Here is a 141,976-nt window from a genome sequence, read left to right as displayed (position 1 = left end):
TAAAATAAGTCCTGTCGATCGAGTAAAGGCTTTCCCACATTCCATGCATACATAGGGCCTTTTTCCACTGTGAATTCTTCTATGATCTGTAAGGTATGAGGAATGAGGGAAGGCTTTCCCACATTCTTTATATTCATATGGTTTTTCTCCAGTGTGGTGTCTCATGTGTACCTTAAGGGATGACTGATCAACAAAAGTTCTCTGACAGTCTTTGCATTCACACACTTTCCCTCGTGTCTGAGTTTCCTTCTGCCCAGTAAGATTTGAAAGCTGACAAAGGGCTTTATCATGTTGAACACTCTCGGAAGTTTTCTCCCCAACAGGGATTTCCTTGAGCAAAGTACAAATAAAGTTCTTTTTAAAGGCTTTCCCATTCTGATTACCCTTAGAAGTTTTCTGTCTACTGTGAGTCATAAATGAGTGCCCACTGAATGCTCTTCCATACAGGTGAGAGCCATATTGCTTTGCTCCAGCATTGCTTCTCTCCTGTTGATTAAGGTTTAAGTGATAACTAAAGACTTTTCCACACGCACTATAACAGAATTTCTCCCTCATCACAATTTTTATGCATTAGAAACATCATCATAATTGAAGTGTTTTTTCCATTTCCATTTAAGTGTACAGAGTTCCTGCCCTGTTTTTAGTTGTTTTAAGTTGAACAGACTCTGAGGCTAGGGCCCTGAATTATATTCTACTTTCACAGAGTATCTTCTGGTAATTATTCATACTAAATCATTTAAAACCTAAATTATTCTGACTAAATCCCAGTGCATCAAAAACTGGACATCTGAGTTATATTTATGTGGATCTCTGAGGAGAAATGGGTTTGAAGTAGGTTTAGAGTGCTCCTCAAATTCTTGATATTCAAAGAATCTCTTCACAGATTGTGCTTTCTTTGGGTAAGTGACATTTATTTCATATAATTCACATGGATTTTGTACTTCTGGTCCAGGTGTGGAAGAAAGGAATTACTTTTGGAGATCTTACCAATTGGATTCCATTTGATGTTTTTTCCAAAGAAATATCTTGAAGGGATGTGGAACCTTTGGTTTTGAGCTGCAAATCCAATTCTGAAAAAAAGTGGAAAAATTTAGTTTTGGAGAAAAATCGTGGGATAAAATTGTTTAAAAGCATATGGCACAGAGAATGACACCACAAAATATGGTGAAGTAGGGAACTCCAGGACTCCTTCCCACCAGAAAACAACTAACAAGCTTACAAAAACTATCAAAATCAACTATTACAGAACTTTAGAACCTAGTCAAAAACTTATAACCACCAAGGGAACACTTATGGAAGAGAGAAGCAACTATAGTTCACCAAGAGAGTGCTGAGGCATTTTAATTACCCACCTACCACAACCCCCTTCAGATCACCGGCAGCCATGTAGACCACAGGATGCATCCCTGAGCAAGTTACAAGTGCTGAAAGGAGCACTATGGACTTTGCTGAAGAACTGCCATTGTGTTTCCATCTGTCTGGCAGCTTCCTCGAGTATCACCGCTGCAAGGGTGTGCCTTTATCTCACCCAACTCAGAGTTCCCAGGAGCAAGGCAGCATCTCAGACAACTACTGATGAAAGTGTCTAAAGGCAAAGTGTTGCCTACAGCAGTCCAAGGAAAGGAAAAGCATTTGGGACAAACAAAAGACAGCCTGAAGAGCCTTAGAAGGAACAGACTGGGAATGCTGATATGTGTGTAAATAAAAGTTCGAGTGTTTACCAGGGAATCAAGAAGTCCACAAGCACACTGGGGACTGGATGCATGCTGAGAAAGGCTGGAGAGGACTCAAAACTTTCACCTCTGGCTGACCTTCAGCCAGGAATGGAAGGCTAAGGAAGAGTTGTAGATGGTCTAGCTAAACACTGAAGGAGTGGACCAACACACAGCCAATCAACAAAAACTAAAAGAATAGTTTAGTTTTCTTTTCTTGGCTCCAGTATTTAAGGAATTTCTGTCACTCTAAGGTGACCACTAAACTAACAGAACACAGATTTCAGGGACTGCACTAAAAAGAAGGCAGAATATACAAAAACAATTTATAAAAGCCACTAAATAAACACCAACAATACACAACAAGCAGCAACAACAAACCCAGGGAGGGGGTGAATCAGATTTTCAAACTGCCACATTATGGTATCTAAAATGTACATTTCCAACTAAAACATATGAGGTATGCAATGGAACAATGAAAAATTAATACAAATTGTTCCTGAAAGCCAAAGCACTGGACTTACTAATAAGTTTAAATCAATCTGTTTCAACACATCCAAAAAGCTAACAGAAACCATGGACAAAGAATTAAAGGAAACTAGAAGAATTATGTCTCACTTAAGAGACTGTCAAGTAAGAGACAGAAATTACAAAAAAGAACCAAATAAATTCTGGAGCCAAGGGGCAGCTGGGTGGCCCAGGTCATGATCCCAGGGTCCTGGGATCGAGCCCTGCATCAAGCTCCCTGCTCAGCGGGGAGCCTGCTTCTCCCTCTCCCTTTGCCACTCCCCCTGCTTGTGCTCTTTCTCTCTCTCTGTGTCAAATAAATAAAATCTTTTTTAAAAAATTCTGGAGCCAAAAAGTACAATATCAGAAATGTGTGGTACAGGCAAAAGGACAGACATATACATGAATAGAAGAGAGAATCCAGGAAAAAAAACCATACATCTAGAATCAATATATTCTCAACAAGCATGCCATGACCATCCAATGGGGGAAAGAACAGTCTCTTCAACACACACACAGTGCTAGGATAACTGGATATTTCTATGCAGAAGAATCAAATGGGACACCTACTTCACGCCATATATACAAATTCACTCAAAACGGATCAAAAACCCAATGTAAAGGCTAAACCTATAAAAACTCTTAGAAGAACACAAGGGTGGAAACCTTCAGAATGTTGGATTTAACAGTGTCCAGTCTATCTATTCTTAGATATGATATCAAAAGCATCAAAGAAAACAAAGATAAACTGGACCCCACTGCAATTAAAAATGTACATCAAAGAACACTATCAAAAAAGCAAAAGGAGTGATTAACATAACAATAAAATTTTTTTTAAAAAAGCAAAAGGATAACCCCAAAAATGGGAGGAAATATTTGCAAATCATCCATGTGATATGGGTCCACTATTAGAGTACTGAAAGAACGCCTATGCTTCAGCAACAACAAAACAAACGACCCAAGGTAAAACCTGGGCAAAGAACTTGAACCAGCATTTCTCCAAAGACATGGAAATGGTCAACAAGCACACAAAAAGATGTCCAACATCATTTGTTTTAGGGAAATGCAAATCAAAACCACAGTAAGATACCGCTTCATACCTGCTAGGATGGTTACTAGTAAAAAGAAAAAAAAAAAAAAAAAAAAGGAAGGGGGGAGGGAGGAAGGAAGGAAGAAGTGATGGCAAGGAGGCAAAGTCACTTCTACACTGCTAGAGGGAATCTAATATGGTACAGCTTCTGTCTAAAACAGTTTGGTAATCCTTAACAAGTTAAACAAAATGACCATATGCCCTCACAATTCTATTCCTAGGTAGTAAGTTATAGTCATGAAACTGAATTCTGTATGATTCTATTTGATATGTACAGAATAGGCAAACCTGTAGATTAGAAAGTAGATTAGTGGCTGCAGGGAGTGGGGATAGAGCTGAAAGGGGGCTGACTGCTTAATGGTTACAGGGTTTCCTTTTCAAGTGATGAAAATATTTTGGAACTAAAAAGAGCTGATGGTTGCACAACACTGTGAATGTCCTTAATACCAATAAATCATACCCACTAAAATGGTTAATTTTTGTGTATTTTATCTCTAAAAAAACATATGGCACATACTTATGTCTAAATATGCATGAAACAAGATAGAAGGTTGAAACAAAAGGGAAATTGGACTACACAGAGTTTGGCTTGTTAGGAGTTTGGCAATGATAAGGGTATGGTGTCGAAACTGTAGGCAATGTACAAAGCTTAATACTCTGGAAAACTAAGGCTGACCATAAACAAAAAAACACTGATAGAATCAGGAAAACAAGATAGAAAGTACTGCAAAATGAGCTATCTCCAGGTAATGAAATTTTCAATTGAGTCAGACAGATCTTTCTGGGAGAACAGGAAAAGGTTGAGATCAATGGAAATTTAAAGGTAAAGAGAGTTGAAGGTTCCTAAGCAAACTCAAAAACCAAATTACTTCAGCCTTCTCAGAAAAAGAGTATACCTTTGAAAGTCTGCCAAGTGGCATTTCCAAATGTACAGCACCTTACCCAGGCATGAACTTACCCTGCAGAATTCCTCTCCCTCCTGTCCTCAGCTCTTCTGCTCCTCCCATTGAAGAGTTGAGATCAGGTTTGCATGATTCGCATCCTGCTTACAGGAAAAATATATAAAATGGACCTTGCAAGACATGAAACACAGCTCTTTGGATAGGAACCAACACTTTAGCTTCAGGGTTTCTGTAGACAATGAAGTCTCACTTTACAAACAGCAAAATAATCACACAAAATTTTAAATCGATGCAATAAAACTATTCTAAAAGGAACAAAAATATAAGTACATTCTTTCTTTGTCCTCAAATGACTAGAGAGCTCTAAGACCTGAAAATCATGTCCAGCCTCTACACACATTTAAAGTCCTAAGGTTTTCAGTCCCTAAAAGGAATAAAGTCATTTATTTAGACAGATCTTCATTTTCACAGGGAATCCTCTAGATAGTAAGGCCCCTGAGGTCAGGGATTATGTCTGTCTTGTTTACCACACTATTCTCATTTGACAGGAAAGATACTTAAGAAACATTCATTTCATAACATTCATAACATTCATGAAGAAATGATTCCAGCCTTACCTAGTATAATGAGATTCTGGTAGTTCTCCAGCATCACATCTCTGTAGAGATCTCTCTGTGTTTGATCCAACAAAGTCCACTCCTCCTGGGTAAAGTTCACAGCCACATCCTCGAAGGTCACTAAGTGCTAAACCATCAAATACATGCTGGCTTCAGCTAACCACCATCTTCTTTGAGGTTCTCAGGAAGATGCATGAGGGACTGAGGAAGGTAGACCAGAAGCCTATAGTACTCCTGGGCCCAGACCTCTTCTCTAGCTACAGATGCTGCCTGGTGGTCACAGCCAGTCACATGGACTTACCAGCATCACTGACATGTGACTACATTTATGTTATCACAACTTGACTGTGGGCTATTCGTGCTTTATTTCTCTTCTATTTATAGGCTGTAGTTAGCACTGAACACAATGCAAACACTGTAAAATCTTCTAACAGATGAATTATTTCCACAGTAACACACACATTCCATGAGATTAGATACCTTCATATCATTCCTCGGTATCTATCATACCACTCAACAAAACGATAAGCCAACAAGCATGACTGAGGATCAGAAAGAATTAATGAATACTGAGATAAAAGAATCATATAATCTTGAGGATTATATGATTACTAATCATATATGATCACTAATCTTGAGGATTAGTGTAATCCCTATATATTCTGAGATGGCATGAGTCCTGGAGAAATTGACCTGAGACTCATTCCTTAAGCAGAGTCATTAATTGCTATAAGAAGCCTGGGGACATTACAAGGAGAAATGACTACCCAATAAATAAGCCTGACATTCTGCAGAAAGGTCAACTTTCCACTTACCTGAGAAGAATCCATCAGTAACCCAGCCACCATCCTTGCCTCCTCAATTTTCCCCTCATGAAGACAGTAAGGGTCCCAAGAAAGATGACCTCAGAGAGAAGAATGCCATGAACTCTGAAGCCAATCCAATTCCAATAATCACATGCTTATAAGCTATTCCACACCATGCACAGAACATACCACAAACACACTAATTCCATAAACTGGCAAAGTGTTCTGAGTTACCTGTAGCAAGAAAATGGTTTTCCGGATCTTGCTACCCATGAGGAACAGGTTAAATATTCCAATTTAGAGTTACACAAATTACAGTACAGAGAGGCAGTTGTTTGACACCACAGAATTCATGAACATGTTACCCCCACAAAAAGCACACACCCCTTCCTGCCTCCCAAATCCCAGGAACCTGACTTATACATGCTCTGCTCTTTTCAGTCGCTCTTATATGGCCTACTGCATGATCACTCAGCCCCTGAGCACTGAGCACTGGATCTGCCATTTGTGACGGAACTATATGAAAAGAAGTCAACAAGGACTCACCACACACCTGATTCACATCAAGGGCTGCCATCCTGTGAATCTGATAGTGAGAATTTCCAAAATATTCCATTTCTTGCTCAGAAGACCACTTCAGAGAAGCTTTTGAGTTTAAATTAAGAGGTTGATCTCAATTGCTCTTTGACTACTGGAGTGTCTGGGTAACCGGTTCACAATACCATCATTAAGCAATAGACATTTTTCCTCAATCATCAAACATCACTCTTTAGCCATCTCTGTGCAGACAAAACATGTGACAGCCATTAAAAACTGTCGAATATCCTACCATGCAAATATTAATACCAATCTCTATTTACTGAACACTGTTAGTAGCTCTACAAATATTAACTCCTTCAGTTGCCCTAACAACCCTCCAAATTGGGTATTAATAACTGTCATTTAATAACTGAGAAAATGGAGGTTCACACAGTATTAATAACTGTCTCAAATCACCCATTAGGAAAGGTAAGCCAGGCAGACACATGTTGGTATGGCAAGAGCCTTATCTCCTGTGGTGGTTGTTATTCCTCAGATGACCACAATTGAGTCCACATCCTCTGAGAGGCATAATGGAAATGAGAAATACAAAAGAGTTTATGAAATGAGAAGTCCCCCTGAGCACCCCCTGCTGGAACTTGGTTGGATTTGGAACCTTTGCCTCCTTCTGTCTCATTCCTTCATTCAGTCAGCAAATATTTAGTAAGGGCCTTCCTTCTGCCAGGCCAGGTATTAGGCAACGAGAAGGGAACAGTTCTTAGGGATCTCACAGTTCAATCAGGCAATGCAGGTAATAAACAGATAATTATCAGTTGGTGATGAGCAGTAGAGTTAAAGAATCAATCCCATTAAAGTATAAGGAGTACTGCACATATACAAATATATTCCTGATACAGAAACAGGGCTAGTTAAAGGTAGGATAAAGACAGAATAGGGAAATAATCACTTCAGAGGACTGTGATAACTGATACCTTACTTACTTAAAAAGTAGTGTGCAAAGTTTGACCTAAAGACATCCAAACTTGAAATATCATAATTTTACAAAAACTCAAAATACACTTATGTTAGCCACTCCAACAGCTTCTGAATCATGTCATTGGGTTTTTTGTTTTTTAAAAAAGATATTATTTATTTATTTGTCAGAGAGAGAGAGAGCACAAGCAGGGGGAGTCGCAGGCAGAGAGAGAAGGGGGCTCCCTGCGAGCAAGGAGCCCAATTTGGGACTTGATCCCAGGACTCCTGGATCATGACCTGAGCTGAAGACAGAGGCTTAACCGAATGAGCAACCCAGGTGTCCCGTGTTTTTTTTTTAATGTTGAAACTGAAGGCTTTCCATATTATCTCATAGTTAACCACAAAGACTAATATACAAATATATCATGCACCTTTTCACCTTTTCTTATTACTGATCAGTTCTACTGTTTTCCATCATTAGTTTTATTTTTATTCATTCAGTACATTTTCTTCTACTTCTATATTTCTTGCTCAACCTTATGAAGTAGCATGCTTAGATCCATTAATCAAACTTCTTTTTTTTTAAAGATTTTATTTATTTATTTGAGAGAGAGAGAATGAGATAGAGAGCACGAGAGGGAAGAGGGTCAGAGGGAGAAGCAGACTCCCCGCCGAGCAGGGAGCCCGATGCGGGACTCGATCCCCGGACTCCAGGATCATGACCTGAGCCGAAGGCAGTCGCTTAACTAACTGAGCCACCCAGGCGCCCTCAAACTTCTTTTATTAAATTATAGCATACTTACAACTAAGGGAGGCAATCATGAAAAAAGTCTCAATGAGGAATTAAGAAATGAACAGCCCCTTACAACCATCATTCAAGTTGAGAAATAGAATATATCCAAATCCAGCATCACAGACACATTCCTTGTCTCTTTCCCAAATCACTCACTCCATGCCTCCCAACCACAACCACTAACCTGACACTTTACTCTAGAGTCTTCTGCCTGTTTTCGAATTTTAAAGAGTATCAAACAGCACGCACTCTTTTATGTCTGGCTTCTTTCATTAGACATTATGTTTGTGAAGTTCATCTAAGTTGTTGCAACTGTGCTCCTTCCTTTTACTAAAGAGTGTGCCACAAAAAATATATGCCACAATTCATCCACCGGTCCCTTGATCTACTTTGGGTTATTTCCAATTTAGGGATATTTCAAATAATGATGTTACAAATAAATAAGGACGCCTGGGTGGCTCTGTCAGTTAAGCGTCCACCTTTGGCTCAGGTCATGATCCCACAGTCCTGGGATTGAGTCCTGCTTCAGGCTCCCTGCTCAGCGGGAAGCCCACTTTTCCCTCCGCTTGCTGCTCCCGTTTGTGCTCACTGTCTTCCAAATAAATAAATAAATAAATAAAATCTTCAGAAAAAGAAAAAAATGATGTTACAAATACTGTTTATGTTCAATTGGTGGACGTGTGTGTGTTACTGGTAAGTTAGTTGATACACTTTAAAACACCTGGCACTGTCACTTTTTCTTTTTTTAAAGATTTTATTTATTTGACAGAGAGACAGTGAGCGAGGGAACACAAGCAGGGGGAGTGGGAGACGGAGAAGCAAGCTTGCCGCTGAGCAGGGAGCCCCATGTGGGGCTTGATACCTGGACCCTGGGATCATGACCTGAGCCGAAGGCAGACGCTTAACGACTGAGCCACCCAGGCGCCCCGGCACTGTCACTCTTTTTAGTTTTACTTTTAGACATTTAGTGTGTGCAGTAGTATACACTGTGGTTTTTATTCGCAAATCTCTGGTTGCTAATGAAGCACTTTTTCATGTATTTGTTGTCCATCTGCATTTGTTCTTTTATTGAAGAGCCTATCGAAACCTCTTGTTCATTTTTCACTTTGGGTATTAATTTGTAGGAGTTATTACACAACTCCTTTGTTGTTACATGTGAGGCAATTAACCAAGTACTAAAGGTCGAATATCATGCCTGCAAATTATTTTAATCTCCTTACCTTCAAAGAGCTCATCATAAACATTTAACTATACACATGCTGAGAGTTGGATAAAGAGGTCCACTACGCATGCAAAATACTAACAAATGGTCAATGTGCAACAAGGTAACACCTGAATAATACATCAAACTTCAATAACGGGTGCCCACAGCCAGAGCATTTCCGTCCAGTGCTCACCAGAACGTTCTGCCCGCAATCGCCAGGTCAGCGAGAAGAGGGTACTGCGGCCGTTTTCCACCACTGCGTACACGTTTCTCCTCTGGAGAAAGGGCACAGTGTTTGTTCTGGCAGCTTTTGAAGGAGGCGCACACCGGACGGAGAAAGGGTCCTGCCTCCACCGGGGACCCTGAGCCACGGCCACGACCCCCACCCGCGCTGACGGAGCCGACAGACGCTCTCGGAGGGACCGGGTCGGCCGCAGTCCCTCGGGCGCCTTCTACCCGCGGGGAGGAAGCGCCGCGATTCCCGACCAGCCCAGGACGTTCGGAACCCCCGGGGCTGAGTGCCCAGCAGGAGGCCAACGGAGTGGAAAACTTACCTCCCACGCAGGGCGGAGCGGGAAGTGAGAGGTTATCTGAAGAGCACTTCCGCTTCCGGTTTCCGCCACGAGGTCAGCGTAAGGGGCGGAGCCTCCGGAGCATCTAGGTCGGATTGCGGATTGCGGATGGCGGCCTCTTCTTCCAGACGTCCGGGGAGGCGGTTGGACCTCGATCCAGAGCAGGCTGTCCACACCGACCCGGCCGGAGAGCCGAGAGGAGCGCAGGGGACCGAGTTGGAAGAGGGACAGACGCGGTGGGCTGGGTTTGCCTCCGGGTTCCGGGCCAAAGAAGTTCATCAAGTGCCTTTCTACTAGTCTCTCCATGTTGGTTCAGCTCCACGTAGCGCTATGCATATTTATAAAGATAATCCTGCTAGTCCACAAAATGAACTCCTAGGTCATTCAGTCCTCTTTTTAGACCTTTAGTCTTGTTTGAGATAGAATTCTCATAGCATATAATTAACCCGTTTAAAATGTACCATGCAGTGGCTTTTAGTATAGTCGAAGCTGTGTATCCATCACCACAATCAATTTTGGTACATTTTCATAATCACAAAAGGAAACCCAGTACCCTCTTAGCTATAATACCCACCTGAACCCAAGCCCAAGGCAACAACTAATCTACTTTTTGTCTCTAGGAATTTGCCTATTCTCACATTTCATGTAAACAAAATATTACAATATGTGGTCTTTGTGTCTGGCTTCTTTGACTTACATAACGTTTTCAAGGTTCACCCATGTTGTAGCATGTACCAGTACTTCATTTCTTTTTCTTACTAAATAATATTCCACTGTATGGGTGTATCACAATTTATCCATTCATTAGTTGATGGACATTGGGTTACTTCCCCTTTTTTGACTATTATAAATAACATGGGATATTTTTTGAACAGCGATCAGAGGAAAATTCATATTCTTAAACGTTTATATCCTGAAAAATGAGACAATAATATATATCAAGCTAAAAAACAGACAGAAAACCTAGAAATAGAGTATCATTGCAAACCAACACAAAGTTATATAGGAACTTAACACTACAAAAGAGCATCAAGCCCAGATGGATTGGTTTTTGGCTGAGTGGGGGTGGTAACAGCTTTATTGGAACATAATTCACCCATTTAAAGTATACATTCATTCAGTGGTTATTATACTCACAAGAGTTGTGAAACCATTACCACAATCAGTTTTAGAACAATTTCACCACCCCCAACTCCCCATCCCGTCCCCAACCCTAAGCTATATACTGTCTCTATAGATTTGCCTATTCTGACAATTTCATATAAGTTTTAAAAAATACTGTGTGGTCTTTTGTGACTGGTTTCTTTCACATAGCGTAAACTTTTCAAGGTTAATCTATATTGTAGCATTTATCAGTATTTTATTCTTTTTTTTATTATTTATTTAAGTAATCTGCACCCAATATGGGGCTCAAACTCATGACTCTAAGATCAAGAGTTGCATGCTCTTCTGACTGAGCCAGCCAGATGTCCTAGTATTTTATTCTTTTTAATTGAATAATATTCTTATCAGTTGGTGGACATGTGGGTTGTTTTCACTCTTTGGCTATGAAATACTGTCATACAAGTTTTTATGTGGACATGTTTTCATTTCTTCTAGATACATGCCTGGGACAGAAACTGCTGGGTCATATTGTAACACTATGTTTAAGCTTTAGAGGAACTACCTATTTTCCCAAAGTGGCTGCACCACTTTACAATCTCACCTATGATATATGAGGGTTCCAATTTCTTATCCTGTCCAACATTTAGTGTTGTTTGTTTTTGTTTTTGTTTTTTAATATTACAGCCATCCTGGTTGATGTGAAGTAGTATTTCATTGTAGTTTTCATTTTAATTTCCTTGGTGACTAGTGGGTATTGAATATCTTTGCATGTGCTTATTGGCCATTTGTATGTCTTATTGGGAGAAATGTCCATTCAAATACTTGACTATGTTTTAGTTGTGTTATTTACCATTTTATTATTGGACTCTAAAAGTTCTTTATATATTCAAGATGTCAGCCCCTTTTCAGATACAGAATTTCCAAATAGTCTCTCCCATTAATTGGTTGTCTTTTCACTTCTTTATGGTATTCTCTGAAGTACAAAACAATTTTATTTTGATGAAGTTTTAACTTGTCTATTTTTTTCTTTGGTTGCTTATGCTTTGGGTGTGAAATTTAAGAAACCACAGTCAAATCCAAGGTCACTAAAGATTTACCACTACGTTTTCTTCTAAGAGTTTTATGCTTTTAACTCTTACATTTAGTTCTTTGATCTGTTTTGAGTAATTTTCAAATATGGTGTGAGGTAGATATCCAGCTTCATTCTTTGTTGTATGGATATCCAATTGTCCCAGCCCCATTTGTTGAAAAGACTATTTGTTCCCCTAATGAATTGTTTTGGCACCCTCACCAAGCATCATTGGACCATAAATGTGAGCCCAGGTGTTTTAGTTAGGAGAATTATACCTTCAAAGTTCAGATATTTGTAGTACTCCATAAGTTGTTTAAGAGCAATGAGAATGAAGAAAAACTTCCTAATTCCTTTTATGAAGCAAGATAACATTCACATAAAACCAGATCGAATACAAAAATAGAAAATTACAAAGCCATATCACTTGTGAATATTGATTCAATGAACTATGTTAAATATTAGCAAAAAGAATATGAAACTACAGGGGTGCCTGGGTGGTGCAATCAGTTAAGCATCTGATTCTTGGTTCCCACTTAGGTTGTGAACTCAGGGTCATGGGATCAAGCCCCACATTGGGCTGTGGGCTCAGCTGGGAGTCTGCTTAAGATTCTCTCTCCTTCTCCCTCTGCCCCACTCTTTCTCTCTCAAATAAATGAATAAATCTGCATGGAGCACTAGGTGTTATACGAAAACAATGAATCGTGGATCACTACATCAAAAACTAATGATGGGGGCACCTGGGTGGCTCAGTCGTTAAGCGTCTGTCTTCGGCTCAGGTGATCCTAGTGTCCCGGGATCGAGCCCCACATCAGGCTCCCTGCTCTGTGGGAAGCTTGCTTCTCCCTCTCCCACTCCCCCTGCTTGTGTTCCCTCTCAAGCTGTCTCTCTCTCTGTCAAATAAATAAATAAAATCTTAAAAAAAAAACTAATGATGTATTGCATGGTGACTAATAACATAATAAAATTAAATTTTAAAAAAGAATATGAAAACACATTAAGAAAATAATAAACTTGAGCACGTGGAATTTCCTCTAGAAATTCAAGGTTTGTTTAGTTATTAGGGAATCTTTAAATAATATACCATATCAATACATTTAAGAAAACAAATCATATGATTATCATCTTCATAGATGCTGATGACGTCTTTTTTTTTTTTTTTGCAAGTCTTATCTTTTAATAAAAGAGACATGACGGATCGTAGAAATCTAAATGAACGTGTCTCCCTCAAAGTAGTTACAGCTTTAGTTCCACCAAAGCTACCACTGTTGGAGCCACTATTTGGGGAAAAGCCTTCAGAGGCAGCTTATGAGCCACATTAGAAAATATCCTTCCAAATGCTGGAGTGTTTAAAATCGGGAAAGCCACTCAAAGAACGCCACCGCAGCGGCGGCGAAGCGGCCGCGGCGGCCGGGGGAGGGGCCGGCGAGGCGCGAGCGCGGGCGGCCTCGGCTCCTCTCGCAGGCGGGGCGGCCGGGAGGGCCGCGAGCTCCGGAGCGCCGGGCGGCGGTGGCGGTGGCGGCGCGACCCCGGCCGGCCAGGCCCCTCCGCGCGCGCCGCGGCTGCTGAAGAAGCCTTTAACAAAAGTCAACACCCATATTGATAAAAGCGCTTAAAAAATAGAAATTGATGAATATTTTCTTAAGATGATTGCCTATATGGGGCGCCTGGGTGGCTCAGTTGGCTAAGTGTCTGGCTCTTGATTTCGGCTCAGGTCACAATCTCGGGGTTGTGGGATCAAGTCCTGCATTGGGCTCCATGCTCCACCTGGAGTCGGCTTGTGATTCTCTCTTTCCCTCTTCTGCCCCGCCCCCTGCTCACCGTGCTATGCTCGCGCGCGCGCGCGCGCTCTCTCTCCCTCTAAATAAAACCTTTTTTTAAAAAATATGATTGCCTCTATAGCTACGTGTGTCTGGGTGTGTACTGGTGGTATTGGTTAATGCAGTTAGATAAGAGAAACTAGTAAGAAACATAGGAATGGCAAAAAAAAGGTAAAACTATCTCTTTTTACGGATGATATGATATTGTACATGGAAAGCTCCAGAGAATTAATGGTAAAATTAATTAATGGTAAGCAATAAAGAATTTAGTAAGTTAGCAGGATATGTAATTGCCATCTAGAAATCAAAAGCCTTCATTTATTTACTCAACCAATAACCAGTAGAGAAAACTTCATTTATAATAGGAAAAAAACCTTTGGATTAAACTTAACAAGCAATGTATAAAACTCACTTAGTGAACTTTTAAAATACTCTGAAAGACACAAATAGACTTGAACAAAAGGAAAAACATTGCTTGTTCTTTGATAAAATGGCTTAACATCATAAAGATATCAATTCTCCCCAGGTTAATTCAGAAATGTAAGATAATCCTAATAAAAATACCAACAAGCTTTTTTAAATAGTTAGGTAGGGGCATCTGGGTGGCTTAGTCGGTTGAGTGGCCAACTCTTGATTTTGGCTCAGGTCATGATCTCAGGGTCCTGAGATCAAGCCCTGCATCAGTCTCCGTGTTCAGTGGGGAGTCGGCTTGAAGATTCTCTCTCTCCCTCTATCTCTGCCCCTCCCCCACTTATGCACCCTCTCTCTCTAAAATAAATGCATAAATCTTTATTTATTTGTCAGAGAGAGAGAGTACAAGCAGGGGGAGTGGCAGGCAGAGGGAGAAGGAGAAGCAGGCTCCCCACTGAGCAAGGAACCCAACACAGGACTCGATCCCAGGACCCTGAGATCATGACCTGAGCCAAAGGCAGACGCTTAATGACTGAGCCACCCAGGCATCCCTACATAATCCTTTAAAAAAATTAAGTAAAATAAAATGGAGCTAGGCAAATTGATACTAACATTTATATGGAAAAACAAACACATTATTGTCTGAGAAAACACTGGAAAAACAAGTGATGGTGTCCTACTGACATTGTGGAATATTACTCAGCCATCAGAAAAAAACTACATATAGTGGAATATTACTCAGCCATCAGAAAGAAACTACATATAGTGGAATATTACTCAGCCATTGAAAGAACGAAAGCCTATCATTTGCAACAACATGGATGGAGCTAGAGTGTATTATGCTAATAAGTTAAATAAGTCAGTCAGAGAAAGACAAATACCATATGATTTAAGAAATGAAACAGATGAACATGGCGGGGAGGGAGAGTCAAACCATAAACAGACTCTTAGCTACAGAGAACAAACTAACGGTTGCTTGAGGGAAGTTGGGGGGGATGGGTTAAATGGGTGATGGGTATTAAGGAGGGCACTTGCAACAAGCATTGGGTGTTGTATGTATGTGATGAATCACTGAATTCTACTCTTGAAACTAATATTATACTGTATATTGATTGGAATTTGAATAAAAACTTGAAACTACAAAAAAAAATCCATTTGCCATAGGTGCAGGGGTGTATTCTGACTTCTCAATTCTATTGCATTGGTTTCTATGTCTATCTTCATGCCAATATGTTTTAACATGCTTTTAATTTCTGCATACTGATGCTTTAACAGCTACAAAATGGTTACTAGCTGTTAGCTGTTCCCAAGTAAACCCTGGCTCACCCAAAAACATCTGGAGACTTTAGATAGCCCCAAGCCATAATCTCTAACATAGTTAATATAAATTTCATGGAAGAACCACTTTCAAATACAGCTGGCTGATATTATACCTGCTTATTCAGCCTTGCTCATTCTATTTCAAAACCCAAGTTTGGCTGCCCGTCGCTTGAAATGCCAATACTCAAGAGATGAGTTTTGACTGGAAAGGAATATGAGCTTTATTCAGAAGGTTGGCCACCTGGGAAGAAGGCAGACTCTTGTCCAAAGGCCAACTCCAATGTTTCTGCCTAGCCCAGGAGTTTTTTAAAGGTGTTTATGGCAGTTAATCAGTAAAAAGAGTGTAGTGGTCCGTAACATTTCTTGATTACATGCAGATTCAACGTTCCAGCTATAGACATTATCTTGGTGCTTGAAGGTTGTACAAGGGGATCTGGTTTCTGTTTTATGACATGCGTAAGTGCTCTGTTCTTTTCTAGGAAAGAATGCATGATCTATAGATATCCAAAATTAGTTAATCAAATACATGGGCTAAGGATGCTTGCTAAAGTTTAAAGACTACTAGTTTAGCCAGAGGGGCCAAGATGACTTCACTTCCTTCTCATGGAAAACACAATAAAGGTGTTTGCCCACAGTTCCATTCCCTTCCTCTGCCTTGTGACCAACCCCAGGGTTTACATTAAGTGGCCCTGTATGGAGTACTGTGTTTCCCCCAGTGAACTGTGAATAAAACATAAGTTTAAAACTCTTTCTGTTACTCTCTCAGTCTGCATCTGGCTTCACTATACCTCACCCTTCAAGGCAGTATGACTAAAACATCTGGACACTGAGCAGGATTGTTTGGCCTCAAATGAGAAAGAAATGCCACTAGACTGCTGTTGGCATCCATTGTATATATATACACCACATCTTCTTTATCCATTCATCTATTGATGGAATCTCTCCAGTTCTCACCAGAACGCGCCTACATCTGCAGAGGAGTGGAGATGCGCGGACCACACCTCTGCAGAACTGAGCAGAAGTAGCCTGCTTTTCTTCCCGTCAAAGGCCTGTTATTCGCCAGAAGCCACGCCTAGCATCGGAGACCAGACTCACACGCTGACCCCGTGCCTACCACGTCCGTGCAGGCCCCCCACCCTGCTTTGGTCCAATATCAGCTGGGCCAGACCAGAAGCCAATTTCGTCGATTCGGCCCTCTGATGTGGTGGGGAAGTTCCGCTACAACTGCGGTGTCCCAGGAATGCACGCTTCAGCTTCTCATCTTGGGGAAGGAAGGGGTATGGTCCACTGCCTACCCCTTGGAGAGCAGAAAATCTGCGTTCCCTCACTGAGGCCCTGGTTGAACACAGTGGTCGGACCAGGCCAGAGGCGTGGCTTGACTCGGATTCATACCCACTTGGAGGCGGGGCTTTGTCCCTGCAGAATCATATTTTTTTCTTTCTGCTTGCATCTACAGCCCAATACCATGACCAACCATATTTTTAATGGCAAGCCTGCCAATCTGTGAAATGTTATACCCTTCCCTTCATTCGTTTTTCTTAAAATGAGCTTCACATGTTTGCTTTTTGCAATTTTGTTTAGAGTCGTTCCATATGCTTCATATATGTATGTGTATATATGCATTTCACACTAATTATTTATATGATTAATAGAATAATGGTATTTTTGGTATCGATCATGAATCTAGTAACCTTGACAAAGATTAGTTCTAATAATTTGCTGATTTTCTTGGATTTTTTATGTAAATGGTGTAAATAGCTGTAAACAATAGTCCATTTTAATATATTTTTCTTTTCTGCCAATAATTGTATCTCATTTAATTTTTCTTACAGTGTTGATCAGAATTTCTAATATTTTGTTGAATAATAGCAGTGATTAGTAGGCATCCTTGTCTTGCTCTTGATGTACAAAGCAATGATTCTAGGGGCATGTGGATGGCTCAGCTGGTTAAGCCTCCATCTCTTGTTTTCAGCTCAGGTCATGATCTCAGGGTTGTGGGATCGAGCCCCAAGTCTAGCTCTGCACTAGGTGTGGAGCCTGCTTGGGATTCTTTCTCTTCCTCTCTAAATAATAGTAGTAATAATAATAATAAAGCAATGGTTCTGAACTTTCTCCATTAATTATGATATTTGTAGTGGAAGGGGTGTCAATGACCTTAACAGGCAAAAGAAATTAATTTTTATCCTTAGATTGGGAAGAGATTTTATTGCAAAAAATGTGTTGAACTTCATCAAATGCTTTTTTATGCTTTTGATTTAACTTCATGGAATCTTAAGTCATACAAAATATTTAATGTTTGTGTAGTCAAATTTGTCATTTATACTTTCTGGATAAATTATTGTGCTTTTAAAAGTGTGTCCAGGGATGCCTGGGTGGCTCAGTGAGTTAAGCATCTGCGTTGGGCTCAAGTCATGATCCAAAGGTCCTGGGATCCAGTCCCGCATCAGGCTCCTTGCTCAGTGGAGAGCCTCCTTCTCCCTCTGTCTGCCACTCCCCCTGCTTATGAGCTCTCTCTGACAAAAAATATCTTTTAACAAATAATCCAATCAAGAAATGGGCAGAAGACATGAACAGACATTTTTCCAAAGAAGACATCCAAATGGCCAACAGACACATGGAAAAAGTGCTCAACATCGCTCGGCATCAGGGAAATCCAAATCAAAACCTCAATGAGATACCACCTCACACCAGTCAGAATGGCTAAAATTAACAAGTCAGGAAATGACAGATGCTGGCGGGGATGTGGAGAAAGGGGAACCCTCCTACACTGTTGGTGGGAATGCAAGCTGGTGCAACCACTCTGGAAAACAGTATGGAGGTTCCTCAAACAGTTGAAAATAGAGCTACCATACGATCCAGCAATTGCACTACTGGGTATTTACCCCAAAGATACAAATGTAGGGATCCGAAGGGGTACGTGCACCCCAATGTTTATAGCAACAATAGCTATAAACTGTCCACAATAGCCAAACTGTGGAAAGAGCCAAGATGTCCATCGACAGATGAATGGATAAAGAAGATGTGGTATATATACACAATGGAATATTATGCAGCCATCAAAAGGAATGAGATCTTGCCATTTGCAACGACATAGATGGAACTGGAGGGTGTTACACTGAGTGAAATAAGTCAATCAGAGAAAGACATGTATCATATGACCTCACTGATATGAGAATTCTTAATCTCAGGAAACAAATCGAGTGTTGCTGGAGTGGTGGGGGGTGGGACGGATGGGGTGGCTGGGTGATAGACATTGGGTAGGGTATGTGCTATGGTGAGCGCTGTGAATTGTGCAAGACTGTTGAATCACAGATCTGTACTTCTGAAACAAATAATGCAACATACGTTAAGAAAAGAGAAAAATAAGAAGATAGCAGGAGGGGAAGAATGAAGGGGAGTAAGTCGGAGGGGGAGAAGAACCATGAGAGACGATGGACTCTGAAAAACAAACTGAGGGTTCTAGAGGGGAGGAGGGTAGGGGGATGGGTTAGCCTGGTGATGGGTATTAAAGAGGGCACAGTCTGTGTGGAGCACTGGGTGTTATGCACAAACAATGAATCATGGAACACTACATCAAGAACTAATGATGTAATGTATGGTGATTAACATAACAATAAAAAATTAAAAAATATATCTTTTAAAGTAAATGAATAAATGTGTATCCTAACTCTAGGTTATAAAAATATTTTCCTAATTTTCTTATAGTTTGAAATCTTTATAACAGTATATATTTTGGTATGTAGTGTGACACAGAGGTGCAACTTTGTGTTCCTCCAGATGGATGGTTAATATATTGTTTTGATTGCAATAGTTTTGTAATTTTTAATATCTGTTTACAACAGTAATAGGGATGACTAATGTTTCCTCTATTAAATTACTTACCCTAGAGATACTCTACAAAGTGGTGCTACTCTCATCCTCATGTTACAATGAAAAAACAAACTTATGCACAGAGAGCTTACACCTTGACTCAATCTTAGACAGTCTGGTTTCACAGTCATCTTGCTTCACTATTGGGAAGACAAGTCTCTCTTCATTTTTGTTTGTTTGTTTCAATAAATTCTTGGCTGATCTCTGGCATTTATTCCTTATGTAAATTTTGAAATCATTTAGTTATTGTTTTACATTTATATGTTAATCTAGGGAGGACTGGTTTTTCTTTCTTTACATAAATCTTCTCATCCAGTAATTATTTCCATTTGTTCAGATCTTGTTTCATTGCATTTCATAAGATTTCTTTATGTGTATCTTATCCATTTCTTGTTATATTTATTTCTAATTTTCTGAACTTCCTTTTCACTATTGAGAATGGAAGTTTTCCCCATTTTTATTTCTACATGAAGCTTGTGTGTGGAGGGGATTGGATGTGTATGTGGGGGGGGTGTGATGAGTGTACCTGAGAAAATTAAGTTAATTTAATACTAAGTTTTAAAACAGAATATTTCGGGTCGCCTGGCCGGCTCAGTCAGTTAAGCATCTGCCTTCAGCTCAGGTCATGATCCTGGAGTCCCGGGATTGAGCCCCACATCAAGCCCCACATCGGGCTCCCTGCTCAGCAGAGAGTCTGCTTCTCCCTCTTCCTCTGCCCCTCCCCCTGCTCCTTCTCTCTCTCTCTCTCTCTCAAATAAATAAAATCTTTTAAAAAAAAGATTATTTTGCGTTTCTATGCATAAAACCATAACTAAAGATAAAGATAATCTTGTCTCTTTTTTCCCACTATTTATACAGGTCATTTCTAGAAACCAGAATCTAGAAAGCGGTATTGAATAAGCATGGAATATATGGGCAATCCTGCCATGTTCTGGATTGAATGGAAATTATTTTGGCCGTGTACCTGAAGCTGCCTGGGGCCCTCTGGACAACTTAGTAGTCTCTAAGCTTTAACAAGCACCCTTAGCCCATATCATTGATTAACCTTTCTTTGTATACCTATAGATCATGCATTCTTTCCTAGAAAGAACAGAATATTTCTGCATGTCACCAGACCCTCCTGCACCACCCCTGGGCACCAAAGAACCAGACCCCCTTGCACAACCCCTGCTCACTAAGGAACCAGATCCCCTTGCACAACCTCCAAGCACTGAAATAACATCTGTAGCTGGCACCATTGAGTCTGCATGTAATAAAGAAATGTTATGGGACCACTGTACTCCCTTTACTGATTATCTGCACTAAACCCCTTTAAAAAAACCCTTGGGCCAGGCAGAAACCATGGAGTTGGCCTTTGGACAAGAGTTCACCTTCTCCCTAGGTGGCCAGCCTCTTGAATAAAGCTCATATTCCTTTCCAATCAAAACTCATCTCTTGGGGCACCTGGGTGGCTCAGTTGGTTGAGCACCTGCATTTGGCTCGGGTCATGATCCTAGGGTCCTGGGATGGAGCCCTGCATCAGATTCCCTGCTTGGTGTGGAGCTTGCTTCTCCCTATCCTGCTCCCCCTGCTTGTGCTCTCTCTGTCAGATGGATGAATAAAATCTGGGGAAAAAAGACAACAATTCATTTCTTGAGTATTGGCTTTTCAAGCAACAGGTAGCCAAACGGGTTTCAGTAACATACTCTCAAATAAATTAATCATTTAACAGAATTATTAAATAAAAATTATTCTACTGGTGAAATGTGAATAAGATCTATAGCTTAATAATATTATGTCAATGTCAACTTCTTGGTTTTGACCATTGTACCATGGTTATATAAGATGTTGTCACTAAGGGAAGCTGAGTGTACTAATTTTGTAATTTCTCTGTTAGGTGAGGTCATCAGGATGTGACCACTTGTTGACTCAAGAGATGGCCTGGGCAGTTGGAGGCTCCTCACCCTTTCCCCTGTCCTTGAAATGCATGTTCCACTTGCTTTCCCCATTTTCAGAAGCTGCCCTAAGGAGACAGCCTTGAGATAGACATGTGGTGTTGAAACTACCTAGACGGTATACTCGTCTGAACCCGTTAAGGTCTCTATACAGACTTAAGATTTGGCAGGTGGGTGCTGAAAACTACTTGTCTTGAGGCTGCCTAAAACAAGACTCTTAAGTAAATTCCCTTGCTCATTAAAACTGCCACCTAACTCTTTGATCTCAGGGTTGTAGTTTGAGCCCCACGTTGGGTGTAGAGATTACTTTAAAAGTAAAAACTTGGAGCACCTGGGTGGCTCAGTTGCTTAAGCTTCTGCCTTCAGCTCGGGTCATGATCCTGGGATCGATCCCTGTGTCGGGCTTCCTGCTCATCAGGGAGTCTGCTTCTCCCTCTCCCTCTCCCCCTCCCCTGCTCATGCTCTGTCTCTCAAATAAATAAAAAAAATCTTAAAAAAAAAAACAAAAAAGGGCGCCTGGGTGGCTCAGTTGGTTAAGCGACTGCCTTCGGCTCAGGTCATGATCCTGGAGTCCCAGGATCGAGTCCCGCATCGGGCTCCCTGCTCGGCGAGGAGCCTGCTTCTCCCTCTGACCCTCTCCCCTCTCATGTACTCTCTCTCTCTCATTCTCGCTCTCTCAAATAAATAAATCTTTAAAAAAAAAAAAGTAAAATCTTTAAAACTGACACCTACCAATCTGAAATGGCTTGCCTTTTTTAATTAATTTATTTTTTAACTTAAATTCGATTAATTAACATATAATGCATTATTTGTTTTTTGTTTCAGGGTTAAAAATCTGTGATTCATCAGTCTTATATAATACCCAGTGCTTATTACAACACATACCCTCCCCAATGTCCACCACCCAGTTACCCCATCCCCCCACCCCCCTATGGTTTGCCTCTTTTTTCGTCCCTCCCTTCCTTTAGAGTACAGGGGCTGATTTCAGATCACACCCAGGAAGCTCCCAAGGAGGCTCCAAAGCAACTCTATTGTGTCTAAAATTATTTCAAAATAAAAAGGGTTTTTAAAAAATTATATTATGATTAACTCGGGATACTGTTCAAACCTTGGCATTTGGTTAATGCCTACTAAACATCTCCACTACTGTGTGATGGTCATCTTAATTTTGAGACACCCAAAACTAAATTCATTATTTCCCCCCAACACTTGTTCCTGCTTTACCCCATTTCAATAAATGACAATTCCATTATTGTAGTTGCTCAAGCTGAAACCCTTGGGGTCATCTTTCATTCTTTTCTTTTTCTCATAGCCCACATGTAACCTACCACAAAATCCTGTCAATTCCATGTTCAGAATATTATAAAGAATACAAAAAATAGTTATAATTCATCCACATATCACCACCTTTAATGCTAACACTGACTTCAGGGCTTATCTGCTTCAGCAGCTAGAGTTACCTTAACTAATATGATAGATGACAGATGGATAGATGGTCAAAAGATAGAGGATATAGATTGATAGATGACTGATTGATGGATGATATAGATAGATAGATAGATGGATGATAGATAATCCTTGTGGTACTTGTGGTATATGTGTTTCTAGACTAGATATCAAGAGGGGAAGTGCTAGGTCACTGGGTATGCTGATTTTAAAATACATCTAATTATCCTCCAAAGTGGTTGTTACCATTTACACCCACTCCTATTTGTGTGATAAAGTATCAGTTTTCCCACAAACCTACCACTGAATTTTAAAAATATTTGCCATCCTGGGGCATCTGGCTGGCTCAGTCAATGGAGCATGCAACTCTTGATCTTGGGGTCATGAGTTCAAGCCCCATGTTCAATGTAGAGCTTACTTTAAAAAAACAAACAAACATATATTTATTTAAGATTTTATTTATTTGAGAGAGAGCGTGAGAGAGAGAGATCACAAGCAGGGGAGAGGGGCAGAGGGAGAAGCAAACTCCCTGCTAAGCAGGAAACCCAATGTGGGACTTGATCTCAGGACCCTGGGATCATGACCTGAGCTGAAGGCAGACACTTAACCAACTGAGCCACCCAGGCACCCCAATAAATAAATATTTTTAAAATAAAAATATTTGTCATTCTGATGGGAGTAAAATAATGTCTCAGTCCGTATTATTTTAATATACTTTTCCCTGACTATTCCTGAGAAATTATGTTTTTTCATTCCTCTAATTTCAGGTCTAATTTTATATCTCAACATGTGAAATCTTTTTCTTTTCTGTTATTTTTAACATATCCAACTGATTATACCAGGTAATAGAAAAACCATTTGCATTTTTATATAATCTACTTTATTAATGAAATTTATTAACTTTAGTATTGTTTCAGTTGATTCTTAGACATACAAAATCTTGTCTTGATCTCTTTACCTATTCTTCTGAAATAAGTTTCTCTCATTTATGTAAAATATCTTAAAGCTCTGCTCATATCTCTTTAAGGTGTTAAACATCAACATTAATGTTAAAATGGAATTTTAAAAAAATGTATTACTATTTGCTCATTTGTTAAAAAAAAATAAACCATTACATGTAAACATAAATAACATTTTTATTTTGAAAATACAAGAATATTTGCCAAACCAGAAAATTTAAAGAGTGGCATTATTTGACATTTTTGTATAACTTTAATGTCTGCTTAACACATAAACAGCTGGCCTCTCATATCTGCTTCTACAATCAATCTTTTGTGATTTGTTTTAATTGAAGTATATGAAGAAATTCAGCTTCACAAAGACACATAGATGGAAAAGAGCATTTTTACAGCCTTTTCAGATAATTGTGGACAGTCTTCTTTGATACTGAACCAAAATTAACAAGTGGTCATTTCTTAAAGGTTACAATGTAGAATCTAAAACCATATCAACAAATTTGTCATGTTCTGTCACAAACAAAAATAGAGAATTTAAATGTGAAACTGAACTTCAAAAAATGAAGAAGACACTGAAGCCAAACACATTTATAATCACTTATTTGGGGAAGGATTTCTTAAACAAGACACAAAAACTCACACCATAAAGGAAAAGACTAATAAATTTGACTAAAATTCAGAATCTCTGCCATCAAGACACCATAAAGAGAGGGACATTTACAAGCAGAAATAAAAATTGGTACCAAAGTTATCACACCCAGCAAAAAACATGTACAGGTAATTCCCAAGGGGAAATGTAAAATAGCCAATATTATAAAAAGATGCCCATTCTCAATAGTATCAGCAAAACATGAATTAAAACAATGAGGTACCATTTCCTAACTACTCAAAAATATAAAATACAAGAAAAGACATAAAACACAAAACAAATTTTAGCATACAGATTCTATAGCCAGCGAGTTCAGTTTTAGAGTAATTTAATATATGAGCAAGGGAGATGTGCAAGAATGTTTATGGCAGCATTGTTCATAATGGATAAAAGCTGCAAACAACCTAAGGAGGTCCATCCACTCTAGACTGGATAAATAAACTGTGGTATGTTCATACAAAAGGTCCCTATGCAGCAATTAAATAAATTAACTACAACTACATGAAACACACAAATAAACGTCAAAAATGTGTGAGCAAAAGTATGTCACATGAGAATGTATAAACATGCTATTCACTTACATAATGTTTTTCCCTCCTTGATTTTTTTTAGTAACTTTATTTTGAAATAGGTTCAGAATCACAAGAAGTTGCAAAAATAGTACAGAGTTCCCATATACTCTTCACTCAGCTTCCCCCAATGATAATATCTTAACATAACCATAGTACATTCTCAAACCAGGACACTGGCATTGCTACAATCCTATTAATTCATCTATAGACCTCATCTGGATCTTATCTGTTGTTATTTGCACTCTTTTCTTTTATGGGGGGAGATAATATAGTTCTGTGGGTAATATATGAGTGATAAAGTTGACTTTTTATCACTTCTTATCACATATATAGATAGGTTCAGGTAACCATTCTCATAATCAGGATACAAAATGATTCCATCTCTACAAAGAAACCTTCATGTTATTCTTCCCCCAACCCTTGGCAATATGTTGTCATGCAAGAAATTAATAAATTTAAGAATCACAATAGTTAATTTCATCTTGAGAATAATCATGAAGATGCCACACATAAGACTTCTGAGGCAGAGCAATCTTCTATCTCTTGGCTTGGGTGAGGGGTACAAGTTTATTGATCTTTAACTGTATGTGCATATTTTCATCAAATCTTCTCTATTTCCAATTTTTCAAAGAAAAATACAGAATAGAAATCACAACTACTAAGGTGGTAGAAATCAATCCAAAATATTAGATATCATAATAAAAGACTGGACTGGTTTACAAACTAAAAGATATTTTCAGATTGGATTTTTTTATCCAGCTACATCCTATTTACAAGAGACACATCTAAAGCTTAAGTACAAAGAAGGTTTAAATGAAAAGAATTGAGAAATACATAACAGATACTAATAAAAGAAAACTGGCATGACTTTACTAATAATACTAAGTTAATTAGATTAAATAAAGATTAAAAAATCCTTCTCTTTACTATCTCCAATTTTTCTCGTAGTTTGTCCTGAACCCATTTCAATCAGGCTTTTGGGGGCAGTAGGTCACAGAACCAATTTTGACAAGGTCATCAAGGACTTATATTGATATTTTGATGTTTATTGTTAAATTCAATCAGGAAAAAGGGGGAAGGACCAAGGAGGAGTGGGTAGGGAGAGTCTCAAACCTCAGCACAGTCTAGCCAAGTTTGGGCCAGGCCAGTGGAGTGTTCTTGAGTGACAGCCATCACTAGAAGAGCCCTACTACCCAGAAGAATGGGCTTGCACTATTACTCCTGCCATGCTTAGTCACTGCTAGGAGTAGTCTTAGCACAACACCAAAGGTAGGTCCTGGGATGTGTAGCAACCGGGGCCATTAGCCAACTAAGCCCCGAGGTAGATACCCAAGAGGCAGGTTCTCATGGCTGCCACACAAATTTCTGATAGCTCTCCCACTATGAAACTACAATAAGGACTTTGTTTTAAAAGAGTATCTCTTTTCTCATGTAACATGAGTCTAGAAATAAGCAGTTCAGGGCTGGTGCAGTCACTCAAGAAACCCCCTGGGGAGCAAGGAGCCCTATGTTCTGGCTGCGCCATCCCTACCTGTAGCTTCTGCCTATGGGTTACAAAGTAAGGTCTTCCAACTCCAGGCTCTATATTCAGGTTCTAGGCAGAAAGGAGGAGGAAGGACCATGAACAAAAAGTGAAAATAACAAGCATGGGACTGTCTCCTTTTCAAGAGCTTTCCCAGAAGCTACACCAGTGACTCTGCCTACCTGCCATGGGCCAGAGCTCTGGGACATGACCACTCCTTCAAGAAAGACTAAGAGAGAGAGCTGGTTGGGTTTTTGTTTTTGTTTTTGGTTGGTTGGTTGGTTTTGTTTTTACAGTAAACATTAACAAATTGAGCAAAATCCAAGTTCTGAGAGTAAGAAGAATGAGGAGAATGGATACAGAGGCAGCCAGCAGTGTCTGCTACATGGGGCTAGAAAGTCCCAACAAATGCCAAAGAATCCATATCCTACAGATCACTGACTCTGACCACAAAGCAGTTAAATGTGAAATGAAAAAACAAGGCAACTAAGAACTCCTGGCACTGCATCTTGAAAACATATTCCCGAACAACCCATGAGTCCAAGAAGTCATCAAAATGTAAATGAGACAGTATTTACAACTGAGTCATAATAAATACAAATATTACCTATCACAACTTGTTCAATAATTTAGAGGGCATTTTGAGGGATATGAGTATTCTTGAGTATTTATATTATGAAAGAAAAAAATAAATTGAGTTAGGGGTAAGCACAAAGGCAATGCCATGTTCACAACATGGACATAGCCTCTCTCCCTCAGAACGAGTTCTCTTGTGAACAGCAAGTGAAGATCCATACCTGAAGACCTTCCATATTCATTATACTAAAAGGACTTTCCTACACTGTTGTCCTCGCTTGTTGCATACAAGAATAAGTGCTTGTGAAGGCTTTCACACCTTCTTTTGTGGAAAAAAAAAATATATGACTTTTCTGTGTGGTTCCTGACCTGATTCTTTTGAGTTGAATAAAGTGACTTTTGCCAAATGGCTCTATTAAGTGTCTATTATCCCAGAGCTTCACACATAAGATTTCTTAAAATCATTTTCATAACTAAATTATGTTCCAAATCCTCAATAAAGGATGTTTGTGGGATGGGAGGGATTTGATTATAGTTTGTGTGCTAGTAACATTATTTTGTTAATGCTAAATTTCATCAGTGTATTGATGATATTTTGATTATAGAGGAAAATGTCTGTGGGAAGGCAATTCTTCATGGGTAGCTCACGTGTGCACATCTTACTCTGTTCTGGACTATGTCTCCGAGGATGTTTATATAACATCTTAGAGCAGAGGGCAGGTTTTTTGTTGTTCAGTGTAATAAAGATAATGTCTCCCTCTGGGGCAAAGAACAAGCAGGTTTGCAGCTCCTTAGAAAAGCTTGGGGCTCCAAGCTGTGATACAAACCCACTTCATGTCACCCCTGTGGCACTTGGGAATCAAGAGGAATTGATAGCAACATGAAGCTTGTACTGCCTGCTGTCCTGTAATAAAGTCCTTGGTCTCTGATCCAGAAGTCTGGTGTCTTTGGCCAACATCCATGAAACTGTGGCAGGCTAACTTGTTAACCTATAAATAGGGGAAAATCTCAGATCTTTGAGTTCCTGACAATGTCCTTGTTCTTAGGATAAATGTTAAAGAAGTCTCATGTCTGTAATGGCTCATCCATAAAATAAAATTATACAAATGAAAAAAGCTGTAACTGTCAAAAAGTGTTGACAACTGGTGAACCTAGGTGAAGGAATGGACTTTGGGAGAATTTTCCCAACCAGTATTATAAGGCTACCATATCCTTGAAACAATAACAAAAGGACAACATGAGAAAGAAAAACTGCAGGCCAATCTTACTCAAAGATGCAAAAATCCTAACATATTAGCAAGCCAGGAACAATGATGTGTAACTAATATGTGATGGCCAAGTTATTCAGGAATGCAAAGTTAATTTCACAGTGAAAAATCAATTAAAGTAATTTACCACACAAACATGTTAGAGATGTTACATGTATTCATTCATTCATTCATTCATTCATTCAACAAATACTTATTGAGTGCCTACCATGTGTCCTACCATTGTTCTAGGAGTTTTGAAATACATCAGTGAACAAATATTATCATCTCAGGAGATGCTGAACAAACATTTGATAAAATTCAACATCTGTTCATGAGAAAGGATGCCAACATCCTAGGAAAAAGAAACTTTCTCATCCTAGTAAAGTTATCTATAAAAATGTTACAGAGAACACCACACTTAAAGATGAAATATGAAAAAAAAATGCCCTTTAAGATCAGGAAGAAGACAAGAGTACCTAGGACTGCTTCTAGTCAATATGGTTCAAGTCCCAGCCAGAGACAGTCAGGCAACAAAAGCATAAGAAAGGTATACAAATTAAAAAGGAGCAGGGGAACTCTGCCTCTATTGGTAGATATGATTATCTACAGAAAACCTCAAAAGACCTACACATCAGTTATTAGAATAAGAATATAGCAAGTTTGCTACAAGCCAAACTCAACATACAAAGAGAAATATAATCTATAAGGACCACAAGATACATATACCTCTAGCCTTTCTCCAGAAACCTTACATCCCAGTTTAGTTTGAAGTACCCACAGCCTATGAAAGAAAACCATTCAAGGTCTCACAAAAAGTCCAACAAGACTTTTAAAGAACACAAGGAAAAGAACCAAATTAGGAAGTGTGGCATTGAAACTACTGAGTAAAAGGAGGAAGACTCTGAAAAAGAGGACGTCTCCAAGCTAAATAAATACCTCACCTGAATCCCAATAAATGAACTAAAGAGGGTCATACTCTTCAGTCATGCATCTACTCCAAAAAGGATTCATCAGTTGGACTCACACATCATTGAGAAAAGATCATGCTACTGTCCCAAGTGTTCCTGTCAAGGAACACTTGACTTCAAAGATGACTTCAAAGCTAACTATTATGGACATATCCTACCACAATGGAGACTGTAGCTCAATTTATCAAAATGAATGCACAATGGAATCTCCTTTTATAACAGCTTTAGTGAGATATAGTTTACATACCATAAAACTCAACGATTTTAAATGTATAATTCAAATGATTTTTAGTGAACATAGTTGTGCAACTATAAGCACAAACCAGTTTTAGAACATTACTATCAACCCAACAAGATCCTTCATGCCTGTTTAGTCAGGTTCCCAACCCCAGCCCAGGCAAACACGAACCTAGTATCTGTCTCTATGGCTTTCCCTATTCTGGATATTTCATATAAATGAAATCATACAATATGCGGTCCTTTGTGACTGGTTTCTTTCACTGAGCATAATGTTTCTGAAGTTCATTCATGTTGTAGCATGTATCAGAACTTCATTTCTTTGTATTGCCAAATAGTGCATTGTATGGATAGCTAGATTTTGTTTACTTATTCTCCAGTTGATGGACTTTCAGCATTTCCTCTTTTGACTATTATGAAATATGCTATGAACATTTGTGGGCAAGTCTTTGTGTGGACATATCTTTTACTTTCTCTTGGGGGTCAAATGGCAAATTTATTTTAAGAAATCGCCAAACTTCTTCAAAATGACCACACATCATTTTACAATCCCACCAGCAATGCATGTTCCCTGAATGTTGGAGGCTGCTTTTTTCTGGTCCCTCTTTGCCCTCAAGACCCATGTTTGTCGGGCGCCTGGGTGGCTCAGTCGTTAAGTGTCTGCCTTCGGCTCAGGTCATGATCCCAGGGTCCCGGGATCGAGCCCCGCATCAGGCTCCCTGCTCAGCGGGGAGCCTGCTTCTCCCTCTCCCACCACCCCCCCCGCCCCGCTTGTGTTCCCTCTCTCACTGTGTCTCTGTCAAATAAATAAATAAAATCTTAAAAAAAAAGACCCATGTTTGTCAATATAAATGTTTTTAGATACTAAGAAGCCAATGTCCACACTTCATATTTTTAAGAAAATAACATTTTAAATATATATTTAAATATAAACTCCACTGAAAGACATTAGAATATGACTAAATAAATGAAGATATTGAGTTTAAGGCCTGAAAGATTTAACAATTCTACCAGTACTGATCTAATGAAATGCCAATATGATTTTTTGTGGAATTGTGCAAGCTTATTATAAAATACATATGAAGAAATGAAAGGCACAGAAGAAAGAAGCTACTCTTGAAGAACAAGTTGTAGGGATCCGTCTCTCAGATGTTAAAAAAATAGTATAAAGTTATTAAAGATGGTGCTATATTGGTACAGGATTAACAAATTTGATTATAACAGAATGGAAGGCCCAGAAACATAAAAACATGCACACAGAAACTTCAAATTGGAACTGACTTTCAGATTAGAGTTCTAGGAAAACTGGTTATCTACCAGGGAGGAAATTAAACTGGACCCTTCCTGACACCACATATAAAAAAATCAATGATGGAAAACAAAATATTTTAGAAGACATTTCAGAAGGACTTTTTAGAAACACTAAGGACAAGAGAGTAGAACATATTTATGACTGCATGTTATTGTCCCAACACAATCAGCCAAAGACTATCAGGACAAAATCTATAGTCTAACAAAGTCAGGTTTACTGGCTCATTGCAACAAGGGAGACAACACACCTAAGGAACCATGGGTATCCTCCCAAACAAAGACCTATGGATATCATAAAATCTGGGGGAAGGAGAGAGTTCAGGTGAAATTTAAATGAAGTTGTATTTTGATAGGCTCAAAAAGGAAATCAACATTGTGAGTTAAAATACATCTAATAGAAACAGTATTTAGAATTAAACCAAAATAAAAATACCTTAGGTCAAAATCCATGTAATGTAGCTAAAGGGATATTGAGAGGATATCTATGGCCTTAAATGCTTTTATTCACAAACACGATCTGAAAACTAATGAGTTAGATTTCCATTTTGAGGATAAGACCCTGAAGAAAGCAATTCCATATTTATAAACCTCATAAGGTTTCTCTCCTACCCTGAATTTCTTTGTGCAGGAACTGAAGTCCCCGTGGAGGACTTTCTCACACTAATGATATTCACAGAGTTGCTCACATGTGAGATCAACTGGGGCTTTCCCATGTGCTTCTAATCCTAGGGCTTCTCTCCACTGTGAGTACTCACATGTTTCCTATGGGATGGGTGACTACTGAAGTTTCCCACAGTAGCTGCACTGGTAAATCTCCCCTGTATGTACCCTCTTGTGAGCAGTCAGGTTAGAGCTCCTACTGAAGGCTTCTCCATGGTTACTGCAATGGTAAAGCTTCTCCCCATTATGGGTTCTCATGTGTGCCATCAGATGGAATTTCCTGCTAAAGGCTTTGCCACAATCTTCACACAGATAGTCCCTCCCTGGTGTGCACTCTCTTATGCACGGTCAGGTTCCTGCTCCTGATGAAGTCTTTCCACAGTCATTGCATTTATACAGCTTCTCCCATTGTGTATCCTCTTGAGTATAGCAAGGCTCAAGCTGGATCTGAAGAGTTTCCCACATTGGTTAAACTCATACGGTTTCTCTCCAGTGTGGATTCGCACATGTGTCATAAAGGATGAGTGATGACCCATGAGCTTTCCCACGCTGAAAACATTCACAGGGTTTCTTGCCAGCATGAGATCACACATGGGTCCGAAGGGATGAAGGATAACTAAACACTCTCCCACATTCTTGACATTCATTTCATTTCTCTCCTGTGTAATTTCTCTTGGGCCAAACAAGGTTAGAATTGCTTCTGATCGCTTTTCCACACAAACTGTATTCATGGGGTTTCTCTCTGGGTTGAGTTAATGCCTGTTGGTTAAGGGATAAGCAATAACTAAAGGCTTTCTCACTTTAATTGCACTCATGGGGATTTCCCCCCCACCACAGAAAGTCTGCACTAGGGATGCCTGGGTAGCTCAGTCTGTTAAGCATCTGTCTTTGGCTCAGGTCATGATCCAGAGTCCTGGAATCAAGTCCCACATCAGGCTCCTTGCTCAGTGGGTAGCCTCAGTGGGTAGCTTCTCCCTCTGCCTGCCACTCCCCCTTGTGCTCTCTCTGACAAATAAATAAAATCTTAAAAAAAAGTCTGCCCTATAAAAAAAGCAAATTCCTACATGAGAAATTACTACCATTTTCAGAGCACATGTACCGCTCCTGCCCTATCTGAGTTCTTCCGAATTTTAAGTAAGGTGAATGCTCTGCCACAAGGTCCCATCATAGTCACGACATTCTAAAGTTGCTTATGTAGATTTTTCTTGATACTTAAAAACTGAATTATATGTCAAAATTCACTAAGTCATATTAATGGATCTGCTTACTTATGGCAACTCTCCATAAATAAATACTGAAATTGGTTTAGAATGTTCCCTAAATCATGATACTCAGAGACTCTCTCCTAAGAAACAACTTCTTTTGGGTGAAGGTCACTGGACCCAAGTGTCTCCCCATGGTGGTTGTGCTCTTCTTCCATAACACAGCAATCCCAGACTTCTTCTGCAGAGAACCAGCAATGTGCCCTCATGAGCCTTACCATTTTTCTGACAGTAGGTGTTTTTTCCAAACTTTATTCTGCTTTGCAGTGGTGTTTTTGGCTTTAAGTTGAAACTGTTGATCTGAAATTAATGGGGGAGAGGAGGACAAAGATTTAAGTTCTTAGAGAAATAAATGATGAGATAAAGTAATTAAAAATAAAAACAAAGAGCTAGACCCATGTAGCTTTTATTCATAGACTGACCCTAAACATAAGAAGTCAATGTGACAGTAAAGAATGCCCCAGCAGTTGGACAGACCTTAAGGATTTCAGCAATATGAAGAATTTGATAGTGACAGAAACAAGGGATGGAAATGCTAAGAAATGTTTTTGTCAAGAATAAAATGGCTGCTAACAGTCTGACAGAGGGCACTATCAAAGTTTGGGGACAGTAGAAAAATGAACAAACAGGTGGGGTCATGTTCCAGTAAAACTTTATTTACAAAAGTGGAAATGCTCAGAAAAAAGGAAGCAGGACAGAGAGAGCTTTCTCTGGGAACAAAAGAAAGTTGGGGAGAAAAGGAAGAAGGAGAGGAAGGGAAGCCAAAGCTTCAAGAGAAAATTCATTCCAAGTGGCCTGAGATGATTTCTCAGACAAGATAACATTTTAGATGGCATTGTAGTAGCAGTGTATGGTGACAGATGGTAGCCACACTTGTGGTGAGCATAGCATAACATAAAAACTTGTGTAACTCCTATGTTGTACACCTGAAACTAATGTAACACTGTGTGTCAACTATACCTCAATTTTTAAAAAATCATGACATTTTAGAAATTCCCTGAATGGAGTTCCTTTTGCCTAGGGCTCATCTACACTGGTTTCTTAGAGAGTCAGAACTCTCCTTTTCTTGGTCCCCAGCTCCTCCTGCTCTACCTAGGTGAGCAGGTCGGGTTTATGGAAATGACACCTGTACACGGGGAAAGACACATCAGGGGGGATGTGCAGGGAAGAAAAGGCAACTTCCCCTCAGAGTGGGGCCAACACTTTCAGAGGATGGGCATGTGTGACCCCATGAGCAGTGAGGTGATGGTACCCAGGACCCACACAAACTACCTCACATCATGCCCTATAGGGATTGGGGATCCTCAGCCCCAAGCTCAGAGACACACTTCAGGAGCACCAAAGCTTCTAATCATGAAGAAAATAAAGTTGGCATAAAGATGAATCTTCATTCTCAAGGGGAAGATGCTAGATAGGGACTAGTGACTAGAGCCCGGAGTTAGCCACCTGCTTTTGTAAATACACTTTTATTGGAACAGAGCTCTATTTGTTTACATACCATACTACACCGGGCACTACATTAGCAGCATTGTGTTGTTGCAACAGAAACTCTATGGCCCACTATGCAGAAAACATTTCCTCTCTGGCCTTTAAAAGAAAAGTGTGGCCACTCCTGTTCTACACTGTCGCTCCTCAAGAGTGAGCCACATCTCCTACTTCACTACTCTTTTCCCAAGACCAAAAACAGTTCCTGGAATGTAACAGGTGCTTAAGAAATATTTGCAGCGGGGCGCCTGGGTGGCTCAGTCAGTTGAGCATCTGCCTTTCACTCAGGTCATGATCCCGAACTCCCAGGATCGAGTCCTTCGTCGGGCTCCCTGCTCGGTGGGGAGTCTGCTTCTCCCTCTGCCCCTCACCCCACTCTCGTGCTCTGTCTCTCACTCTCTCTCAAATAAATAAATAAAATCTTTTAAAAAAAATACTTGCAGCAGAAATCTACCAATGAAGAGATGAGGCTGACTGAGGCCAGGTTCCTGTAGTTCTTTAGCATCAGGTCTCTGTACATAATTTTCCCTGAGCAGGGTCCGGTGGTGCCCACTCCTCCTGGGAGAAGTCCACCACCACTTCCTCAAAGGTCACTGAATCCTGAAACATCACACACATTCAGGCTCAGCCAAAGCTCATCTCCATCAGTGTCCCAGAAAGGCAGAGTGTGAGGAGGATGGCACCAGAAGACCAAGAAGTGGGAAATTCAGATGCAGGCAGAAAGGGTTCCTCGCTTCATCTCTCTCCACACACACATCCTCAGCAGTCTCGTCTAGCCTCATCGATTTATTAGCTCTTCAACAAGTGGATGAACTTTTCTCTCTCCAACTAGTCTGTGAACCCATCTGGCCTGGGTCCCCTAGGTGAGTTGCCACACAGCCCTGAGCCCATGGAAGCCTGAGACAAATACTTAGTAAATGAATGAATGATGTCTCCATGAATTCCTGAGACAAAGTCATCTCATAGTCTTTTCCTGGTTTTCTGCCACAGCTCTGAAGTAACTACTGAGCTAATATGAACAAGTAACTGAAAAAAAATTCACAAACACTGAGCATTCTCTGGGAAGTCCCTTAGGCACCATTCATTAGAGGCTAAGGGTCCTGAGGAAGTGTGGAGACCAAGTCCTGGTCAGGTTGGAAAGCTCCAGGCCACCAGAAGGAGACACAGCCAACCTCAAGGAGGGAGACGTCCCATTGGAAAGAGGGGGTTTCTGATTCCTGTAACCACATTTTCAGCAACCCTGAGCCATCACTTCTGCCTCCACATTCCCTCCCTGGAGACAGGTAGTCTTGAGCAGGCACAACTAGAGGACAAGAGGGCAGATGTGAGAGGCAGGATATGCTCTAGACTCCAGCCAGCACATGCCTAGAAGCTGCATCACAAGACCCATGACCACACATGAAAACAAAGCAAATGCCGCGTGCACACAGGTTTCCCAAAAGGCCACGGGAGTCCTGTCTCTCACAGCCAGCAAAGAGGCTTGTGGGCCTTGCTGCCCATGAGGAAGCCTAGCAAACCCCCATGACTGTTAAGGGTACTCAAGTTCAGAGAGGTTTAGCAAGTCAATTGCCCAAGTTTATAAAAAGAACGCAAGGTATCATGTATTATTCCCCAAACATCCCAAACCCAGGCACCAACCCTGATGCAAGCAGATTGGAGGGCTCCTGGGGCTCCACTCCCACCTTGTTCCTAGCCTTTGGAAGCTCCGGAGGAAGAGGGCCTCAGGAAAATCAAAGTGGCCAGGGCGTGATCTAGCTCCAGGCAGGTGCACAACAGGGAAGAAAGCCCATGCAGGTGTGGCTGGAGCTTGGTGTGACCTGGGTGTCTGGAGAGGAAAGTGATGGGAGAGGTGGCAGGTCACGAGCAGGGCAAACAAGCCTGGATCAAATCTGAGTTTACACCTTCCGATGGGCAGCTTCGCAGGAGTTCTGTAAGAGTTTTCCATTCCTATTTGTATTTTTAAAGATCAAAACTGGCAGCTGCTCATGGGACAGAAAGAGGAAGGCAAGAGTAGATGCAGGGGTGGGTGGTGAGGGGCAACAGCAGAGTCCAGGTGAGAATGGGGACTCCTTGGGAAGGGAGGTGCAGCAGAGATGATTGTATACATTTTGTAGGAAATGTAAGGATTTGCTAGGATTTGCTAGGGACCTACACTAGGATGAAAAATGGGGAGAGGAGGAGAGGTGCAGCCAGTGAGAGAACTTAGAGAAACCACAGAATGATCCAGTCTTTACACTGACAGTGTTGAGCTTCACACCCAAACCCTGTGCTCCTAGAAAATTGTGATGGGTAAGAAATCCCCCAACTCCTGTGTTCTGGGAAATGCCTGAATGCAATGAAACACCCTTCCCTATATGACTTAGATAAGACAGGAGGATGACCCCTTGTTTACCTATGACAAGGCCAGGCACAGACTATCCAAATTCCCATTTTTGTCTAATGAATGAGTAGCTGAACTGTTTGTCCCCACTGAACTACCTAGATAAAATACCTTTGAATTTAATTTGCCTTGACTAAACTTTGGTGCAGTTTCTCTCCTCCCCCAACCTACCCCTGAGCACTGGGACAGAACAACCCTCTACCAGCCCCTCCCTGGAAATCAGCTGACCTCCCTGATCAAAAAAATCCTATCACCCCACCCACTCGTCCCACTTCCCATCCTTGCGAACTCTTTCCTATAAAAGAAAAGCTCTTTAGTGCCAGACTTCAGGGTGGGAGTGTTCTGTCTATGGCAATAGTCTCTCCTTACAGTACCAATAAACTGGGTAGGTAGTGATGCTATCAACCCGAGAGGGAATGATTAAGAGGCAAATTTGTTCAAGGTGAGGTTTTAAAGGGAAAAAAAAATATATATATATATATAGTATGAGATATGAAGATTAATATGTATATATCATATACAATATACTTTATAAATATACACAGCATTTAACACATTTTACATACAACATGCTAATGCTATAATACTAATATTAATTAATACCCCATCAAAGTATATACGGGGTATTAGCAACAGAGAGCCCAGGTACTAGGGATGCAGCTATCCATCTGACCACTGCCTCCCCACATCGTGGCACAAGAGGAAGAGGCTGAAAGCTGGAGGGTTCAGGAAGGGAAGGGAAATTTCCTCCTGGGGCAGGGATACTCCCACAAGGTATGCTCCCCCTTAGAGAAGTTTGATAGGGCAAAGGGTTTTGGTGGGGGTTGGGGCTTTGGGGAGGATCTTTTTGCAAGAGGCATATCAAGGCCTGTTTTTAAGCTTGTGAGAATAATGTGGGTTGGCAGGAATAATTCAAAACATGTTAGACCAGCAGGCTGAGGCAGGGCTTCTAGGGGATATCTTATCTGGGCTCCAAGTTCAGGCCTCCTCAGCACTGGGTAGAAAAACTGTCTTGGGCAGTTTTTCAGATGACAAAGGATGACTAGAGGCCATTGGTAGTTGGGAGTGTGCTGGGGATACTGGAATTTATGTCTACAAAATTTTAAATAACTCCTATCCTTAAACCAGCAACTCACAGGATTATAGCCAAGAGAAATCCCGGCATCCCGGCATCTGTGCAGAGAGCAAAAGAGAGATATCTTGTCCACTACAAACTGATTATCACAGGTAAAAACTAGAACCAATCAAAATACACATTATGGCATTAATTATCATATACGTACTATGGGATATGATTATGGTGTTTATTTTTTAAAGATTTTATTTATTTATTTATTTGAGAGAGAAAGTGCACAAGCAGGCAGAGGGGCAGAGGGAGAAGAAGCAGACTCCTCGCTGAGCAGGGAGGCCGATGTAGGGCTCAATCCCAGGACCCTGAGATCATGACCTGAGCTGAAGGCAGACACTTAACCGACTAAGCCACCAAGGTGCCCTGATTATGGTGTTTAACACTTTTTTAAAATTTTATTTATTTATGTTGACAGAGAGAGACACAGTGAGAGAGGGAACGCAAGGAGGGGGAGTGAGAGAGAGAAGCAGACTCCCTGCTGAGCAGGGAGCCCGATGTGGGGCTCGATCCCAGGACCCTGGGATCATGACCTGAGCTGAAGGCAGATGCTTAACCACTGAGCCACCCAGGTGCCCCTGATTATGGTGTTTAAAACAAAAACTGACATAGATCTGAAGGTAAAGTATAAATATATTTATATTACTTATAAAATATATATGCAGAGAGGCATGTACCTGCATTAAAAATGACTGTTAGGCAAAGAATTTGAATAGAAATTTCCCCAAAGAAAACACTGAGATGGCCAATAAGCACATGACAAGATGTTCAACATCACTCATCATTAGGGAAATGCAAATCAAACCCATAATGAGATGCCACTCCATATCCATTAGGATGGCTATTATCAAAAAAATGAAAATAGAAATAACAAGTGTTGGTGAGGTTTTGGAGAAATTAGAACCCTTGCTCATTGCTGAGGGGATTATGAAACAGTGCAGCCACTGTAGAGAACAGTATGGTGTTTCCTCAAAAAGCTTAACATAGAATTACCATATGATTCAGCAATGCCATTTCTGAGTATATACCCAAAGAACTGAAAGCAGAAACTTGAACAGATATTTGTAAACTAATGTTCATAGCATGATTCACAATAGCCAAAAGATGGACAACCCAAATATCCATCAACAGATGGAGAAACAAAATGTACATATATAAGGCTGAATAACATTATAGTTGTGTTTATATATTATATATTATAAAACTATAGCATAAATAAATATAAGTGCATATATTTGTATTTTATATTTATATTAGATATAAGTATATATTTACATTTTATAATATAAAATATGTAAGTTATAGAATATATAAAATGCAAATATACCAAAAATATAAAATATGCAAATATGTAAATATATAATGTAAAATATACAAAATATAACATAATATATAAAATATGTAAACTATAAATATGCATAAATATGTGACTATAATAAACATAAACATATATAATGTAAATATAATATTATTCAACCTTAAAAAGGAATGAAATCCTCATACATGCTATAACATGCATGTATTTTAAACCATTATGCTATGTGAAATAATCTGGACACAAAGGAACAATATTGTAGGATTCAACTTATACAAGGTACTGACAATAGTCCAGTTCATAGAGAAAGAAAGTAGAATAGAGAGTACCAGGGGCTGGGAGTTAGGGTTATGGGGAGTTACTATTTTTTTTAAGATTTTTTAAAATTTATTCATTTGAGAGAGAGAGAGGCAGAGAAGCAGACTTCCCGCTGAGCTGGGAGCCTCGCCCCCTCAGTCGGGCTCAATCCCAGGACCCTGGGATCATGACCTGAACCAAAGGCAGACGTTAGCTTAACCATCTGAGCCATCCAGGTGCCCCAGGGAGTTTTTGGGTTTTTTTAGGATTTATTTATTTGAGAGAGAGAGCGCCAGCCAGCGCATGCATGCACAAGAGAGGGGAGGGACAGAGCGAGAATCTTCAAGCAGGGTTTGATCTCATAACCCTGAGTACATGACCTGAGCCAAAACCAAGAGTCAGACGCCTAACTGACCAAGCCACCCAGGTGTCCTTGGGGGGTTATTTTTCAATAGGAAGAGTTTCATTTGGGGAAGATGAAAAACTTTTGGAGATGCATGGTGGTAATGGTTGCACAACAAGATGAATGTACTTAATGCCAATGAATAGTACCCTCAAAAAAGGTTAAAAGGACAATTTTATGGTATGTACATTTTATCACAATAATTAAAAAAAATGAGGGGTGCCTGGATGACTCAGTCAGTTACACGTCTGCCCTCAGCTCAGGTCATGATCCTGGGGTCCTGGGATCAAGCCCCAAGGCGGGCTCCCTGCTCAGCCCGGAGTCTGTTTGTCAGTCTCCCTCTACCCCACTCATGCTCTCTCTCTCTCTCAAATAAATAAATAAAATCTTTAAGAAAAAAAAATGAAAGCAAGGCCCCACTGCTATTGAACACCAGAGGCCTCTAGAGAAAAGCACAACACTGTATTTTATGTGCACTTGGCAGGGAGAATGTGAAGGGAAACATTAACATTTTTACTCTATAGTTTTCTGAATTAGTTGAATGTTAAACAAGAAAAACAACATACCCACGCATCACTTGTGTAATCAAGAAAAATTAAACAGTCAAGTACAAACAGAAATAATTCACGTAGCTGAATCATTACCTCTGCACACAGCTAATCTCACTGATCCAAGTCACCTCCACACACACCAAATGCCTTCCATTTGGAGCCCTGCCAACAGCATACTCTAGACCCACTCATTACTGACTACAGATTCATATTTCATCTATTTCCAATCTTTCTTTCCAACCAAGGGAAGAGCTTTTTAATTTTTTTTCAAAGATTCATCTATTTGCGAGAGAGAAAGGGAGAGGGAGAGAAAGAATTTCAAGTAGACTCCCCACTGAGCATGGAGCCCAACACAGGGCTTGATCTCACAACCCTGAGCTGAAATTAAGAGTCGGATGCTCGGGGCGCCTGGGTGGCTCAGTCGTTTTCTGCCTTCGGCTCAGGTCCTGCGATCGAGCCCAGCATCAGGCTCCCTGCTCCGCGGGGAGCCTGCTTCTCCCTCTCCCGCTCCCCCTGCTTGTGTTCCCTCTCTCGCTGTGTCTCTCTCTGTCAAATAAATAAATAAAATCTTAAAAAAAAAAAAAGTCAGATGCTCAACCGACTGAGCCACCCAGGTGCCCCAGGAAGAATTTTTTAAATGAAACCTCTACAGCCTTATGAAATACATCCACATAATCTTACATTCTTTAGATGGTACGAAGCATACATCATTGTGCATTAGAAAGGCAACATCATTGTAAACGGCATAGAATGTGCCCAAATTGTGGCTTTTATCACCTCCTGCCTAGAAGATTCCAATGTTTTACAGACTGATTTCCTTTGCTCTCTTGTATCTCTATGCCTAACAGTTAATAATGTTCCATGAGGGGGCGCGTGGGTGGCTCAGATGGTTAAGCGTCTGCCTTCGGCTCAGGTCATGATCCCGGATCGGGCCCCGCGTCGGGCTCCCTGCTAGGCGGGGAGCCTGCTTCTCCCTCTGCCTCTGCCTCTCTCTCTCTCTCTCTGACTCTCATGAATAAATAAATAAAACATTTAAAATAATAATAATAATATTCCATGAGGTCAACAGAATTCTATGAGGGAGGAAAAAAGCCTACAAATCTGATTGTGCCCCTTCCCAGTTTAAGAACTTCTAGAATGCCTCCTTTGGATACAGCACACAGTCCAAATTCCAATCTCAGCAGGTGAGACCCTCCCACCTCTGGCCTTTCACACACCTCCTTGCCCTCCCCTGGTGGGAATGCTTGCTGAATGAGAACCAGGAGGATAACCAGGGTTCTTCTGGCCTTAGTGCTGGGTTACTGGGAAAAAACTCTTCTGAGAGCTTGCAAATGTTAACTCCACTCTCCCATGAGTATTGGTCCAAATCACAACACCTCTGTCGTCCAAAACACCTCAGGCAAGGAACTAACATAAGCACAAGCAATTTCTAAAAAAACTCAGTTCCCACCAGGCCATAGAAGAGAGCCAGTCATGGGATTCTCAGAAACAGAACGACAGTAAAAAAAAAAAAAAAACTTAAGTCAAGGAGGCACTGAATAATAATAGTTACAAGAAAGGAAAATAAGGAGCTCAACTCATTCATGAGCGTAAGTGCAAAGAGCAGAAAGAAGGTATTAACACACTGAATGTACTAGTGAGCAGGAGGATCCACCACAACCATGCAGGGATCCAAGTTAGGTTTAGGATCTTTATGAAAACACTTAATAGAATTCACTACATTTGTAGACTGGAGAAAAATCATATAATCACCTGAATATATTCAGTAAAAGTATTCGATAAAATCACTATTCCATGGCTTTGAAAAAAAAAGTTAAATAAGAAGGGAACATCTTTACCAGAAGACAGTTTTTTAAAAAACCTACACCTTCCAGAATGTGGTAATTAGACTGAGGTTATAAAAGAGAATGTCCGTTTTTAGGAGACATATGCACACTGAGGTCTTTAGAAGTATAGGGTTATGATTTCTGCAACTGACTCTCAAATGATCGAGCAAAAACAGTAATTATTATATGTATAGAGATACAAGAAATGTGGCAAAATATTAACAGATGCTGAATCTAGGGCGCCTGGGTGGCTCAGATGGTTAAGCGTCTGCCTTCGGCTCAGGTCATGATCCCAGGGTCCTGGGATCGAGTCCCGTATCGGGCTCCCTGCTCCTTGGGAGCCTGCTTCTCTCTCTCTCTCTCTCCCGCTCTCTCTCTCCTCCTCTGTCTCTCATGAATAAATAAAATCTTTAAAAACAAAACAAAACAAAAACAAAAACAAAAAACAAATGCTGAATCTAGAGAAAGAGCAAATGGGATTTCATTGTACTATTTTGGTAACGTTTTCTCCTATAAGCTTCAAGCGGTTTCCAAACAAAAAGTTTTATTTTAAAATAAGGAACTACAGCTTACTGGTGAAAAGTTGAAAAATTCTGGCTTTCAATCTGAGGAAAGACAAGGATGGCAGCCATCGCCACTTTATGTGGTAATGGTACTGGAGGTCCCACCAGGGCGATAAAGCTAAAAAAAATGAAATGTTTGAGGATTGGAAAGGTATAAACACAACTGTCGTTATTCATAGATGACAGCTGTACATATATATAAAAAAAAAAGTCCCAAAGCATCCTGCCTCCCTCCCCTAACACCCTCCCTACCCAGTCTGGTCAGGCCTCTCTTTCCTCCGTTCATCCAACACACCAGGCTCTCCTGCTTCTGGGATTCTGCACTTGAAGCTTCTTCCACCTCTCAAACACTCCCCCTCCACAAGCCTCTGCCTAATCAGTATTACTTATCCTTCAGTTCTCACAGATCAGTTCTTCCTAATAGGTCTTCCCTGTCTGTCCATATGAAACTCTCCTGTTTGGCACAGGACACCCCCCCCCCATCAATTTCATAACTGTTTCTGATCTAAATAGCCCACTCTCTGGGGACAGCACTGTGCCTCTTTGGATTGCCCAGGCCAGATTCATACCCTGCACTTAATGAGCTTCTTCTGCGGGCCCTGGAAAATGTTCATTTACAGCTAGATCGAGAAAGCGCACACCTCCAATAGAAACGCAACACAGGGGCGCCTGGGTGGCTCAGTCAGTTAAGTGTCTGCCGTTGGCTCAGGTCATGATCCCCGCAGCCTGGGATCGCGCCCCATGTTGGGCTCCCTGCTCAGCAAGGAGCCTGTTTCTCCCTCTCCCTCTGCTGCTCTCCCTGCTCATTCTCTCTCTCACTCTCTCTCTCTCAAATAAAATCTTTAACAAAAGGGGGGGGGGGGGGCCTGGGTGGCTCAGTCGGTTAAGCGTCTGCCTTCAGCTCAGGTCATGGTCCCAGGGTCCGTCCTGGGATCGAATTGGGCTCCTTGTTCAGTGGGGAGCCTGCTTCTCCCTCTCCCTGCTGCTTCCCCTGCTTGTGCGCGCTCAAGACAAACGTTAACACATTAACTTAAATGCCTGCCACAATATAAACCACCAGTGTTATTTCTGAAACTTTTAAGAAAAATTCTTAAAAGGCAAATGTGAGAAACATCATTTTTAGAAACAAGTAGCCTGTGTTGCTGAACTTCCTCCAGAATTTATTCTTCTTCCGACTGCCCATATGTGACTTTTTAACCTCCCCACAAGAAAAAAAAAATCCACTTGGTCAAAACATATCTCTTTTAAAATTGGTAAATTCTAATTTCTGCTACCGATATTAGGAAAGCTGCTTCCTCCTTTTTCCTGGAGATCCCTGTGTTTTAAAGACACACAATTTCATGTATTTCACTTAAGCTTTAGACTTCTATTAGGCTTTAGCCGCAAGTATATGCCACCAAAACCCGTTTTAATAATATCGAGAGTAAGAGATCCCCATGTTTTAAAGCTCTGCCGCAATGGCAGGCTCCGGAGGGGGTGCAGCCGACTTGGGAAGTGCGGAGCGGAATAATCTTTCTTCAATTGTAAGGCTTGTTGTTTACATTTTCACTTGCTCTATTTCATTCTCTTTTCTTGATTACACTTACTTATTGGCACTCGCGCTAGAATCCTGAGAAAGTATTTTCCCAAATGAATTTACCAAATTAACCGAAAAAAAGTTTTAAGATATTCTCACCTCAACAATTTCTCACAAAAGCAAGCCGCAAGTAAAATTCTCTTGTGTTACGGAGGCAGAAAGGGACCTTCTTGATGTAAGTTTCACCAAGGCCTCTTACCCCCCGAAACCAACGGCATCCCCAGTTCAGAAAAACCGAAGGACCCAGAAAGGCGACCAACGGCCGTCGAACTCTCGGCCTGCGACACCGAGACCCCGCCCCCGCCGAGATCACGCCCCTAGGGCCCCGCCCCATAGCCCCGTTGGGTCCTTCTAAGAGCCCCACCCCCCATAAGGCCCCGCCCCAGAGCCCCATTTATCCACCCTCACCGAAACCCCGCCTTCCGAGAGCCCCGCCTCCTCACTTTCGTCAAGAACCCGCCCCCCTCCCCGAGGCCCTTCTCCCAGCTCCCTCCCGGACCTTGCACCTGCAGCCGCTCTTCTGTGCTGGAAGCAAATAACGAGAAAAACCGTGGTGCCGTTAGAGGGAAGATGGCGGCCGTTCGGGGGAGGCACCCCCCACTTCCGGTCTCGGGGCTTGGAAAGTAGACGGGTCCCGCGGGGCTTAGGAGCGCAGAGGCAGCGGGAGGGGCGGTGGCCGCGTCCTCTGGCCTCCGCAGAGAAGTCCTAACGTTGGCCCAAGGCACTGCAGCTGGGCCCACACCCCGCCGGCTCCACTCCAGGGGCCCTGGACAGGAGCCAGGCAGAAGGACCGGGCTGGGGGCGGGACCAGAACGGCCCGGAGTCTGTTGGGCGGAGCCTCGTGCCCGCCCACCCCTGACCGGTCAGTCAGCTCCCTCTCAAAAAAATGCTGTTCTCTGAGTTCTTGCAGGGGCTTCAGGGATGTACTAAGCTTGGAGGTGCTTTGTTATGCAGCAGTAGATAACCGATACATCCTTCCTCACTATTAAAAAACTTTCTTGCCCCTTCTAAGTTTTTCAGTATTATCTTGTTAATCTTGGGACTGTTGGCTTTATTTTTTTAAACCTTTCTGTTTTTATATGACAAATAGTAAAGGACATTTAGTCTTTCCTTAGGTATGAACATGTTTAGATCTTTTATTTCGATTGCTGGTTTTAGTTTTATGTGGTTACCATCATTTACCTTAATAATGCTTTTCCTTTCATTCATTCATTAACTTGAGTCATACCTTCACAGAACTTTTGTTTCTACTGGGGAGGAGGACAGTTGGTAAAACTAACATTCAAGAAAACATGCCAGGTCAATGCCTCACTGGAATATTTCTAGTATATTTACAAACTGAAAGCTGTGGCGATTCATTCAATCATTTCTTTTTAAACCATTCTTTAAAAAATAAGAAATACAATGTAAAAAGTGTTGACCTTAAAAATAAGTTATTTTACCAGCAAAGATAGGTTTCTTGAGGAATAGCCAAGATTTACAATTTGGGACAAGCAAACTATGGCAAAACCATAGGCTAGTCCAACAAAGGAGAGGAATGTTATTCATGGAAAACAAGGAATAAGTTGGGAGTCAACTGGACAAAAGCAAGAGTTGAGAGTAACGAGGAGTTTCTCATTGGCTAAGTTGCTTGGGTAGTCAATTTCTTGTAGGAGATGCTATGTACATCTTTTCCTGTTGGGGGACTGTAATTGACAGTTCTTCCTATGGTTAACATGAAGTGGTACAGCATGAGACTTACCCCTTCCGGCCTCCTGACTCCATTTTAGTGAGGTTTCCCTTTCTAATTTTCACAACAGGAGGCAAATTTATAGTTTAAATTTTATTTTTAAAGATTTTATTGTTAAAGATTTTATTTTTATTTATTTTTTTGTAGAGGGAGAGACAGAATCTTAAGCAGGCTCCATGCCCAGTGCAGAGCCCAACCTGGGCTCAATTTTACAACCCTGAGATCATGACCTGAGTCAAAACCAAGAGTTGAACACAACCAACTGAGCCACCCAGGCACCCCTAAAGATTCTGTTTTTAAGTAATCTCTACACCCAACCTGGGGCTCGAATTTACAACCCCAAGGTCAAGAATCGCACACTCCACTGACTAAGCCAGCCAGGTGCCCCAAGATTTTAAGTTCTCTCTATCCCTGCAAGCAGGAAGCCCAATCAGGGCTTGATCCCAGGACCCTGGGATCATGACCTGAGCTGAAGGGCAGATACTTAACCGACTGAGCCACCCAGGTGCCCCTGTTTTTGTTTTGTTTTGGTTTGGGTTGGGTTTTTTTGTTTTGGTTTTTTTTTTTTAAGTAGCTCCATGCCCAGCGTGGAGCCCAACACACGGCTTGAACTCATGACCCTGAGATCAAGACCTGAGCTCGTATCAAGGGTCAGGCGCTTAACTGACTGAGCCACCCAGGTGCCCCCCCAGTGGAGACCACTCTTTAAGGGAGCCCTGAGTTAAATCACGTAGGAGGTCAGCACACACAGCTAAGTGTAGCCCTTCCTAATACCCCAAGATGAAAGCCAGTGACTGTGTAGCCATTTCAGATTTATCCATGGAGCACCAACCATTGTACCTGGCACCATGCTGAGAACTCCTTTCTTATGCATAAGTAGCTAGAACCAGGCTTCCCTCAATGGCCCCCTTCAGAGTTCAACATGATGCCAGGACTTGTCTAAGTGTCACAGCAAAGCAAAGGTCTGATTTTGCGTGGGATCCCCGTGAGATGTCTGGATCTGGCAGTGGCCGTTGTGCGTGTGGTGTGATATGTGTATGATGTGTGTGTAGTGTGGGGGTGGGTGGGTGGTGTATATGTGGTGTGTGTGTCTGGCGTGGTGCAGGGATGATGACATGGCGTGGTAGCATATGTGCGCAAATATGTGTATCCTTGGTGTGTGTGCCAAAGCATGGTGGTGTGTATGTGTTTATGTGTGTGTTGGTGTGTCCATACATACAGTGTGTATGTGTGTGCCGCTGTACATACACACTCGTGCTTACTCCACCTGGACCAGAGTCCTGTTTCTTCACTCCATGGCCGGGCTGCCTCCGTGTCCTACCTGTGCTCTGAATCTCTCTTCTGCTCCCCCCTATAGTTTAAATTTTAAACAACTTTTAAAAATGAGACCCCCACACACAACCCATGTACCCTTTCTCAATCACAAATTCCTGGCTCCCCACTTAAAAGGGAGCAATACCCTGGGTTTTATGGTTATCACTTCTTTACCTTTCTTTATACTTGTACCACCTAAGTATTCAGTCCTGATTACTAGTTTAATTTTGCATGTTTTTGACTTAAAGAAATGAACTCATACAGGATTTTTTTAAAATGTTTTGTGAGATTCATGCATATTATTGCGTATACTTCTGTTCACTCATGATAATGTATAGTATTACATTACTACATTGTATGACTACACCACAGTCTATTTCCCATTTTAGTGATGATGCTCTTTAAATTGTTTCTACTTTGGGGCTATTTCAAATAATGCTTATCTGCATATTCTTGTACTAGTACATATTTCTTGGTGCCCATGTGCAAGCATTCCTGTTGTGTACATTCCAAAGAGTGGAATTACAGAGTCCTTGAGTGTACATATCACCCAACATAATAGGTCTGTTTTCCCAATGGATTATATTAGATTTCCATGCTCTTTAACAAATTACATAAACTTTGTGGCTTACAACACACATTATCTCAGTTTCTATGATTTAGCTGGGTTCTCTGTTTTAGGGTTTCACAAGGCTGACTTCAGGTTATCCAGAGCTGGGTCTTCATCGGAGACTCAACTGGGGAATAAGGGTCTACTTCTAAACTCCATTAGGTTTGGCAACTTAATTGACAAACTTAATTTCCTTTGGCTGTACTATTTGATGAGCACAAAGGCAAGAAAATGTAACTAAAATTAAGTCTCCTTACAACTTGCAGCCCACTGATAAATCCCCAAGATAACGTAGAATGTGACATTCCTCAAGGAACTCTAAGCTACTTTACTGTTGATGTTTCATTTGAAGACTACAAGCAACCTTATCTTAACAGCTAGCCCTCCAAGGTCCTGGAGACCTTCCCTTTTAACATGCACAAATTCCTTAGAGACTTACATTATCCCTAACCCCCACTAACTAAAAAGTATATAATCAGTTGCTCCTCACAATCCTAGCATGGCTCTTTCTGACCATAGGTCCCCGTGCTATAATAAAAACACCTTTTTGCACCAAAAATGTCTCAAGAATTCTTCCTCTTTTTTTAAGATTTTATTTATTTGAGAGAGAACGAGAGAGCACAGAGGGAGAGTGAGAGGAAGTAGCAGACTCCCCGCTGAGCGGAGAGCTTGATGCTGAGCTCAATCCCAGGACCCCAAGATTATGACCTTAGCCAAAGGCAGATGCTTAGCCGACTGAGCCACCCAGGCGCCCCTCAAGAATTCTTTCTTAATCATTAGCTCACTGGCCCCACATCACTATTCATGAAAGCTTGCTTCTTCAGTGCCAGAGAGAGGAAGACTCTAGAAACTACAGTCTGGCAAGTTTTATATAATGCAGAATTACAGGAGTGGCATCCCATCACCTCTGCCATATTCTGTTGGTTAAAAAGAAATATGATTGTACAAATGTATACTCCCACACAGTGTATGAGCACTACTGTTCTGCATCCTTACCCATACTTGGTATTGTCAGCCTGTAATTTTTTTTTAAGATTTTATTTATGTATTTGTCCGAGAGAGAGAGAAAGAGCACAAGCAGGGGGAGTGGCAGGCAGAGGGAGAAGCAGGCTCCCCGCTGAGCAAGGAGCCCGATGAGGGACTGGATCCCAGGACCCTGGGATCATAACCTGAGCTAAAGTCAGACGCTTAACCGACTGAGCCACCCAGGCATCCCAGTCTGTAATTTTCAACACTCTATTAGGTGTGTACTAGCATCTCTGGATCATTTTATTCCCATTTCATTGACCACTGAAACTGAGCATCTTTTCGTATGTTTATTGTTTGGAAACCTTTTTTTGTGAACTGCCTAATCAAGGCTCTTGCCCATTTTTCTTCTGGAACTTCTGTTGTTTTCTTATGATAATGTAGAAGTTTTTCATTTATTCTGGGCAGCAGTGCTTTTCAAATACATATGTTACATATATCATCCCTCATTATAGCTTATTTTCCCTTTCTTAATGGTGCCTTTTTTTTTTCTGAAGATTTTATTTATTTATTTGACAGAGAGAGAGAAAGAGCAAGAGAGGGAACACAAGCAGGGGGAGTGGGAGAGGGAGAAGCAGGCTTCCCGCTGAGCAGGGAGCCCAATGCGGAGCTCGATCCCAGGACCACAGGATCATGACCTGAGCCGAAGGCAGTCGCTTGGCCAAATAAGCCACCCAGGTGCCCTACATCTTTTTTTTTTTTTAAGATTATTTATTTATTTGATAGAGAGAGTGAGCACAAGCAGAGAGGAGGGTCAGAGGGAGAGGGAGATGAAGGCTCCCTGCTGAGCAGGGAGCCCATGCAGGGCTCAATCCCATCATGACCTGAGCCAAAGGCATACACTTAACCGACTGGGCCACCCAGGTGCTCCTGTATTTACATCTTAAACAGGATTTCCATAAACAACATACCCTCCGAGTGTATGAGCTTTCCCCATAACATTTTAATATACAAATTTTCAAATATATAGCAAATTTGTAAGAATTTTATAGTTACAGTTTATAAGCACCACCTAGATTCTACCATTCGCATTTTCCTATAATTGCATTATCACATATTTATCTATCCTTCCATCTACCCATCAATCTTTTTTATGTTTTTCAAAGTAACTTGTGACATCAGTACACATCTTCCCATTTTTCAGTATGTATATCATCCACTACAGTTTAACATCTGCATACAATATTTTCTCTTTTTTTAAAGATTTTATTTATTTATTTGACAGAAACACAGCGAGAGGGGGTACACAAGCAGGGGGAGTGGGAGAGGGAGAAGCAGGCTTCCTGCTGAGGCGCCCAGGCGCCCCCACAATATTTTCTTTTGAGGAAAAATTTACATAAGGTGAAATTAACTCTAAAGTGTGCATTAGGGCGCCTGGGTGGCTCAGTCGTTAAGCGTCTGTCTTCGGCTCAGGTCATGATCCCAGAGTCCTGGGTTCGAGTCCCACATTGGGCTCCCTGCTCCGAGGGAAGCCTGCTTCTCCCCCTGCTTGTGTTCCCTCTCTCGCTGTGTCTCTCTCTGTCAAATAAATAAATAAAATCTTAAAAAAAAAATAAAGTGTGCATTAGTTGAGTTCTGATAAATACATCTATGTAATCCAAATCTCTATCAAGATATAATTATCCTCACTTGCAGAAGTTCATGTCCCTTTCCTAGTCGGTTCCCATCTGCCCAACCACAGTTCTTAAGTTTTGCACTACAGATTACTTTTTGTTTTTCTCAGACTCCATCTAAACAGAATCATATAATACATACACTTGGGCAAAGCTTCCTTCACACAGCATGTTTAAGATCATCCATGTTCATGTCCTTTTAAAAGTTCTCATTTGAAACATAAAAGCACGTTCCTGTCCCCCTATACTTTTGGGTTCTACATCAGCCAAGTGCTCGGGAGAAGGGGACGAAAGAGCAACAGATGAGAACACTGAGGTCCAGAATCATCTGGGCACAGTACTCACAATACAACCGAGCCACCCGCACCCCCGCAGGTCGGGAAAAGCCGTGGACCTGCAAGACTCTCGGAAAACGCGCCACAGGGACCGGACCGAACCTGCCCTTTGGCCCTGGATCCTTCCCGCCAGACCTTCCCCGCCGGCGACACCAGAACTGGGGGCGCCGGGAGCCGCGGAAGTGATACAGCCACCGCTAGGAGCCCAGCCGGCCGACAATTCTGCTTCCGGTTTTGTGAGCAGAAAAGGGGCGGGGCCCCAGAGCTCAGGCGGGGCGGAGTGGGAGGAGGGAGGAGCCCGAAGAAGCCCGCTTGGAAGGCTGGGTGCTGAATGGGCCCAGCCAAGGACTAGTACCAGGACGAGCGGGCGGAGCTAGAGGCGGGAACAGCCCTAGGGGCGTGGCCTAACTGGAGACACGCCTGGGGGCGTGGCGGGGGGGCGAAGACCAATCCTAGAAGGCGGGGCTACGAGTAAGCGTAAGGGCATCGTGGGCAGGGCTAAGTGGTTCTCAGGCCCGGGGGGCAGAGCCCGGGTGGGGAACTGGTGTGAGGGCAGTGCTGGGGCGGAGCCTCACTTCCAGTTGGCGGTCCTCTAATAAAAGCTTTTTTTGCTCCTTCTCTCTGCCTTTCCGAGCCCCTGTGTGACAGAACACCAGATGTACAAAGGTACCTGTCAGTCCACAAAGTGGATCACACCTCCATTCATACTGTTTCTTCCTTAGGCCCTTCAAGTATTAAATTTTCTTCTTCAATGGGTGGTAACTTTCAGTTAGATTTACTCCTAGACACTATATGTACATACACTTAATTTTTTAAAGATTTTATTTATTTTTCAGAGAGAGAGCACAAGCAGGGGGGAGGGTCAGAGGGAGAGGGAGAAGCAGGCTCCCCGCTGAGCAGGGAGCCCAATACGGGACTCAATCCCAAGACCCTGGGATCATGAACTGAGCCGAAGGCAGCCGCTTAACCGACTGAGCCACCCAGGCGTCCCCATATATTTAATTTTTTGTTTCATTTACCATTTGATACTAGGGAGTTCTGAGAGATGAGGGACATGCTCTGATTTAAATCACAGATGTAAATTGGATGTCCAGCCAATACAGTAGCTGCCGAAAAAATACACTTTCCTTTCATTTTCCCTATTTATGAAGGGTGCAGAAGTGTACAAATAATTAGCAACTTATAATTCCTGTACTGTGAGAGTAAACTCATCTACATGACAAATTCGGTGACGTGCTGCCATCTTCTGGGGGCTAAGGGTATTACATACACTGTCTCAGGCACCTGCTCTTGAAACCAACCACAAAACTGTACTTCCCTATTGGAAAGTTATGTGAAAATGAATAAAAGGAAACCTCATTTAGAATGAAGTCGGGAGCTTTCATGCCCAGCACTAGTTGTCAATTGCAGACCCAACGGGAAGAGAGGGACCAAGGGGATACTAATTTGCTATCCCCGCAGGAGGCAAGAAGATTTCTTCCTCCCCCAGCAACAGCTCAGCCAATGAGAAGCCACTATACTTCAAACTCCCAGTTTATTCCAATGGACTTTTAGTTTATAACAGCTCCTCCTTATTCCCCCTTTCTCCTCTATTAAAAAAAAAAGCTACCCTCCTTTGTTGGTGGGACTTATCTATGGTTTTGCCATAGTTTGCTTGGGCCTGGGGTAGCAACTTTTTGCTATCCCTAAATAAGCCCATCTTTTGCTGGTAAAATAACCGCCAGTTTTGTTTTTAAGGTCAACAGTTCTCATGTTAGAAAGCATTTTCTCTTACCACTATCCCTTTGGTTATGACATCTGCCTCGTGTTTGAGGTAAGGAGGAACAACAGTTTGACAGTTGAGAAAACTAAGGCCCACAATCATGTACACGCAGTATTTCCACTTCACTCCCAGCAATCTGGTTGAAGGAATTTAGGGAATGACTATGAATTTCTGGGGGAAGAATAGAAAGGCCCTGAGGTAGGAGAGGTTTGGCTTCTAAACAACAGCACAATCCCGGTGTCTAAAATGTTTGAAGTGAGTTTGGCAGGAATGGAGACTAGCTGGAAAAGAAGTCAAAGAAGTAATGGAATCATATACAAAGCCTTCTGGGCAACCGTAAGAATTGCGGGGTTTGGGACACCTGGGTGGCTCAGTTGGTTAAGCATCTGCCCTCGGCTCAGGTCATGATCCCGGGGTCCTGGGATGGAGCCCCATGTCGGACTCACTGCTCAGCGGGGAGCCTGCTTCTCCCTCTCCCTCTGCCCTTCCCACCTGCTCCTGCTCACTCTCACCTGTGCGCTCTCTGTCTCTCTCTCAAATAAATAAATAAAATCTTTTTTTAAAAAATTGTGGGTTTTACCTTAAGTGCAATGCAGGAGCCCTGAAGAGTTTTGAGCTATAGGAGCAACATCAGATGATGTTGATATATATTTTTATTTTATTTTATGTTAAGCTTCTCTTTGTCTGTTGTGTGACTCTAGGAAGGCAAAGATAGAATCGGGCAGGACAGTTAGAAAGTTGAGGCAATAATCCCAATGACAGATGGAGATAGCTGGACGCAGGTGGCTGGGAAGAATCGAAGGAGTGGGACCAGCTCTGATGCTAAAATTAAGGCAGAGCTGCTATCTGCTGATGGATTTGTGTAGTTTTAGGGCAAGGAGTCAAAAATGACTCAAAGGAGTTTTGTTTGCTTATCACTGTCAAAAATAATTTTGGACATTGGTAAAGAGAGACTTCACTCACAAGGATTATTGCAAGAGGGAGAAAAGGCCTCTTGAAATAACACTCCAACCATAAGATCCGTAAGTATCTTAAAGGTTAGTTAGAAAAAGGCTCTTCTTTTATAGGGAGGAGTAAGTGAAGCCCAGAGAACATCTATTTAAGGAGGCACAGTGTAGGTGCCTGACATCAAGCTTTTGATTGAAGAGGCATCCATTTTATGAACCTGAATAAATGGAAATCTCATTTAAAATGGAGTTAGGAGTGGGGTGCCTGGGTGGTTCACTCAGTTAAGCATCCAACTTTTTTTTTTTAAGATTTTATTTATTTATTCATGAGAGAGAGAGAGGCAGAGGGAGAAGCAGGCTCCCAAGGAGCAGGGAGCCCGGCGCGGGACTCGATCCCAGGACCTTGGGATCATGACCTGAGCCGAAGGCAGACGCTTAACCATCTGAGCCACCCAGGTGCCCAAGCACCCAACTCTTGATCTCAGCTCAGGTCTTGATCTCAGGGTCCTAACTTCAAGCCCCGTGCTGGGCCCCGTGCTGGGTGTGGAGCCTACTTAATAAAACAGAATAAAATAAAATGGAGTCAGGAGGCCAGAAAGGGTGCCATACCACTTCTTGCAGCCCTTTGCCGAATGAACAGGAAGAGACATACCTTGTATTCTCAACAGGAAGAAACCTGCACATTTACTACCCCAGCAGTTGGAGGAAAGATTTACTCCTAGCTCAGCGACAGTCCAGCCAATGAAAGACCTGCACACCTCAGCCAATGAGAAGCCACTATACTTCAAACTCTCAGTTTACTCTAACGGACTTTTTTTGCTTATAATAACCCCTCCCAAGTCCCTTCTTTCCTCAGTAAAAAAGCATTCCTCTCCTTTGTTCCCCAGACTTGCCTATGGTTTTGCCATAACCTGCATGTCCTGAATTGTAATTCTCTGTTATTCCTGAATAAACCCAATTTTTTTTGCTGGTAAAACAACTGTTTTATTTTTAAGGTTAACAAAATTCACCAATAAAGAGTGAATCCACAAAACCCTAGGCCCTCCACCCCATCATTAACCCCCAATAAAGACAAAACCCCAGGACTGTGCTCTCTCTCTCTTTCCTGGCAATCTTGGGTATGCCATGTACCCTCCAGGACTTGTGAGTAATAAATCTTATTTTTCGAAGTCATCTGATAGTTGCTGCTGAGGTGTGGCTTGCAATCATAATAAGAACCACAAGAGTGGGTCCAGTCACAACATTGGCTCCAGTCGGGGCAATGTCTGTGGGGACTCACTGCCAGTAGTAGGGGCCCAGATGAGTGGCCCCAGGCATTCCTAGCCAGTAGCATCACTATTACAGGCTGACTGACACAAAACAGGTATGCCTTTATTTTAGTCCATTAGGGAGAAAACGTCATTCCTCTGCCTTTCCATGTCCAAGGAGGGCAAATGTGTGCTGAAGTGACCTCTGCATGTACACACCCATACTCTTTATCTCACTAGCAGGTTTGGAAGAAAGAACTGAACGTCTTCAAATCTTACCCTTTCTCTCTCCCTTTGGGAGTCTGTGAGACTCCAGAGAAGGGCTAGTTTGATAGGCTGGGGCCATCGGGAAGCCTCCAGAGGAGCTTCGTGGTTGACCAGCTGGACCGTGCCCAAGTACATTTGACAAATGCAGCAGTAAAACATCATAAGGCCAACTGGGGATGCATAGCGAAACCGGCATGCTTCAATCCAGGTTTTGTTATTCATGAAGCTGATATTTCCATCTCTAACTCCTGTGATTGGTCTCAAACTCAGAAGGGAGATTAAGAGATGTCATTGATTAGGGTGTATGGCTGGCTCATTTGGAAGAGTGTGTGATTGATTAGGGTGTATGGCTGGCTCATTTGGAAGAGCGTGTGACTCTTAATCTTGGGTTCGTGAGTTTGAGCCCCACATTGGGTCCAGAGATTACTTTAAAAAGTAAATAAACTGGGGCGCCTGGGTGGCTCAGTTGGTTAAGCGACTGCCTTCGGCTCAGGTCATGATCCCAGGGTCCTGGGATCAAGCCCCGCATCAGGCTCCCTGCTCGGCGGGAAGCCTGCTTCTCCCTCTCCCACTCCCCCTGCTTGTGTTCCCTCTCTCTCTGTCTCTCTCTCTGTCAATTAAATAAATAAAATCTTTAAAAAAAAAGTAAATAAACTTAAAAAAAAGTAATGTATTTGATTTTTCTCCAAAGTCCCAATAGTAGACAAAATTCTAGAAGATTATAAATCTAACTTCTCACAGTGATTTCCTCTGGGACCTAGGACTAGAAAGAGGTTCACTTTCTATAATTTTTAAATAAGATTTTATTTATTTAATAAGTAAGAGAGAGCACAAGTTGGGGGAGTGGCTGGGGGGGTAAGAAGCAGACTCCCCATTGAGCAGGGAGCCCTATGCAGGGCTCACTTGATCCCAGGACCCTGAGATCATGACCTGAGCCAAAGTCAGATGCTAACCAACTGAACCACCCAGGTGCCCCTCACTTTCTGTAATGTTAAAATTCTTTACAAACATGTTATTTTTTAATATCAGGAAAAATTATTTTAAGAAAAAACATATGTTTAAACACAAATATCCATCAAAAAATGAATGGGTAGTGGCGCCTGGGTGGCTCAGTCGGTTAAGTGTCTGCCTTCAACTCAGGTCATGATCCCAGGGTCCTGGGATCAAGTCCCATGTCAGGCTCCTTGCTCGGCAGGGAGCCTGCTTCTCCCTCTGCCTGCCGCTCCCCCTGCTTTGTGCACTCTCTCTCTCTCTCTCTGGCAAATAAATAAGTAAAATCTTTAAAAAAAAAGATGGATGGGTAACAAATTGTGCTATTATAGCCATATGACAGAATACTACTCGGGAACAAACTTTTGATTCCTACAACAGCCTGGATGAATCTCAAAATCATTATGGTGAGTGAAAGAAAAGAGCCCCCCCACACACACACATACAAAGTATATAATATATGATTCTACTTACATAAAATTCTAGGAAAATAAAAACAATCTATAGTGACAGAAAGCAGATCAGTATTTGCCTGCGAACAGGGATGGAGGGAGGGTTAAAAGGAGCCACAAGGAAACTTTAGGGAGTTATGGAAGTATTTGTTATCTTGATGGTTTTGCAAGTGTACACTTGTCAGAACTCATCAAATTATGCACCTAAATATGTGCTGTTTATTTATGTGAATCATACCTCAATAGAGCTCTTCATTGGGCTGCTGGAAGAAGTCCATGCATGAACTACTGAGCATAGTACCTGGCACAAAATAGATACTCAATTAAAGTTCGCTATTGTGATTATCCTTTACTTTCAATGGAGGGTATATTAGTCATGTTTTTTTATTTTCTTTATTTTGTGATGCTTTGACACCTTAGGGCCTTGCAAACCTGGGTAAGGACCACCCCTCTGAGGGGTGCCGCTGAGCACACTTTCATATGCAAACCAACCAATCCAACTACCTCCTTGATCTCAGTCTTACACAGCAAACCAATATTCCCTCTGCCCTAAATCACCCCAGGGCCAAGTAACAGACAACTAGGGACAACCTCTAGAGCCTATAGCCCACCAAAATTATTCAAACTAGCCAATTCTAAACTTGCTCAGCTTGCCTACCCACCCCTCAGAGCTAAGCTCAGGGAAGGGGTCACTAAAGTTGGGTGAGCCTGGAAGAAAGACACCACTATCCAGTGGCATGCTGAAGTCAGCTCATGCCAGATCAGGGGGGTCAATTGCTAAACTTGCAGGAATTTTGTGAGCCAGCTGTTAGACTACTGGTAGCTTGAAACCAGCCATGATGGGATACTTACACCCCAGAAGTGGGCAAACACTACAAATTAGGGCTCCCGCACCCCATCACTACTTGCTAGCGATGGCCATTAAACACTTCCATGTTTACCACTGCCTCCAATTTCATACCTGCTTCTCCATTTCTGCAGGAAAAGCAAGAAGAAAGGAAGGAAACTTGCTTTCCTCCTCGAGCTGCTCTGGGTGGGGCATCAGCAGCCTACTCCAGGACCACTGGCAGAGCCCAGTGTAAGACTGGGATTGGCGACTCCATCATACTCCCGACAACAGACCTCAGGTCTTCAGACACCCTTAAAACAGATCTCTCTCCCTAACCTGAGACTTCTCCAGTCCCAACACCCCAGCCTGCATCAGTCTAGTCCCCCAGGTGCCCTGGGCTGGAGCTGCCAGTTTTGATGACAGCATGGGACAAGTAGACCCCACCCATGGCCCCACTGGGGGAGTACTCATACCATAGTCCTCATGTGGCCTGATGCGGAATTTCCGCTCCATCCACTAGTGGGAAAGCAAGGGAGAGACACCCAGGTCCTCTGGTAAGTGAGCTTGGAACAAGGAACCAAGAGTCCCAGCTCAGCCCTGTTTTCTCTTTTGGCTCTGCCCGCCACTGAGCAGGCAGGCTGGGCTGGTGGGCAGGTGGTGAACCTGTAGAGTCACACACACCCTCCTACCCAGCTCAGATCAGAAGTAACACTCATCTCAAGGGCGGGCGCTCCTGGTCACCATCAGCCTGACACCTGCTTTTTTCAAGTGGCTCAGACTTAGCAGGCAGGAAGTCGCTACTTACTGAACCCTTAAAACCTGTGCCACCTGTGAGGACCCTCCAACCTCACCCCTTCAGCTCTCTGACTTCACTTTCTATTGCTCACCCCTTGTTCCCTCAGCCACGATTCTTCCTGATCCTGAAAAAGGTCAAGCTCATCCCCATGTCAGTGTCTTGGTCTTTTCTTTTTCCCAGCGCTTCCCAGAGTGGGTTCCTCATCACCTCTCAGGTCTCCAAACTTGAGCAGCTCATCCCGCCCAGTCTACCAGACATAGGCACCTCCATCACGTGAGCCTGGTTTATTGTCTCTAAAACTATTCCATCAATGCTTTCTCCTGTTGATTGCCCAGCCTTCTACTCAGGGATTGTTTTGTTCACTGCTGTGGCCCCAGGGCTTAGAACACAGCCTATGATAAAGTGGGCACTCAAGAAACGTTTGTTGAATAAGAAACCAAATGCTTTTTTGAAAAAATATATATATTTTTTTCTTTAATAGCAAAATAATATATATTGTGGAAAAATTGAAAAATACAGAATACCAAGTACTGAAAATACAACTTAGAACCTTCATTAACACTTTTATCATCAAAGCCTAAGTCTTGATTGGCTTTCTCATCATGACCCTCGTGTGCAAGTAGGTGTATCAATGGTGTGTCGGTGTGTGGGTGCACATGCATAGACAGTCTTTCCAGGCCTCCTAAGGGGCCTTGGCCCCTCAGGTCCCCCTAACTCCTAGCCCTACCCTTCTGCATCCATCCTGTTCCTGAGAACAACCCTTCATCAAGGACCTTTTTGGCCCAGGGCTGATAAAGAGTTAAGGCTTTGCAACATAACCATGAGGTAGCTATGATCTTCCCCATTTCCAGATGTGCGGACGGGCCCTCCAGGAGGCTGGCTGATGCCACAGAGGCCAAACAACTGGCAAACAGGGATTCCAATTGTCTGGAGGCCCCAAGGCCTCGGTTCTCTCTACCTGTGGCTTTCAGGCCCTATCGGCCTGACTACAGGCCCTCTGCAAGGTGCCATTCAGAGGGTGCGGGGCTCCCCAATGAAAGCTGAGATGGACGGGTGGTAGTCACATCCACCAGTCCATGGACTCTTTGGGGCAGGCCCTAACGATGACCATACAGTGGGGCAGTCCCCTACACAGGATCCTCTCAGCCTCCTGACCCTCCCACCCTAGCCCCTGCAGCTCAAGGACCCTGAGCTTGGGCATGGCGAGGCAGGAAGAGAGGATTTCAGCTGGGGAAGGCATTTCTGGGGTAATGAGAGGGCCTAGCAAGCAGAGACTCTCCAGGGCTGGCATGCCTTCCAAGACCGACAGGCCAGGGGCAGAGAGGCCCCTCACGGTCAGCCGGATCTTCCGCACATCTCGGAGGTGGCGGCTGATGGCAAGGAGGGTGCTGTCGGCTGAGAGGGTACAGCCTAGCACCTCCAGCCTCTGCAGGTAGCTCAGCTCCTGAAGGCCCGCATCCAGCCCTGTCTCCGTCACACGGTAGGTGCCACCGAGCACCAGTGACCGCAGGGCACGAAAGCGTGTCAGGCCCTGCAGGTGCTCGTCTCGGAAGGCAGGGACACGGTCCAGCACAATGCACTCGAGCAAGGGCAGCACGGTGGGGTCCTGCTCCTTGAGGAGCCAGGCCATGGAGATCTCACAGCTGTGCAGCTCCAGGGTCCTCAGGGTGCAGGGCAGGCTGGTGATGGGCACCATGCTCAGGTCAGCCACATGTAGGCAGAGACGCTTCAGGTTGGGGCATTTCTGGCCCAGGGCTCTCATCAAGGCGGGGGACAACTGGGGGGCCTGGGAGCCTGAGAACAGGTAGCCACCCATCCGCAAGGAATGGAGCCGGGATGCCATGTACCGGCGAAGGAGGTGCCACATGACTTTAGGCCGCATCTGTAAGAGCCAGAGATGGGGGTGACAGGGTGAGGGATATGGAGACTATTCCAAGGGCCCTGCCTGCCTGGAGACAGACAAGCCCCAGCTGGGGCTCTAGTGCTCCCCTGGGCTTCTGCCCTTCCCCTGCCAGCCTCATCTGACCCTGCACCTCCCATTCATTTTGATTTCTAGGTTTGAACAAAAGCAATGGGGGAAAAGAGATGATCAGAATAGATCTGTCTTTAGCAATCTATTGCTTTAGCAAGCAAAAAGAGTGGATTCCCATTATCTGGAGTAAGTAAGAAAGCAAAGCGACTCACCAGCATTTTAGCCCTTTCTTAATGACCACCGCCAGTAGAAATAAGCAACACAAAACCAAGCTGAAAAAGCCTAGAAGTGCCTAGAGTAAATTAGACCTATGTTTAAAAAATCATCATCATCATCATCACAACCTGGTAATGGTGAAAGCTGCAAAAATTAACCCTGGAAGGTTAATTACTAGAAAACAAAAATGTAACTGGAAGCACTGTGCATTTTTATGTAGGTACATTTTACCTTTAAAAAAAAAGAAAAAAGAAACTGCATAATGTAAAATTTGTGCATAGCATAAAACCTGGGAGGTTGTTAGAAATTCAGAATCTGGGGCCCCATCCAGTTCACTGAATCAGAATCAGCATTTTAACAAGATCCTTGGGTGATTCATATACACAGGCAAGTCTGAGACACTCCTTTACAACACTGTTTATAATAGTAAAAAGCTGGAAATAACTAAGTATCTGTCAACAGGAAAATAGAGAAATTGTGGTACACTCATTTAACAAGTTAAAAGGAACAAACAAGATTTACATGTCTCAATTAAAATAAATCTCAAAAGCAATATTGTGTGAATAAAGCTAGTTGTGGGTGGATGTACAATAAATAGCATTTAATTACCTAAATAGAATACCATTATTTAAACTTTAGAAACACATTAACAAAACTATATATTGCTTCTCAGCACTCACGCAGGAAGTAAATAAAAACGTGATCAGAAGACTACAAATCCAGTTTATAATAGTGGTTACCTCTGAGGAGGGTTTCAAATAATGCAAGGAATATATCTATAAATGTTGTGTGCATATATGTCTACATAAACCTTTGCATGTATGTTTCACACAATCTGCAGCAAAAATGACCGAAGGTCAAAATGGGTTAAATCTAGGTGATGAGTACATAGTTGTTTCAGATTATTACCCTCTACACATTTCTATATATATTTGAAATAGTTAAAACTAAAACAAGAAAAATAAATACGATGCAAATGAGAAACAGTGGAAAAGGTTCGGTTGCACTACTCAGGAAATAAATTCTGGAAATTAAGTTGAATCTGGAAAATGATTCCTCCAGGAAAACTCATTAATAGATAATGTAAGCAACTAACATTTGTCCTAGGCTCACTCTATGCCAGACTCGGCTCTAAGCTCTTTCCCCGCACGAGCTTGGTTATCCCCATTTTGGGGATGGGGAAACAGGCTGCGGAGCAGGTAAGCGACGGTGCCGGGATGCGCCCGGGACCGTCAAGCTCGAAATCTAGGGAGCGAGGGGGTGGGGCTCGCGGCCCAGGCCCGCCCGGTCGGCCCCGCGTACCGTGTACAGCGTCAGGTCGACATGTCGCCAGAGCCACCGGTCGTCCACCAGCCTCTTCCAGCGGTGACAAACCCTGGGGGAGGGGACCCGCCGTTAGAACAACCCCGGCCCCGCGGGGACCCGATCCGCATCCCAGGGGGAGCCCCACCCCCGCCCGACCGTCCTCTCCCCCATCCCACGGGGCGGGGCCGCACCTGGAGATGCGGATCCGGTCCCGGACCGGGAGGTAAGAGAAGATCTCCAACAGGACTGAGTCCGGCAGGTCGGCCAAAGTCGCCATGATCCCGCCGACACGTACTTCCGCTTGCGGCTGAGGGGATTCGGGATCTCGCCCCGGGGGCGCCAGCCGGAGGGGGGAGGGTGCCGGCAGGGCGGTGGCCGCCGCCTCCGACAGCGGGCGGAGAGTTTCAGCTTTCCTCTGGCGGGGACATGGTCGGGTCCCGGCGATCTGGACCGAGAGCGGAGGATGGTACTGGGAGCCAAGCCCGAGCACGGAAGGCGTGGCTGAGGCTCTGACGCGGCCCGGGGGCGGGGTTAGGGGCGCGGACGAGGCTGGGGGCGGGGCTGGGGCTCGGACGGGAGCCGGGACGGTGACGGGAGACCCGGGGACGTGTTTGGGCCGAGGACGAGGCCCGGGAGCGGGATTAAGGGCTGGGACGAGGCTGGGGGCCGGGCTAAAGGCGGGGAGGAGGCTCGTGGGGCGGGACTGAGGACCGGGATCGAGCCCGGGAAAGGTAGCTCGGGCGGTGACGGGCAGCCCAGGGGCGGGGCCAAGGGCGGTGACGAGCGGCCCGGGGGCGGGGCTGGGGGGCGGTGACAGGCCCGAGAGCGCGGCAAGTGTTGGGAGGGCGGGGCTTCAGACCCCAGGACCCAGCCCTGCAGGCGCGGCAGGAGCCGCGCTAACGCGGGACAACCATAGGTTGTCGTAACGGAGAGCGAGGCCCTAACTTTTTTACTTAATAATGCTTTCTGATGCCTATGAACAAGAATAAATTTGTGGAACCGAAGTAGCTTGTTAACAAAGAGCGTGTTCAATTTTTCAGTTTGATAATGCCAAATTGTTCTGCATAGAGGCTGAGTTGACACTCCCACCAAATATATACTGCTCATTTGTTTTTTAAAAGATTTTAAGTAATCTCTACACCCAACCTGGTCTTGAACTTACAACTTGGAGATCAAGAGTTGCATATTCTACCCACTGAGCCAGTCAGGCGCCCCATATCTTTTTTTTTTTTTTAAGATTTTATTTCCAAGTAATCTCTACACCCAACACAGGTCTGGAACCCACAACCCCAAGATCAAGGGTCGCATGCTGCATAGACTGAGCCAGCAAGGTACCCCATGACTCATTTTTAAATTAGCAGTTCATTAAAAAATTATCAATAAAAACAAATTTATTCAACATTCCTGTATTGATGAGTATTCAAGTTGTTTCCAGATTTGTTACCACAAACAATATTTGAGCTAAACATTTATATATATAAGCATTTATATATAATATATATAAGCATTTATATATTATATATATAAGCACTTGTATATAAAAGCATTTATATATATTATATCTCATGTTTTTTCTACTGGGTAAGTAGATATATACATATATATCTTTCATGTTTTTTTCTTTTTTTAAAGATTTTATTTATTTATTTGTCAGAGAGCGAGCGAGCACAAGCAGGGGAAGTGGCAGGCAGAGGGAGAAGCAGGCTCCCGGCTGAGCAAGGAGCCCCATGCAGGACTTGATTCTAGGATCGCAGGGAAGGCAGACACTTAACCCACTGAGCCACCCAGGTGTCCTTCTCACATGTTTTTTTCTATTGGATAAATAACCAGGAACCGGTTTGATGCATCAAAGGACATGTGAAATTTAATTCTGAGGTTTTGCTAAATCACACCCCCAAGAGCCTATTACGGCAATAAATGTTTTCAATACACACACACACACACACAGAGGCAGGATTTGGAGATGTTGAAAACTGTCTTAAAAAGAAATGCAAAACTCATTAAGATGTATACATTAAATGTGTGCAATTTTTGTGTATCAACTATACCTCAATAAAGCTAAAAAAATACATCTGTATGCTTGTGCTTATCCATAAATATATAAAAAGTAAAACACCAGGGCTATCAGATTAAAAAAGATGAAGGGGCGCCTAGGTGGCTCAGTCGGTTAAGCCGCTGCCTTCAGCTCAGGTCATGATCTCAGGGACCTGGGATGGAGCGAGCCCTGTATAGGGCTCCCCACTCAACGGGGAATCTGCTTCTTCCTCTCCATCTGCTCCTCCCCCCTGCTCATGCTCTCTCTCAAATAAATAATAAATAAAATCTTTAAAAACAAAACAAAAAAAAGATGAAGAAGCTGGAAAATATCCACACTGGCCTTGGTGTGAGGAAACAGACCCTTCCAACCCTGCAGAAGGGGCAGAATTGATTCAAACTCTTTGAAGCCAGTTTAGCAATATAAGATTGCAGCCTCTGCTGGACCCAACAATGCCATGTGTAGGATCTCAAATCGTTAAAAAAAAAAATGACGTAGGTGTTTCAGTGCTGTTTGAACAATCTCCAGGATACTGTTTGGTTTAAAAAGCAGCAGGTATAGAGATCAGTGAATATAGTTTGATCTCACTGGAAATACATACATCTCCAAAAAATGCACACACGATTTATTATGTTTCACCCTTCATACACGAAGGCCTGTATAAAAACTAAAACATTCATAGGGTGCCTGGATGGCTCAGTTGGTGGAGCATGTGAATTCATGGGTTGTGAATTCAAGCCCCACATTGGGTGTAGAGATTACTTAAAAATAAATCAATAAATAATCTTAAAAAACAAAACCAAAAAACCCTAAGTCATTTGTTTCTGCCCTTTGACATAACTTAAAATATTGTATGTTACTTGAAAATACAAAGTCTCTATCTCTACTGAAATGTGTTAATGTCTGAAAAGTTTTATCGTTTTCTTGGGAGGCTCCATATCAGACATTTGAAGCCAGAACTATCTCCAGAAAATGGCAACTTTTAATGGTAGTTGCCCCTGGGGAGGGCTGGGCTCTGAAGGCAAGGACACTTTATGCTGCCATATATATACTTTTATACTGCTTGAATTTTTACCATGTGCAATTATTACCTTAAAAAAAAAAGTATGTTCCAAATGTTTGTTAATCAATCAAACCCCTTCGATATTTTTCCTCAAACAAGAAAGAGCACAGAAAAAAATGCTTCATGCTTTGGCAGCCATCCTGCAATTGTGGAAAGACCAAAAGAATCCCACAGAGGTCAAGTCACTTGCCAGGGCCACAGGCCCAGATCTGATGCCACAGTGTACCCATCTGCCACACTACCCGTGGTCTTGAGTCCTTCTGGAAAGCCTATACCATCATACATGGGGAATGCCTTCTTTGCTCTCAGTGCCTTGGGCTTCCCCCTCACAGCACTGTACTGAAGACCGCTTGTCTTATTCTTCTATCAGACTGAATTCGGGGTGGTGGGTCAGCCTTGGTCACCGCTGTATCTCCAAGGCCTGCTGAAAGGCTGGATGTTGGAAGAAGGAAATTCCAGAGCAATTCTCTCCACTCCTAAGATTATTTCCCCTCTGGCGATTCCTAGGTGGGGCGATTGGTTTTTGTTGTTGTTGTTTTTTAATATTTTATTTATTTGAGAGAGAGAGCACAGGAGGAGGGACAGAGGGAAAGGGAGAGAGAGAATCCCAAGGGGACTCGGCACTGAGCGCAGAGCTCAAAACAGAGCTTGATCTCATGACCCTGAGATTGTGACCTGAGCTGAAACCAAGAGGCGGATGCTTAACCGACTGAGCCAAATTTGGGGGGCACCTAGGTGGCTCAGTCGTCAAGCGTCTGCCTTTGGCTCAGGTCATAATCCCAGGGTCCGGGGATCGAGCCCCACATCAGGCTCTCTGCTCAGCAGGAGGTCTGCTTCTCCCTCTCCCACATCCCCTGCTTGTGTTCCCTCTCTCACTCTCTCAAATAAATAAATAAAATCTTTTTAAAAATTAAATTGCTAAATTTGGGGGCACCTGGGTGGCTCAGTTGGTTGAGCGGCTGCCTTCGGCTCAGGTCATGGTCTCAGGGTCTTGGGATCAAGCCCCACATCGGGTTCCCTACTCAGTGGGCACTCTGCTTCTCCCTCTCCTCTGCCCCCAACCCCCCATTCCTGCTCGCTCATGCTCGCTCGCTCTCTCTCAAATAAGTAAAAATAAATCTTTAAAAGAAATAAAAATAAATAAAATTGCCAAATTTGGTTTAAACTGCACCCCTGGGGCAACGGCTTTAAAGTTCAGCTAAACCCGGCAAAATCCTGCCCCTGGGGCTCAGTTACAGGAGGGTTCCTAAGAACCATCTCCTGTTGCATCAGCATACAGAGGTGGAAGGAGGGAAACCTCACATATAAACTCCTTTCTCTGGGTCAGAAACCCAGGAAACAAGGGATCAGAGAGGGCCTGCCCAGCTTGCTTCTTGGGTTGTGACCTAGAACTATCCCTCTTGGGAAGCACCTACCTCCTCCCCACCGCAGCACCTCTGACAGCAAACCTTCAGACAGGGGAATAGGGCTGCCCTTGTTCATCGAGGGGCATTCACTGAGTCCTTTCATGGGAATCTCCAAATTCTAATTACCAGGGTGTAGGGAGGGGTCTCTAAAGCAAGGTGTCATATATCCTGAGGCCCCTCCCCCTCTCAACTTAATCTGGGGGAGAGGGAGTCCATGCAGGAGCGGCAGACTAGTCCTGGGACTTCCCATTGCCCACCACCCCCTCAGGATGGCTTAGCCCAGCTGGGGCTGGCAGCCCCCCAGTAGATCCCCACCACCACCCACTGGAGCCCAAACGCTCAACAATCCCAGACTTATTCTCATTCCCTTTCAGCACCACCCCAACCCCTTTCAATTCCCACTCCCCAGCCTGTAACTCGGCGTCATGATCCTGTGCTTGAACGATCTTTGAATCAATCATTTAGAAATTAGAACTTCTTGGTTTTAAAAAGTAACATTTACTTTTTTCCCCTGATTACAAGAGTAATATATGTTCATTGTAGATAATCTGGGAAAACCACCAAAAAGTACCTAAGAGGAACAGGAGATTCAGCAATTCCACCATCTAGTGGTAACCACCACCACCATCTTGTGTGACACAGTAATTCTGTGAATGCAATGATGTGTTCCTTCCAAACTTCCTTGGGCACATCAGTCCCCTCTGCTCACCTTTGACCTTCCAAACTCCCCTCTTGCCCCATCTGTTCTTAAGCAAATTCTCAAAGAACCATCAGAAGTTGGTCCAAGACCAATCCTTACTACAATCCTAGGGTGGGAATTGCTATCCCATTTCCATAGATGAGGAAAATAAGAATCGGAGAGGGTAACTGTCTTGCTTGAGATCAGTTTAATATTAAGGGGTGAGGTTGGGTTTTTCACTCATCTGCCCAAATTCAAAGCCTGTGTCTCCAACCTAGGTCTTCCATTCAGATTCCCTGCCCTCTCAAGCACACTCAGAAGAACTCTCAGAGGAATGACAGGTCAAAGTTCTGAGCAGGAAGGCCCCTGAGCCTAGTGTTTGTGGTAGGACCTCTTGGGCCAGCTCCCTAAGTCAGGTCAGCCGCCAAAGGGTCACAGAGCCTCCGCCCTTTCCACAGGATGGCCCCTCATGTCTTCCACCTAATCTCACATCCCAGTTTGAGAAGGTGGATTGGGCACATCAGAAGTGGTGGCTCATTTTCAGAGTGAATCCCTTTAGGCTCACCAAACTGGGAAAAGCCTGTCTGCTGAGAAAGAACAGCTGAATGGCTCCATTTCCACTGCCAGCTGTTTGGTTGAACTTAAGAGAGGGGTGCTCCCTGCCCCACCAGCTCTGGAGAACTAGACCAGTCGAGGGGCTGCTTTGGGACTGAAAGGCAAGGTTGAGATCTGGTACAGGGTGCTCCCAACCCGGCCGGAGCGATCTTCCTTGAAGACGCAAACCTGGGTGATTTTGCACTTGTGCCCTTTCCAAGTTTACTTGCCTGTGATGCTGGCTGGCGTGCAACTTGGACTCCATTCTAGTAAGTGCTGCGATCCAGGACGAGATCAGGCGGCTCCCTTGCTAATTGACTGTAGTCTGCGCCCAGGTGCCCCGGGGCGTCAGGAGCGATAGCTAAAGGGGAGGGGTTAGCAAAACGCTTCCAAGGCCCGGCTCCGAATTAAGGTAGGGGGCCAGACGAGATGACTGCACGACTCGACCTAGGCTCCCCATAGCCCTGAGGCTAAGAGGCTTCGTCGGGCTCAGAAACGGGAAGTCACTACCCCCCACGGGACGTCCCCGGGCTCCCCTGATGTTCCTACCAAACCTCACACCGGACGACGTCTCCCCACATCTAAGGGGCCTCAACCAACAGCTTCCAACGGACTGGGCGCCGGCCCCTGACCTCTGACTTTCTTTTCACGCCCCTTCCCCGGCCACGCACAGACCGGGACCCCAACTTGGCTCCACGCACCGACGAGCAGACATCTCCTGGACCGCGAAGCGGCGCCTGGGAACCGGAAGCCCATCCCGCGCCTGGGACCGGAAAGAAGTCGGAGGGGTGTGGAAGGGGAGCCGGGAGCGGGGAGCTGGAGCGGGCGCTTCCGGTTGTTCACTTCCGCTTCCGGCTCTGACCCCGGCTCCGCCCCCGAGCGAGGAGGTTGTGGCGTCGGCTGGTTCCAGGCGTTTCGAGGTGAGGGGCTGGGTAGAGAAGTCCGGAGTCGGGGAAGACTGACGGGACCCGGCCATCAAGGGTGTGCGCGCCTGCGACAGGCGAGGCGGGGCCTTCAGGCGACCTGACGGGGGAGGCGCGGCTGCCTGGGGTCCGTGGTCCTGGGAGTTGAGGCCCGGAAGGACGCGGATCCGGGAGGTTGAGGGGTATACAGAAGATTCAAACCCGGGGTCTTGGGTCCTGGGAGACTCCTGAAGTCCTGACTCTGCTGCCTTCCACCCCACGCTGTGTGTAGCTCCAGACAGGATGATCGAGGTTGTTTGCAACGACCGTCTAGGGAAGAAGGTCCGCGTTAAGTGCAAGTATCCACCGGCGGCCGAGAGGCAGTGGTCCCTGGGGTGCTTGGCATGAGCCAGGCAACTCAGTCTGTGTTGTAGGGTGACTTTAGTTAAACCCGGGAGAGGGGGCGGATGGGGTCCTGGCAGAGTGCTTTCAGCCCTGGAATGCCCTCTTCCACGTTCTACCTCTCCCTTCCATTTTCCTTAACTCGTCTGCGCCCAGCACTGATGACACCATCGGGGACCTTAAGAAGCTGATCGCAGCCCAAACTGGCACCCGTTGGAACAAGATCGTCCTGAAGAAGTGGTGAGTGCAGTGTAGAGCTGGGGGCTGGACAGGACTAGGTCAGGTTTGGGTTGGGGAGCCCTGCAGGCTTAGGCAGAGCTTCCTCAGCTTGCCTCCAGGATGAAAAGCCACCTTAGACTTCCGTCTAAAAGGTTTCTATCCCGCAGGTACACGATTTTTAAGGACCATGTGTCTCTGGGGGACTGTATCCTTTGTGTGACTTCTTGAGGCAGGGTCTACATAACCAGACTTGGTTCTCTTTGTTCAGTGCCGGGAGTCTGTGTGAGATTGTGCACATAAAGTGTTTAACTTAGTTTGCAGCACATGGTAAGCGTTTAGAAAATGGGAGCCATGTAGTAGTTTTGTTGGGGGAAGAGGGTGGTTGGTGAAATACTTTGACTTGGCTTAGAAGACACTTTTTTTTTTTTTTTAAGATTTTATTTATTCTTCTGACAGAGACACAGTGAGAGAGGGAACACGAGCAGGGGGAGTGGGAGAGAGAGAAGCAGGCTTCCCGCTGAGCAGGGAGCCCGATGTGGGGCTGAATCCCAGGACCCTGGGATCACGGCCTGAGCTGAAGGCAGACTCTTAACGACTGAGCCACCCAGGCGCCCCTCAGAAGACACTCTAAGGTCAAAATATATATCACTGAACTCTACCTGAGTGTGGACAGGAGGTCAGGGTGGAGTGAGACTCAGGCAAGTCTGTCATGCAAAGGGAGTGTGAACTTTTTTTTAATAGTTTGGAATCAAAATGACCAAGTTCCAAATAGCTTCTTGGCCCTGGGTGGAGTCCTCAAGCCACCCTGACCTACCCGTGCAAGATGAAGGTGGAGATGGAGGTCACAGTGAGAATTCCTTAACACCTTTACTTCAGATGAAATCCATGATGGGATGAACCTGGAGCTTTATTACCAATAGAGCAGAATTCCTTCGCCCTGTCAAGTGCCCTGCCTTACCCTCCCCTCTCCTCTTCCCTTCTTCCCCCCATCCCCTCCTCTCCCACCCTCACCCCCACACTGGTATGGATGCTTGTTTTTAAAAACTCATGTTAATAAAATCTTAGAAGTTGCTTCATTGTTGTCATTTTTGAGTGAGGCCTTGTCTAATGTGGGGAGGGTTGACATCTGGTTGTCACCATACTCTCAGTACCCAGCTGCTCAATAAGAGCTCGGGATCAACTGGATGGATGAGGGAAGAGTAAGCCAGCAGCCTGGGAGCCTGAATGGAAGCCCACCTACAGCTCTGGGATTTGCCATGGGTCTGTAAAGGTCAAGAGATCGTGGGATTATTGTCATCCTAATAGACCAAGGGGTGTCTGGGTAAGGACAGTAGATACAGTAGTTAGGAATACAGGTTCTGGATTCAGACCGACTATGGTTGGAATCCCAGCTCTGCCACTGATAGTGATTCTGAGCAGGGTAATTAACTTCTCTACGTCTTCATTTCCTTATCCAAACCGGAACTGGTAGTGTTTACTTCGTTGCCATGTTGTGAAATGTAGATGAGCCCGAGCATGGTTAAGCATCCACAGTTCCTGGACTTTTGAAATCCTAGGGGACAGAGTGAGATAGTGTGGCACAGGCTGAACTTTGGTCTTTAGTGGTGGGATTTGGGGAAGCCAGCCGCTCTGATCCTCGTTTTCCTACACTAAAAAGCACCATGGTGGCACCCACATCTCAATGAGATAATGCGGTTAAAGCAGCAGGATGTCTGGCACAAAGTGTTTTAAGCTGTCTCCAACCTTCCCCCAGGTGGGAGTAGACAGAACACCAAACACCCCATCTGTGTTCCCGTGGCCACAGATCCCAGGGTCGAGGTTGGCCTTCCCCAGAGCTGCATTCTGGAGCTTTTCTCAGGAGCTCCACCCAGTAACTTGCCCCATCCCTTTTCCCCTCTCTTGTATTGACCTGGCTGATTTCCTGCAGTACAGTAACATGTTCAAGTCTAGCCTGCTGCTCCTCCCCTTCCCCCTAAGCCCCACCCAGTCTACTGCCTTCACTTCACTACCAAGCTTCTTGGGAGGTAGACCTGCCTGCTGCCTAGGATGCTGCTGGTCTGTAGTTCATGGAGGATGATCTTTCCTTCGTCTCCATTAGACACCTTCCTGCCTGCCCTCTTGGCTTCCCTTCTGTCCTTAGGACTCAGCTCCCTCCTGATGTCAGAAATGTCTGTTTTCTGATACCTTGCTCTTCCTACTCTTAGAGCTATCTTCCCCCCATATTTGTCTATTTAAAAATAGATCCAACAAGATGTTTTTTTTAATACACCATACCTTGGACAAGGCGGTTACTTGTTAATTTCAAATCAGCATAGAAAAATATGGGCTGAAAGTAAAACCCTTCTTGTCCCATTTGCTCTCCTGAAGTCAGGTCTTTTCCAATACGTTTACAGAAACCATTTTCATTTTTTAAAAATGGTCATGCTAATATCTGCTTGTAAAAACAATCCAAATGTTTTGTTAAAAAATAAGTTTCTTATTAACAGCACTCTTCCCACCAGTGGCAATTTTTAACATTTGAGTAAATCCAGTAATTTTCTAAAATACAATCTGTAATTTTTATACAATTGGGATAATTATACATTCTGTAATACATACCATTCACTGCTTTTTTGTTTGTTTTTTAAGTAGGCTCTATGCCCAATGTGGGACTTGAACTCATGACCCCAAGATCAAATCACATTTTCCACCGACAAAGCCAGCCAGGCACCCCAGTAGCTTGCTTTTTTATGCTTTATTTTTCACCTTTCCATATAAATTGTCTCATTCCTTTTCATTAGTTTATTGGTACTTGCTTGTTTTGCTTTTTTTACATAAAAAGGAAGTATGGAGGGATTTTTGTGATGATGGCACGCCCCTGTGTAGAACTGTAGTGGTGGATGAGGGACTTTGCTTTTGTCAACGAGGATGTAGGAAGAAAGATGGAATGTAGGATGTCAAATTAATCTGCCTGTATTATAAGTGAATCACATGACCACACCAAAAGGGGTTGGGAAGAAAGGAGCTAACCTAAATAACTGGAAAAAGTTTTTTTTTTTTTTAAAGATTTTATTTATTTTTGACAGTGTACAAGCAGGGGAAGCAGCAGGCAGAGGGGGAGGGAGAAGCAGGCTCCCTGCTGAGCAGGGAGCCCGATGCGGGGCTTGATCCAAGCTTGATCCGAGGACCCTGGGATCATGACCTGAGACGAAGGCATACGCTTAATGACTGAGTCACCCAGGCACCCCTGGAAAAAGTATTTTAACTGGATACTGTAAGGCTAAAGATAAAAAAGAATTATACATAAACCCTGTACTCTAATTAAATAAATTCCTCACAGCATTATGATTAAGCAATTCCAGAACTACTTTTGTACATATAATACCACACATACACACACACACACACACGGTTGAACGAATGGGTAAATATATTGTAGATAGTGAGAGCCAGATTTCTCACTGCTAGAGGAAGAAGTTACAAATAAAACAAGGTGGGATGAAAGGAGGTAGCTAGAATAAACCCTGTGAGGCTGGATTAGAGTTGGAGGCATCAGTATGGACTTATACTAAAAACTAAACTTTTTAGTTTAGTATGTATACAGACATGAAGAAATGCAGATATGTATGTTTATATTTCCTTGCTTTATCCACTTGGACCAGAAGCAGTGACACCCCAGTAACAATGGGCATACCCAGCACCTAGATCTTGGTTTCTAAATACCATTCTCCAATGAAAGGAACCAAGCCTTATAGAAGTGATTGGTTCCCAGAACTAGGACAGAGAATATACAAGCTAAGCCTGGAATATCTTGTGATGCCACGAAGTAGAAAGTGCTCAAAGAGGGTGAGAGCATGTAGAAAGGGCACAGAAGCCAACCTGTGAAAGAGCTCCCAGTGGCCAAATTTGGAACAACCTGAACAACCAAATAATAATATTGGACTATGATCAAAAGAATAAATATCTTTGAGCCCATGCTCGTATCAATAAATAATTGAATATGTAAGTAAATGGGGGAGAAGGGACAATTCTTTATTACAAAAGAATTGCAGTTTAAATGTAGAAGGAAAGAAGGAAATAAGAAATCACCACTGCATCACCATAATAATAATTGCTGTAGACAAAGAAATATTGATACATGCTAAAATTGGTGGGCAAAAGTTTAAGCAGAAGTAGGATATTTGCACAGTCTCAAAGTATCTCCCAAAAAGAGGAAAATAGTAAGTTTACAAAGAGGAAGAGGAAAATAGTAAATCCATCACAAGGAGAAAAATAATAAGTTTAGATACTGTCTTAACCAAGTGATCAAAGTTAATCATCACAAGTGGGAGGCAGATTCTTTTTTTTTTTTTAAAGATTTTATTTATTTATTTGACACACAGAGAGAGATAGCGAGAGAGGGAGAGAGCACAAGCAGGGGGAGCGGCAGGCAGAGGGAGAAGCAGGCTTCCTGCATGAGCAGGGAGCCCGATGTGGGGCTCGATCTCAGGGCCCTGGGATCATGACCTGAGCCGAAGGCAGCGGTTTAACCAACTGAGCCACCCAGGCGCCCCGGGAGGCAGATTCTTAAGGTGGTCCCTAATGATTCTCTTGTCCTGGTATTCACCTCCTTGTATAATCCCTTCCTCTTGAGCATAGACCAGATCTAGCTTCTAACAAACAGAACATGGCAAAAGTAATGGGATATCACTTCTGAGATTAAGTTGCAAAGGGAATGCGGCTTTTGTCTTGCTTGCTGTCTTGCTTTCCCACTTGTTCATCGATGAAAGCCAGCTGCCTCATGGAGAGGCCCCCAGCTAAAGCTAGTGAGGAAATCTGTTCCTCAGTCCGTGATCACCTTAGCAACTAAATCCTGAAAGCAACCACATGAAGGAGCTTGGAAGTAGATCCTGCCCCAGTCAAGCCTTCAGATGAGACCACAGCCATTCCTGCTGACACCGGCTAAACTGTGCCTGGATTCCTGACCCATAGAAACTGAAATAATAAATGTTAATCCACTAAATTGTGGGGTAATTTGTTACACAGCAAAAGATGCCTTAATAAAAGTAAAACAATGCAACATCATTGATCACCTGGTATGATGCACTGAGAAGGGCACACTGTCTCTGTGATAACCTTCCCAATAACATGTAACCTTAATCAAATCATGAGAATATCAGACAAACCCTATCATGGCAAAACATCAGAATGAGGGACATTCTGCTTTCTGAAAGTATCAAAGGTCGTGAAAGACAAGAAAAGACCTAAAAAATGTCATGTACTGGAGGAAACTAACAATGACAATGTGTGTCCTGGAACATAAAAAGAATGTTAGTGGGAAAACGGGAAATTCTTTTCTAGTTTAATTAATGGTATTGTACTAATGTTGATTTCCGATAGTATTTACAAATGTTTGATAATTATTCTATGGCAGGATTTCTCAGCTTTGACACAGTTGACATTGGGGCTGGATAATTCTTTGTTGGGGTTGCTGTGCATTGTAAGATGTTCAACAACATCCCTGGCCTCTGCCCACTAAATGCCAGCAGCATCTCCCTACCCACCATTTGTGACAACCAAAAATGTCTTAAGACATTGCCAAATGTCCCCTGGGGGGAAAAGTGACCCCTGGTGATCTCTGTTCTATTTTTTTTTTAAGACTTTATTTTTAAGCAATCTCTACACAGGATGTGGGGTACGAACTCACAACACCAAGATCAAGAGTCCCATGCTCCACCAACTGAGCCAACCAGGAGCCCCACCTCCGTTCTGTTATTATGTAAGGTGTTAATATAAAGGATGGCTGGGTAAAGGGTAGATGAAAAATCTACACTATTTTTGCAATTCTGTGCTAAGTTGCAAATCATCTTTTTAAAAAAGATTATGGAGGGGCGCCTGGGTGACTTGGTCATTAAGCATCTGCCCTCGGCGTAGGTCATGATCTCAGGGTCCTGGGATCGAGCCCCATATCAGGCTCCCTGCTCAGCAGGAAGCCTGCTTCTTCCTCCCCAACTCCCACTGCTTGTGTTCCCTCTCTCGCTGTCTCTCTCTCTCTCTGTCAAATAAACAAGATCTTTAAAAAATAAAATAAATAAAAAAATAAGGATTATGGTTATGATTATTATGTGCTTGTAAAAAAATCAAAATGTTATATTGAAACTTACGTTCCTCAATGTTTCCTTCACCTGAATTGCCAGTGGTAGTCATTAACATATTTGAATGAATCCAGAAATTTTGTTATAGTTTTTACACAAATGAGATAATTATACATATACTACTCATACTGAACAGTATGCTTCCATTTTATGCTTTTTTAATGCTTTGATATCTTTCTATAAGGGATCTAATTCTTTTCAATTAGTTTTTGTTGATTTTTTGTTTTGTTTTGCTATGCTTTCATACATACCAAAATTGCTGTGCTGTACTGTGACTAGCTTTTGTTTTCACCCATCAAACACATATTCTTGCTATGGGCCAGACACTTTTGATAGCATTCTGCAAATTAACTCATTTAACCTTTGCATCAAAGGTATGTATAAGATATATATTCTTATCCTCATTTGCAGAGAGAGAAGCTGAAGCACAGAGATTAAGTAATTTGTTCAAGGCCATAGCAAATGGAGGGCCAGGCTTTGAACCCAGCAATCTGGCCCCTGAATGCTCTTAGCCTACTACATCCTGTCTCAGATTTCTTGTAGACATGTTTCCCTGTGTTTCATATGACTGCGCCTCATTCTTTTTAATGGTCACATAAGGGTCTAGTTATAGATAAACTATCATTGAACCCTTCCCTGTTGGTGTCTTTGCTTCTCATATCTATCTCCAGCCTGTCCGCAGGCATCTCCTCGGTGTCCCACAGGTGCCACACTCAATTTTAAATCGATTCAAACTGAGTTCATCATCCTCCTACCGGCACGTCCTCCTGTGTCCCCAGCTAAAGTGGCCCTGCCAACATCCACCAGTCACCTAAGAAGGAGGCAGGAGCCAGACTGAGAGGGAATAAGTAAAGTAGCTTCCAAAGGAAGTAGAAGATGTTTGGGTCAGTGGCATAGGTAAAGGGTTAGTCTTGCAAAAGAAAAAAAAAGTGGGGGCATAGCTTTGGACGTCTGGAGGAAACAGGTGGGAAGAGGGAGGATGGAGGAGCCAAATTTAGGCTTCTGGGTTCTTCGCCGCTCATCACCAAGGCAACTACGTTGCTAAGGCAACAGCTAAGGTAGCACCGCCTCTTTCAAGTACCTCGTGGGCTGCCGTCACCCCCTAACCACCCAGACACTTCCGCATGGAGGGTGCGGGCCTCTGGGAACGGTTTAGGAAGGCGGGAATTACTGCCGCAGTAGCCAATCGGATGGGGCCTGCGGCGAAGGACGCAAAGGAGGGGTCCGGACTTCTTTGATGCTCACCAAAGGTGTCGAGAAGGACGGGCTCCAGTCCCCTCCCTACCAGTTACGGGCCGAGTGAGGAAGGGGGCGGGATCCGGGTGAGGCCGTACGGGGGCGGAACCCAGGTAAAATGCGGGGAGGATCCGCCCAGTCTCGCTGTTACCCAATAGAAAGCCTGAAAGCCTCTCTGGACTGTTAGGGTGCCCAATGAGCATCGTCTCCAGGCCCCGGTGCAAGGCGCCCCGAGCCAATCAGCGGCGGCAGTGGGCGGGCGCGGGCGGCATAGGCGGTGCGGAGGAGGCGGAGCGGGCGCTGCGGCAGGAGGGAAGATGGCGGACGAGGAGAAGCTGCCGCCCGGCTGGGAGAAGCGCATGAGCCGCAGCTCAGGTGCCGCGGGGGTCGGGGCTGGGGCGGGGCCGCGCGGGCCCGCGGAAGCAGGGCTCGAGCTCGCCCCTCGGGCGCGGCGGCGCCGCCCGATTCCCGTGGGGTCTTGGCTTCTCCGCGTCTTCCCAGGGTAACGGCCCGGGCCCGCCCCGTGGGGGCTGCGAACCTCAGGAGCGGGGATACCGGAGGAAACTGAGGCAAGGGGCGGGGCCGGAGAGACCCAGCGCGCTGCCGGGGTGGTGAAGGGCGGGTGATCCCGCTGCACTCCCCTGGGTGATGGCCCTGGCCCTGCCGATCCGGCTGACACCTTTTGGCCTGATGCACCTGACGTCCCCGGGGAACGTTTCTGCACTCCGCTGGGCCCGGGAGGCACCCCCGGGGAAGGACACCCCAACCCCATGCTCAGGGCGTGGCCCCAGGGTGTTGCCCGGCCTCGGGTCCACAACCTCCTCCTGCTAACCCGCCTGCCATCCCCACCCCATCTAATGCTGAGTCTGCCGGATCCGCCCGGTGGTATTCTGCCTGAGGATGGACCCTGTGCTGGGAGCCCGATTTAAGGCTTATCCACAATAATACTATCAGTAATAGGGCACGTTCATCTCACCGCCCAGCATTGTGCCAAGTGTGTTTTAAGTGTGTTCTCTCTCTGAATGACCACAACTCTGGGAGGTAGGTAGTTATTACCCCCATTTTGCAGGTGAGGAAACTGAGGTCGGAAACTTAAGGAACTCACCCAAGGTCATTCATTCCAGGGGGTGGGGGCTGGATTAGAAGTCTGACTGCAGAGCCCCCTGCCCTTGTCACTGCAGACTAGTGAGGAGGGCCCAGCATCTCACCGCACTGCCTCCATAACCCATAAAAATTACAGTCACAATGACTTCTGTTAATTGAATGCCAGGCCCTCTGGTGAGCACTTCCCGTATATCGTCACTATTCTCCACATTAACCCTGTGAAGTTATGCCCTTAATTCTGCCACTTCACCCCCACTTTTCAGATGAGAAAACCAAGGTTCAGGGAGATAGAGGCCATTGCTGAGTTTTTAAAGTCAGTCACTGGCTCAGCTCTCACCCAACCTGCTCCAGCCCTGCTCTGTGGCTGCAACCTGCAGCATGAATCTCATGCCCTACCCAGTTCTGGGCCCCCTCTCTTGCCATTTATGCTGGATGCCACCCTGGTGGTTTTCCTCAGGGGTGACATTCAGCTCTTCACGGTGCTGGGTGCAAGTCATCCATGCAACCCAGGCAAAATCTCAGCCCCTGGAATGATGCCTGGGCTCTCCTGGGTCCTACTTCACTCTTCTCGCTTGCAGCCTTCACTCCTACTGCTCCTCAGGCCCTGGGTAACATCTGGCCCCCAGGAACGCTGGTCCCTAGTTGTGCAGCCCTGTGCACCGGGTGCAGGTTAAGAACAGAGCTTTCGTGACTGCCTCCAACCATGTGTGCCTGGAGTAGAGTGTACACTCAGAAAACATTACCAAAGACGTGGAAGGTGAGGCCTCATTTCTGTCGTCTGTAAAATGGAGATAATAGCTGTCGCACTCCTAGTGTGTCCTAGGCACTACCCTAAGTGTGGCAAGAGCTGTGAGCTCTCTCAGTCCTTAGAACAACGCTACAAGCAGGGACTGTTGTTAATCTACATTTTACAGGTGACAAAATCGAGGCCCAGAGAGGGTAGCTCACATAGTGAGTGACAGAGGTGACAGAGCCGGATTTGAACAGGCAGCCTGGGGCCACCCAGTACATGCTCCGAACCACTCCCTGTCCCCCCCGCCCCCCCGGCTTCCTCTCTCCTGTCACTCTGGGTTATTTTCCTCCTTGAAGTCTCCAATAACTGAAGTTACTACATTGTCTTATTTGCTTGTTGGGTACCTGTCTGTCCCAGCATCTAGAATGTCAGGTCCCTAAGGGCCTGTGGCACGTGGTGGACACAGTGGATTTGTTGAACGAAGGCATCCCACTGGCCAGTGCCTTGTCTTGGCCTCACAGTGGTGTCCTTTGAGCAGGTCCCCACTGAATCCCTGCCCCCCCCCCCCCTCCAGGCCGGGTATACTACTTCAATCACATCACTAATGCCAGCCAGTGGGAGCGGCCAAGTGGCAACAGCAGCAGTGGCAGCAAAAATGGACAGGGAGAGCCCACCAGGGTCCGCTGCTCACACCTGCTCGTCAAGCACAGCCAGTCACGGCGGCCTTCGTCCTGGCGGCAGGAGAAGATCACCAGGACCAAGGAGGAGGCCCTGGAGCTGATTAATGGTGAGCAGGGCTGGAAACAGGTTAGGGGGGAGGATAGGGGTGGGGGGTGTCCTCTCCTTGGGAGCCGGAACCAGCCTTGTAGACATCACACAAGATCCTGCACCCCAGCCAACTCAGCCGTCAGCGTTGGCCGACCCGAAAGTGCCTGAACATGACATGAGCCTGGGCCACACAGCTGCCTCTTCTTTTCTTTCTGTCTGGCATTTGAGGGTGAGCCAGGTTAGGAGGGGAGGACCCAGCCTTGGGGGCTGGGAGACCTGGGTTCGGATGGTAGCTATGCCCCGTAAGCTCCAGGACCTTGGGGGACTTGCGTAACCTCCTTGAGACTCAGTTTTCACCTCTGTAAAATGAGCGTCGTCACATACCTGCCTCCGAGGCCCATCGGGCCGATTCAGCGAGGTGAGGGTGTTTGGTGCCCAGTAGGCCCTTAGTCATTGAGAGCTATTGTTGACGGTAATGTCATCAAGCAGGGTTCTGGGGCACATGGGTGGGTCGGGAAGGAGGTTGGAAAGGTAGCAACGTAGAACTTGCTAGCAGTCGGTGACTTACCTCTGCCCTGAGAGAGGACATTGTTCCTGTCTCTGTTCTGTTTCCTCCACCGTCTAGAGCAGTGGTGAGTACACAAACTTTTTCTTAAAAGGCCAGATGGTGAATATTTTAGGTTTTGAGACCGTACATCTCAGCTTTGTAATTGATAGCAGCCTAATATGTACATAAGCAGGTGTGTGCGTGCGTGTCAATAAAACTTTATGATAAACAGCAGCATGTCGCCCATTACGGCTGTCAGTTGCAGATCCCTGGTATAGAGCTGCGTGGCATGGCCGCCACTACCTACATGGGGCTGTTTCCGTGTAAATTAATTAAAACTAAGTCATATTGGAGATTGGTTCCTCACACACTGGCCACACTTGAAGTGCTCACTAGCCACGTGTGGCGAGCGGCTGCCATCTTAGCGCAGATCTAAAATATTTCCATCCTTACAGGAAGTTCCGTTGGACAGTGCTGGTCTGGATCTCACATGTGGTGTCATCATTCAGGCTCTGCCACCACAGACTCCAGACCCTTCCTGCGCTGCTCTTACCACACATGACCCAGTGCCTCACCCAAACCCAGCCGGCCTGAGTGCCCATCTGGCTCTGCCCAGCCCTGGCTGTGTGACCTTGAGCAAGTTACTTAACATCTCTGAACCTGTCTTTTCATTTGTAAAATTCATGTTTTGATAATAGAACCTACACTTCACAGGGTAGTTGTGAAGACTCTGACCTAATGCAGTGAAGCATGAATAACAGTTCTGGTGTCTAGTAAATGTTCTCTAATTGCTAGCGGTCATGATGATTGTTGTTATGAGCACAGGCCTGGCAAAGTGCACACTCGGTCAGTATTGGCTCTTGTTTTACTGTCACATCCCTTGGTCCAGTATTTGGCCTCCAGGATATTACTTAAACCCACCCACCACACCACTACCACCACCCCCACCACCCCACCCCCGTACGGTGTCTGGCCTCTGTGAGCCTCACACCTCAGCATTATAGAGAGGAACAGAGTTTATGCACAGAATCTGGAAGGCAGATTAAAGAGCTCGCCTCCTGAGCTCCGTGGGGACAGGGACTGGCTCTCTTCCCACCGTATTCCCACCGCTCTACACACAGCCTGGCCTACAGTCAGTGCTCACAGCCTTGTTTCAGGAACCAATGGGAAGTGAGAAGGATTCCCAGCAGAGGAAGTGGCAGAAGTAAAAGCCTGGGGCAAGGCCATAGCCAGGACCCCAGGGAAGGCCATGCGGGGGACTGAGGGGGGATGAGACCCTGCAAGGGCATGTCCCAGCAAGGTTGAGGGGGGCCCCAAGTGAGGTGAAGAGTTTGGGTCCTTTCTGGAGATGGCAGGAAACATGGCCACATATGACGGGGGGACGGCTCTGCAGTGCTTTGCTTTCAGGAAAGAGCTGTGTGGCCAGAGTGTGAAGGGCCAGGGAAGCTGGAGGGCCCAGAGCCCAGGTGGTTGGGTCTAGCAGTGAGCGATGAGGGGGGTCTGGCTGCCTGAGGGGGAAGAGGAGGAAGTGGGTGGGGAAAGCCCAGAGAACCACGAGGTGACTTGGGTCTTCCCAGCTCAAGTGGTCTCTGTTCTGAGGCTTTTGGACCCGCAAGAGTGAGCAAGAGGCAACAGGCATTTGGAGATTTGAGTCTCCACTGGTGGAGGGGACTTGGGAAGAGGCGCAGTCTGGGGAGGGACTCACTAAGTCGGAGGGGCCCAAGGGAGAGCCGTTGGGGGGCAACTAGGAGAGGGGTCTGGGTTCAGCAGAGCAGCCAGGCCAGAGACGGAGACCTTTGGGACCATCCTGGCAAGAGATGGCAGGAGGCTGAGGCAGGAGGGCACGGGGAGATCTGAGCGTGCCTGGGAAGGAAGGCTGTCAGGCCATGGAGATTGCCTGAGAGGGGCAGGTGAGGGTGCCTCCCCGTCTCCAGGATGGACAAGTGTGTGCCCGGTGAGCTGACACTGTGGCAGGAGCCTGGGAGTTGCTGAGGTCAGCTTAGGTCTTAGAGAAGGGGGATCGGGGAGGTGCTCCCAGGAAGCAGCCGGGCCCTGGGGCCTAACCCTAAGTCAGTGCAGACTCGGACGTGTTAGCAAGGGCTGGACGCACGGACCTGCGCGGATGGCCTGGGGGAAGCTGTGGGAGGACCTGATGGGCCAGGGAGGGGTGGGGGAGCAGATTCTGGAGAGGTCCAGAGGCAGAATCAGGACTGGGTAACAGGTTAGCTGGGCAGGGAGGGGCGAGGTCAGAACCAGTGTGGCTCCTCCTGGAGTCACACACAGATGGAACCTGGTGCCAGCCATGTGGCCTTGGGCAAGTGTCTCCGAGCCTTGGCTGCATCATCTGTAGAACAGGGGCAGGACGGCCATGAGATCCAGGGGCTGGCCAGCGGCGGACTGCCCGGCAGAGCCGTGGGCTCGGTGCCAGGCGCTTGCTGTCTGCACTGGACCCCGGTCATTCAGGCATGTGTGGTTGGTGGCCAAGGTCAGGACAGAGCGTCTGCTGCTTCCTGAAAGAGCTGTGGGCAGCCTGGTGGGCTCCACATGTACACCCTACAGTGACTTTGGCCTGCTTACTCAGTGCCTTGAGATGGGGCTGCGATGAGGGGATCATTAGAGCGCAGTGAGACGGTGCGCTTCGTAACCACTCACTCAGGTGCCGTGTTGGCAAGCATGGGGCGTCCAGGCCTGGTTTTCTCTTCTGTGAAAGAGGATGTTCCCTCTGTCCTGGGCTGGTTCCAGGTGATCAGAAGATGAGGATTGGAGGCTCGAATCTCATCAGTACCCATTTAGGTCCAGTGCTCCCCACTTCCCCGAGGGGACAGGCTGCCTGCAGTAGGAACCAGCACGTCCGCATTTTCCGCTGAGGCTCCTTTTCTTCTGCAGCTGCTGGGCTGTGTCCAGGCCCTGTCAGGGATCTGAGGACCAGCTGCCTGTCATTGCCAGTGTCCTTGTCTAAGGAGGCCAGGCTGTGGAGAAGCCCTCTCCACCTGCTCCCCATCCCTCCAGCCCCACAGGCCAGGGCCTGAGGGTCCCAGGGAGGCCCCAGTGGAAGGAGCAACTCCCTCAGCACACAGCCATGCCAAGGACTTAAGGGTCCCAGGGAGGCCCTGGTGTGAGCAGCAGTCCTCATACCCAGGGTCTGAGGGTCAGTGAGCACCTTTGGCCTAGTATCCTCACCCAAGATCGGTGAAGCCTGCTGGCTTCAGGCTGGGTCTCTGGTCTCTCGGGGCCCCTCCTGCTGGATCTTGGGTCGTCTGGGACAGCAGATCTAATCCTGTCAGCTCTTGCCCTGTCCAGGCCCCTTCCCTAGTTTGTCTCTAAACCTTTCTAGGGGCGCCTGGGTGGCTCAGTCCGTTAAGCATCCAACTCTTGATTTTGGCTTAGGTCACGATCTCAGGCTCGTGAGATCAAGCCCCCTGTTGGACTCTGCGCTGGGCGTGGAGCCTGCTTGGGATTCTCTCTCTCCCCCTTCCCTCCTTTAAAAAAAAAAAAGAGTCAGACTCAGAGACCACCCAGTTTGTTTACTCACTTTCCCCTAAATAACTATGGTGTATTAGCTTGGGGTGCTATAACAGAATACCACAGGTTGGGGATTTATTTCCCACAGTTCTGGGGCTGGAAGTCTGAGGTGAAGGTTCAGACCAATTCAGTTTCCGGTGAAGACTCTCTTCCTGGCTTATGGACCGCTGCCTTCTCGCTGTGTGCTCATGTGGCCTTTCCTTGGCGTGTGCACATGGGGAATGAGACATGGAGCTCTCTGGTGTCTCTTCTTGTAAGGACACTAATCCTGTGGGATCAGGGGCCTCCCTTATGACCTCATTTAACCCTGATCACTTGCATGAAGGCCCATCTCCAAATACAGTGACACTGGGGATTGGGGCTTCAACGTATGAATATGGGGGGGACACAATTCAGTCCCTAACACAGGGACAGACAACTAGTAACTATCAGGAGCTTGCTCTGCACCAGGCACTGTGCCAGCAGGAACTACCCCTCCTGGTGGCCCTCCAAGGTGGGAGCTGCTATCATTAGCCGATTTTACAGACCAGGCAAGTGAGGCTCCAAGAGGTAGTCAGCCACCAAGGTCACTGAGCTCAGGAGGGGTAGAGCTGAGGTCTGAATGTGGTAGCGGGCATCCAGAGTTTGGCCTCCTCGGCCTCAGAGACGCACTGAGCAGGCCAGCCTGTGATCTACCCACTGCGACAGGTGCCCTTCTGTCATTCAGCCAGTTTCAAGGGCTCCTGGACTCCCCAAAGCAGGTGGGAGTTCCTTGCTTCAGACTCGGAGCTCCTTGAGAGGCTGCCCCCAGCTCTGCTGCTCTCTCAACGGGAGCCCCGTTGGATGGGTGCCGTCTTGGTGAGGGGTGCTGAGGCAGGCGGGCCAGGCCAGGGCCTTGCGGGGTGGGCGGGGGCGGGGGGACGACGCGCGTGTGGTAGGTGCTTCCTTTTCTCCCCCTTTTGAGCCTTTTGATGTGAGGTGCACAGGGAAAAGACATGAGGCTCCAGCGTTCCTGCCTAAAGATCCCGCTCCCTCCTTCCCCGTGGCCCGTTTCTGTCTCATTTATTCATGAATCCCTTCGGCATTAGCGAGCACCTGTTCTGTGCACAGAGCCGGGTGCCGGGAGCACAGCGGTGAGCAAGGCCAACCGGCCCTGCCCTCCCAGCATGAGGCGGGTGACAGACACACAGACAGGACACTGGCAAACGCAGGGAGGCGCCTCACATGGCAGGGTCTTAGGAAAGGCTCCTGGGTGAGGCCAGAGGACAACACAGGCGCTTCCTGCGGGAAAAGACCATTAAGCAGAGGCCTGGAGGTGGTGGGGGCAGAGCAGGACTGGGAGAGATGTCCCGGCAGATGGGGTAATCCTGAGCCCATGGGATGCACAGGGGTCTGAGGGTTCCCTTGCATCTTGGCTTGTGGCCAGACTCCTGAAAATCGGCTTCTAGAAAGGAGTGGGGGGTTTTTTGTTTGTTTTTTAATCATTTGAGGCTTCTCTCCAGGCCGAATGTTTTCTGAGTTGGCTGGTCAGAGGAAGGTTTGGGTGCTGTGAGCGATGGCAGGCAAAGGCTTGGCTGATACCTGTGTCTGTGTACCTTAGCTAGGCCGTCTAGGCTCAGGGGCATCCCTGCTGACTCACGGCCCCAGCCCCCGGAGAGGGCGACCGCGTGGTGCTTGGGCGGGGCTCGGGGCGGGACCTGGCGCCGCAGGTGCTGGGCATGCGTGGACAGTAGCACTTCGGGTGGCAGGCAGGGACCGCGGGGAGCCCTGTGTGCTCAGGATTCCCTGGCCCGTGGTTTGAGGTCCAGACAGAGGGGAGAGGGGGAGGAATCTCGAGGCTGCCCAGGTGAGGCGGACGGATGGCCGGAAGTCCAGGGAGCGGAGGAGGAGGGTGGTGTCTTGGTGATGCCTGCTTCAGGGTGGATCACGGTGGGTGCAGCTGGCACAGGGGGGGCCCCCAGCAGCGCAGGGCATGTTCAGCCACCGCAGGGCATTCCAGGCGGCCGCCACCACTGCCCACAGAGGGCGGGGCTTGTGTCGCGTTGGCAAGCCTTCTGACCAGGCAGCGTATCACACTGATGACCAGACCAGGCGAGGGGGCCCAGGGATGGGCAGATCACACAGACACAGGGGGATCCTTAGCACTGAGACGCACAGCCCTCATGGAAAGGAGAATGTGACAGCCGGTGACGTCTGTCAAGGTCCCTGTGCCAGGGACTGGGCTGTGTGTCACTGTGGCCTGCTGGCAAGTGACTGATGCTTCAGAGGCAACGGGATGGCCAGGACATGACAAGAGTGACAGGGACATGGGGAAGGCAGGGGTGACGCGGGGCCAGCCGTGGAAGCAGCCAAGCAGATCAGATACCAGGACACCGATCGCTGACGTACTGTGCAAGATGGGCCGGTAAGTGTGTTGTCCCGGTTGTGATGTTTCGATTGTGGTCCTAGCGAGGTTTGTACTAGCTCAGCTTCCAGCAGATGGCCTGGCTGGGTGTCTGGGCCTCAGGGCGCCAGGTAGATTAACCAGTAGTGTCCCCGTGGTGCTCAGAAGCAGTGGATGGAAGTGTCATGGTGGTGTTGAGAAGTCCCCTGGCAGGTATGCCAAGGTGATCCTCACGTCCAGTGTGGGCTGGGTGGGTGTGTGGAATGTCCCTAGGAGAGTAGCTGCCTGGGAACCCATGTGGGACCAGCTCGAGGTGAGGGGCCATTCTGGTGGTCGGGGGCTGGGTGTCCTGGGAGCCCACGCAGTGGCCGCTCATTCGGGTGCTAGGGTAGCTGGTTGGAGCAGGGGAGGGGGCCTTTAAGGAGGAAAGGATGGGTTCTGGCTCCAAGGGCTCACGCCTGAACTCAAGAGCAAGTGGGGGCTCTTCCCCACCAGCCACACGCAGTCCTGCGCGCTCTGCTCCCCGCATGCTGCCCCTAGCCTCCCTTTCCCCCCAGGGAGAATCCGTACCTAACGGGGACAGTTCGTGCTACACAGAGGGTGAATCCAGGGTGATGCCAACACAGCCTTTTAGGGCAGCTGGGAGAAGACTGTGTTGGCTGCCTCGGGGGCCGTAGCCCATGGGAATGACACGTGTCCCACCGAGGCTACCTTGTGGTCTCTTCATGACGCCCCAGGAAGCAGTCTGGGCCTTCCTCCCAATTTCGATGCGTTGGACAACTGAGGCCCAGGCACTGAGGATTCAGCCGACTCCTGTGGCAGAGCTGGCCTGGTGCCCTGGCCTCCTGCCTTTCTCCTAGAAGCATCTAGAAAATTTCCCCATCACCGCCCTGGGGGATCTGGCTGGGGGCCCTGGGTCCCAGCATCCCTCTTCAGTGTCTGCCCTGCCTTCTGCACTCCTCCCCAACAGGGTCTGGAAGTAGATTTTTTTTCCCCAAAATATGTGTTGGGGGGGTGGGAAGAGGTCATGCTACATTCATGTTATGTTGGCGGGAGAGCTCTAGGAGTGACAAAGGGAGCAGGGGTGGAGGAATGGGGTGTGAGACCAGCATTGAGGCCTCCCCGGGGTCAGGGTGTGCCTGCATATGGAAGGCATTTCATGGACACGTATGACTGTGCACACATGTTGGGGGGGGTAGCATTCGGGACATGTGTGAGGCGAGTGTTCACACATGCTCGTGTGCAAAGTAGGGCAGGGGTTGCAGGCCTCCCGTCCCAAGTGAAGAGCCACCCTCCACCTGGAGCCCTGCACCCCATCCTGCCCTGCCTTCGATGCAAGCTCTCCCTGTATGTCCCCGTGTCATGTATGTCCACAGGCTACATCCAGAAGATCAAGTCAGGAGAGGAAGACTTTGAATCTCTGGCCTCACAGTTCAGCGACTGCAGCTCGGCCAAGGCCAGGGGAGACCTGGGTGCCTTCAGCAGAGGTGCGCAAGGAGTGGGCACTACCTAGCCCTAGAGGAGCTCTGTCCCGTCAGTGGGGGTCCCCCAGCCAGGCGGAGGTTGGGAGGGACAGCCCTGGCTGCACAGGCCTTCAGGGACCACCAGGTGGCAGCACAGTCCCTCAAGCTTCAGAGGTTCTCGCCCCGCTTGGGGAGGGGGTGTGGCGGGGCTGCTTCTGCCTGGTGTCCTTCCCTCCGGTGGGGAGTCCGTCTCGGGGTCTCTCTGTGCAGTTGTCCCCATCATGGACCCAGCAGGGTAGATCCCGGCTGCCCTTTGCCTCTCCTCTGGTTGAGGGGTATAAGGCTGGGTCCCCTGAGAGCCCCAGGGCCTGTCCCCAAGAATGCCCCTCCCAACACCACCGTCAGGAGTGGGGGAAGCAGGGTTGAGGGGTGGAGAGTTCAGATCAGCAGCCCTGAGTTTAGGCCTGTCTGGCTCAGGCAGTGGGAAGGGAGGAGCAGAGCAGATCAGGCCAGCTCCTCCTTTCCCTCCTCTCCCCCCTCCATCCTGGGGTCTGCGGAGCATCGGGGAGGGGCCCAGGATGGGGTGAGGAGTGTGGGGAGAGCCAGCAAGGGGCTGTCAGCCGCCTGCCTGCCCCAGGAGGCAGGTGGGACAGATGATGCGGCAGGGGCTGGCAACGGGGGCCCGGGGAGACAAGTGCATCACCGAGATGTGCCTCCCAAGTGCCCAGTGGCAGAAGCCGCTCTGCCTGCCATCCCTCATGCTGTCCTCGGGCTTCTTGGGGCCTCCTTAATGGCCCTGCCGCCCCACTGACAGGGCCATAAGCTGCATGATGGATGAGCATAGGGCTCAGCGCAGGTTGGGAGCCCCATCTGCCTGCACCCCCTGGTCCTGGCCTGCGGCCGGGCCTTGACCCTCACACACCATCCCTCACGCTTCCCCAGGTCAGATGCAGAAGCCATTTGAAGATGCCTCCTTTGCACTGCGGACAGGGGAGATGAGCGGGCCCGTGTTCACGGATTCCGGCATCCACATCATCCTGCGCACGGAGTGAGGGGTGTGGGTGGCTCAGGCCTGGCCTGCAGGGTCGGGTGGGGCAGGACGGGTGGCTGGGCCCACAGACTCTGCTCCCTGCTGTCACCTGGCCAACGGGTGCCCCTCCCTGCTGACGTCACAGTATTTATTGTTCCCAAAATGGCTGAGGGGAGCTCTTCACCATTGGGGGCTCCCTTTCTGCCCCCAGCTGGGGCTGTCCCTGCCAGACTCCTCTCCCCTTTAGGAATTGACTTCAGAAGGGCAGGTGGGTGGGGAGGCTCCCGGACTGAAGAGGTCAGGGTGACCTGTCCCAAAGAGAAGCCCTAGTCAGCTGAGCTGCCCCCTCTGTCTCTCCCCGCCACCCAGGTCCAAGATGGGGGCAGGACGGCCTTGTTTCTGGTTATGCTATGTTCCTCTATTCAACCGCAAAAAGCAAATGCTCCGCATGGGGCCCAGGCTGCCCACCTCCTTGGGGCCCTCACTGAGGGTCAGTGCAGCCCCCTTCGCACCCTCGATTAAACTTGGAACCACTACTCTGCTGTCCTGTGTCTCGTTCCCTCCCCACTGAGGGGAGGGGGAGCTGACAGGAGCAGTCGTCTTCCGCCGTCCCTAGCGTACCCCGTATCCAGGCTGCATCTCCTCCCTGAGAAGCCTCCCTTCATCGTGGGCCTGGGGTGGGGGTGGGGGGTCCAAGCAGGGAAGTGGGGCGCCAGTCAGTGTCCATGGTCCTCAAACTTGGGTGTTTGAGAATGTTCTAGAATGCTAGGGCAGTGCCCTGACGTCACTTCTCTGGATTCAGCAGGTCAGGGTGGATGGACAGACGGACGGACACACACGTACACACACACACCCCCACCCACCCACGCCCTCTCCCCACCGGACGCCAGCCACTCCCAACTAGAACACATTACACCCAGCACCCTGAGGCCTGCTTTCCTGTTACCACAAATGCTTCTGGCAGGTTCTTCCTGGGTCCTGCCTCCTTCTCACATGCTGTTACCTTAGCAACAGGGGACCAGCCAGGAAGGGAGGGGGGCTACTTCCAGGTGCCGCTCAGAGTGGGGATCCTGCCCAGCCCTCTGGGGGAGGGAGGCCCTGTACTGGACCAAGGAGAAAGGGCTGTCTTGGAGCAGACGGGATGCCTATGGCAGAGCCAGTCGAGGCACCTCCCGGCTGGCCTGTGGGTGTGGTCCACCTGCTTTCTATCACCTCCTCACAGCTACCCCTGTGCCGGGGCCTGGGCTGGGGGCCCAGTTCAATCAAGGAGTTTATAGGCTTAGCCCACTCTGCCCCCCTCATTTAATGGGAACCATCCCAGATTGGTGGGGGGGAGGGTGGCAAGCTAGCAGGGCTTGGGGACCTGAGCAAAAGAAGCCCTGCCCAGCCCCATCCCAGGGGAGGCCCCTAAGGCTGTGTCTCATAAACAGTCACCTGGGCCAGCCCATCTGGCTGGTTTCTAGAGCAATCGCACTCTGCTGCCTGCCGGAGTGTTTGTCGTTGGGAAGGTTTAATGGGCCTCCTCTCCACTCCGCAGCCTGGGGGGGGGGCCGGCGGGCAGAATCGTCCATCACTTGTGGGGGCCAGCAGGCAGGCAGCAGCACCCCCATTCGCACCAGCAGTGCTGTGGGGTCGGGAGCGATCCCACCCCTCCTGACCCCTGGAGCCTCTGGGAAGGAGCAGAAATGAAGGGGGTGGACAGGGGGCTGAGAAGCTGCTGGGGGTGTTGTATGTTTTCCTGTGTGGGGTTGGCAGGAAAATGGTCTTTGTGGCATTCTCTGTCACTCTGGGCATGTGTGTGCCCAAGCATGCGTGGGGCCATGTGACTCTGTTATCCCTAGGTGTGTGTCCGGTGTGACACTAGGGAGGCCCCCTGACCGGGTGCGACCGCCTCCCCCCGTGGACCTTCTCCTCCCTTTGTCTAGCTGTGCAGCGGCCCAAACCCAAAGACAAAGGAATGCCGCTGTTAGCTAAACATGCCCCCGAGTCCACTCGGTGTCAGCGTGATTCATGGTGAAGTGGCTCTGGCTTCCCTCACCTGCTCCACATCCCCACCCACCGCCTCCTGCCTGGAGGTGGGGTCGTAAATCCCAGGCCTTCTGGATGGTGACAGCAGTGCAGTCTTCCCTCCCGTCCCCTTGGTCTGGCATTTCCCAGCCCAGAATGCCTCGGGCGGGGGGTTGGGGGGGGGCATGGAGAGCGGTTTCCAACCTTCTGCCATGTGCACCAGCCCAGGCTTCTGTGGCCACACGGCAGGGCTGGGGTGGATCACCTCCACTCGGGGTAACGCCGGCACTGCCACGGGATGGCCTACGAAGTTCCTCACTAGCCAGGCACAAGTCCATGAGGGAGCAAGTCAGAGGTGGTGGCAGGCAGCCTAAGGCGCACAGGATCCTGGCCTGGGTTGGGAGTGGACGGGTATCCCTCCTGCCCATCCTTGGTTGGAACAAAAGCCACAAACGCAAAAGGGTAAGGAGCACTGGGCCTGCCTCCGTGTGTGAGAGAGGGACAGGGAGGTTAGGGTGCCAGGCGCTTCGGGCATTTGCTGGACGACCCGCGTGCAGAGGTGACACGCACACCCACACCCAGGCCTGCGTTGTGTGCGCGTCTCCAGGGCTGGGTGGGTTTGGACAAAGATGGTGGTTCCACCATCAGCAGCCCTCTATCCCCGACCTTACTTTGGGAGTAGGAGAGACCAGTGAACTACTCTTCTACCTGCACCATGCTCCCTTTGGGGGATTTGCCTGCAAATAAATACGGATAGGAGGGCTGGGCTGCAGAGGTCCTAAGTGGCCCCTAACTCTGTGCCCCCCCCTTTTTTTAAGCAGGTACAAAGTGCCTCAGTGGGCTTATCTGGGAATCGGTTCTTTTTCAATGTCAAACTCATTAATTTAAATGGAAATTAATTGCTTTTCTTGAAGATTTCTTTAAAAATTGGTTTTAAATGAGTGCATTAGGCAGTTACATTTATTATTCATTGGTTTCATTTGCAGTATGGCCCCTGTGTCCCACGTTCCCGGAGATGCCAGCCCAGAGCGGAGCTGATTTAATCAGAGAGGCCATTAATTAGAGATGGGCGGGGGAGGGTAGCTTCCAGAAGAGCTGGTCTCGCTTCCTCCATGGTGTCAGTGGGGTGGGATCTAGGCCCCTGGGGTTCTTTACATAATATTCCTCCCCAGATTGAGTGGGGGCCATGTGGTGGGGCCAACGTGGGGGTGGCGGTCAACACTACCTCTGTTTCCAGCCACCAGCCCCAGAGGTGACTCTCCCCACTCTTGCAGTCTGTCTCACCTTGGCCACCAGGGATCTGGCTAAAATAAGGCCCTCATCTGTTCTTCCCCTTCTGTGCCGCCCACTCCCCACCTTAGTCACATCACCAAGGCTCCTGAGGAATTGGCCTCTGCTTCTCCAACCTCTTTCCGGCTCCCTCACGCTCCTTCCTGCCTCCCATACTTCCTAGCGTGGCCGGTTCTTCACCTCCAGGAGCTGTGGTCTTCGTGTTGGGGCCCATCTCTGCCCAAGCCCCTTCCAGTGAATGGGCTCTAGATGTGGGGTGAGGGTGTGTTCAGCTGAAGGCACCCAGTGCCCCCTTCAGGCTGTTTTTACCTTTTTAGTAGTGAACTTAGAACAGGTGCGACTCATGTAAAATGATTTTGAAATTACAAAGCAAAAAGAGAAAAGGAAAAATATTGTGCCCTACTCTCTCATACCCAAATTCTTAAAAGCAGCCAAAGTGTTTAAAAAAAAAATTTAAGTTGCCAGATGGTTCAGTGATGCACCAGTGTGATCGATGAGTGAAAAACCAGGGATGGAGAATATTCACTGAAGGCCTGTTTTCATTGTTGTGATAGAATTCTCCGCTGTTTGGATCAAATTGCCTTCAAATTGTTTTCAAACAAAACAACTTTGCCTTGGTAGGTGCCTCACCTGTCTTCCCAAAGGGCTCGCCCTGCCATGCAGCCCACCTGGCCCCCAGGCTGGGCTTGTCTGCCCCCGGTGCCCACAGCTTGTGGCCTGGGACAAAGGGGGCCCAGCCAGGATGGGTCTCCAGGCTCACACTTAGCTTCCACCTTGCCTCCTCTGCCCTACTGGGACACACAGAGCAACCAAAGCATCAAATGTCAAAGGTCCCCTTTATTCCGGCAACCTGGAAAGAAAGAGTGTAAATAAAAAAAGAAACCGATCCATGCACTCAACTCCTTGAAGGGCAGGAGGGGGCTTGGAGGGGAGGGCCTGGGGAGATGGGTGGGAAGCAAGGAGGGAGGGGAAGGAGAGAAGAGAGACTGAGTGGCAGACAGGGAAAGAACTGGAGAGTCAGATCCATGAAAAAGAGACAGAGGGACATCAATAAAAAGGCCGAAAGAGTGAAGTATCAAAATCAGAGATCAACAGAGGAGAAAAGACAGAGAATGCACTAGTAGAAATACAGGGGCAGAGAAGGAAAGCCCGGCAAAAAGGGAGGGAGAGAAAAAAATGGACAGGAGAGGGGAGAAAGGGCCGGACAGAGACAGAAAGCTAAAGGGACCCGGGCGGGCGGAGTCGAAGGGCCCCCCGTCCCGCCCCCCGCGGCCCTCAGGCGGCAGCCTGAGCTCCCGCGGCCGCTAGGGGTCCCCTGCGGTGCTGATGACGTGGAAGAGGGTGACATTGTAGAGCACCTGGTGGCCGTTGTTCCAGGTGTAGAGGGCCCGCTCCCGGGGGTTGTAATCCAGCATGGAGATGTGGGAGTACTGGTTGTGGAAGGGCACGTCCGTGTACTCGTAACTGGACGTGTTGGTGAAGTAGGCGAAGTAGACCTTGGCCCCGGCCAGGTGCGAGTTGGTCACGTAGAGCACGCCGCAGATCATGAAGGCCTCCCCCGCGCTGCGCTTGGGGTAGCCGGTGTCCCAGGAGCGCACGACCTCGAGGGTGTGCGGGTCCAGCCGGCTGACCACGATGTTGCCCGCGTTCTGGTTGGTGGTGTACACGGCCCAGAGCCCGCTCTCGTCCACCATGAAGTCCATGTCCGAGAAGCCGCCCCAGGAGTAGGGGAAGGTGTTGTTGTAGCCGGCCCCCGGGAGGCTCCTCTGCACCAGCACGGAGCGCGAGCGGAAGTGGTACTTGACTACCACGTTGCTCTGGTACTTGTTGTAGAACAGGGAGCCGTTGTACACCACGTGGCCGGTGCCTGCCCACGGCTGAGGCAGCAGGTGCTGGATAAAGTTCTGGCCCTTGATGAAGTCCCCCAGAGTGCGGAACTCCAGGACCCGCCGGCCCTTGTAATAGCCATCCATGTACCAGACCTACGAGAGAGCCGCGCGTCGCTGCCCAGCCTCCCGCCGCCACCCAAAGGCCCCAGCAACCGCCCAGGAATCACCGGTGGTCATTAGGGATCCACAGTCACTTAGTGGTCATGAGTCAGTCCGGATGTCCAGTGACCATTCGTGACCAGTCATAGTCCCATTAATGGGATCATTTGATCAGGAAACACCATGGGTCTGAAAACAGATACTTGCTACCTAAGGATCAGGGCATATTGCGGTCCCTGGTGGACTCCCGGGGCCCAGGAATTCACCGCTCATTGGAGATGGGATGGTTAGCGGTCACTGGACAGCCCTGGGGTGACGAGGTCACTTGAATTCACCCCTGTAGCCACAAGATGACCCGGCCTGTCAGCAGTGTCTCCTCTACCGTCACCACCTACCGTCGCCATGTCAGTCAGCAGGGGTGCGCGCTTCACTAGCTCTGGTTATTGGGCCAAGCATCTTGAAAACTTTCATGCCAACGTTATCACGACCATTTTGAAGATAAGGAAATTGAGGATCAGAGACATTAAGGAACCTGCCCGAGGGGCGCCTGGGTGGCTCAGTCGTTATGCGTCTGCCTTCGGCTCAGGTCATGGTCCCAGGGTCCTGGGATCGAGCCCCGCATCGGGCTCCCTGCTCTGCGGGAAGCCTGCTTCTCCCTCTCCCACTCCCCCTGCTTGTGTTCCCTCTCTCGCTGTGTCTCTCTCTGTCAAATAAATAAAATCTTAAAAAATAAAAAAAAAAAGGAACCTGCCCAAGCTTCTCTAGCTAAGAATTTGGTGGCAGCCGGATGCAAATCCAAGTCTGATTCCCAAACCCAAGCTCTTCACCACTTAGTTGAACCCCCATAATCCCTGGGAGGCCAGTGATCATAGTGAGACAATGGCTATTTACTACCTCTAGTCTGTGACACTCAGTGGCCACCTAGTGACCGATATCAGTCACTAGGATAGTCACTGGGCAGTTAGTGGATGGTTCCTATGGGTCAGAGGTGATGGGCAATTGTGACCGTGGAGACCACTGGAAGTCCAAAGGGTCAACAGACTTGGCTATTCTGAGGCCTGGAAAGTCCTCGGTCACCTGGGGTTACTAGACAGTCGAGGGGAGGGCCAAGGGCTCTGGAGATCCTAGGACACTTCAGGCTACAAGAGAGGCATTGGTGTGGAATTGCTGGGCGCCTGTGGGCAGCCACAGGCTGTCTCCCCCAGGCTCTGACCCCTGGGGTGGGCGCAGTCACTCACCCGGCTATCCGCACTGGGGGCCATCGTGTCGGTCATCCAGGAGCCGAAGCGGGACCCCATGGCCCGAATGGTGATGGGGTTACTGACCCCAGTCAGCTTCCCACAGCCTGGGAGGCAGGAAGGGGGTAGATGAGGGTGGAGGATGGGAAGAGCCCGAGCGAGACAGGGCAAGGATGATGTGGTGTGATCAAACTGAGAAGAGCTGGGACCGGGGGTGAGGGAGGATCCAGAAATCTGGTCCCAAGGTGGAGTTAAGTTGAGGGTAAGGGGACTGGGAGTCAAGCGTCAGGGGCATTTCCAGTTTTGGGGTCTATTTTAGGCCTTGGGTAGAGAAGTCAAAGGTCAAAGTTTAGAAGTTAGAGGTCAAAACCGTGCCCAGCTTCTGGGCACGTAGGTGGTATTAGGGTTGGGTGTGGAGGTCAGGGGTCAAAGTCAAGGGTCAAGGCATACCCAGCTTCTGGGCGCAGGCATGGAGCCGGGCCTCCAGGGCCATCACCCGCCGCTGCAGGTCCTCGTACCCGTAGGCGCCCATCTCCTCCTGGATGGCTGCAAGGCTGCTGGAGAGATTCCTCACCTCCTCCCGCAGGTGCAGGATGGTGCGAGTGTCCGCCTTGTACTGCTCCAGGACTGAGCTCAAGGGCAACAGCTCCGACATCCTGTCTTTCAGCTCCTGTCCACCAAGATGGAACCTTCACTGATCCTAACCCCTGACCTTTGACCCGGGCCTGACCCCAGCCTTGGACCCATAGCTTCACCCCCTTATCTCTGATGCACACCTGGCCCTTGACATTTGGTCCATACTAGACCCTGGAACCCAGCCTACCCTTGGTCCTTCCCAGACATGACCCCACTCTCAGAACTAACGGACGCCGATCCCAACTGTACCCTTGGCCTCTGACCTGACTCAGAGGGACCCACCTGGAAGCTCTTGGCCGAGAGGGACCCATCAGCCGCCCGGAGTCGTGCGTCCAGGCTTCGCATGAGGGTCTCCATGCTGCGCACGTACTGGAGGTCACGGTACGTCCGCAACTCAAGGACCTCCATGGACTGGGAGACGTTCTGGACCTAGGAGCTTGGGAGGGTTAGGGAGAGCCAGACTCCTGCCCTCCCCAAGCCCTGAGATGTCACAGATGAGGCCTGGTGGAGCCGGAGGCCGGCACCCAACCAACCTGCTCCCCTGATCTTACCAGCAACCTCCCTGCCGGGTCTGGCCACTACCACCTCTCACCTCCCACCCCTTCTTCCCGGGTCTCCAGGCTTGCCCCTTTGCCCCGCCCCGCAGTCAGTTCTTCATACAGCAGCCAGAGGGAGCTTTTCAAAAGGAAGACCCTGCGGCCGGTCCTGCCCCCTCTCCACGTTCAGCCACTGCGACCACAAGCCCCCCTTCCTCTCACAGACTCTAAGCTCCTTCCCGCCTCAGAGCCTTTCCACCTGCCAATCCCCCTACCGGGAGCGCTGTTCCCCTCGTCCTGCTATGCTGGCTCCCTCACCCTTCAGGCCTCATCTCCAGCATCACCTTCTCCGAGTGGCCTTCCCTGAGCCCCCTTCTCCAGTAGCCCCCCGTCCTCTCTCCCTTACGTGGTTATGTGCTTCCCAGCTACAGCTACTACCTGGAACATTCTTATTCATCTGCCTCCTTCAGGTGAGATCCTCACGGGCAGACCCAGTGTCTAGCTTGTCCACAGCGAAATCCCCAGTGCCCAGCACTGGCCTAAACTAGATGCTCAGTAAGCGCTTTTCAGCTACCTGAATGAACTGAATTCCCTTGCCCTAGCCTCTTCTAACCCAGAATGAGGACCCCCTGGTTCCCACTTCCACCTGCCTAAGGTGAGCTCCACCTGGTTAAGGTAAACTCAGAGACAGCACTGGGTGCTTGTGGAAACACACAGATTTTCCTGAACCCCTGTTCACACGACACTTGGAAGTTCTCAGAAACCCAACAGCCCAACACCCACCCTGGACGCCACAACGTATTTTTATAGCCATTCTCAACAATCAGCGGACCCCATGTGGATGTCCCAAACTGGCAAAGCAGTGCTGGTGTTGTGGGCAGGGCAGGATCCTGCAGAGTTCATGGGTGGGAGAGTCCAGGGCTGACCGGGATCTCTTCTGTTCTCACCAATCCCTCAACTTCCTCTTCTATAGGATAATGATGGTTAGCTGGTCCCTTTAGCTGACTCATGAGCACTTCAGCTGGATAGTGTCAAGGGACAGCAATCAGTCTATAAAGGGCACCAAAACATCCTCAGGGATGTTTTGAATGGGGACTGTTTTATATCGACCATCGTCGGAGGAGGATAGAATCTTGTATGTGTCTTGGGTTGGAGGGTGAGACCCCTCCCCAAGGGACACAAGACATTTTTCTCAGCAGGTGAGTCTGGTGAGTTAAAGAGCTGAGTAGGGCATGCATGGTGGGGCCAGAGATCATACACAGGAGACTCAGATGCTGCCTCCCCGTCCCCACACAACGCTCAGCTTCTCCAAAGAAGCACTGAACAGATATTGACTAAAATATCCACCTGGAGAGGAGCCAGGTTATCCATTAGCTCTGGTGGATATATGGCTATATCTGGCCCCCAGCTGGCCTGGATGGGGGTCGAAGGCAGGGTGGAAATTGGGAGATTTTCACAGTCTTCCTGGGGCACCTGGAAGGTTCTTACCTTCTCCATCAGCTGCCGCAACTCCCGGCTCCGGCCATCGCGGGAGCAGGTGCTCTGTGCCGGGATCACAGCCGTGCAGATGCATTTCCCGTCGGGGGCCTGGGCTGAGGTATACAGCTGCCAGCCTTCCTCTGGGCTTTGGAAGAGGGTCTGCAGGGAAGACAGGGGTCAGAGAGCAGGAACCCAGTGGGGGATTCACCCTGCCCATGATGGGGGAGAAAGAAGACCCAGGGAAATGACAGATGCCCTGGAATGTGTGCTGGACCATGTGCTGAATGCCTGATGCATGTAATCTCAATCCCTCCTCAAGGAAACCCATTTTACTGACGATGAGACTGAGGTATGGGGGGATTAAGGAACACGGCAAGGGAATTGTGGGATTCAAGCCCTTCCACAAGACAGGAATTTATTCTCTCATGCACGTTCACATACACACATTGCCTCCAGGTGTGCAAGTGGGCACAGACCCACTTGCACTGATCCCCAAACCTGGACCTCCCTCTCTGCTTTCCCAGCCCACTGTGAAACATGGGCTCTGGCTATACCCCAAGAGCCACTAAGTGCAACCCTACTGTTGTCATCTCCCACCCCACCCCTGCTCCTGAGAAGCCCAGGTAAGGTAATGGCCAAAGGGTGACAGAATCCTCATAGGGACTTCCAGGCCCTTGAAAAGAAAGCATCACTGCACACTCCTAAATTCAACTTCAGGTCAGTTTATGATGCTTAGGTAATTCAGGGATCAGTCATGGCTGTTTCCCAAGCCATCTCCTTGGAACACTGGCAATCTTTCCAGGCATGCTTGGCGATCAAAGAAATTTGTGCATTGTTGGGTGAAACAAGTTCCTTTGATGCAGGACTTATCAGAACCCTTGAAATGCTAATGTGCATCAAGAAACTCCAAAATTTTCTACACTTATTAGAAAATATGAGCGCCCATTCTATGCCTGGCATAGGGTCTGGGATAGGGCTAGGAAGAGAGAGGTGAAGAAAACATCTGGCTGCTGCCCATGGATGGAGGAGACAGACATCAAACATGTAACCCCACTGATACTTCTAGAACTATTCATTGCAGTGAATGCTCCAAAGAAAGTGCAAGGAGTAACAGGGGTTCTTCCTCAGGCTGGGGATTTCAGAGGAGGTACCCCAGAGAAAGGACATTGAAGTTGAACTTGAGGGATGAGTGGCAGGAGAAGGGCATAGGGGAGGGGACACTTGACAGCACAAATTCAAATCAATATCTGGAGGTATTTGAGAAACATTGTTCAAAAAGTATTGAGTAGTCACCGGATAGAACATGGTGGGCCCCCAGATTAGGCCCCCTTGAGCTCCCCCAGGACATACTGGACTTAGTCACAACTCTCAGTCTTTTTTCTTTAATCAGGGCATGATGGTCTCCTTTGTTCAGGAAATATTTGGTAAGCTCCTACTGTGTGTCAGGCTCTATTGTGGACATTGAAAACACAGCAGCAAATAAAATGTGCAAACACAAAAGCTCTTCTAGGAGCTTATATTAGACAAAGACAGAAATAGACAAGTAAATGCCAAATATTTAAAGGGTGATGAGTGCCATAGAGATAAGTAATATAGGGAAGGAATGATGGCAGGGGGGTGCCGTGGTTGGGGGCTGCAATTTTAAGGTGGCCTGGGAGGGCCTCCAAGAAAGTGTCATTTGAGTCAAGACCTGAAGAAGGTGAGGGATGAGCCATGCAGCTATCTAGGGATGTTCCAGGCAGAGATAAAAGCAGGTGCAAAGGCCCTGAGGCAGTACCATGCCTGGTATGTTTAGGAAACATGGAGAAGGCTGGCATGGGTGGAGCAGAGTGAGAAATGTGGTGGGGTGAGGGATGAGGGCAGGGAGGGGACAGAACAGCATGTTCAGGACCTGTGGGCTGTAGGAAGGACTTTGGTTATTCCTGAGGGAGGTGGGAGCCACAGGGGGTTCTGAACAAGGAGGGAGGTCACCAGACACAGGCGCCCTCTGGTGGCTGTGGGAGGGACAGACTGGGGAGCAAGGACAGAAGACCAGGGCGGATGAGACTGCATAGGTCCAGGTGAACAGGATGGGTGGTGGCCGTGGAGGTGGACAATGGAAGATTCTGGACCTAACCAAGATGTGTTCCTACATACCTGGAAGAAATTCTGATAAAACCCAAGTGTTTTACAGAGAAACAAAGCCCCACAATAATTGTTCATTTGGACAGCTGTTAACGGATCACCCTACCGAAGCTGTTCCCATGAGCCATAGCAGAGATAAGCCAGGCTGTGAGTTACGAGCAATCCTGGAGATGCGAGCTATTAGCCCACCTTTTTTCTCTCCCACTCAATAAAGTCTTTTTTTTTTTAAGCTTATTGTAATGTGAGCAAGTGATATAATTGTACAGATGAGCTTGACTCCTCCACTAATTTATAAGAAAAACAAACCATTCATATACGCCACCTGAAATTATTGTAATTAGTCATTCTTTGTGCCTTATGTTCACCCTTTTGAAGTTGGGGGATCCCCCTTTTTACCAGTCCACGTCTCCTCCATGGAGCAATGAAGTTACCCACCTTGCCAGCCTTTCTTGCATGCAGGTACAATTCAGGTAGAGCCAACATTCATGGCTCCCCAGGCCTTCAGTGCAGAAGCATCCAGGATTCCCCCACCCCCCCGCCAAAGCCCACTCTGCCTGTGCACTGGGCAGGCAGCAGAAGCCCCCTCCACCCCCACTCCCCCCAGCAGTCCTCGACAGTGCCACATAGGAGTTAGTGACAGATATCAGTAGCACTCTCACCTCTCCAGTAGGAGTGCTCTGAGGGGCATGCTGCAGACAGTTCTCCAGGGGAACCCACTGGGATCTTTGCTCCAGGTGCCCACGGCGGCGCCCTGCTCCTTAGCTCACCCTGCATGGGAGTCCTTCACTTCCCATACCGGCTCCTGGTGGTATCACCTCCCAGGTGAATACTCGCACTCAACTCCCCACCAGCTCTGCTTCTGAGGGAGTCCCACCTAAGACAGGAAGGGGGGACCCAAGAATGCCTTCCACCTTGATTCCAGGAGAATGTGAGACTAGTTTTGTCTCCTTTCATGACAAATCTGGTTCTTTAAAACAAAACAAAACAAAACAAAACAAAACTTGAGTCTAAGCACCCCCACCCGTGTCCCCCTGGCTCTGATCTCCAAGCAATTTGGACAGAACACACCCCCCCACACCTCCGAAAATTCTCGTCTGTGCAGAGACAATGCAGCCCAGTTCAACATAATTAACATCTCCTTTCTACAATTCCTAGTGTGTCCTTTGAAGCAAACGAGCCATTTTCTCTCAACACGCAAAATATTGAATTGTAAGAGAGAAGCAAGATTTAAGTGGCCAGGAGAGAAGGCCTCCACGGCTTTCCTAAAATAATTGTCTGCGTTGGACGCACCTCGCTGAAGTGTTCTCTGCAGCAGTGTAATTAAATGCCTGGGGCTTGGCTGCCAAATCTCAGCACAGCAGAGATCCCGAGTTTTGCCTGGCAGGTTCAAGTTCAAATCCGCAGTCAAGTTCATGTCCCCGGGAACCACTGGAAATGTCCTGGAAGGCTCACTGTTGGAGAGTGAAAGTGCCGGCTCTCTAACTGGGTTTAGCCTGGAACCTCGGTCATGAACTCTTGGAGGTCACAGTCCTAGGGATAGAGAAGGGCCTATCCTAAGAAAAATGCTTATGACAGCAGGTATGAGAGCCCAGGAACTGTCCAGGTACAGAAACCTGCGATCAGGTGGCCGGTCTCACCTCAGATGTGGCAAATGTGCTGGAGAAGCTCTAGCTGCTTTCTTGGCTGAGCTCCTGGTTCTGGAGTTTAATATTCCTGCTAATGAGCTCTAAGCGGGGAAGCTATGTGCTCAAGTAGCTGTTTCTCAAATCGTCTTTTCTGGCTGGGATTTTTTCCAAATACTTTCACTGAGGATGCTGCCCCAATTAAGCAGCAGTCCCCGTTAACAGGTCCAGGATTGACACGCAGGAAAAATTTTTCTCACTGTCACACCCAGGATCAATCATCTCAGCCTACATCTGCCACCTACATCTCGGTTCCAACACAATTCCTGGTTCCCCCAGGGGTGGAGGGATGGCTACGGGATCTTGTGGCAGCCATCCATGGAGAACTGGCTATCGGGGGTTAGCCAGCAGGAAGAGAGCAAGCAGCTGCCTCTTAATAAGACAAGGATATTATTGCATTTGAGGCCAGGTAATTTAATCAGGAGGCAGAAGTGGCTTGGGGCTTATATGTTTATTTGTACCCTGCCTTGTTCCAGAGGACTCCAAGCGATTTACAAGGATATTTGTAAACCACCACATGATAGCTCCAATTAGATAGGAGAGTAGGAATTCGATGTTTCTGGAGGGCAGTCTGCCAATCCGGAGCCAAAGCCTCAAGATTTCTTCATTTGCATTTAACCCAGTCAATCCCAGTGGAAGAATTTAGCCCAGAGGAATCGTGCGAACGAGCACTTGATCGCTACAAGGATGCACATTAAAGGGCTGTTTCAAGTTGGACCACTGGAATGTGCCCCCTCCAGTTGCTCGACAGTAGGGGGCTTGATTTCAAAACTTAAGGCACATGCATAGGAGGGAATACTATGCAGCCAAGAAAATTAGAGTTTAGTGGGGATTTTTATTGTCATCTTCAGATTGGTCTAATCTTCTAAATTTCTCAATCTTTTATTTTTTTTTTTCTTTTGCAAGGGAGACAAGGAAGGAAGGGAAAAGTAGGGACATAGAGCCAGAAATTAGGCTAAGAAAAACTCATCCTTTTAAAACCCGAACAACCAGCATATGGTCAGGCCATAAATTTGGCTCCAAGTTCCTCAGCAGCCAACTCAAAAAGGAAAAGCTGGTCATTTATGCGGTTCCCAGTGTCCTGAAACAAAAGCACAGCAGATGCTCAGGAGCAAGCTTAACTATTTTCAGTATCGAGAACAGGCAAGGATCTCTCCCACGATCCTCCCAAAAAGGAGTCCCTGTGACGTCACCAGCATCTTTCCCGGCAACATTCTTACACTGGGGAAGGGGGGTGTGTGGGCAAAATAGGTGAAGGGGATTAAGAGGCACAAACTGCCAGTTATAAAATAAATAAGTCACGGGGATGAAAAGCAGAGCATAGGGAATGTAGTCGATCTATTGTAACAACATCGTATGGGGGACAGATGGTGACTACACTCTCGTCGAGAGCATTGCATAAGGTATAGAATTATCAAATCACTATGTTGTACCCCTGAAACTAATATAACACTGTATATTTTTTCAATTAAAAAAACTTATGACAGGGGTGCCTGGGTGGCTCAGTCATTGAGGCGTCTGCCTTCGGCTCAGGTCATGATCCTGGGGTCCAGGGTTTGAGCCCCGTGTCGGGCTCTGTGCTTGGCAGGGAGTCGGCTTCTCCTTCTCCCTCTGCCCCTCCCCACTGCTTGCGTTCATGCGCGTGCATGCTCTCTCTCTCTCAAATAAATAAATAAAATCTTAAAAAAAAAAAAACTTCTGACAGAAAAAACTCATTTCCTTTGGATGTTTCTTACTCCTACTTGGATGGTAGAGTAGAGGCAGGTGGTTAAGAGCAGAGTCTGGGGGTCAGGCTGCCTGGGTTTATGTCTTTGCTTGGCCACTTGCTCATTGTCTGAAGCAAGTCACTTCATCTCTCCCTGCCTCGGGTTCCTCATCTGGAAAATGGGCACGATAGCTGTACCTACCTCACAGGGCTGCTGGGAAGCTTGAAGGAGTTAATGCCCTCTACGTGCGAGCGATCACAACAGTCAACAGCATGTAGTAAGCGCTATGTGTTTGCTATTATTATTATTATTACCCTCATGACTCTAAAGCTAGTTCACTAACTTCTTGAAATCAAAACGGTCTAGCTCAATGCAGGCAGAGAAGTGAGATGATCTGGAAGAACTGATGAGAGTCCCGTGGAGCTAGGGCTGAGGCCACAGGATGATGAACAGTCCCAAAAGGCCGATGTTGCAGAGGAGTGAGCCCCGCGGAAGATGGGTGGAGATGCTTGCTCTGTCCGCATCTGCATGTGGCTCAGTCGGCTCCCTGTCCTGGAGTATCTCCTAGATAGGATTTGACAGAGGGGAGTCCTGTCTCACTGTGGCCGGCCGGCAATCAACAAGTCTACACCGCTGGCCCTTGTCTCTGGTCCATCCTCTGGTCTTCCTGGAACACCCTGCTTTTCCCAACTCCATGTCTTTGCCTTGGCTGGACCCTCTGCCATCAACACTCATGCCCCATCTCATGGCCGGACTAACCCTTCCCATTCCTGGGGGCTCTTGCCTACATGTCTCTTCCAAAAGCAGGCTTGCTGTCCCTGCCCCATGTTACCCACCTCTCAAGGCATCTTGTGCTGGCCTTCCCTAATACCTCCACTTCTTCCTCGAGGTCAAACGTCGTTCTAAGCACTTTGTAAGTAGGTGATTGGCAGGGACTGTCATTTGGGCCTTTGATAGGGGAAGAAACTGGGGCAGAGGGTTCAAATCTCTTCCCCAGAGCTTCACAGCCTGCAGTATGGTCCTGGGCTTGAATGCAGGCCATCCGGCTCCCCTCACGCCATACCTTCCCAGGGCTCCTTCAAGGGCTGATCACAGAGGCCATTAGGACCTCACGGGTGTGACCACTGGCTTAAAGCCTGCCTCTGCCCCTGCCTGCTTGGCTCATTGACTGCATTCCCTGGGCCTGGCACACTGAATGTTTGTTGAATGACTGACTGAACAGTGAGTGGCTAATGGGACAGAGAGCAAACCTCTTGACAGATCCACCACGCGTTTCCCCTTCTGCCACCAAACTAGCTTCTGTCTGTCCTAAGGAGGGATCAGGGATTGTGTGATATCAGGCTGGAGACAGGCACCCGGCAGGTTGAGAGGCGGCCATGGCTTCTCCCTGACTGCTGGGATGGCAGAAGGGTCATGATGAATACACAGGGACATGCCTGTCTGCCATGTCTGAACTGTGACAGGGGCCGTGTCCCTTTGGAGGGCTTGAGAAAATAGCAGGCTGCTCCTGTCAGACCTCGAGATATTGGGCAAATGCCCTCTGAGTGATAAACTTGACAGGTCTTAAAGACGGTATCAGGTCACCCATGCCTCCACAGCCTAAGCAGCTGGGGCTTTGCCTGTGAGAGCCTGTGGCTGGGGGCGACTGCGAGTCCATTCACTCATTCATTCACTCACTCATTCATTCATTCATTCATTCATTCATTCCCTCCCTCCCATCTTGCCCTGAGTGGCTATCCAGGCTAGCAACACAGCACAACCTCTTACCCTCTGAAGCCACCCACACCTTGGGGACAGAAGACCCCTAGCACCGCTTGAGCCCAGGTCAAAGCAGTACTAATGTTCTAGGATGTCTTAGGCTCTGCCATCCCAGTGCCAATGTGGACTGATAATCAATGACATAGACTTCCTTGGGAAATGCAGGAGGAGACACAGGTCTTTCAGTTTGACTGACCTCCTCCGCTTAAGTCCAAGGAAGGTGTGGAGAAGGCTTGCCTTGTGCAAGTATTTACACACTCAGTCCGTCCAAATGTGGCCCACACTGTGTTGGAACCACCATGAATCCCTGCAGACAGCTCTAAAAGTAGGGTGTATGGGCAGGGTTTTGCATCAAGCCTATGGATTCTCATACAAGGGTCACGCCAGTCATCAGACAGGCTTGCTTTGAGAAAGTGCAAGTCCCCCACAACCCCCGCCCCTAAAACTCATGAACACCCTATTTGAGGAGACCTTTCTGGGAGGGAACAAACCTTCTCCCGAGCCTGCTTAGTCTCCCAGGGCTCCTTTCAGGTCCTCCATGACTCCTGAACTCTTTATCAGCCCAGGGCCTTTGAACTTGCTGCTCACCACACAGTTGTCCAGATGAGCCATAATGAGGGCCTCCCCAGGGTAGATGCAATTGGGATGGACAAGTCAGAGTTCACAGGATTTGCAGAGGGGCCAGACATGGGTGGAAGGAAAGAGGAGGGAGATGAGCGATAGGGTGGGTGGACGGGAGTGTCATGTGCTGAGATGGAGAAGGCTGGAGGAGGGGCCTGTGGCAGGGGCAAGGGCAGATGGGGGGAATGGAAATCAAGAGCCTGAGATGTTGGGGCGCCTGGGTGGCTCAGTTGGTTAAGCATCTGCCTTCGGCTCAGATCATGATCCCAGGGTCCTTGGATCGAGTCTGACATCGGGCTCCCTGCTCAGTAGGGAGCCTGCTTCCCCCTCTCCCTCTGCCTGCTGCTCCCCCTGCTTATGCTCTCTCTGTCTGTCAAATAAATAAATAAATTCTTAAAAAAAAAAAAAAGAGTCTGAGATGTGCATTTGGGTGCCGCCTGCGAGGGATGGGATTTAAAGTCACGGAATGGATGAAGGAGAGGAGCAGACACCAAGCACCCCACCCCCACTGAGGCCGCCTATTTTATTTAACACTTGCAGCGCTTGCCCTTTGCTATGGACTGAATGTTTCTGTCTCCCCAAAATTCGTATGTTTGAAACCCAGCCCTCAGTGTGATGGTATTTGAAGGTGAGGCCTTTGGTAGCGAGATTGGTGCCCTGATAAGAGGCCTCAGAGAGCTCCCTCCTCCCTCCCACCATGTGACGACACAGTGAGAAGACAGTCTATGAGCCAGGAATCTGGTTCTCTTCAGACACTGAATCTGCCAGGACCTCGACAGACTCTCAGAACTATGAGAAATAACGTGTCGGTTGCTTAAGCCCCTCCATCTATACTTCGTGTGTTCTGCAGCCCAAACAAACGAAGACACTAAGCTGCTTTACAAACGCGAAGTCCTCATAGCCACCCCTCACGCAGTGGGGTAGGTACTAACACTAGCTCCATTTTACAGACGGAAAACTGAGGCACAGAGAGGCACATCAGTCGTCCAAACTCACAAGGCGAATAAGTATCCAAGCCGGGATTTGGACCCTAGCCTGTCAGACTCTCAAATCCTTGCTCTTAGCCATGATGCTCAGGGGAGAAGAGCCTCTCCCTCCATGGAAGCTTGGCCTCAAGACTTACAGCTCTGATCCATTCTCCCCAGAGAAGCCAGAGCTGGCTTTTGACATGTCACTTCCACATCGAACCCTTTGTAGCTCCGGGTGCCCTCCGCATAAAGCCAGTCACTAGTCCTGCCCCACGGAGCCCAGCTGAATTCTCAGCCTCTCCACTTGCCTGTCTCCGCCCCACACAGTTATTTTAGTTCCTTTTCCCTGCCTCTGGACTTTCGTCCAGAGCTCTGTGCTTTGCTTAGGACACTCCCCTCCCCTCCCTTCACATGGGGAAAACCTGCTCAGGCCTCCGCAGAGTGGGGTGCTCTGGTTTCGATGCTTTAAATGGCATTTTTAGTATTGCCCCCAAGACATAAACACAGAGAGTCCTGTGACCATGGGATATGCCCGTTCTATGCAAAGAGAGGTCCTTCAGCATCACGAAAGTGGTAGTAATAATAATAATAATAATAATTAATAATAGCATCATCATCATCATTATCAGTAACAGCTAACACGGATGGCACACATCCTGTGAGCCAAGCCCTCTTCTGGGTGCTTTGCAGCTGATTTCTCACCAATCCTCATAGGAACCCTATGCAAGTCCTGGATAGGCAGCTATTCTTTTGTGAGATCCTAAGCAGGTCACTTGGCCTCTGTCATTTGTAAAAAGGAGATCAAAACTGCCCTCTGCTCTCTGAACACACACACACACTTAGTTGTAAGCTGCGGGACAGCTTCCCCTGCTCCTCATGGTTGGGAACTACATTTCCCATACTGCCTTGCTCTCTGGCTTCCAGGAAGGTGCAGCCAATGAAAGGCATTCAGGGAAGATCTGGGGGCAGGACAAAGGGAGAAGCAGGAGTATTTTCCCTACAGTTACATCTCCTCTGTGGCTTCAGCTTTCACTAATAGTTCTACTCCTGGGCTCTGTTTGGACTACTTTTTCTGTTTGACCCCAAGTCCTCAGGGATAGAGGCTCTCTGCTGTTCCTAATCGCTGGGTTTCATCTCCAACCCTTGTTTAGTTTTATACCTCTTCCATCATCTTTGTATCCAGTTCCCCAAATTAAAATCCCTACAATTCCTCGAAGAGATGTTTCTTTAGTCAGACTCTGAAGGAAACAGTAGTTGCTCAATAAACACATGTGCACAAACAGGCAGCTCTAGAGTTGAACAGCACAGGCTGACTTCAGTCCAAATTCTGATCTTTTCTTCCTGTGTGACCTGGGGCAAGTAGCTTCACCCCTCTGTGCCTTTCTTAACCTCTCTGCTTTCTCATCTAAAAGTTGTGATCATAATAGCCAGGCTTCAGAGGGCTGTCACCAGGATGAAGAATCAGTACATGTCAAGAGTCAACTGCAGTGCCTGGCACGCTGCATGCTCAGTCAGTAGGACCTTTTCTAAATAATTATTTTATTCTGGAATAATTTTAGATCTACAGAAAAGTTGTGAAGACAGGCTGGAGAGCTTCCGTACACCCTCCACCTGATATCCCCTGTTGATAACATCTTACATATCCATGGTACCCTTGTCACAACTAAGAAACCAACATTGGTGCACCACTATGATTAAATTTCAGACTTTATCAGATTTCCCCAGTTTTTCCACTAATGTCCTTTTCCGGTCCAGAATCCCACGCTGCATTCAGTCCCCACATCTCCTTCATCTCCCTCATCTCACGTCGAGATGTGATCGTTTCTCAGCCTTTCCTTGTTTCTCGGGACCTTGACAGTTTTGAGGACTAGTGGCTAAGGACTTTGCACATGCCCCACTGGCTTTGAAGGGCAGGAACCAGGTCTTAATTTCTCCCCGCGGTTCCCTGGCACACCGCCCGATGCCTACCACACAGTAGCTGCTTCACAGACACTTCCTAAGTGAATGAATACATGAATGGCAATCATTTATTTCTTTATTCTCCCACACCCCGTGTTCTGTAGGCATCCCTGCCAGAGGCTAGATCTAGAAAAGTTCACAGTGAAATAAAAGCTCTTCTCTTTTCAGAAGGGTTCCTTTTTGATCCTTTCTTTGTAGACATCAAGGATTCATTTCTTTAATATTTAGGGTTTTTTTGTACCAAAGAGAAGCAGCTACATTTGCATCAGACGTCTCATTTTTCAAGGCAGGGGAGAGAGATCTTTCCAGCAAGACGGGTTTCTTCCTTCCCAGAGCTGTCATTTAATTTCTCTGCCTCTCCCTCCCTGGCCTTTGGGCCGCTGGCAGGGGCAGGATGGGGGTTTGGGGCTCTGGAATCATCCACACTTTGATGTCCTCTCTGTCACAGCCAAGGAAGCTTAATTAGAACCCCACAAAGTTGCCGAGACTAAGCCAGCCTCAGGAACTGGTGCAGGAGCCTGGCTGGTGACGGAGATGAATTAGAAGCTTTATTTCCCGTCCCTCTGAATGGCTCAGTATCTGCCATGGGGACCTGGAGGCCTGCCTTTGGGTACACAGAGTGTGCCCCTTTTCTAACATTAGCAGGTCAGAAATGGGAACTCCCTTTAACCATGCAGGCCTGCGGTTCTGGCTCCTTTTTATTTCTCAGCCCTGGCAGGCGAGGCTGAATGCAGGGACATGAGAAAAATGCCCCCATCGAGGTCATTCCCCACCGCCCCCACCACAGTCCCTGCTGCTGGAAGACACTGGCCCGGGTTTAATCTCTCGCCTGAAGTTTGTCAGAAGTAAAAATGAGCCTGGGTGAGCTTTTCCGACACTTCCGTCTACTTATACAGGAATTCAATTTCTAGACTGGGCATAAATTTGCAGCCATCAGCGCCCGCGGTGGGGGCTGGGGCTGGGCATACTGGCTGGGGATGGATTTCTGAAATCAATCCGTCGGCGCATGGAAAAGGTCGTCATGGGGGAAATTTATCTTCCATGGCTGGCTGAGGCATTTCATGCCTTTAGCCAGGGACGCCCCTGAACAAAATGGAGGTGTTTGCTTCGAGGCTCCCAGGTGGGAGCTGGAGGGAGGAAACCTTGGAAGGCTGGATAGTGTGATCAGGTGACAGGGGACCAACCTGCCAGCTAATAAATCACAGGGACAGCCAGGGGCCAGCACTGCCTGAAAACCCAATTCCACTGGTTCTGTGTATGCCCCTGGTGGGGTGGCAAGTTAACGTGGGGTCCAAACCTTTTGTCATTTGGCTGCATCTTTGACAAACATCCTGGGGTTTTGAGGAAGTGAGTCACAAAGGCACTCGGTTCCTCCAGCCGAGGTGAGGCCACAGAGCATGGTCACTGAGGGCTCCGACTCTGGAGCCCATCGCCTAAGTTCGAATTCCAGCTCTGCTGTGTGACCTTGGGCAAGCGACAGCCACCCCAAGCCTCCGTTTCCCCAACTGTAATATGGGGCTAAGAACAGGCATGATGTTATTGAGATTGCTGTTCATAGATTCAAATTGCTTAACACAAGCAATGTCATACACAAGGGAGTGCGATAAAATGGACTATGGAATAAAAATAAGCAGGTAGGTGCTGATGGGGAATAGAAAAAGGCAGCCCAGTATCTGGGGGGCCAGACAGTCTGCACTTAAATCCTGGCTCTGTGTTACCTTGGGCAAGTTACTTACCCTCTCCGAGCCTCAGTTTGCCTGTCTCTCAAAGGGGAGGGGGTTGATGACAACGTTGGTGTTTTGAGGGTTAAGGGAGCTAATATATTTGAAAGACAAGTGAAGGGGCGAATATAAAACAGTAGGACAAGTGTCATGCTGGGGGCAGTATAGGATGCTGTGAGCAGAGCCTGGCTAGGGATCCTGGGTTTGAGGGCTCAGGGACAGCCTTCTGGAAGAAGCCATAGCCAAACAGCCTGGATGGATGGGCAGGAGTCAGCAGGGTGAGTGAGAGGGTTCTAGGCAGAGGGAGCAGTGTGGGCCAAGACCTGGGTTGGGGGGCAGAACTGGGCATCCCACCAACATTTATCGAGCACCTACTATGTGCTCGGCACGCTTCAGGCCCTGGAGACACAGCAGCAAATGAGACAAAAATCCCAGCCTTCGGTCAGTTCCACTCTGGTAGGAAGGAGTGCAGCACACTCGAAAGTTGTGCAGTGGGGATGCTGAAGCTCAAACTGGGAGGCGGGAGGTGAGTCTGTCCAGATCCTCTCTCCCCACTCCCCCTCCCTCTCTGTGCTCTGGGAGGCTGACTCCTGCAGCCCTCGCCTCCCCTGCCCTCCAGCGTTCGGTGGAACCTGGTCAGTGATGGTAGCCATAGGAGCCAGGGGGGCAGAGGAGAGAGAGTTTGGCGGGGGGACAGAATCCAGCCCGTAACCATGTGTGAGTAGGGAAGGATCTGGTCAGGAACATCATGGAGGATGGACTGGCCTGAGCAAGACAGAGAGGCAGAGAAATCCACCAGATGGACACATCAGAGGGCTGACGGGGCCCACCCTTGTGTTTTCCAGAGCTTTCAAAGAAATGAATCTCAAAGACAGAAAACAGCTCCAGCCGTGAGACACATCCTCCTCTTAGAGGGGAGGGGGCAGTGACAGCCACCAGGGTCACCAGAGCCCTTTGTTAGCGAGAATGGGCCTCTTGAAGGGAAATCGATCCCAGCTAAGCGTCGAGCAGCTGCTCCCAGCCAAAGCTGCCAGAGAGAGTCCGTTTGCCCCTTCTCCTCCAGGTCTGGGACAGGAGCCAGCAGGAGCCTGAAGATTGTTCTGCCAGGTGGCAGGTCCCAGAAGAGCCTTCAATCAGCATGCATTGTGGTGTCCATCCCAGGTGGCATTTCAGCATCACCTCCAGCCTCGGTACTAAGCAGAGACCAGCTCCACACGTAATGATTATTATTGTCCCCAGCCTTGCCAAGTACCGCCTGGGTGCCAGGCATTATGCATGCATGGTGCATGCGCAAGGGACCTCCTAGTGTCACTTCCTAGCCACGTGACCTTGCACAAGTGACTTGAACCTCACCGTACCTTGGTTTCCCCATCTGTGAATCAGAGTTGTTGTGGAGGTAAATGAGTGCCTATGTGCAGAGCTTCGAACCACACAGACTAGGAACCATGTAAGGTGAGGAGGAAAAGTCGTGAGGTGGAGCCTGATATGGAACAGAGGGGAACAGAGGTCATGCTAGATGTTTCCATGGAGAGAAGTTAATATGGCAAGTATGATACTGAGGAGCCAGAAAGGCTGCAAGAGCGAAGTGGGGGGAGTGAATGATCAAAAGAATATTAAATGCAAGAAGCTTCAGGGCTGGCAGGGCAAAGGGAGGAGGGGTGTTACCAGAGCCCAGGAGCCAGGACCACAGCCTACAGCAAAGAAAGGAGGGGAGAAATCCTCTGACTTCTCTCTTCCTCCGGCCTCCAGCTGCCACCACAGCCTCCCATTGGCTGAACCAAACAGGAAGCCAGTGAGCAAGGGAACTTGGGAGACGTAGTTTTCAGGGGTCAACTGCCCTGTGATACAGAGAACAAAGGAAGGGCAAGGAATAGATCGAAGGGACACCAGGTAAGTGACCAGCCCACAGGACTGTGGCCCCACACTGACTCTCCCGAAAGTTGTCTTAATCACCACGCTACAAACTTACAGAGCATTTGCTCAGGTGAACTGTCCCATTTCGTGCCCCACAATAAGTCTGATAGGATGGTGATAATGCTGGATCCTTCTTGTCCATAGTTAAGAGCTAAGTTTAAAAGTCACCTCCCCGGAGAAGCATTCCCCAATTACCTCCTTAAAGAAGCCCTTTTCAGTCCCCATCTCCCTGCCTGGCACTTGTCATGGCAGACACCTTACTATATATATTTGTTAGCTGGTGTAGCTCTTTCCCATAGGGGAGTAAATGTACAAGTACAAACACCTCATACCTTGGCCACTACCAGGTTCCCAATGCCTAGAACAGCACTTGGCACATAGTAGGTGCTCAATAAATGTTTGTGCAATGTTTTTTACAATGCTGCTTTGTTTTTGTTTTTTTTTTACAATGCTGTAATTCCAGGGGCTGGAACTACAAACGCAGGTTTGTGGGACTATACAGATGCTGGTATTTCTACTCTGCTGCCCTCCAGCCAGCTACCCCAAGACTCCCCAAACTCTGTGCCTCCTCCAGGGCAGAGAGTAAACATCGCCGCCTCCAGGAAGCTGCTCCATCCCTGCAGATAGGTCAGGGACCCCTCCCATGCTGTGTCTCCATAGTTCTCTAGCCCTTATCTCTCACAAGGTTCTTATAGTTTATACCTTTCCTTGCCTGGGTGGGCATCTGTGTGCCCCTACTAAGCTGTGAGCTCCACAAGCGCAGGGCTGGATCTACTTTCCCACTGGGGCCCCAAAACCAGCACATGCTGGCCTCATCAGGACGTGAGTGAATGAACAAATGCCTCCTGCACACTCCAAGCCCTCCATGGGACCTCTTTCTCCCACCCTCTGTGCCCACCCTCTCTCAGGCTCACCTCCCTTCTTCCCTTTCCTTCTAAGGGTGGGTACAAAGGCTCTGGGTTTTGAAGGAGCCATGGGGTCTAAGGCAGTTGGGGGTAGCTTGGGAGCACATAGACCCCTGGAAGCTAAAAATTTGAGTTCAAATCCTGGCTGCTCCACTTTCTAGCTGTGTGACCCTCAGCAAGTGATTTAACTTCTCTGTGCATCCATTTCCACATCTGCAAAATGGGTACCATAGCAGTGTCTTTCGATAAGACCATGGGAGAATTAAATGAGCTGTTCTGACCTGCTTTAGGGCAGCATCTCTTCCTCTCAGTTCCCATCTGCAATTCCCAGACAACTCTGGGAAGCAGAGGGCTGAGTCTCCAGCAGCTAATGAATCCAGAAAGGATCTCAGATGTTTCAGGGGAGCCCTGGTGCCAAGTTGGCCTGATTTTCATCCCGAGAGAGCTGAGAACAGGTTCTGGTGTCAGACATCTGCGCTATGATTGGCATAAATGCCTGGTGCTCCTGTGACCCTGTTCGTTGGAGCCTGGGGGTATAGGAGATACTCTTGGGTCTCTGCCCAGCTCTCCTCACTGGGCACACCCACCCCACAGATGCTGAGAGTGGGAGCTCACAGCTAGCCCCTGTGACCTTTTCTGGAGACCTGCGCTTGGCTTTGGGGAATCACCACACCCTGGAAAGGCCTGCAAGGCATCCCCCACCCCCAGGAGCAGCTAAAACAGGATTGACCCAGTGGTCCAGAAGCCCACCCCTCTGCAATGCAAGTTACATTCCAGAGGGACCTCCACCCCCATGGAGCAGGTCAAGCCTGGAATTTACCTGAGACCTCATCCATCCCCTCCCCACTCCTGCTTCCCTTATCCTCCACTCACAGTTAATCATGTGCTCCAAATCCCCGACTTGGGTTCTGCTTCTCGGGAACCCAACCTAGGATGGGGGGAACAATGAACATTCAACCTAAGGGTATCCATGTGGGTGTCCCTTCAAAGCTCACATTCATACCCAGGCACCGAGTTCTGTCATTTCCATATGCAATCCACCTGCCAATCCTGAGAGCAGCTCTGGCTTCAGAATGCATCCCGAGTTGTGCCCAGTCCAACCAGTGTCCATGTGCAGCCCCCATCACTACTCTCCAGGGCTCACTCTGATGCATTTTCCACATAAAAATGCACTCTCTCTTGATCCTGCATTAAAATTTATCTTGTTTCTTGTCTGTCTCCCCCATGATACTGTCGGGTCCCCAAGGGCAGGGAAGTTTATCGCTTTGTTCATCGCTGCATTCTCAAACTAGAACAGTGCTCAGCACATAGTACGTGCTCAATAAACATTTCTGGAATTAAAGAAGGAATCCTTGAATGCATTCACTTAGAGACAGCTTTAATCGCCTCTTTCTCATACAGCTTTACAATTTCTTTTTTTTTTTTAAGATTTTATTTATTTATTTGACAGAGAGAGACACAGCGAGAGAGGGAACACAAGCAGGGGGAGTGGGAGAGGGAGAAGCAGGCTCCCGCCGAGCAGGGAGCCCAATTCGGGGCTCGATCCCAGGACCCTGAGATCCTGACCCGAGCCAAAGGCAGACGCTTAACGACTGAGCCACCCAGGCGCCCTGCAGCTTTACAATTTCTTATTCTTCTACTCACTTCTCCCCATCTCAACAGTCATCTCTCCAGGGAAGGTGCCTCTGCCCAGGCAGAACCTCAGGCCATATTCTTCCTCTGTCCAGAACCCTCCATGGCTCCCACCTCCTCTGGGCAAAATCCTCACCACGGCCCACAGGGCCCTTCATGATCTGCCCTGTTCCCTCCCTGCCCTGTCTCTGTCCCTCTCTCCACCCCCTCACTCCGCTCCAGCCCTGTGGGTCTGCTCCCTGTTCCTGCAACGCCTGGAAACTGCTTCTTCTCTATCAAGTTTTTGTGCTGGCTAAGTCCTTCTGCCTGGAATGTCCTTCCATCTCCTTCAAATCTTTACTTCAATGTCACCGTTTCCGGAGCCCTTCCCTGATTCCCATCCCAGTCAAAAGTACAAGTGTCTCAGCACTACCCACCCCGTCTCTACCTTACCAACTTCTGACACCTTTGTGCACTGATTGTGTGTATTATCATTCTTCCCTCCAGAACGCCAGGCAGGGATTTTTACCTGTTTTTGTTCACTGTTGTGTCGCCAGCACCTACAATAGTACCTTGCCCACAACGGGTACTTGGTATTGGTTCATTAAAATTCTGCACAAACACCCTATGAGGCGGGGACTTGAAGTGTCCCCCTTACACAGATGAGGAAACAAAGGCCCAGAGGGGAAGTCATGGGTCGGAGAGGGGGCCCATGCACTGGGGCCACGGGCATTTCCATGGTGTGTGAGGTTGTGTGTGACTGTGTGTCATGTGTGCTGGTCTGAGCCCAAGGGGCTATATCTGCCTGAACGTGGACACAGGAGGATGCCCGGACATGTTCAAACAGATTTTGCATCTGAGATTCCGCCTGCAGAAGGGAGGCGGTGGGCTAGACCACAGGCAGGTGCAAACGCATGTCTGTGTACTTGCTGTGGGTGTGTGACAGTGCACGGGAAGATAGGAATTTGTGCAACCATAGCCAAACTGTGTGCCTGTGCGTGTGAGTGCGTGTGCGTGTGTGCGTGCACGCACGCATGTGTCTGGGAGGCTTGGATGGGGTTGGAACTGAACTTGAAGGAATGTGGTGGGTGAGGGAAGAACCCCATCAGCCACAGGCCTGTTATTTATAGACGGATCTTGGTTCATAAATTCCAAATGTTTTTTTTTTTATCTCTCTCCCTGCCAGGCCCCTATAAATATTCATGAGTTTCCTGCCTTAGAATATTTAAGTAGTTGGAAGGAGGAGTGGGTGGGCCATGAGGGGAAGGAGAGGGTCTCCTGTGGTGTTGGGAGGACATGCGGGTGGGGAGAATGGGGGTCTCTCTGGATTTGCCTTCTCCCCTCGGGGCTCCCCTTCCAAGCTGCAGCTGGCAAGACGGGGAAGGTTCTCAGCCAATACAGAGATCTCCCAATGCCTATTATTATTCTTCCCCAGTGTCTGTGGAAAAATACCGCCCACTCTGGGGGCAGAGAAGGTGTCTGTGCTGCCTTCTCAGCTTGGGTTTGGAAACTCATTACCCTGGGACCCCCGTCTCAGGAAGGAGGGGGAGGCCACTCAGATGTGCCAGGAGGCAAAGGAGCTCTGCAGGCAAGCCACGGGGAGGGCATGTGCGGCCCCCTGCCTGGCCCCAAGGAGAGGGACGGCTCATAAAGGCTGGTGCATACAGGTGGAGATCAAGTGTGCGTGTGTGATGCTGCAGGTGTGAGCGTGTAACTCTCTGAATGTGTAAGCAACTGTTCACAACTTTCCCATTTCTTCTCTCTCTCAGGCACATGATGATAGAGCTGTGCTTCCCCGGCATGGCCCTGTGACTCCCTCTAGCCAACGCTCGTGAGTGTTAGTGACTTGCCGCTGACAACTTTAAGAGCCAGTGCGTGACTTGCCACATTCGTGACTTGCCACGTTCCTGTCTCAGCAACTGTGGCAAAAAGTGTGTGTTGACGAGAAGCCTCTGTCAGCTGGGGTCCCCAAGTGACCACACAAGGCAGAGGCCCCTGTCAACTGCATGAGTTCATTTGAAGAGTGAGATGGATGTGTGGTACGTCTGGGTGGCCGAGAACATGCAACTGTGCGTAGCCATTTATAAGCCCAAGTGTGTGAGCATCAGCAAGTGTATGAAATTACACATAGTCACGCATAAACCAGGGATTGAGTAAGAGTGTGCAAGATACTGTGGGGGAAAGACTGTGAGTGTGAAAGGCAAGGCACTGCACTGCACACCTCCAGGGGGTGCTGTTCTCAGAGCACACCACTCCCCCTAGAATCATGCCACTGTCACAAATATGACAGTGTCATTACGGAGGAGGCTGTGTCTGAGTGTGGTGCCTTGGTCGACTGACGGTGTCTCTGTGAGACTGGCATGTGGTCTGTGCATGTCGTGCAGGAGGATTTGTGTGTGGCTGCTGTGTACATCTGTGCAAAGCATGTTGCTGTGTGTTTGAGGCACAAGTGTGGGTTTGGTACTATGTGTGTGTGTGTGTGTGTGTGTGTGTGTGTGTGTGTCTGCTGTGGTGTGAATGTGTGAGCCCCTGTGTGTTATGTGCCTGTGTGGAATATGGGGATTGCTCTAGTCTGCATCAGAGGGGTCACGGTCCACATGCAGGGAGGCACAGCCACCCTGGGCATTCCCAAGCTGTCAGCTCTGCTGAGCACGTTTCCAGGCTCATGGGCCTGCGCTGGCTCAAACTCGGGTCCCAGGATGACCTTACATTGGAAAATAAAATTCACGTCCCCTCATTAGTCCTGGGATATGCCATGTCATTTGCAATGGCTATTAATCACAGAGGTACTCAACAGTTTGAGGGAAGAATCTCAACAAGTAGGAAGATCCCCACAGGGCAAACCTGCTCTCCCTCAACTCCCCCAAGATAAGACTATTTTCTGTTTCTGTCGTCCTGAGGACTGTTCTGGTCTATCCCAGGACCTGGGTTTGGCCTTGTCTATCTCAGGTTTCCACTATAGCCCTGGTGCACTCAGGACCTGGATTTGTTCCTGGTCTCCTGGGACCAGGCTTATCTTTGGTCTTTCCCTGGACCCAAGTTCAGCCTTTGTCTACCCAGGGTTTGGGGCTGACCCTCCTCTGTGTCAGAGTCAACCACGGAGTATCTTAAGACCTCAGGGATGTATCCCTGTTCTGTCCCAGGACTTGAACTAATCCCGTCTTGGAACCTGAGCTGAGCCTGGTCTATCTCAGTATCTGGTTCCACCTTGCCTGAGCTTGACCTTCATAACTGGCTGAGAAATCCATTAGCTGAAGCTTCCTCTTCCTGAGCTGAAGCTTCCTCAGGCCTCTGAATGTCCACTGCAACTGACTGTTGTGTCCCAGGATTAACAAGGGTAGGGGGACTGTATTTTCCAATGTCATTTCTTAAAATTCATCAAAGTGGATTTTAGGGTCTTTCCCAAGGATTATTACAAGGCTTTCTTGATGGGCTATTACAAATGGCATTAATCTTCAAGAACGGGGGACTTTACGAGAACCCATCACAAGTCTTACCTCGTAAATACTGGAGTTGTACATCTGAGCTCTCTCTAGGCTCAGAGGCCAACCCTCAGGCCAGTTCAGGAGGGGACCTTGAAGAAGTAGCACGGGGAAGGCACACCGTCGTGGGGCCACTTGAACTAAGCAGGCAGACTCTAGACACTCTCCATTCTCCTTTAACCTTCCCTGACTAACCAGGGAAAATTAGAGCCATACAATAGAATCCCCCTTCTCCTGTCATCATTTATAAACTGCTTCCCCATCTTGGTCCTTACTTCCTGTTATGGCTGAGGAGCTGCCCTTCATCTTAAGGTTCATGCAGCTGTTCTTGTTTCGCCCCTTTCTCCCTTCTTGGGAGTCTTATACAATCAATATCCTGTCTTTGTCCTGCATATTCTACTTCTCCCTTTCAGGCAGAACTTTCTCATTACTTTTTTAAATGAACTCAAGTCTCCCCTATTAAAAAACCAAAATACCTTACTTGATTCCTCCTTCCATCTGTCTCCCACTTCTCTCCTTTTCCTAGTTGCCTACACTAACTCCCTCCTCCACCACTCTTATCTAGTTTCTGACCCCATCATATCACCAACACAGCTCTTGCAAAGTCCACCAATGGCCTCCATGTTTCTAAATCCAATGGACACTTCTCAGCGCACCATCTTTCTTGACCTCTCAGCAGGATTTGACTCTGTTGAGTGCTCTCACTTTCTTGATACATTTCCTTCCCTTGGACACTATGACACATGCTTGCATGGTTCCCTCCTACCTCAATGCATCTCCTTTTCTTCTTCCTCCACCTAGCCATTAAATGTTACTCTAAACCAAGGATTCTCAACCTCAGCACTAGTGATATTTTGGCTGGGTAACAATTCTGCACACTTTAGGACGTTTAGCAGTTTCTACCCACTAGATACCCCCTCCCCGTTGTGACAATAAATGTCTCCAGATATTGCCAGATGTCTCCTGGATGTGAAATCACCTCCCAGTTGAGAACCATTTACCCTTGCCAAAGCTTCCATCACCACCTGCATGCATAAATGTCCTCAGAACTCCAAACCCATATATGCAGCTAACTCTTTGACCTGCCCCACTTTGGATGTCTTAAAAGCATCTCAACCCTAACATGCTCAAAATGAAATGCAAGATCTCCTCTCTTGAACCTAGTTCTCATCATCTTCATAGCACCTCCTCCTCCCACTGCCACCAAATCACTGGTTCAGATGCCCAGGCATTATCCTCACCCCCATTTCCCTTCCCTCACCAAGTCTTGTTGATTTTAACTCTTCAATATTTTGTGTTCATGCATGGTTCTTCATCTTTTTTTTTTTTTTTTAAGATTTACTTACTTATTTGAAGGGGGCAGAGGGAGAGGGAAAGAGAATCTCAAGCAGGCTGCCTGCTGAGCACAAAGCCCTATGTAGGGCTTGATCCCACAACCCCAAGATCATAACCTGAGCTGAAATCAAGAGTCAGACACAGTGAGTCACCCAGGTGCCCCAGTTCTCCATCTTTATCACCACTCAGGAGTCCAGTTGAGTCCAAATGGTCTGCTCTCACAATTCCGAAAGTCTACCTGGTCTACCTTGATCGACCTTTTCTCTTTTTTTTTTTTTTTTTAAAGATTTTATTTATTCATTCATGAGAGACAGAGGGATAGAGAGAGAGAGAGAGAAGCAGAGGGAGAAGCAGGCTCCCAAGGAGCAGGGAGCCCGATGCGGGACTCGATCCCAGGACCCTGGGATCATGACCTGAGCCGAAGGCAGACGCTTAACCATCTGAGCCACCCAGGCGCCCGATCGACCTTTTCTCTTGCCAGTCCACTCTACACATGAGAACCTCGGGGCACTTTCACAATGCACATCTGATCATAACATACTCCCAACTGAAACCTCATTGCTAGAGTCCCTTTATTCTTAGGATACACACAAAACTCCTTAACACAACCATAAAGCCCTGCAGGTCTACCCTTTACTTACCTCTGCTTTCATCCCACAAAGTCTCTCCCCTGCAAGGTCTTCTCTAATCTATCATACTGTCCACACTTTCTCTCACCCCAGAGCCTTTGCCTAAGAAGTTCCCTCTGCCCAGAGCACACTTTACTCTTAGCTTTGGACCCCAGCTCTTGCTTCCTCCAAATTAGATCAAATCCCCTTATTAAGCTTCGATAACACCGAGGATCTTTTCCTGAAAGCTGTTATCAAAGCCGCCATTTATATTTATTTGTGAATTTTTTTAAAGATTTGATTTATTTATTTATTTAACAGAGAGAAAGTACAAGCAGGGGGGGTGGCAGGCAGAGGGAGAAGCAGGTCCCCTGATGAGCAGGGAACCCGATGCGGGTCTTGATCCCAGGACCCTGGGATCATGACCTGAGCTGAAGGCAGATGCTTAACCGACTGAGCCACCCAGACACACATATTTGTGAATATTTGATCATTACCTGTCTCCCCATTTTGAAGGATGCCCCGTGTACTCTGCCTGGCTCACCATCTTCTCTCCTGTGATGTACCTAGTAGGTCCTCAGAAATACTTGTTGAAAAACTACATGGATGGAAAAATGGCCCCACTGGTTTCAGGATGAAGTTTGAATGTCTTGCCCTGGCATTCGAGGCTCTCCATCACCACGAGGACTGAGCTCTCAGTCTATGTAAAAGGTCAGGGCAGACACCAAAGGGCACAAGATGCCAGATGGAGAATAATAATTCAGCAGAAGCAGGAAGTTGAAGACAAGAATGACCAAGAGAATATAGGTTCCCCTGGAAGGGGGAAATCTTGGGCAGACACTGGCTTTTGATAGAGCACAGAAGGGGGTGCAGATCATTATCTCTTCCTGGCTATTAAGAGGCAGGATGACCCAGCTGTCGTCTGGTCTGCTCTGGTCCCCACTTCTTTTAGAAATTCTCCTTAGGGGCGCCTGGGTGCCTCAGTTGGTTAAGCGTCTGCCTTCAGCTCGGGTCATGATCCCAGGGTCCCGGAATCAAGTCCCGTGTCAGGCTCCCTGCTCAGCAGGGAACCTGCTTCTCCCTCTGCCTCTGCCTGTCCCCCTGCTCATGCTCGCTCGCTCTCTCTCTCAAATAAATAAACAAAATATTTAAAAAAAGAAAGAAAAGAAATTCTCCTTGGGCCTCATGTTTCTCTCCAGCTACCATCCTATTTCCCTTTTTCTCACCCCTCACGTATGATCCATCAGTAAGTCCTGGTGGCTCTACTTAAAACATGTGCCAAATATGCCCACTGCTCACCATTCTGGTAGCTTCTATCCTGGCGCAGCCACCGCTGGCTTTTGTTTGGACTATTGCAGTTACCTCCTCCCTCATCTCCCTGCTTCCACCCTCACTCCCTGAAACCCATTGCCTAACAAGGAAGTTAGAGGGATCTTTAAACAACGTGAGTCAGATCATGGCACTCTTCCCCACTGCAACTGGTCCAGCAACTTCTCATTGCACTTAGAATAAAAACCAACAAGTCGGATGCCTGGGTGGCTCAGTCGGTTGGGCATCTGCCTTCGGTTCAGGTCATGATCCCAGGACCGGATCCAGCCCCCGTGTCGGGCTCCCTGCTCAGCGGGGAGTCTGCTTCTCCCTCTCCCTCTGCCCCTCCCCCCTGCTGTGCGAACTCTCTCTCTCAAATAAATAAATAAAATCTTTTTTTAAAAAGTTGCTAAGAGAGTAGATCTTCAGTTGTCACCACACATACATATGCACACAGGTAATTATGTGATGGAGGTGTTAACTAACCCTATTGTGGTAATCATTTCACAATATATATGTGTATCAAATTATGCCGTCGTATACCTTAAACTTACACAATGTTATATGCCAATTACATCTCAATAAAGATGGGGGAAAAATGTCACCTCCCCAGAGAGCCTACCCAGATGTCCTGACAAAATAAGGCTCCTGGTTACTTCCTTTCCCATCTCCTTGTTGTCTTTACAGTGTTTATCTATCTAAAATGAACTTGTTTATTTATTTGCTTACATGTTAATTGTGTGTCCAGTATCAAATACACATCGCAAGACTGAAACAGATCCATCGTATTCACAGCTGTGTCTCAGCACCTACAACAGCATCTGGGACTCTAGACACTCAGTTTGTCCAGTGAATGAACGAATGCATGAGTAAATGATGGGTGTCTATCGTTGCCTCCCCTCCCAGGCCCCCTTCCAAGAGAAGGCTCCTACCCGTAAAACCCTACTGAGAAAGAGACTTCCATAACAACGTGTTCCCAGGTACCCAAGGTATCCAGTCTCAGCAAACTGGACAAGTTGATTCCTGATACACATTGAAAGAGGCAAATTCTCCAGTCCAGGGAGATGGAATTGGAACATGAAGGTCAAGGCAATTAAAAGGTGTGGGGCCATGGAGCTGAAGGTGCCCAGGGGATCAGGGGCTGCTGGACTGAGGGGCACCCAGAGTGGAGGGAGACAGGAGAGTGGGGATTTGCTCCTGAATCCAAAGTAGCCCTGCCTCTGCCACCATCCCTTGCCCTAGTTTAACTCTCAGCACAGTGCTATTACAGGATTATAATTTCTCCCCGTTACCACTAAAATGCCAGCTCTATGAGAGCAAGCCGCCCATCTGTCTTGTCTACCTGGTGCATAGTAGGTGCACAGTAAGTATTTGCTACTGAATTGAAGTGAGTGTGTAAGTGATGGCTTTCCAAAGTCCTGGAGCCCCAGGTATTGGGTTTTGTGAGATTCCCTGCATTCCTTATCTATAGCTCCTCTTGAACCAGGCCATTTTAGGGGGCTTTCTATTCCAAACAAATTCTCTGACACCCACCCATCCCCAGGCAGACAGACCAGACTGTGATGCTTAGAGGCAGATGAGAACAAAGAGAGATGTCAGGGAAAAGCCAACCAATGAGAAAGGAAACCAGGGCTTTCAAGGACTGACTCTCTCAAGCAAGAGCAGGAGAGAAACAGACAAAGCTGGAAGGCTGGAGGGACGCTACGGTGGGTGCCGGGACAGGACAGGCGGGAGGGGGATGAGAGAAAAGTCTGGAAAACTAGACATAAAGGACAAGGGTCTCTTTGCATTTCAAGGAGAATATTCCTAATGGTAATAACGATTCTACTCAATAATAATTACGGTCCCTAACATTCACTGGGCTCTTCCTTGTGCCAGGCGCTCCAACCCACTTGCCAGCACTGGCCACCATAATTAGCTCTGATGGGAGGAGGGCGTCAACAGGGGAGAAGCTCAGCTGAGACAGTCTGGGGAGGGAGGCTGAGCTCAGGACACTATATTACTGGATGGCGTCGCCGGGTCACCCAGGTGCCCATGTGACTCTGGATGTCCCCCTCCCTGTTCTTCTGAAAAGGACCTGGGGGTTCCAAGGCCAAAGGCCATTCCTATTGGCTTTGAGATCTCACTTTGCCAGGAGTCCAAGGAACTGAGGGGAGAGGGGGAGCTTGGTCATCCACTTCCCAAAATAGTAGCATGTGGAGGGATGCCTGCGTCTCTCAGTCAGTTAAGCGTCTGCCTTCGGCTCAGGTCATGATCCCAGGGTCCTGGGATCGAGTCCCACATCAGGAATCCCTGCTCAGCGGGGAGCCTGCTTCTCCCTCTGCCTGCCGCTCCCACTGCTTGTGCTCACTCTCTCTGACAAATAAATAAATAAAATCTTTAAAAAAATAGTAGCTTGTGGATATTGGGGTACACGGGAGTTCTGGGACTGTGTGGACATCTGTGTCTATCTATAGGCACCTGTGAGCACCTATGTTCTGGACACATATGGAACATCTGGGCTCATCTGTGACTAGCCATGTCTATAGGTGCACATTTGTGTAAATCCAGGCAAAGGCTGGTGTGCAATCAGTGGACAAGTGCGAGTGTATGTGTGTCTCTCACTGTCTCCCATAGCCATGAACATTCCCTTCACTCCGAAATGGCCATCAACGTTCTATTCCCATATGCTCTCTGCACAATTCATGAGCCCCCAAGTCAATCTGTATAACCGATTTTTATATGTGTGCATCACATGTTTGTGCCTCTTTGCCTTCTCCTTGAGCGTTCGTGTCCCTGCACAGCTCCAGAGCCACAAACGTAAATGCATATCTACGTTCACACGGGTGAATGCCTACCTATAAATACCCGTGGCCCTCTGTGTGACCCCACATGCATGTCTCCCCAGAAGCCACAAACAGGTCACACATCTGTGTCCATCCAAGAACACCAGGTAAAATAGGTGAATTCACTAGAATCAAAATTCTAAAAAAGAATACTCATGCCCTTCCACGTATAATTCTCTATGTCCGTTTGTGTTTCTCTGCATCCACGAACATTCCCGCACTTCTCTCAGTAGGGACTGACATCTGTGTACATTCTGTCAGCGGCACTCTTAGGTCTGGTCTCCCTGACCAACTCATTAGCATTGCAGTCAGTCCTGAAATATTCCTGCAGAATTGATGCTTTACTAATAAGCCTGGTGTCCTGCTGAGGTCACATGGCATTTGCAAGGGCTAATGGAGCCAGCCTCAGCCAGCAGGGTTGGGGAATCCTGGCCTCCTGGAATAGCCAGGGAATGCACTCACCGTAATGAGCAAACTCCTCTTCCTTCTCACTGCACCAAGCATCCCAGCCACTGCCTGTTGAGATATGTTTATGGCCCCAACACTACCCTGGAATCGCACAAAGGGTTGCATCTCCAGATTTGTCATTGTACAGAAGGCTGGATCATGGGGCACCTGGGTGGCTCAGTCGTTAAGCATCTGCCTTTGGCTCCGGTCATGATCCCAGGGTCCTGGGACCAAGGCCTCATCAGGCTCTCTGCTCCACGGGAAGCCTGCTTCTCCCTCTCCCACTCCCCCTGCTTGTGTTCCCTCTCTCACTATGTCTCTCTCTGTCAAATAAATAAATAAAATCTTAAAAAAAAAAAAAAAAAGCCTGGACCACTCATCAGGGTACTACACTGAGGGCTGCATCAACAGACTTGTCATTATACTGTGGGCTTCATGGCCTTATCGTGCATTACACCGGGGGTGACATCATCCAACCTGTCTTTATGTGAAGACACAATCATCCTTTCGGTCGTAACACTGAAGGCCCCAGTCCCAGGCTGAGCATTATCCTGAGGGACTTTGTAGCCAGAAAATAAGACTTGAGAAGCAACATTTTCCCTTTGCATTGATAACTTCTCTGAGTGAGGTTGAGAAGTAATCCTAAGGGAACTGGTAGGACCACAGCAACGGGGGAACTGGGGATCCTGAAGCGAGGCACTGGGGAAGGGAAGCTACAGAGGACAGAGGAGCAAACAGTACAAGAGCTGGAATTCAACCCTCCCGATCCGGCAATGCTGAAGGGGCTGGGGAAATTCAGAGTGTGTAGCTGCAGGGCTGCCTGACTAATGCCTCCTGGAAGCTATAGATACTGTCATGCCTCTACTATTCCTGCCAGGGAGGTTTGCAAGACATATCTTGCCATGCCCTTGAGGACACACGCCTCACCTGCCAGTGCAGAGCTCCACAGCACAGCATGTGAGCCATGCTATGACATGCCCCATCATGTGCCATATCCTCTGCTAGGCTCCATGTCCTATTGCCCCCCGACACATTCAGGCGTGCTAAGCTCAGATGTTCCCATATGAGAGACGCGTTCTGACCTGCTCCAACAGGTACCATGGGCTCAGACATGCCCGGCCGCCATCAGGTTCTCTTTATACAAAGGGGCATGCCTGCCATGAAGACATGCCCTGACACGTTCAAACATACTATGACACATCCCAACATGTGGGGCCGTCTCCAACAGATATGCACGTGCCCCAGCAGGCTCTGGGGGGCTGGCAGGTCTCTAGCCTCTGCCCCTGAGTCTACATGCCTGTGGCCACCTTGCTGTTCCAGATGGATTGATGGGGCAACAGGGAAAAGGCTGTTATAAATTAAACATTGAGACACCGCCTGAGCACCAGATTCCTGCCATCTATTCATTGGCTGGTTCTCTCCCAGGAGGCTGAGGGACCACAGGGAGGGGGAGAGGGCAGGGGAAGTGGCTCATTTAATTAATTAGTCCTAATTGAGATATCTTTGTAAATACCCCTTTATTGAAGGACACGATCCTATCATTTCCTGGGAATTTGCCGTCTCTATTTGTCTCCAGCCCCTGAGTATCGCAGAAATGACAAGAAAAGAAAGAGCAATCCAAAGGGCTGCTTGAACCCTAGCCATGCTTCTGACAATGGCAGCAACACTGAGGGACAGGCAGGGAGGCTCAGAGAGACACAGAGATCCAGGCAGAGTGGCAGGCAGAGAGACAGAGAGATACAGGCAGAGAGAGATGGGGAAGCTGCAGGGGACAGGACAACAGGCAACGGGGGGGTCACGCGACACCAGCAGAATCAGGATGCAGACCCTGAGATACGGAAAGAGGGACAGGCTGCCAGAGACGGGAGGAGAAACTTCACGACAGGGAGACCAGAAGTGGGGACAGATGGACCACGGCCGGGCAGACAGACCTCCCTCTGCCTTTTCCTGCCTCACCTGGTCTCCCCATCTCCTGGGCAAACTAGCCGCTGCAGCAGCAGAAACAATCAAGCCTGATTCCTCTTTGGCCCTTGCTACTCTCCCCTTCTCTCTCCCTCCCCCAGTCACCCCTGCAATCATCTCCCTTGTTCAAAATGAGCTTCTGCAGCTGCAGCCCAGACAGCTGTTCCATCTTGGAGCCAGCGCTGGGGCCTGATGGCTGGGTCCTAGAGGGAGGCCTTCCTAGGTGGCAGCGGGGGAGGAAGGGAGGTAGAGGGAAGGGGCTCACCTGGGGCTCGGGCACCCACCCACACCTCACCCTGGGCTCCCATCAAAGCTTGGCTCCAATCCCCAGCACCCCTGGGGGTCCAGACACCCCCAGGCCCCTCTAGGGCCTTCAAGGGCTCACACTGGTCTGGCTCATCCTGTCCCATTCAGGAATCCTGCCAACACCCACCCGGGGTTCTGGTTCTGTCCTGTCTCAAGAGCCCTCTTAGGTCAGAGAATGCTGGTCTCTCCCCCAACCCCTGTCAGAGTCCTGGACTATGATACAGCAACTATGGTAACATAGAAACAGGATCCCAGAGAGAGAGAGAGAGACAGAGGCCGACAGACAGACCTAGAGATAGGGGTGGAACAGATATAGAGACAGAGACACCAAGAGACAGAGATGACAGAATCAGAGACAAAAGAGACACACAGAGACAAAGACAGAGACACTCAGAGAGGACTTAGGGATAGACAGAAACAGAGAGAGAAGACAGAGAGTATGACAAGGAGAGGCAGACACTGAGACACAGGCAGACAGAGATAATCATCAAAATTCACTCAACAAACATTTACTGAATGTCAGCCATGTGTTGTAAAAACAGAGTTAAGACAGAGAAAGGAAAATATAGTTTATGAGACAAAAATACGAGAAAGAGATGGACAGAAACAGAGACTCAAAAGACAGGGTTTAAAAACAGTGAAGCATCAAGGGTGAGACAGAGAGAGACAAGATCGGGAACCAGAGACCTGCCCTCCCAGGTCTCCAAGTGGCAGCCTCTTCCCTCCCACACACAGACAGACTCAAGCCCACATCAAACTCTCTCAAAGCGCCTGGGCCTCCCCCAGATGGCTGCTTTCCTTCCTTGCCCAGCTTTGTGGCTGCTCCCCACTGGTGCTTCACAAAGAGGCGTCAGCCATCCACAGTCAGAGGGGAGAAGGATGCTGGGGGCATGAAAGACACCAAGAAGCAGAAACCAGAGCTTCCCTCTGGAAGAGGAAGAAGACAGTTTTAGTCACAGATCAAGTGGCCCTAAAGCCTAGACCACCTTCCCTTCGTGGCTGTCCATGGTGCTGACGGTAGACACAGGCTGCACCTCAAGCCATTTCTTACGTTGGCATCAAACTCGGGGTGGACGAGGTCTAGGGTGGTAGTCAGGAACATCTGATGGGCTCAAGCTGCTACCTACCTCACCAGCTCCTCAGACACACCACCTGCCATCCCACCCCAACACCTTCACACACCCAGTTGTCTTGGCCTATCTCCCTCCACCTTACCAGCTCAGCTCTGCCCAACTCTTACTCAACCTTCATGTCTCAGGGCAAATGTCACCTCTTCAGGGAAGCCTTCCCTGACCACCCCTTCCCAATTACATGTCTTCATGGCTCCACATCTTCTCCTTCATGACCCCTACCAAACTGTGATTATATAGCCATTTGCACAATTCCACATTCACTATGTCTCCCTACGAAGCTTTAAGAGAGAAGAAACAGTCTCCCTTGTTCACTGCTCTATTTCCAGTCCCCAGCACAGGACTTAGCATATGGAGGGACTCAATGATTGCTGGTTGGGAATGACTCTGCTCTCTGGTGGCAAGATTACTCCATGCCTTGATGTGGGAAGTTGGCAAAGTGCACATTCGTCAGACATCCGTTCAAACAGAAGGATGGAAAAACAAGGGCACATGAAAAAAAGCTTTAAGAAACAGACACTTCTGGGATGCCTGGGTGGCTCAGGTGGTTAAGAGTCCGATTCTTGATTTCAGCTCAGGTTATGATCTCGGTGTCATGAGACCAAGCCCCACATTGAGCCCCACATCAGGCTCCACACCCAGCAGAACGCTGAGATTCTCTGTCCCTCTCCCTCTGCCCCTCATCCTGCTTTCTCTCTCTCTCAAAATAAATAAATAAATCTTAAAAAAAGAAAAGAAAAGAAACAGACACTTCTGATCCATAAGAAAAGATTCAGGAATCACAGAAATACTCATCAAAGTTCAAAGGTGCCATCAGGAGGAAGAAGGGGCAGTAGTCTCGTGGAGGCAGAAAGAACTGAGACCATTCAGGACATACCTACTGCCCTAAAGGAGAAGATCCCAGTAATAAACAAAAGGGACAAAGTGCTTACATGGCACTTCTATTCTGTTGGTGGCAAATAATTACCAGGATGATTTCAGATAATTATGAGTGCTGGGCAGAAAATAGAACAGGTCCAAATAACAGTGTGGGGACATTCTAGCTGGGGTGGTCAAAGGAGGTCTCTCTGAGGAGGTGACATTTGAGTTGGGACCTGAGTGGTGAGAAGGAGCAGGCTAGAGGAGGTTCCCGGAGGATGTCACAGCAAATGCAAAGTTCCAGAGGCAGGAACAAGAAGAGGGATGGAAGAGTGGTCCAAGACCTGAGACTCAGGCAGATAGGGTCTTGTAATAATAATAATAGCAATAATAATTACAATAGCTAACCTTTATAGGCACCTTCCATATGTCAGGTACACAGCTAAGCACAGTGTTATATGGAACATTCCACCATTATCCCCATTTCATGGATAAAGAAACTCAGGCTTAATGAGTTGAACCAGAGTCAAGAGTTTAGATTTGGTTCAAGTGAGGTAGGCAAAAGTTCAAAGGAGGCAAATTTCACACTCACAATCTAGAAGGATTTTCTAACAACCAGAGGTCTCTTTAAAAATGCAACAGGCAGGGGCGCCTGGGTGGCTCAGTCGTTAATATCTGCCTTTGGCTCAGGTCATGATCCCAGCTCCTGGGATCGAGCCCCACATCAAGCCCCGCATTGAGCCCCACATCGGGCTCCCTGCTCAGCGGAAGCCTGCTTCTCCCTCTCCCACTCCCCCCGCTTGTGTTCCCTCTCTTGCTGTGCCTCTCTCTGTCAAATAAATAAATTAAATCTTTAAAAAAAAATGCAACAGGCAGGGGCACCTGGGTGGTGCAGTCAGTTGAGGGCCGACTCTTGGTTTCAGCTCAGGTTGTGATCTCAGGGTTGTGAGATCGAGGCCCGTGACAGCTCCACACTCAGTGCAGAATCTGCTTGAGATTCTCTCTCCCTCTGCCTCTGCCCCTCCCACTCATGCTCTCTCTCTTTCTCTAAAATAAGGAAATAAATCTTCTAAAAAATGCAACAAGCAACTTCATATTCCTTTTCTGCTCCAAATCCCTCCAAATCTCCCATCCTTTGACACTCAGAATGAAGTGCAGACACCTCTGGCCAAATTCCTTCATGATGTGGACCTTTCTGGCTACTCAGGCCACTTCCACACTCCTCCCAGCATGGCACATAAATCTCCAGGAACTCTGAACTGCTTGGTCTCTCTGTGCTCACCAGGATGCCCATTGCCTCTGAGCCTTTGTTCATGCTGTTCCTTCTTGCTCTGTCTTCACCCAGCCAATTCCTTCTCAACCGTAAGACTCGGTGTGAGTACCACCACCTCCAGGAAGCCTCCGCTGTACCCTGGCTGGTTTCAGTGTCCTCCTCTGCACCCCTATAACACTCTGGAAATATCCTTATTACCACACATACCATGTCATGTCCCAAGTACTGTTGACGAGGCTGCAATCTGATTGAAGTCGGGGATGTTATTCATCTCTATGTCCCACAGTCCAGGAAACTTCCCAGTACAAAGTAGGTGCTCAATAAATGTTTCCTCACATTTTGAAGTGTTTGAGCAGAAGCTGGAAGTCCACAATTTAGGAGCAGGTAAATATGGTAGGTCGGGGTCAAATCCACAATATGCCTACTTTTCTCCACCCCTTTGGCCCCTACCTTGGTCCAGCCCCCATCCTCACTCACCTGGACCGGTGCAGTGGCCTCCTCCCTGGTCTTCTGGCTCCCGCTCTCATCCCCCTCAGGGACCAGAGGGAAACTGAACACCTGAGCTAAGTCCTGTCCCTCTTCTGCTCAGAACCCTCCCTGGAATTCCATTTATTTGCTTAACAAGTATTTATTGAACACTTACTATTGCTAGGTCCTATGCTAGGCACTAGGGCTACAACAGTCAATAAAAGTTTTTAAAAATCCCTGCCCTCGTGGAGCTGACATTATAGTGGGGAATGAATCAGAAAACAACAAGATAAATAAGTGGACTATGCAGAGTATATTAGAAAGTTAAAAGAGCAAGGAGGAATGGAAAGCATGAGGAGTTACAGGTTAAAACTAAAATCCCTACAAGGTTCCCCTACCTCTGAACATGATGCAGGTCCCCCGCCACCTCCCCGCCCTCATCTCCAACTGCTTTCCCCCCTTTGCTCACTCTGCTTCAGCCACTGGTTTCCTCACTATTTCTCCAACATTTCAGGCACATTCCCACCTCAGGGCCTTTGCACTTGCTCTTCTCTCTATTTGTTAACTCTCCTCCTTTAGAATTGAGCCCTCTCTCACTTCCTTCAGCTCTCTGCTCAAATGTCACCTGTTCAGAGGGGCCATTCAGTCTAAAATAATCCCTCCATCACTCTCCACTCCCCTTATGCTTCTTCATAGTACATGCATCACCATCTAAAATATTATAGATTTATCTATATAGTTATTTATTTATTTCTCCCTATCTCTGCTCTAGAATGTCAGTTCCCTGAGGACAAAGATATCTGTCCGTTTTGTTCAGTGTTATGTCCCTGGCACCTAGAATACCTTGCACAAAGTATATGCGCAATAAGTATTTGTTAAATAAATGAGTGAATGAACAAGTGGAGATACCCTCTAAGAGAATTCTTGTTACTTAGGATAAGAGGGGGAGGGATCAGCAGAGTGGGGTGCTGTTTAGGGCTGTTCACAAATATCTGGCTACTCCTCTCTGTTCAGGTCATGATAGGACCACACTTCTCACCTTCTTTGAGGTTAGACATGCCATGTGACTTGTGTTAACAAATGAAATGACCAAAGTAACATTCCAGGGTAGAGCTTTAGGAACTGATGGAGGATTTGCTGTACCCTTCCTTTTTCTGTTTCAATGATCATGTCACCACACAGCTCCATCCTCCTGGGTCCCTGAATGACAACTACGAATAAAGTTCTCCAGCCAACAATGGGTATATAGTGCAAAGGAGAAATGAAACTGTGTTGTGTTAAACCACAAGGTACTGGTGTACCTTGACCTCTCTTGACTGATACAGCATCTCTGGCACCTTCCCCCACACCCGCAGGAAACTGTCAAGAAAAGATATGGAATCTGAGCTTTGGTTCTTTGCAGGAAGTCCTCAAAGAGCCCTTTTGTGCATAGCTGCTTAGACCCTCTCCCCCATTCCTCCCATGAGGAAAAGGGTCCTCCCCAAACAGAATACCTCTTGTTCATCTCCCCTTCCTTTTTCCAGCCCTTAAGGAGGGGTGAGTGGATGGGCAAGGGCATAACATATAAGGTGCAGGTAACTCTCTTCAGTCGCTGTAATGAGAGTAGCCACTGGAAAGGGGCTGACAGCGCTTAGTTCTGGATTTATGACACCCAGGTGAGGAGCCATTCCGCTGAAGGCTCCCATCCCACAGGGATGGTTTATGGCTGAGAGTTGGCCAAAGGTAGTAGCGGTAGAAGCTTCCTCCCCATTCCTTTCCAGAGACGGCCTGAAACACCACTCAGAATCTCTTAGAATGCTAAGCTGCTTCTCCAGATCAAATCAGGGAGGGGAAGCCTGAGATAAGAATGGCCAGAGGGTCTGGGCTCACCCCCACCTCAGCACTGAGGCCCTTTATTCAGTCAAACACCAGCATCCAATCTTCTGCCTCATGACTGGTAATTCTTGCTACATGAGTCCCTGAACCCCTCCGTTAACCCATGTTGGTGCACTACACTTTTCTACAACTCCTTCTTACTGAGCACCTAGAATGTGCCTAGTAACTTCCATTTGTTCTCCCCAACCCTGAAGAAGGTGGATTTTTTTTTAACAATTTTATTTTTAAGTAATCTCGACACCCAACGTGGGGTTTGAACTCACAACCCCAAGATCAAGAGTTGCATGTTCCACTGACTGAGCCAACCAGGTGCCCCAGGAAGGTGGATTCTTGATTTAGACACTTGACAAATATTTATTCTGTGCCTACTATGTGCTTGGCTACCACGGCAAATGAAGAAACTCCTCCTTACTGAACACCTACTGTGCTCCCAGCCATTTGTTTCCACTTGAAGGTGGAATCCATGAATCCTTATGAAGATGTCATTGTTGGTTCAGTCACACAACATTGTTGGTTCAGTTCAGGCAAATAAGTATTTGTCAACAAATACTTATTGTGGGCTTACTGTGCATCAGGCCTTAGGGTTTAATAATGAGCAAAACACAGATGTCCTTGGTGGTTCCTCATGGATCCTATGGTCTAATGGGGACTCTAAACTCTCCTTGACTAATGAGGATACTGAAGCTTAGAGAGGTTAAATAGTTTCCCCAAAGGCATACTGCTAGTAAAGTGCAGGGCCAGAATTCAAACCCAGATATGTATGACTTAGAGTCCTATCACTAACTGAGCATCTACTATGTCAGGCACTGAGCTGGAGCTTTTAAGCATAAACATGCTTGACATAGAGAGGGCAAACAATAGTTTTGCTGAATAAACAAAATGGATGGAAGGGTGGATATATAGAGGATAGATGAACAGACGGCTGGATGATGGATGGATAGAGGGGTGAGTGGATACATGGATAGAGAGATGCATGGATGGAGGGATGGACGCATGGAAGGAGAGATGGAGAGACAGATGATGGATAATGATTGGCTGAAGAGATGGATGGAGAAGTGGATGGAGAGATGAATGGGAGGATAAAGGGATGGATGGATGGATGGATGGATGGATGGTGGAGAAACAGATGGAAGCAAGGATGAGTGGGGAGCTGGACTACAGATCTCTGTTACCCACAACAGTTCTGTGAGGTAGGAATTATCATTCCCATTTTATAAATGAGGAAACCACAGCTCAGAGTGGTGAACTCACTGGCGCCCAGAGTCAAGAGCAAGTCATAGAGCAAGGTGGGGGAGAGCGGATTCCAACCTTGGTCTACCAGACTCCCAAGACCATTTCTAGAGTACTCTCTTGTGACAGTTCCCCTTCAGGTCCTATCCTAAGTCTCTTGGCATCTCATTCCACAGAGTCCTTGTGCAAGGCTTAGTGAGACTGAGGGATGGGATGGGGATCAGGGATGGAAGAAATACTAACTTTCAGCAGGTAATTTCATGGTAGCACTAGATTGTGGTCCTATTAGCTACAGATGGGTCAGAATGGAGACCAGTTCTGTTTGGGTACATGTACAGGTACACACACTTACAGAAAACACATGGTTCACACAGGAATCCACCCACATGTATACAAAGTAGGCACACACACCATTCATAGTTACACACATATGCACACACTTCTGAAGACATGCATGTCTACACTTACATGCACACAAACACACACGTACATATTAGTACAAACAAAATCATAACTCAGAGACATACTCTTCCACACTTATGTACACCTTCCCCACACACCATATGCTATACATATTACATGCAGACATTTACACAAACTCACACTCTGTGAGGGTGGGGGAGGGGAATGTGGCTTCTGATTTCAATGTGACACCATCTCTCTTCCCCCTCAGAAGGCAAGAGCTAAAAGGCTGTCACAAACTCATATGTGCACATGCAATCACGTAACACACGTGGGGACATAGAACTGCAGATATACACTTAGACATATCCACACCCGGACACACTCACATTCATTCAGGGACATACCTTCACACACAGGAAGATACACTTGGACCCTCATGTTGGCAAAGCTCATAAACTTTCTCCCTCAATTCACACCCAACCCCATTTACACACCAAAACTCATGACTAGATAAACACACCAGAATATACTCGAATCATATCACTCGATGTGACAGACACACAGAAAGACATTGTTTCACATATTATCTTCAAGTTTGAGAATTTGGACTGAGAGCCCTCACCAGTGCCAAGCCCAATACCATTTCCCCCAAGGGGTGGGACAAAGCCTGGGCACAGTGTTTGGCACCCCCCCCACTTGCCTTCCACCCTTGGGAGCAAAGACTTCTTTTCCTTTCAGCAAGGAGAAAGAAGTGGTGTGGTGGCCACTGGAGGCTGAACAAGGGAGCTGGTGAAGTTAGGGAAACACTGAGCAGGAGAGGGAGCTCCATGCATCCCAGTTCCACCTATTGGGAGGAGTCCCGCAAACAGATTGAAAAGGGGAAAAGATGGGAAGGGAGGGCCATATCTGGAGGAGACCGAGGGAAGTTTGCAGTGGAGGCTGCCTTCTCCCCTTTCCCCAGGGCACCAGGAACACCGTTATTGATCATGAATGAGTCTCCCTGCCCCCTCCCCAAAAGAGCTCTGTGGCAAGGGGAGCTGGAGGATGAAGGTGATAGAGGAGGACAGGATGGGCTGAGGGAAGGGGCAATCCTGTGCTTCTGGGGGCCGGGCCAGCCCTTGCCCCTGCCCCAGTCTTGAGAGCCATCTGCCTCCTAGAGAGAGCGAGTTCTGGGAATAAATATTCGGCACATGGTGAAACAGGTAACCAGGAAGGAGATCCTGGGGATGGGGGGGGGGGGCTGCAGGGGAGAGAAAAAGACAGACAAAAAGAGATACAAAGTCAGAGACAGTGCAACAGAGATAGAGACAAAGACAGGGAGAGACAGAGAGAAGCAAACCAGAGGGGAAAGAACAGATAGAGACGGAGAGAAAAAGAGAGACAGACGGGACGACTCAGAGATACACAGACAGGCAGCGATCCCGAAGGTAGAGACACTCGGAGACCCCGTGGTTCCCCCATTCAGAGGCAACGTCCCTCCCAGCCTCCCGAATCTACCCTCCCGCTCCGCCCCACTCAGCCGGACCGGGCTCAGTTGCGCAGCCCTTGCCGCCTGAGCGGGGAGCCGAGCGAGCCTAGTACATTGTTGCCACTTGGACACTGCTCACTAATAACGAGAAGCAGTAATAATAATAACAAGAATAAACGGCGCGGGGGGGGGCTCAGGATCCCGGGGCTCCTCTGCGTCCAGCCCCCAGCCCCGGGAGGGCGCCCCCCGGCCAGGCGCGCAGAGAAGCTGGGGGGCGGGGGCCCCCGGGGGCTGCGGCGGCGGCGGCGGCGGCGGCGCGGGCACCACGCCCCCCGGGAGTGCCCCCCGCGCGGCGGCCACTCACGATTTTCTCGGAGGCGCCCGCGCGGGACACGGTGCCGTTGAGCCCCACGAGCGAGGGCAGCGTCTGCGACATCCAGTTGGTGACCATGGCCATGGTGCTCAGCACGGCCCCGATCTTGAGCAGCGGCACCGACATCGCGCCCCCGCCTCATGCCCCGCGGCCGCCCGCCGCGCGTCCCTTCTCCGGCCCGCCGCCTGGCGCTCGGTCCCTCGCCACCCAGCCGCCCCGGGGGCACGAGCGCAAGCTGGGGGCCGGGACCGGGGCCGGCAGGGGGGCTCGCGGACTCGGGCTGCGGCTCGGCGCGCCTGGCGGGCTCCGCTTATAAAGCGCCGGCTCGGCCCCCCCCACCCCCTCCCGCGCCTCCGCGCCGGGCACTTCCAGCCGCCGTGACGTCACGGCTCCGGGCCGGAGCCCGGCGGGGGCGGGGGGCGCCCAGACTGCCCCCCCTCCCCAGGCCCCGCCGCCCCGCGGGGACCGCCCCCCCCCGGGTGAGGGCCCCCTGCGGTGGCGTTCCCCACCTGCCCCACCCCCACTGCCTTGGTATTCCCAGCCCCGCCCCCCAGCGGTGTTCCCGCTCCCCCCCTCCCCCGACACTCCCCCGCCACCCTCCGCGCACAGCCCCTTTCGGAGCCCTAGGCGTTCGACAGCCCCCCGGGCTCAGTGGGCGGCCGCCGCACGCGGACCACCCGAAGCTGGCAGGGGGCCGGAGTCGCAAGCCCCCACCCTCCTACGGTTAGGACACCGACCCCCGCTCTCTGGAACCCGGGAGCGCAGGCGTCGGGGGCCGTGGGGGCGAGACCCGTGGGCACCCCTGAACCGGGCAGCACAGGGTCTCCTTTCCTAGGGGAAGGGACTTCCCCGGTACCACTCTGGGGACCCCCTCCCCCCGTGGTTTCGGGACCAGGGAAGCCCAGAGTGGCGGGTCTAGAGCCAGTAGACGCGACTGCTTGGATGACGGTGCGGCAGTGGGAGGGGGTCACCCGGGCAGCCGGGAGGATTTCCCACTACACCGAGGGGCTCATCGTAACCCGGGGCGGCTGAGACGGAGGAGCCAGCCTTTTGCAGACTAGTCCCAGGCGGGTCTCCACTCATAACTCGAACTTGGGGTGGAGGCGGGGAACTGACACTTCGGACCTTCCTCCGGGCCCCAGGGCTCGGGGTCCGTCCCTGCCGCGGAGGGGGAGTGCAGAGCGGCCCCCCACCCACCCACTCACCCACTCACCCACCCACGCACCAGCCGGCGGCGGGGGTGGCGAGTAGGCGGGGAGGAGCCCCCGGCGGGTTTTAATTTTCTCTGTTTTCCCTCACTCACGCCCCCTCCCGGCGTCCCCGCATCACCTCGCGCTGCCGCCCCGGCCGCCGCCGCCGCCGTCGCCCGCAGCCCGCGGCCGCCGCCGTCTGGAGGCGGCGATGACTCAGGCCTTTACCGGCCGTGGCCGCTAGCCGAGGGCTCGCCGCCGAGGGAGAAGCGCTGGAGAGGGCGGTAGGGGTTTTGAACTGCCCTTTTTTCTGAGCTTAACACGCAGAGGCAGGTGCCGACCCTGGTGACCCCTAGCAAAGACCTCTCTGCCTCAGCTTCCTCATCTGCAATGTGGGTGGTTGTGAGGACCCATGTACCTAATATGTGTAAAGGGCTTAGGTGTCCTGAGAATCAAGTTAAAGATTTATTGAACATCTACTATGTGCAACGCACTGCGAACAACAGATAAAAATGCCTTTGTGGAGCTGAAAATTATACGGGGCAAGACAGAAAAGGCGAGGGGTGATACATAGGCTATGGGGAGGAAGGGGCATCCAGACTAAGTAGGAGAGTAAACTTTAGTCAGGATGATTGGAGAGTGATATTTGGGCAGAGACCTGAAGAAGGTGAGGGAGGGAGCCATTTGGATATCTGAGGGAAGAGTTACTGACAAAGAGCAAGTGCAAAGGTCTGAGGCAGGAACATAAGTGCTCAAGGAACAGGCCAGTGTGGTTGGAGCAGAGTGAACTGGGAGAGCATGTGTGTGTCTGGGAGAGTGGGTGATGTGCTTATAAAGTACTTTGCAGGGTGTCTGGGACACGCAAAGCATTTCATAAATAGTAGCTGGCATTGTTATTATTTGCGACTGATGATAAGCTTTAAAAAATGAGATGAGTCCTTGCCTCCTTGTACTATAGCTTGCATTTACAATTTGAACACTTTGCAAATGTGCTGGCTGAGCACCAGCTGCAACCTCCCATGAAAAGTACAGCAACATCCCTATTTGCAGGTGAAGAAACTGGGCTCAAAGAAGAGAGGGGACCAACTCAGGGTGACCCAGGAGGTAAATAGGGGCTCAGGATTTTAACCCAGGTCTGTCTGATTTCAGACTCCAAAACCACTGGGCTCCAAGGTCTCCTAGCTTAGAGAATTTTGAACCCACTGATACTGTTTCACTCTCTCACCATCGGTGCTGTGGGAAACTGCCCTAGCTCCTTCCAGTCAAACTCCTCCAAGGAGTGGTCTACACTGACATCTGCATTTGCTGTCTCTACTGCCTCACCTCCTACCTCCTGAATGCTTCCAAACTCCTCTCACCAAAGGCAGCAGTGACCTTCCAATTTGCCTGTTCCACAGCCTCACATGAGCCCTCATTTAGTTACCCCACAGGTTAGTCTTCATGGATCATTCCCTCTTTCTCGAAAGTAATTTCTCTTTTGATTTCAGAGACACCTTATCATTTCCTAGTTCCACTCCCACCACTCTGGCTGCATCCTCACTGTCTCCTGCCTTCTCCCAAAATGTCTATGTCTCAAAGGGTTTTCTCCTGAGTCCCCACTCATCTCATTCTGTATACTGTGCCTGGACCATCACACCCACTCCCAAGGTTTTGGTTCTGTCTGGCACATTCCCACCTCAGGACCTTTGTACTTGCTGTGCATTGCTGTCCACTCTACCCATAACACTTTTTTTTTTAAAGATGTATTAATTTATCTGAGAGAGAGCACGCACATGCGAGTGGGGGGAGAGGCAGCGGGAGAGAGAGAGAATCCTCAAGCAGACTCCCCACTGAACTTGGAGCCTGACACAGGGCTGCATCCCAGGACCCTGTGATCATGACCTGAGCCGAAATCAAGAGCTGGACGCTTAACCAACTGAGCCACGTGGGCGCCCCCCCCCCAGAACTATTACCACAGATACACATATAGCTGTTCTTTTACTTCACTTATATCTCTGCTTCATCACTGTGTAGGTCAGAGGCATGCCCTACCTTTCTCCAGAAAACTACATTTCCCAGGTTCCCTTACACACTGGCATCCTGTTAGGCTTATCCAATGGGAGGCACTGGAAGGAGACTGGAGGGTGGGAAGGAAGGGAGAAGCCAGGGTATTTCTCCCCGCTCTTTCTGCTTGGGGTTGTGATGCATTCAGATGGTAGCTACATCCCCTCCATGGTCCCAGCTCCCACACAAGAGCCCCTTCTTTGTCACAACACGCATTTGTCAGGTCCCTCAAGCAGCTTTATACTGTGGTTTATTGCTGGATTCCCTGATCATCCCATCAGTTTGGCTTCTCAAGTCTTGCATCTTATGCTTAACCAATTCCCTGTATTAAACTCCCTCTCTGAAACACCTAGAGTGGTTTGTTTCCCTAACTGAACTCTGAGTGATATGGCCATCATGTCTGAAGGACCTTCCCTGGCCACTTCCTTGATGATACCAGCCCCCACCACTCTCTGTCCCTCACTCTGCTCTATTTTCTCGAACAGCATTTATCCCTATGTGACTGACATTACTTTTATTTGTTTATGGTCTGTCTCCTCCACTAGACTTTCAATTTCACAAGGGTACCTACCTGGCTATATTTTTCACAGCTGAAACCCCAGGGCTTAGAACTTAGTGCTTGGCACATAGTAGGTATTCAAAAAATGTTGTCGATTAAGTGACTAAATGAATCTACAGCTGAGGTTCCCAAAGGTATATCTACAGCTCAGATCTCCAGCTGGAGTTCAGACCCCTATGCCTATCTGCTTCTTGGACATTCCCACTTGTGTTTCCCAGGACTCACAGCACATGACGCCCACCAGAACAACCTCAATCAGAAAGACAGGCAGTGCTGGTGATGATGTAGAGAAATGGGAACCTATTGCTAGTGGGAATAAAAAATGTTGCAACCACTTTGAGAAACAACTTAGCCCTTTCTTAAAAAGTTAAACAGGGGCACCTGGGTGGCTCAGTTGGTTGAGCATTTGACTCTTGGTTTTGGCTCAAGTCATGATCTTAGGGTCATGAGATACAGCCCTGTGTTGGGCTTCATACTCAGCATGGAGTCTGCTTGAGATTCTCTCCCTCTTTCCCTCTTCCTCCTCCCTCACTGTCCCCCCACTCTCACTCTCTCTCTAAAATAAATACATAAATAAATAAATAAATAAATAAAATCTTTTAAAAAAAAGTTAAACAGAAACTTACCATAAGACCCAACAGTTCCATCTACCCGAGATAAATATGTCCACTGCAAGACTTGTATGTGAATATTCAAGTCAAAATTTTTCATCATGAATGAAACCATCCAAATGCCCATCAACTAGCAAATGGTTAAACAAATTGTGGTACATCCATACAAGAGAATGTTATTCAACAATAAAAAGGAATAAACTGTAGATATATGCTACAACATGAATGAACCTTGAGAATATTTTGCTAAGTGAAAGAAACCAGATACAAAAGGCCACATTTTGGGGCACCTGGGTGCTCAGTCACTTAAACATCTGCCTTCAGCTCAGGTTGTGATCCCAGGGTCCTGGCTTTGAGCCCCATGTTGGGCTCCCTGCTCAGGGGGGAGTCTGCTTCTCCCTCTCCCTCGCCCTCTGCCCCTCCCCCAGCTCCTGCCCTCTCTCTCTCTCAAATAAAAAGGCCACATTTTGTATGATTCCATCTACACAAAATGTCCAGAAAAGGCAAACCAATAGAGACAGAAATTAGATTAGTGATTGCCTGGAACTGAGGGTGCGTGTGGAGATAGACTGCAAACAGGCACGAGGGATCTTCTGGGGGTGATGGAAATGTGCTAAAACTGGATTGGGGTGATGTTTGCACAGCTCTGTAAATTTACTAAAAAGTCACTGAATTGCACACTTAAACAGGTAGATTTTATGGCATGTAAATTTTTTTAAGATTTTATTTATTTATTTGAGAGAGAGAGAGAGAGCACAAGAGAGGGCAGCGGGAGAGGGAGAAGCAGACTCCCCGCCAAGCAGGGAGCCCGAAGCGGGACTCGATCCCGGGACTCCAGGATCATGACCTGAGCCGAAGGCAGTTGCCCAACCAACTGAGCCACCCAGGCACTCTTATGGCATGTAAATTATACCTCAACAAAACTGTTAAGGGGGGGCATTCTTAAATTTTCCCTTCAAGCCCCCTCCCCTGAGGTGCCCTGCAATGAACTGATTGATGTGAGAATGAGTCCTTAAATTTTGTGTCCCCCCAGTTTCCTTGCTTGCCTCCCTCTGGTCCTGGCCCAGATGTACCCTCAGTTAGGAACTACAGATTGTGCTCCCCTTACCCTTCCTTCTCCTTCCCTACTCCATCCAAACCAGCACCAATGCCCACTGATCTTGATGCAGAAATGTCTACAGAAAGTATCCCTTCTTTCATATATACGTATATATTTTTAAGATTTATTTATTTATTTTAGAGAGGGGGTAGGGGAGGAGGGACAGTCTTAAGCAGACTCACAACCCTGAGATCACGACCTGAGCCAAAACCAAGAGTCAGACTCAACCAACTGCACCACCCAGGTGCCCCTAATATTTATTTATTTAAGTCATCCCTACACCCAATGTGGGGCTCAAACTCACAACCCTGAGATCAAGAGTCTCACGCTCCTCCAACTGAGCCAGCCAGGTGCCCCAAAAAAGTTTCCCTTCTTTCCCATCACCATCATCACTCTAACCATTGTGTTGGGAAGTGCCTTAGGTTGAATGTTTGTGTACCGCACCCCCCCAATTCCTATGTTGAAACCTAATCCCCAGTGTGATGGTATTTGGAGATGAGGCCTTTGGGAGATGATTGAGTCATGAGGGTGGCTCCACCCTCATGAATGGGTTAGTGTCCTTATAAAAGAGAGCTCGAAGAGCTCTGTCTCCCTTCCACCATATAAGAAAACAGTGAGAAAACACCCAATCTGCCAGCACTCTGATCTTGGACTTCCCAGCCTCCAGAACTGTGAGATATACATGTCTGTTGTTTATGAGCCACTCAGTCCATGGTATTCTGTTAGAGCAACCTGAATGCGCCAGGACCAGGAGCCATGGAAAGAAACGGTTTTTCCCTGACCTGAAAATTCTCCGGAGGGAAAAAGTTGACAACTGTCAGAAATAATAACCATGGTTGCTAAGGTTTACTGAGTATCTATCTCACGGTAGGTATCATTAGCAGCAATGTACTTATAATAACTCACTTAACCCTCAGACTATCACTGAGTAGAAGTAGATAGGATTACAATTCCCATTTTTAAAAATGAGGAAACAGAGGCACAGAGATGCTAAGAAATTTCCCGAAGGCCCCCAGGATATGATCCCAGACGGTCAGGCTCCAGAGTCTACATGGTGCTTGGTCAACTGGGTCTATTCACAGGGGAAAGAATAAATGTTGATCCCTACCTCATATCCTATGCAAAAATCAATTCCAGATGGATTGTACATCTAAATATGAAAGGTAAACAATAAATGTTGTACATCTAAATATGAAAGGTAAACAATAAATCTTTTAGAAGAAAATATAGAAGA

The 141,976-nt window shown here is 47.5% G+C and overlaps 5 protein-coding genes and 1 long non-coding RNA gene across 13 annotated transcripts in view; 2 read left to right on the top strand and 4 right to left on the bottom strand.

The window, feature by feature from the left end:
- Nucleotides 1-9,680, bottom strand: part of ZNF846 (zinc finger protein 846) — an 11,553-nt gene extending 1,873 nt beyond the window's left edge. Inside the window, exons 1-7 of one of the 7 annotated variants that reach the window (XM_088017393.1) lie at nt 9,319-9,680; nt 6,181-6,413; nt 5,644-5,732; nt 4,829-4,955; nt 4,268-4,354; nt 988-1,070; nt 1-486 (exon numbers count right to left, since the gene is read on the bottom strand). The exon at nt 1-486 is cut by the window's left edge and continues 1,873 nt beyond it. In XM_088017393.1, the coding sequence (XP_087873519.1) occupies nt 1-486; nt 988-1,070; nt 4,268-4,354; nt 4,829-4,955; nt 5,644-5,732; nt 6,181-6,250 (942 nt within the window). In that variant the 5' untranslated portion in view covers nt 6,251-6,413; nt 9,319-9,680. Of the gene's footprint in view, nt 487-987; nt 1,071-4,267; nt 4,355-4,828; nt 5,030-5,643; nt 7,664-9,318 lie in introns of those variants that run through there. The other 6 variants (XM_088017408.1, XM_088017400.1, XM_088017405.1 and 3 more) reach the window with 6 other exon arrangements.
- A 20,750-nt stretch (nt 9,681-30,430) lies between these two features.
- On the bottom strand, nt 30,431-44,860 carry LOC114197740 (uncharacterized). 2 transcript variants are annotated; one of them, XR_003606943.2, is made up of 3 exons: nt 44,656-44,860; nt 32,853-32,934; nt 30,431-32,131 (listed from the first exon to the last, which is right to left on the bottom strand). It is a non-coding gene; the product is annotated as an uncharacterized LOC114197740 (long non-coding RNA). The 2 variants fall into 2 exon arrangements; XR_003606942.2 differs by lacking the exon at nt 44,656-44,860 and adding an exon at nt 35,802-35,876.
- A 13,716-nt stretch (nt 44,861-58,576) lies between these two features.
- On the bottom strand, nt 58,577-62,062 carry FBXL12 (F-box and leucine rich repeat protein 12). The gene is made up of 3 exons (XM_028088679.2): nt 61,758-62,062; nt 61,564-61,636; nt 58,577-59,955 (listed from the first exon to the last, which is right to left on the bottom strand). The coding sequence occupies exons 1-3, from the start codon at nt 61,841-61,843 to the stop codon at nt 59,134-59,136; spliced, it is 981 nt and encodes a 326-aa protein (XP_027944480.1). The 5' UTR covers nt 61,844-62,062; the 3' UTR covers nt 58,577-59,133.
- A 6,104-nt stretch (nt 62,063-68,166) lies between these two features.
- Nucleotides 68,167-69,942, top strand: UBL5 (ubiquitin like 5). Its single transcript, XM_028088994.2, has 5 exons — nt 68,167-68,263; nt 68,538-68,604; nt 68,804-68,887; nt 69,034-69,071; nt 69,743-69,942. Exons 2-5 carry the CDS (start codon nt 68,549-68,551, stop codon nt 69,784-69,786), a joined length of 222 nt encoding a protein of 73 aa, XP_027944795.1. The 5' UTR covers nt 68,167-68,263; nt 68,538-68,548; the 3' UTR covers nt 69,787-69,942.
- Nucleotides 69,943-76,483: 6,541 nt separating this feature from the next.
- PIN1 (peptidylprolyl cis/trans isomerase, NIMA-interacting 1) lies at nt 76,484-88,280 on the top strand. Its single transcript, XM_028088817.2, has 4 exons — nt 76,484-76,590; nt 78,627-78,839; nt 86,628-86,738; nt 87,657-88,280. Exons 1-4 carry the CDS (start codon nt 76,533-76,535, stop codon nt 87,764-87,766), a joined length of 492 nt encoding a protein of 163 aa, XP_027944618.2. The 5' UTR covers nt 76,484-76,532; the 3' UTR covers nt 87,767-88,280.
- Nucleotides 88,281-92,345: 4,065 nt separating this feature from the next.
- OLFM2 (olfactomedin 2) lies at nt 92,346-135,366 on the bottom strand. The gene is made up of 6 exons (XM_028088865.2): nt 135,232-135,366; nt 96,928-97,077; nt 95,186-95,332; nt 94,718-94,937; nt 94,268-94,374; nt 92,346-93,023 (listed from the first exon to the last, which is right to left on the bottom strand). The coding sequence occupies exons 1-6, from the start codon at nt 135,364-135,366 to the stop codon at nt 92,346-92,348; spliced, it is 1,437 nt and encodes a 478-aa protein (XP_027944666.1).
- Nucleotides 135,367-141,976: the final 6,610 nt, after the last annotated feature.

This window comes from Eumetopias jubatus, unplaced genomic scaffold, assembly GCF_037043125.1.
Source record: "Eumetopias jubatus isolate StellerSeaLion01/CBP00866 unplaced genomic scaffold, mEumJub1_p1.0 scaffold_1, whole genome shotgun sequence".
NCBI lineage: Eukaryota > Metazoa > Chordata > Mammalia > Carnivora > Otariidae > Eumetopias > Eumetopias jubatus.
Note: the sequence above shows the minus strand (reverse complement) of the source record. Positions and strands in the feature narration are given on the sequence as shown.

Excerpts from the sequence above, each read along its gene's own strand:
- FBXL12 (XM_028088679.2), bottom strand. The coding sequence starts at position 61,843 with ATGGCGACTTTGGCCGACCTGCCGGACTCAGTCCTGTTGGAGATCTTC. Across the intron at positions 61,637-61,757 it reads GACCGGATCCGCATCTCCAG|GGTTTGTCACCGCTGGAAGA; the intron begins GTGCGGCCCCGC and ends CCCCTCCCCCAG. Across the intron at positions 59,956-61,563 it reads TCGACCTGACGCTGTACACG|ATGCGGCCTAAAGTCATGTG; the intron begins GTACGCGGGGCC and ends TGGCTCTTACAG.
- OLFM2 (XM_028088865.2), bottom strand. The coding sequence starts at position 135,366 with ATGTCGGTGCCGCTGCTCAAGATCGGGGCCGTGCTGAGCACCATGGCC. Across the intron at positions 94,938-95,185 it reads TCTCGGCCAAGAGCTTCCAG|GAGCTGAAAGACAGGATGTC; the intron begins GTGGGTCCCTCT and ends CTTGGTGGACAG. Across the intron at positions 94,375-94,717 it reads TGCCTGCGCCCAGAAGCTGG|GCTGTGGGAAGCTGACTGGG; the intron begins GTATGCCTTGAC and ends CCTGCCTCCCAG.
- UBL5 (XM_028088994.2), top strand. The coding sequence starts at position 68,549 with ATGATCGAGGTTGTTTGCAACGACCGTCTAGGGAAGAAGGTCCGCGTT. Across the intron at positions 68,605-68,803 it reads AAGGTCCGCGTTAAGTGCAA|CACTGATGACACCATCGGGG; the intron begins GTATCCACCGGC and ends GTCTGCGCCCAG. Across the intron at positions 68,888-69,033 it reads AAGATCGTCCTGAAGAAGTG|GTACACGATTTTTAAGGACC; the intron begins GTGAGTGCAGTG and ends TCTATCCCGCAG.
- PIN1 (XM_028088817.2), top strand. The coding sequence starts at position 76,533 with ATGGCGGACGAGGAGAAGCTGCCGCCCGGCTGGGAGAAGCGCATGAGC. Across the intron at positions 76,591-78,626 it reads GCGCATGAGCCGCAGCTCAG|GCCGGGTATACTACTTCAAT; the intron begins GTGCCGCGGGGG and ends CCCCCCCTCCAG. Across the intron at positions 86,739-87,656 it reads CCTGGGTGCCTTCAGCAGAG|GTCAGATGCAGAAGCCATTT; the intron begins GTGCGCAAGGAG and ends ACGCTTCCCCAG.